This window comes from Chlorocebus sabaeus, chromosome 23 (assembly GCF_047675955.1).
Source record: "Chlorocebus sabaeus isolate Y175 chromosome 23, mChlSab1.0.hap1, whole genome shotgun sequence".
In the NCBI taxonomy this organism is placed as follows: Eukaryota; Metazoa; Chordata; class Mammalia; order Primates; family Cercopithecidae; genus Chlorocebus; species Chlorocebus sabaeus.
The window spans coordinates 77,200,815-77,344,993 of record NC_132926.1 but is presented as its reverse complement, the minus strand read 5'-3'; the positions used below and the strand labels follow the sequence as shown (position 1 = coordinate 77,344,993).

The 144,179-nt window shown below is 35.2% G+C and overlaps 1 long non-coding RNA gene and 1 other non-coding gene across 2 annotated transcripts; both read right to left on the bottom strand.

The window, feature by feature from the left end:
* Positions 1-33,151: 33,151 nt before the first annotated feature.
* Positions 33,152-90,747, bottom strand: LOC140709925 (uncharacterized). Its single transcript, XR_012090709.1, has 5 exons — positions 90,556-90,747; positions 80,268-80,371; positions 51,547-51,686; positions 51,343-51,462; positions 33,152-33,766 (listed from the first exon to the last, which is right to left on the bottom strand). It is a non-coding gene; the product is annotated as an uncharacterized lncRNA (long non-coding RNA).
* A 15,621-nt stretch (positions 90,748-106,368) lies between these two features.
* LOC119619613 (U6 spliceosomal RNA) lies at positions 106,369-106,470 on the bottom strand. The gene has a single exon (XR_005236108.1). It is a non-coding gene; the product is annotated as a U6 spliceosomal RNA (small nuclear RNA).
* Positions 106,471-144,179: the final 37,709 nt, after the last annotated feature.

Here is a 144,179-nt window from a genome sequence, read left to right as displayed (position 1 = left end):
GATCCTCACCTCTCACCTCATACAAAAATCGACTCAAAATGGATCAAAGACTTAAATCTAAGACCTGCAGCATAAAAATTCTAGAAGATAACAGTGGGAAAATGTTTCTAGATATTGGCTTAGGCAAAGACTTCATGACCAAGAGCCCAAAAGCAAATGCAACAAAAACAAAGATAAATAGATGGGACTTAGTTAAACCAAAAAACTTCTGCACAGCAAAAGAAGCAATCAGCATAGTAACACAGACAATCCACAGAGTGGAAGAAAATCTTCACAATTTATACATCTGACAAATGACTAATAACCAGAATCTACATGGAACTCAAACAAATCAGGAAGAAAATAACCAAACAATTCCATCAAAAAGTGGGCTAACAGAATTCTCAAAAGAAGATAGGTAAATGGCCAACAAACAGGAAAAATGCTCAACATCACTAATAATCATGGAAATGCAAATCAAAACCACAATACAATACCGCCTTACTCCTACAAGAATGGCCATAATTAAAAAATAAAAAATAATAGATGTTGGCATGGATGCGGTGAAGAAGGAGCACTTTTAGACTGCCGGTGAGAATGTAAACTAGTACAACCACTATGAAAAACAATGTGGAGATTCCTTAAAAAACTAAAAGTAGATCTGCCATTTGATCCAGCAATCTGACTACTGGGTATCTATCGAGAGGAAAAGAAGTCATCATGAGAAAAAAATACTTACACTCACATGTTTATAGTAGCACAATTTGTAATTACAAAAATGTGGAACTGGCTGAAATGCCCATCAATCAAGGAGTGGATAAAGAAAGTGTGATGTATAAAAGAAAATTTTGTGTGTGTGTGTGTGTATGTGTGATATGCACTTGCAATTTTAGGAAAATTCTACATTTTTAATTCACATATGTCTTTTATATGTGTCTAAGAATCTCACTATAAATGACATATATACATGTACATATATACACACACATGCACACACCCACACACACACCATGGAACACTACTTAGCCCTAAAAAGAAATTAAATAATGGCATTCACAGCAAGCTGGATAGAAATGGAGACCATTATTCTAAGTGAAGTAACTCAGGAATGGAAAACCAAACATCCTATGTTCTTACTCATAAATGGGAGCTAAGCTATCAGGATGCAAAGACATAAGAATGATAAAATTGACTTGGGGGCTTTGGGGAAGGGTGGGAGGGGATGGCGTATAAAAGGGTATATATTGAGTAGAGTGTACACTGCTTGGGTGATGGGAGCACCAAAATCTCAGAAATCACCACTAAATAAATTATTCATGTAACCACACATCGCCTGTTCCCCAAAAACCTATTGAAATAAAAACAGTTTTTTAAATAAAAAAAAGCAGATGCTGTTGTCATTCTATAAGGAATTCACTAATGTGGTTAGCATTCTTGATATGATAAAATCCTATCAACTATGCTTATCTAAAAAAACAAAACTATATACACTTTTTATGATAAATATGATTAACAAATATGTAATATTTTAGTCACATTTCTACATCTAGTTTCCCAAGGTTTATAAGTATAAATAAAATACATTAGGAATAACTAAAGAAGTATATACATATTTATATTAGATTTTAATTTTATATATATTTTATATACATGTAGAGAGCATATATGCATATGTTTGTGTGTGTGATATGCACTTGCAATTTTAGGAAAATTCTTCTACATTTTTCATTCACACATATCTTTTACATGTGTCTAAGAATCTTGTTACAAATGAATTCAAAATAAAAGTAAATTGATTTCTACCTTTGAATAAGGTGGTACTTTTAGTTTCTGACAACTCAGTAAGATCCTGTTTGATATTATTGTTATTTCTTCTGTGAAGTCTAACCATGTGTATGTTAAACACAAAATGAAATAAAATGAATGACTCTCATAGAGTCACAACTAAGAGAATCCTCGAATAAAATTGTGGGCTGTAACTAGACCTTCTTCCTGTCATCTAGAAGGTCGGCTTCTACAGAGTGGCATTAGGAATCAGATGTCTATCTCACTGTTCAGCATGAATACTTTTGTTTCAGGAATATTTCAAAGTAAAGCTAACTGAAAGAAGTTTTTGAATCTGAGAAGAGTGCTCCTTGGGACCTTACCTTATAAATTAAGAGAGTTTTTTCTTATTCTTATTGTAGTAACTGGGAGGAAGGAAACATGATAACTATGACAGATTAATGCTATCCATCAAAATTTTATTTTCTCCCTCTTTTTAGGTGAATAGCAGGATTGCGTTTTCCTGCAACCTTTAAATGTGATTATGTGACTGGCTCCAGCCAGTGAAATGTGAGAAGTGAAGCATGCCAGTTTGGAGCAAGAAGTTTAAAGTGCCAGCACACTAGCAATGTGCACTGTTCTTTACTTTTGCAATGGTGATTTCTGTGTTCTAGATAGTGGCTGTTATGTCATCATCAGTTCCAGAGAGAGAACATGATGACACAGAGCAGAGTTCTGCAGCTTACCCGAAATGGACACGTACAATATCTGAAAAATAAATCATTTTTAACCCTTTGAGCTTTTTGCATGTATTTATTATGGTAACATAACTTAGCATGTCCTGACTGAAGCAATAAAGTATTCAACTAGTGGTTTTAGAAGTATACCATATTATACCATAATCATGACAAGAATGTTAACATTGTGTATGGTAGTTCTTTTCATTTTGAAATTCTTATATTTTCCCAGTTATATATTAAATTATTAAATCTATCATCTTACTGAATCCTTACAATGACTTTAAGAAATAAATTAATACTTCTCTCCTACTCTTACATTAGAGAAAACAGGGATTTATAGAAATTAAGTAAATTCCTTAATGTCATACAGCAAGTAAGTAGAGGCAGATCTCAAACAGATTTATTTTAAATGGAAAATCTCATACCCTTAAACATTATGTTACATTATCGCTCTTATACAAGGCCAAAAATCAACAAATAAAATGCACTAACCAAACACCAAATAGTCAGCAACTAAGTTACTGTTTTATCCATGTGTATCTAGGAACTATGTAAGTGGGAGGTGAGGAAGCGGTAGCTGAAGGATCATACCAAAATGAATACGATAATAAGTCTCATAATGAGCAAGCTGGAGACCGGGACAATGTGGAGAGGAAATTGAATTGAGAGTCAGGGGTATGCACCAGCAGGAAACAGGAAGGAACAAAGCACTGGAGCATGACGTGGTGAACCTGAAGTGGCCCATCTCAGAGAAGACTGGTCACGCTGAAGTGATGAAAACCGTAGTTACATAGTGGGAGAACTTAGGGACATCAAGGGTTCCAGACTAAAAACGGGCAACAAATGAAAGTATGAGTGCACAAATAGGATAAACTTTATAATCATTGCTGTCAAGAATCCAATATTAGGACAGTGTGCATACCTAATGATCTCTGGAATGGATTTGCACTATGGAAACTGTGATAAACTGGTGAAGGTAATTTGTATTTCTTTTGCACATCTAAACTTCTGCAATGAAATTTAAGACTTCATTTTAGTTATTTACTATCTGTTTTATTTTCTCTTTATTTATTTTTTTGAGATGGACTCTTGCTCCATCACCCAGGCTGGAGTGCAGTGGTGTGACCTCGGCTCACTACAACCTCCACCTCCCGGGTTCAAGGAATTCTCCTACCTCAGCCTCCCAAGTAACTCGGATTACAGACGTCTGCCAGCATGCCCAGCTGATTTTTTTAAAAATTATTTTTAGTAGAGATGGCGTTTCACCATGTTGGTCAGGCTGGTTTCGAACTCCTGACTTCAGGTGATCCACCTGTCTCAGCTTCCCAAAGTGCTAGCGCCCGGCTGTTATCTGTTTTATGTATATTATTTACATAGATTATGAAGAAATTTTGTGGTTATTTTTAGTATAATAAGATGAGTAAATATCTTACATTTAAACTTAGTAGAAAATTTCTAAAAATAAATGGGAAATTTTAGATAAATGACACTGAACATGTAGCTATTTTAGATAATGATTTGGAAGCAAAGTATATTTCTTAAGACATACTTCCAAACATCAAAATCTTAAAAACTGAGAGAATCAAAACCCTATATACGTTTGGGTTCTCTGAGACCCACAAATAAAGATATAATTGGATGTGCAATTTTGTCCATAATATTTCAGGATTGCATATTAACCAGTTCTAAGGTGCAGTGAAGTTTTCTTTTTTAATACATTGAATTTTAAGAAGTGTCGCTTTGAAATGATCTATAGGCCACCTGGTATACTTAGAGAGCAAATAGATGATTTTAGAATTCTTTTTCAAAGCACAGAATTGTAATAAACAATGAATCAAATTATCAAATATTTCCCCAAACATTTTTGCTCAATATATTTAGCAATTAGAGATTTATCATGTGTAAGCTTTATTCCAAATAAAACAAGGATTAGGGAAATGCACAATTAAATAGTCAAATGTTTATTTAAAGATGATTTTCTCAAATCTCCTTTAAATAGGGAACAATTATACTTAAATAGTTATTCTTCTTTTCTTTTCATAAACCTTCTCATTTTCTGTTTGAATTCATAATGATGTGGGGTATTATCATATTAAGGGAAACTGTGGAACGTTACACAAAGCTTTAGAGTTAAAAAATAAAGCTGAACAACTTTTACTTTTTTGGCTAAAGATTTTGTTGTCATGGTTTATAGTAACATTCATACAGTCTCATCAGTCTTAGGTGATTGAAGATTTATTACTTGGTAGTTTTAATTTTTGTTATTTTTCTTTCATATTATAGGTGGATGTGAAGACCATGACATCATCGAGAAAGACCACCAGCTACCCAAGCGAAACTTCTGAACAGTCTACATTTAAGCTTATGTTGCTTTTTCCATGAACCCCGAAGTGCATCTTCAAACTCATCATAGGTGGCTGAATTCTAGCATCTATTACAAGGATCTAATACAAGGATCACTAGTCCAGTCCATAGTGACTGGGGAGGTTAGGGTGAAGACACAAAGCATGAAGGTACAGGTGCAAGTTTATGCTCATGACTACTCTGGCAAACTGACTCTTGGAACAATATCATTTAGACATTCATGAACTAGGTACACAAAAGCAATACAAAGCAACAATTGTTATCTCATGGTATTTAAAAAAGTTGTTTTTTCTATTGAACTTCTCATGAATTTTTATCTGAAATAAAAAGCTGTCATGGATTCCTTGCTTACTTTATCCTTATTATTATTTCTGGCTCATTTGGAATTTCCCAAATCTGCCCTTAAATCACAATTTATATTCCACAGCTCAACTCCTTGAGCTATCTGGATCTACCCATATAAACTACAAACTTAATTCTAAGTTTTTTGAAGATGACACAATTCTAACATATGATATCATCTCACAAGTCCTACTAAGACACCCTAAATTATTTTATAGTTGCTGAGAAATGAAGGTACTAAGTTTAAATTCTGTAAGTCTATGAACAGCTAATTTTCTGGACCAGCACCTAATTTTGTCAAACATAAAAAAGTTGCCTGGTTTCTTTCAAGACGATTTAGATTTTCTAATTTCTGTAAGATCTACATCCAAAACTTCCAAAAGGATTCTTTGAATTTGGCTGTCCATTAAAGTGTTGTCCAATGCCTGCTTTTGCTCTTAATTTGTTATACTTAAACACTGTGTGAAGAATTAAATCAGAATAAGTATAACTCACTTTGATCTCAGTTATGACATTCCTTCCTTTCTGTGTAATACAAAACCTGTCTTATGAGTTGCAAACTATATTAACCTTGAATATATCAACATTTTAGCCTAATGTGCCCTTCCAATATTTTCTGATCTGATATGTGCCACCAATCAATACATTTCAGACACTTGTTCATACTTCACAAAGCTGTTAACATGCTAATCTATTCAGTCTATTCTTGTCCTTCACATCTCCTGACATTTTTAACTACTTAAAATAGAGGCATTTTCATCTTAAAGTCTTTATACAGAATTTTATTTCCAATACATCTCTTATACCTTGCCAACATTCTTAAGTATTCAAAAATGAGTTTTTTCTTTCTCTTTTAGGAACATGCCAGAGCATACCCACTGATGGGGCGGGTGGGGCGGGGATATACTCTAAAAGTACGTAGGTCTTCACGTTCTGTAATATTTATTCCTTCTTTAAAAATTTTCTCTACAGGCTTCTCCATGAAATTTCACAGAGTATGAAAACGTTTATTTTTACATTCAGTTGGGAAGGGGTCCCCAAGTCATATTCATTATATGAATTTGTCAATATTGTAATCAAAATCTATTCATTACTTTAGACTCTATACAGTGATTTCAAATAAATCATTCATTTAACTTGGCATCTGTACCATTCCTCATTTTAAGGGGTGGTGACAAGGAGTGTAATGACTTGCCTCAAATTATGTAGCTAGAAAGTGTGAAAAGATTCCAACTCAGGAACTCTACTTTCAAATAGTCTGAACTTCCTTTCAGACTATTTGATCCTAACTTCTCACTTCTGGCCTTAACAATATGTCCTAATTTAAAAGATAATAAGAATTATACCATGATGTAGTGATGCTCTAAATTACTTAAAGATTTTGCATTGATACATGAAAAGGGACAGAGGGAGAATGAAAGCCGTGACCTCACTTTCAGGAATTATATATGAAAATTATATTTATATTATCTGTTTAATTATGCAGTAGTTGATGAGAGCCAAGTTACCTAAATACTGAAGCTGGAACAAGTTATATTCATTCTAATTATTTCTTGTTTATCCCATCCTGAACAGGAAAAAACAAATACAACCATTTAACCCTTCCCATGCCTCCAGCTTTCACCTGATTATTTTGATCTCACATACATGCCTGTTAACTCATTTTTTTTTTCTTTTGACTGTGTCTTCTATTACAATATGAACTCAGCTGTGATATAATATAGGGCAGACAGAAGTAGCTCAATAGACTGGGCGCCATGGCTCACGCCTGTAATCCCAGCACTGTGGGAGGCCCAGGCGGGCAGATCACCTGAGGTCAGGAGTTTGGGACCAAACTGGCCAACATGGTGAAACCCCATCTCTACTAAAAATACAAAAATTAGCTGGGCATGGTGGTGGGCACCTGTGATCCCAGCTGCTCAGGAGGCTGAGGCAGGCGAATTGCTTGAACTCTGGAGGCGGAGATTGCAGTGAGCTGAAATCGTGCCACTGAACTCCAGCCTGGGAGACAGAGTGAGACTCCATCTCAAAAATAAAAGAAGTAGCTCAATAAACATTATCAAATGAGTTAATAAGATGTTTCATACATCAAAAAATCAATCATTTTGTAGTAATTCCACTTCTGGTGTAGACAGCAAATTGTAAATATTTTTTATGTTAGAATGGATTAAACTTTCAAGTTATGTATTCTCTTCCGATAACCTTTTTAAAGTAGGCCAGAGTACTGTAGAAGACCTTGGATTACTCTAGGTCCAAATAGATAATTTAAGTATGTCTTATTCCTCTAGCAATGTTTGTGCTTGACAGCTATAGTTAAAACTTGAGATTCAGATAAACAAACTGGAAAAAATAAAAGGGAACATATTTAGACAAATTTAAAAACAAAGATTTTAAATAACTTCATAGGCTTCCATTGATATGCAGGAAACTACTGATGCTAATTACAAATATTTATATAATAATTAATACTTAATGATCTATAGCTATTTACAGGGTAAGTAAAAGCGAACAATTATAATTTACATGAAAGCAATAGTATGACTCTATTTTCTATTTTTATGGAATCAGGTTTCAGAAAGTTAAATAAAATGTGTATGTATTTTTCTGATGTTGAAACTATTAATGGTAAAAAGCAATTCTAAATTTGAAATATTAAAATATGTGGATAACACATAATATCACATCAAGTAAAATTTAACATCTTAACAGAGCTAATTAGGATGTAAATATGCTGGACTTAAATATAGGCTCTTTATTCTTCTACCTTTAGTATATTCTAATTAGAAAAGAAATAGTCTAAGACTTACCTTGGAATCCCAGCTCATTTTGAAGGACCTTCGTTATTTGCACTGACAGAATATTTATAACATCAGTGAATATTTACCTCTTTTTACCTAAAGCCCTAACTGCAAGGCAACTTTGAATGACTCCTAAGTGAGTACTCTGTCATTGCGATCAACTGTCAAGGAGCTTCCACTACTCTAGTTGGCTTTTACAAGATCCTCAACAAACAGAATCCAAACAGGAATTAGTCAAATCTTCTGGTTGAAAATTAACATACCAGGCTTATCTGCAAAGCCGCCTAAATTTATATGAGAAAAAGTAGTTGAGGCCAGTTGTAATGAACAGTTTTGGGGTTAGGATGGGTGAATATTATTATCTAGATTTGAAGAATTTTTCTTACATTCATGGATGGAATTTTCAGCCCTTAATTTTTATGACTCCTAGAGGCATTGGCCTTCGTGCAGATTCTACTCTATCACCATTCTTTGCGATTTTCTCTCTCTTATGTATCTTCCCTCTTCATGCTTCAATTTGTAAAAATCTTGATAGATAAAAAGATGATTGTGATGCCACATGCCTTACAGAAGTTGAGGACAAAATGAAGGTACTTTCAATTAATATTTTTGTCCACAGTACAATGTCATCTTTTATTCTGTGATCCCTTGTGTTCTCATTTTTTCTTTCTGTAGTTCAGCCAGGGGTACCACTCCATTAGATAGCCAGTTACTGCAGTCCAAGAGCTCTGTCTGCATGAAGACTGAAAGTTCAGTCGTCTTCCATGTGTTTCACACATCTCCAGGGAGTATTTTCCTTTTTTTATTCTATCCTCGTCTGACTTTGCACCTTTACTCTGAGCTACACTAACTTCAAATAACATACTATCCCTGTCGCTAAACTACTCATCCCCATTGTAAACAGAGCTCCTTGTTTGTTTTTCTAAATACCAAAGTATGGTATTAAATAAAACTTTACCTAAAGAGATGGGAAGAAAAGAAAAGGTAAAATGATAGTCTATCATTGCTTTATAGTGAGGAACCCTGGCTTTCCACAAAGGTGTCCTTATTAGTTACTTTTCTCCTTACGTGATTTCTTACACAGAAGTTGTCCCCACATGTGGAAACATCATCAGAGAAGAATTTATTTAGCATTATCATTTTTGCCTAGGAAGTTGAAAAACTTTTACGTATTATGTAGACTCATTTCTCTAATTTGGCCCAAACTCTCCTTTTCAGAAAGGAAAGTAAGATTGTACCTTTGTATAACCACAGTGTCTAATAAAGTATGTTCCCTAAACAAGAGAATTCTCAAGAGAATACTGCTTTTGTTGAAACACGGTTTTGCTCCTTTACACTAGAATCTGTTAGTAAAGATTCATTCAAATTTTTAAAAGATTAAATCACAATATTACCAGAAACCAAACGTTAAAAGGCCTGTGTAATTAAAACAAATAAAAATATTATCATAAATTCTCACCAGAATATCTACCTTAAATAAAGGTAATTAGAAGTATATAGTTGACTTCTCATTTTCCTTCAGAAAAATGTTTACCAAATGGACGTATTGACCTAAAATGCTTTTTCTGTGTCTGCTTCAAGTTCGTTTCTGCAGCCAGTTCTTTCTCAACATGAAGTAAAACTATGTTCAAGCCCAATCAAAACAAACAAAAAAAAAGACTTCAGAGCCAAAAATAGTTGTGGACTTTTTCATTAGTGAAATTAAAATCAAATAAATATATAAATAGAGCAGTGTTACTATGAGGAAATAGGCCTATTTTCCAAAATTGTTTTCAAGAGAAATGTGATGGATAGGAAGAAAAGTAATTCTGTGTCTTGCTTTGGTCTTTCTAAGGTAAACCCTTCTCCTGACTCTATTTTTTGTCAACTATGCTAAGTGGATTCATTCTATGGAGTTGAACACAGAGAGACTACTGAAATAAAAGGTTTTACAAAACAGCTACTGCTATCTACCTTCTGGTTCTGAGCAGAAAGACTATTGAATACATATACAGAAGTATTAGTTTTCAGTCTACTTCAGGTAGAGTAATCTGATGATTCATTTTCAAATTTTGTGGTTATTAAAGAGAAATGGACAGGGTTCTTAACTGTTCACAGATGAAAGCAATTACCACACCAGTGAAAGCGCAAGAATTTTAGTGCATGGAAATTGTAAGAAAGAACGGCAAGGACTGAAGATACTTTTTACTTTTAATTCAATGTATAAAATATTTAGAGTAATGGAATCAGATTCATTAAACACCTTTCAATTTGTATTAAATTGTAAAAAAATTATTGCAAAATCAGTCTTCTATCTAATTAAAAAATCTTAATTCTGGTCTCTATACAGTGCTACTAATTGAACACACCTGAATAATTCATTTACCATAATTCACCTTGGTCATCATATAACAAAACTGGCCCTGACTAGAAACACCTAATTGTCCTCTCAGCAAATAATTTCTGGAAATCTGCTTTTGGCTATGCACAATGCTAGGTACAGGCACCTCAACTTAATAAAACCTTAATATATAAATAAGAATAACGTGTACTTTAAGTTACTTATATACTATTGTATTAGTCCATTCTCACGTTGCTATAAATAAGTACCTGAGACTGGGTAATTTATAAATAAAAGAGGTTTAATTGACTCGCTGTTTCCCAGACTGTACAGGTAACATGGCTGTGGAGGCTTCAGGAAACTTACAATCATGGCAGAAGGCAAAAAAGAGGCTGACACTTCTTACATGGCTGGAGTATGAGGAAGAAAGTGAAAACAGAGGTACTACACAGTTTTCAACAACCAGATATCATGAAAACTCATTCACTATCACAAGAACAACAATGGGGAGATCCACCCCCATGATCTTATCACCCCCCGACAACCCTCTCCTCCAATGCTGGGGATTACAATTCAACAAAAGATTTGGACGGGGAAACAAATCCAAACCATATCAACTGTATACCTTGTGAAGTACATAGGGCAGGGTGGTAAAGCTGAATGCACAAAAATGGCTTAATTCAAGAATACTGCAACATGGGAGAGAGTCTAGAAGTCCATTGTAGCTCAACCACTCAGAAAACAAGAGCTGGAGAGTTATGAGCTGGGGTGTCATGAGTTACATAAGCCACCTGTGTTTGTCACTTGGCATTACCCAAATAAAACTGGCAAGAAAGCTTTAAAATGATTTACATTTCAAAGGGGAAAAAAATACAAGTTTTCTAAAGTAAAATCTCTAAGAAAAGGAAAGTTAGGCCAGGCTTGGTGGCTCATGCCTGTAATCCCAGTACTTTGGGAGGCCAAGGCAGGTGGATCTCCTGAGGTCAGGAGTTCGAGATCAGACTGATCAACATGGTGAAACCCCATCTCTACTAAAAATATAAAATGTTAGCTGGGCATGGTGGCAGGTGCCTGAAGTCCCAGCTACCAGGGAGGCTGAGACATAAGAATCGCTTGAACCTGAGAGGTGGAGGTTGCAGTGAGCTGAGATTGTGTCACTGAACTCCAGTCTGGGTAACAGAGTGAGACTCTATCTCAAAAAAAAAAAAGAAAAGAAAAGAAAAGAAAAAAAAGAAAAGAAAAGAGAAAAAAGAAAAGAAAAGAGAAAAAAGAAAAGAAAAGAGAAAAGGGAAGGCAGGAATAGAGTAAGAAAGAAAACGATCTAAAATGTAATCAAACTGAGGGGAACATTAAGGCCATCTTGGTCAGTGAAGAGAAAATAAAAATTGACTCTAAGCAATTTAAATGAGTGATGCAAATTACATGGATAAACTTAACTGAAGCATATGTGGTAAAATCATGTTTTTATTCATTTTTATTTCCTTTTGAGTATCTATTCATGTCTGCAAGCAGTGGAAATCAAAAAATGGCAGTTTCACTTGTCACAAGAGTGGATATCAAAATGAACAATATTTACATTGCATGGATTACAGTAAAAATTTAAAGGTGCTATGAAATTTATTTGGGCATATTACAGTGCTTCAGTTTACTATAGCTTTCTAGACTGGGACTACAGAAGCCATTGAAAACTCTTTCTCATTATCTTCTACTTTTTAAAATCTACCCTTGAGATATTTGATGAAAGAAAGGTAGAAATGCATTTATTGTGGCCCTATTGATGTTTAGTGTCACTGTAGACAACATTCTATATAAGAATCTTCTCTATATTTTGTAGGTATGGAAAACCTTAGAGAACACTAACACAGATTTTTTCTATACACATGCAGTCTTTTGGAGGAAGAAAAGGTATCTCACATTATAAGACATATTGCAAAAATAAAGTACAAAAATGGCCAGATATTGTAGGAAAAAAAATAAGTATTTAAGACGATCTTAGTAAAAGTGCATTGTGAGAAGGCTCTATGATCAGTGAAATAGTCTGAAGAATGAAAATGATGTTGTTTTTCATAACTGTCCTAATATCAGACTGATTCTCATTATTTCTCAGAATAAAATAATTGAAGCAATTTGTCCTCAAGACAAGTAGTATATAACTCTATCTATTATTGCTGTTGTGAGTGTAGTCAAAAGTGTTTGAATGAAATTTTCCAGATGTATAAAAATTGTTGCTTCTTTTAGTAGTTGTGGAAACCTTGCTTGCCAAATTACAGTGACAAATGGCCAACTACGTACTAGTCTGAGAGCTTCTTGTGAATTGTTGATGTCGTATTTCACGTTGTACACATATTAGGTCCCATTAAACATTTAAACACTTCTTAAACACATAAATAAGGGAATGTTCTTTGTATTTGGATCTTGGCAGAGTTTCAGTTCAGAAAAGGGAAATTAATCAATAGAGATTTAATTCCCAGGAAAAGAGGAAATTTGGAAACTAAAGCTATTTGAAAGTGTTTTGTTTTTCTCATAATTGTAGAGTTACCATGTAATTTATTGTTCATATTAGAAAACGTTTGTCCAGGACAAATATTAAACTGGACAGGACTCCCAATCATATGTTGAAGTTTCTATTACTCTACCCATTCTACAGATGATGAAACTGAAATTTATTTAGGGATCAGACTTGACTCTATATAAAGTATCTGATTGTGAGATAATAAATAGGCAAAAATCATTAGAGAAAATGTGCTTCCTGTTTCCATTTTGAAAAGCTTTGTGGGATGCAAATTTTTCAATCTCTCTTGCTCCCACCAGCAAGTCCATTTGGGGACCACACAGGATATTGCAGTCCTGATGGGAACTTCATTTGTCATCACTGGAAGTTTCTTTCGCTTAGGGCTTTGTAAAGTTACAAGTGAATTAATTGAAAATAACCTGGTATATTTAAAATAGTTATAATTATGTGAAATTTATAAGCCAGTACGTTTAAACAAAAATACGTATTTTAGGGACTATAAATATGGTGTTATAGGGTCCAACTGTTAAACTTTCATTGTTCCCCTAGTAACCTTTCTATTCCCCAGGAATAGGGAAAACTGTAGTTAGTCGATTATTGTTAAGAAAATTGTTTCTTTTCTTGTTCCGTCAAAATTTCTCTTCTGGTCTAGGTTTAGCCTACCATTTTCTGTGTAGCATGATGTTTGAGTTTTGCTGTTGTTTATCAGGAGTAGACATTTTGTTTTGAAGAAAATAGTTTCACATGGGAAAATGTTCATGCTCCAAGTAAGAAAATACTATTTATATTATCTAGTTCTATTTTTAATTTCTCAGAAGTTATACAGATCCTCTCTCTCAAATATAGTTAACAATATCTGCTACAGAATTGTGCTGTGTTTTATAGCACCAGGAAGGTATTATTGTGTCCCCCTGTTCACCTTCCTTTCCTTGTAATGATGATGAAAATCATGGGGAAAGTACATTTTAAAAGAAGTCTGAGCCAAAAATGAATCATCCATTGGACAAAAACTATAGCTGTCTTCTTACTTAGTGTGTTGTACCGGTAAACACACTTCTTGGCTACAGAACACCAGAGTTTTAATATTGAAACACTTTATGTCATAAATTATACAGTTACACATTCAAAATTCCCTAGTTTGAAAATATTTGTGTTTTTTTCCCCAAAGATGACAGATTAGAAGCTTTTAGGATGCCTAAGACATTTGGAAATAGCAAGATAGTGCATAAAGATCAACTCTGTGAGCTTTAATTCAAGAAGGGAAATGGGACTCCACCAGATTCATGAAGGACATCCCAAATCCTGAGGAGGAGAATGTGGGCAAACAGCCCCTGTGAAGGCATCTGGCTGATAAAAGTGAGTGAAGTCTTATTATGTGAGAGAGTCAGAGAGCCTTCCTCATGATTCACCTTTCCACTGGGGATCTGAGCAACCCAGGACAAAGGAGAACACTGCGTTCCTCCTAAGCCATGGAGCTAACTTGGGAGGAGGCTTGGAGACGCTGAGATGGAAAGACACCAGGAAGAGCTGCAGGCATTTTCCCTAACACAGGACCAAGAGCAGGATGGCATTTTTAATCCAGGCACATATGTAGCCAGGCACAAATCCAGGCACAAAGCCATTCTTTGGTGAGCCAGCAATGTGCCCAAACCAGCATTGTAATCTCAGGCCACAGGTGGAGCACTTGCTCTGGAGTCGGGTAGGAGCCTCTACAACCTGAATTGTGGAAAGTGCCTGAGCACTAGGAACTAGAACTGTGCTGTCCCCGATCACAGGCCTGGGGTGGAAGGAGAGCTTCCTAGAAACTCTCCTAGATTATAAGACATGCAGCCAGGGCCAGCTTGATAACCAGTAACCAGTCTGGGTGTGCCCTTGCTGGGTGCCCCATTTGCTCCCCAGATATCCTTGTGAAGCAGAGCCCTCTCCACTCATCTCCCAAGCAGAATTTCAGGCATTTGGAGTGCTACCTTGCCTAGATCAGCAGCCTGAGACACCCACTATTTCTGTACATAGATTATGGTGCATTGCCACCCTCTCTGCTCCACACCTAGGCAGATTTCTAGGCCTTCAGAGCACCTGCTTGCCTGGACCTGCAGCCTGAGCTCCTATCCTTCCTGGGCATAGGCCATGCTGAAGCAGGGCCCTCCCTCTTCCACATCCACACAGAACTGCAGACATTCAGAGTGCTCCCTTACCTCAATCAGCAGCCTGAGACGTCCACCATTTCTGTGCACAGATCATGGTGCAGAGGGGCCCTCTCTGTTCCACATCCAGGCACATCTCCAGGCATTTGGAGTATTTACTCACATGAACTAGCAGCCTGAGTCACCCTACCCTTCCTGTGCAGAGATACTGGTACAGAGGGTCCCTCTCAACTTTAAAGCCAGGCAAATCTCCAGGCACCTGGAGCACCTGCTCAACTGGCTCTGCAGCCTGAACTACCTCACCCTCCCCATGTGGAGACTGTGGTGCACTGAAGCTTTATCCACTTCACACTTAGGCAGATCTCCAGCCAGGCAGAGTACCCACTCACTCAGATCAGCAGCCTGAATCACCCAAATTTTCCTATACAAAGACCGCGGTGAAGTGGGGCCCTTTCTACTCCATGCCCAAGCAGACCTCCAGACATTAGAAGTTTAGGCTGCACACACTCCCCCTCACTGCCCCCGTGCAGAGAACTTGAGGTAGGGTTGGGGGAGACAGAGAAGAAAAGAGAGAGAGAGAAAAACAGAGAGGGGAGAGAGAGAGAGAGAGAAAGAGAGAGAGAGAGAGACTATACTACAGAACCTTGAGCATAAACAGCGTTTATATGAATGTGGTTACCTTCTCCTTCCTTCCCGCTTATTGAAGAATGTGGCTTTAGCCTTAACTTGTGTTTCTGAGTATAGACCAATGTATGCTTTAAACCTGAGGTATCTGAAACTAATTACACCGTCCAGGATCTTCAATGTGCTGCTTGAGTTGAAATACAGCTGCTAGGAAAAAGAAAAACTCGGGTATTATCTTTTCTGGGCAAGTTATAGAGCAGTACGTTGCTAAGTGCCACCTGAGTAAAAGGATTTATTGACATGGAAACTACAATGATTCACTCACATTTTATTATAAGTTCAGCATGTTTTTATAGTTTCCTTATACTTTCAGATAAAAAAAATCTCTTTTTGAAGTTACTGTAAAACACATGGAAGAACATTGAGTTTGCAGGTGATTTGTAATAACAACAAAAAAATGCAAAGAAAAAAAAACAAACAGTAACACCACTTTTAGCATATATAAAAGATAAAATGCAAAAGTGTTTCATAAAATTTTGTGGAGAAGGACATTAACTAGAAGACACATGCATTTGGCTCTAAAAATTCACAACATGAGACAAAGGACAAAGCCAGGGAGTCTATTTAATGCTTCCTGTCTCTATAGAAACTGCTTGATTGATACCCACCCCTTTTCTATTTCTGTGGTTACAGAACACAGAAGACCCTTAGAAAGCAAAAGGATAAAGAGATACACCTCTTAAGTGTCCATGGTGGTGAGTGGAGTCTGATGATGATAAGAAAAATGGATGCTCACTACTTCTTGACAATTTCTTAGAGTTATGGAAAAAATGTTTAAGCCAGGGCTTGAGCTCAGAAGACAAAGATGATTTGTTCACAGGTGAGGACACCATTAAGCCAAACCATATTCATAAAATCAATTTACTCAGACTCCACATGAGTCATTTTACATGCATACCTTATTAGGTTTTGACAGTTGAAGCAGAATAAAAAGTTTTAAAAGTTTAATAAAAGATAACTAATATGTTCTTTTTTATATTTATACACTGGTGTCTCATTTTTTTCATTACATTGGTACATAGAATAAAATAACATAATGTTTGGTACTTGGAGGAAATAAGATGGAATCAAATACATACATAGAGACTACTTTAGATGTTCAATTGTTCTTTGTTTGTAGCTTCTCCAGGTAAATTTGTTCTTGATTTTTTTTTCTCCAAAACACCAAAAGTTTAGATGGTAAAAAGAGAAGAGAAGAAAAGGAGTCAGACAATTTCAATACTTTAGTAGTGAAAGAACGAAATTTTTCACAGTCGTATAGGTTCTTAGCTTTTCTTCCCCATTGACATACGCCAAACATAATACTGACAAAGAAATGAAGGACAAAGACATTTTGTGCCATCTCCTGAATTATTTCCTACAATTTCTTTAAAGTTAAAAATTACTTAACATTGCAGGGGAAAATGAATCAGGAAGTCACATGATGAATTAAATAGAGTACACTTACTGATGTACTCTGCTACTGAAAGTACCAGCTCAATTGGAAGTGAGCAGTCACCTATGGTCTATGTGCTCTATCCTGTGTAGTTGATAGAAATCTCATGAAAATAATACGATTGGATTATTCTCCTTTAAACAGAAGTGCTTTATTCTGTATGCATGTATGTTTGTGTGTGTGTGTGTGTGTGTGATTTTTTCATGTGAACCTTCTTTGTGAAGGATTATTGATTTATGACTATTTATAATATCTTTGCCTTAACATTTCCTCCATGAATTAACTCTTAGCTTTGAAGGAATAAAAACAACTCTTGTGGAAGATTTGTCATCTTGCCTTTTTTCCACTTATGCATATTTCAGTGGAACAGTTTTCCTGGGAGGAGATAATGAGATTTCACACTCTCAGATCTGAGGAAATGAGGTAGCTGTGGCAATGATAATAGGACCAGGTGTAGAAGGTAAATAAAGTGCTTTTTTAAGTTGGTGTTATGGGGAATGACAAAGCCCTCTTGAAACGCGAAAATGTCTAATCGGTGTCTGCAGAAAGTTTAAACTCAATAAAACATTTTTAGAGTCAGGGTATGATCATTTTTATCAGTCATTGATGAAAAACATAATATCGAAAATAAGTCCAGTTAAGAAAGGAAGAACAAATACACCAGCCTTTTTCTTCCTTATATGAGACACTAATACAAGAAAATTAATCAAGTCATACTAATATCTCCTTGCTCAATGCAAATTCTTTCTTATTCTTATTTTTTTGCAGTTTTAGAGTTGAGTGAGATAAGATTGTACCTGTGCAATAATATTTGCTTCATTATTTGAGGACAAAGCCAGTCAATTTTTACAGAAAAAAATTATCGGTAAAACTAACCATTAGATATAAGTCTTCAATTCAGACAAAAAGTATGTTAGTAGTTTCTCCAGAAATAGTTTCATATATGTCTATGCCTGCATTTAAATTTTTGTGATAGTTTTAAAGCCCTTTAGATATTTTAAAGAATAATTAAAAGTGTGCATTCATAGTATGTATATCATTAATGAGGAAATTTTAAATTGGTTAATTTATACAATCAATGTTGCTAACATAATCATCCACATGTTTTGTATTACACCAAAATTACAAATTTATTTATAATCTTAAAATCTGAAAAATGAGCAAGAAGAATGATACCTGAATTTTTACATGTGAATTCCAGGACTTCTTCAAAAAGGTATTCCAATAAAAACATTTGGTTTTGCCTTCCTATTCTAATATTTTTATCTAGATTTTATTTAGAAATTAATCATGAGTCAATATGACTGTTGATATGATATTTGTGGTGTGCATGTCATTGCTTATTCAACAAATAACTTATCATTATGGCCGTTTAGCCCATTATTTGTCTTTATGGTTGGCTTTCTGAAAGGCATAAAAAAAATTCATATGTTGTGAAATAAAAAATTCAGTGTTCAAGTAATGGTTTTACTCTTCCTTAGATTATAAAAATATTTGTTTCCTCTAAGCCACTTATCAATTTATTAATTTTCAAAATTGTTACACACATTGCCAAACTAAGGATAGTATCAGATGATGAAATGGAAAAGAGTGGACTTGAGTGGGGCAGTCCTGCTGTTTGAATCTGGCTTTTCCGACTCCTTACTGAGAGATTTTGGACTCATTAGTTATGTTACCAATTCTTGATTTGCTCATCAAACTAGAAGAAACAACATCTACTTAGAAAGATTTTGTGGTAATGAGAAACAACATCTATAAAAACATAACCAATAATCCAGAGTATGATACATGTTCAATAACTGTTAGTCCACATATCATATACTTTTAATTTAATTAGATAAAGTTTTCCATGAATTTCCTTTCCATATTGTAAAGGAGAGGAAAGGAAAGAAACCTAATATATATTGACCATTTACTGCACTCCAACTACTGTGCTAAAGTTAGAACTTTGATTTCTAATTCAGGGGCACTTGGGATAATTTGGACACTCAGGTTAAATAAAACACTACAGTGTTTCTGCTGAACCTCCTCCCCAGTATAACTAATTTCATGGTGTTAACAAATAGGCCATATATCCCATGTCTTTCTCTAGACATAAAATTTCCAGAACTTCAGTTGCTACCACAACAAAAATGAATACAATTGTATTTTTCTGGATGTGTCAGTCCCTTCCTGTTAACTGGACCAAGGCTATCATTCCATGGCCATTCGAAGATTGGGGAGAGTGGAGGGTAGGACACAACTGTCTTTATCTCCCCAGCCTCCACAAAACTTATTCTCTAAGATTCTCTGTGTTCAAATATTTCTCTTTTTAATAATAATCTCTCTATATATACTATAATACAGATTATTTCATAATCAATATATAACAATTAGATATGTATATGTGTATCTCCAATATATAGAATTATAAAGTATCTATTACACATATTATATATTATTATGTAATTATATGTCAAATAACATATAATTAATATGTTATATAATTATGTTATATATTATATATTTTATATATAACACATATCAAGTTTATACTATATATTATTATATAATATATAACATTAATATATTATTGTATATAAATTACATGTTATATTACATATATAATATATAGTTTATTATAATAATTATAAATTAATACATATATTTTATATAATTACATAATTACGATTATAAATTATGTATTACAATTTATAATATATTATATGTACTATATATAATTACATATATGTATACATATATCATATATATATCTCTCTCCCCCCAACCCTAGGTATTTTTATGTGTGTTATCACCTTTAATAATTTTTAATACCTCAGACTGCCTCCTAAATTGCCCTTTTAAGAAAGAAAAGAAAATATTATTATTAACCACAAGGCCAGTTCTGTACAATTAATCTACCAGATCTTACAAGGCTGGAAGAACTGAAGCGTTTGAATTGAGGATAATCTTCTAAAATGAGAAAATAGGATGTAACTGTTTCTGGTGGCTATTACATGTAATTGAGATCGAGTTTTGTTTACCAGTGCTAATAAATAGGAAGTAATAAGTATGGAATGAATAATCTTAGGCTATAACCCACCACAAAAAGCTAATAACTAAGAGTCATTCTTTGGATTTCAAACACTCAATTTTTGTGGGTATGTTAATGTACCTCACTTTCATCCAATATTCTGTAAGGCCACATTGCTATTTTATTACTTCTTTGATAAATTATCTTCTACTTGACATTAAAACCTGTTCTTTTCTGGGTTCATACAGATTACTAATTAAGAAAAGGTACTGACTGAATGTATAGAAATTTCCTCTCTATTTTAATCAATGTTGAAGATAATTTATCAGAGAAGTAATAAAATAGCAATGTGGCCTTATGAAAGTCATGAATTCCGATTATTAACACTTTTTGATCTTAGTAGATAAATATTTTTGTTGTATTATTTAAAAATATATAGTTTTTCCTGAACTCACCATTGCTGCATCTCTCGGAATTTTCCTTAAGCACTTTGTATACCTTGCGTCACTTAATCCTTACACATTGCCAGATTTAGCAAATAAAAGTAGTGGATGCCTAGTAACATTTGATTTTCAGATGAACAGCTTTTAAATTAATTTACTTATTTATTTTTGACACTGGGTCCCACTCTCTCATCTAAGCTGGAATACAGTGGCACAATCATGGCTCACTGCAGCCTCGACCTCCTAAGCTCAAGTGATTCCTCAGCCTCAGCCTCATGCATAGCTGGGATTACAGGGGTGGCTCATTTTTGTATTTTTCATAGAGACAGGATTTCCCCATGTTGCCCCAGGTTCGTCTTGGACTTCTGGGTTCAAGCGATCCACCTACCTTGGCCTCCCAAAGTTCTGAGATTACTGGAGTGAGCCACCATGGGCAGCAACATTTTTTTTTTTTTTTTTTTTTTTTTAAATTATAGGTATGTCCCATGCCATTTTGGGCATGTATACATCAAAAAATACTACTTGTTTTTCTGAAATTCAAATGTAACTTGGTATCCTATATTTTATTTTGCAACCCTAAAACTACTTCAATGGTCAGCTACTGTTACTGATGAGCCCCATTTTAAATAAAAGAAATTGAGGTACACAGAGATCGTCACTTGCTCAATGTTACATGGGTATTTAGTATGTATTAAAATACAACTAGTTTTATAGTCTGGTTTTCTGGTTCATACTCCCAACCATTTCACCACTTTCTCTCTCAATATCTACTCCTATGAGTTCAAAGACTGCCTGATATTATCACTGTGGTTCCTCTCAAATCCAACCCTCCATGACCTAATTCTATTTATTAAGTCAAAAAGGGACTTATCCTTTAAAAGCTTATTCTACCTCATTGCTCCAAAATGAATGCCATTATTTTGGCAGCATCAGTAAAATATCACTAATATAAATAAGATCTACATTTCTCTTGAGAAACTTTCCAGAGGTCAATGTGCCATAACTAGACAATCACTGTACCCGAAGAATTGATTTCTGTAATGTATTCAGTGAACCTTGTAGCATCTCTCCAAAGTTTACCTGCTAATTACTACCTATTTACTTATAAAAATGCTAATCGAATATATGTGGATTTAAAAACACAGGGAAATTCCTCTTCAATTACCACAATGGTTCATTCTCTTCACTGTAGAAAGGATGCAGTCCATGACAGGCAGAGTAGTCTGTGGAATTGAAAATTAAAAGGAAAGAGGAACTCCCTGCTATGTAAAAAGTAGTTTTATTCAGTAGAGTGCTGGGTAAGGGTGATAAAATGTGTTCCACATTGTCAGGGTACAGTAAAAGTTTTTTGTTTATCTTGTCTAGGATCACTTTAGACAGCTCCAAGTGACATCTTTCACATCATTAATTCATTGATATGGGTCCAAGATCCACTTTTTATCCGTAATGGAGGCAGGATAGAGGGTGATGCAGACTCTTCACCTGGAGTGGTCAATTGGGGAACTGACCAAGGTCTGAGGTCCAGAAATGTTAGCTGCTGATAGTGGAGACAATTGTCCCATGCTAAAGACAAAACAAGAAAAAATTATAAATATTCTGGTCACAGGCTATATAAGATGTTTAAGAGAAATCCGCAGATGCAGACTGGACAGTCTGTGGGTCTAACTGACTGCCAATTATCTCTGAGATACTAGTGTTAGATGGTACTTTCTATGCCAGTGGCAAGATCCAAGGACTTGACAGTTCTGTTCACTGCCCTAGAAAACTGTCTACTCTTGCTGCCTTGCATGAGAAAGAAGACCTCACAATAGGGTACAATGAAGCTTCGAGGACAAGAAATCACATTTAGTAATGAAATCATTGTTCTCATCTGATTTGCTATTTTACACCTTCACTATTCTACTGGTGTGGTTTTTATATTTTTCTCTTTCCTACAGTAATATTTCAATCATATACATATGAGACACATTGTCTAGGATCCCAAATAATAAATGTTGTTTTGATAAAATACACTGCTGGTCATGCACAACACCTAGATAACTATAATCTCTTTTTCTCCTACATTGGAAAGCATGTCTGAGTGCCTGAGTGAGAAACACTTAAAGTAATAGTCTTATACAATTACTAATTTATTTTTTAAAGGAAAATATTTGCTAACTCATTGTTAGCATAAAAACATTGCAATGTGATGACACAAACATCATAATACCTAGAATAAGAGCCACTGTGTATAGAAGTAGGGAGCTACCCATAATATTATGATACCTTTCTGCTTAAAATCCTTCAGAGACTCCCTGTAAAGTCATCGCAGTTCAATAGACATGCAATGCCCTTTATAATGTGGCCACAACTTCTCTCTCCAGTCCTTCTTCTTTCACTGTCTCCTATGCTTCCCTGGAAGAAGAAGAGAAGAAGAAGAAGAAGAAGAAGAAGAAGAAGAAGAAGAAGAAGAAGAAGAAGAAGAAGAAGAAGAAGAAGAAGAAGAAGAAGAAGAAGAAGAAGAAGAAGAAGAAGAAGGAGGAGGAGGAGGAGGAGGAGGAGGAGGAGGAGGAGGAGGAGGAGGAGGAGGAGGAGGAGGAGGAGGAGGAGGAGGAGGAGGAGGGGGAGGGGGAGGGGGAGGGGGAGGGGGAGGGGGAGGGGGAGGGGGGAAAAGGAGAAGGAGGAGAAGAAGAAGAAGAAGAAGAAGAAGAAGAAGAAGAAGAGGAAGAAGGAGAAGAAGAAAGAAGAAGAAGAAGAAGACACAACTGGCTATGTCTGAATTACATCACGTAATTTAATTTTTAGGGCCTTTGCTTGTATTTTCCTATCTGCTTGAATTACCCTTTCACTATATTCTATGCATACTCATCTTTCAAAACTTAACCCGAATGTTACTTTCTTCATGATATTTGCATGCCTCAAAATAATTTTTTTCAGTGCTCAAATTAAAGTTCTTAGAGTTATGCTTGAATAATAGCATTGTTTGTTGATAAATCTTTGATATTACATAATGAAATATGTTGTGATTAAAATGTAGTTCTCATTATATCTCCAACATGATGTATGTGATATAGAAGTTGTTTAATGAATGTTTGTTAAAATAGTAACTAAATGGCAAACAATTATATACTAATCTCAGACTATCACCAATAAATACCACTTATAAGCAAGGAAATTCTACAATACTTATTATTTCACCGTTAATAGGGACTAAAAATTATTTTGAGGATCAACAAATTAGTTAACTATGTGATTGGGGTGAAATATGGAAATAGTATAGTTTAAAGAAAAAAGCATGGTCTCTGAACTAGACAATTAGATTTTCATATGAATTTCTCCACTTTTGTTTGTGAAGTCAATGAGTAATTATTTAACATCTTTGAGGTTCATTTTTGTTGTCTTAAGGAGGAGGAGGAGAAATAGTGGTGAACTCAGTTGCTGGTACATAGTAGGTGATCATTAAATATGAATTCACCTTCCCTTTCCTGAGTTCTTGTGAGCTAAATGCATAAACAGAATGACCCACGATGATGGAACATACCAGGTTAAAGTTGTCTAGAAATAGGGAAGTAAAAGGAAAATACAGAATATGTAGAAATTAAGTTATTTGATTATGAGGATAATAAGATAAAATATGCCAAAATATATTTAAACCATTTTAAATGCTTACTTTTTTATTCTAATGTTACCTTTTCCTAAATCCAATTTTATAATATTCTAGTTTCAGGTGCAAAAGAGAATATTAAAATTCTCTTGGCATGTTTGCAATGTTTCTTTTATTATCACACCCAGTATAATTCTCTATTTCAGTGATTCCACGTAGAAGCCAGCCTCTTTATAGTTTCTTCTTTTGGAAACTATGTCAGCCTCTCTGAATCTCTCTGACTATCACATTCATCTTGAGCTTTCTGGTATGTTATGTAAAACAATACTAGCACCTTCTGTTTGATGTAGATAAAAATGACAGGATGAAAAGCTGACTATGAGACAAACTCCTGGCTCATTTGCAAAATAATAAAACACTTTCAGCTGCCTCATAGATAAACATTTTGAAACAAAGCATAGCTTGGGTCCATTATATATATATTTTTTTTCTTTAGTATTTAGAGGTCTGAACAGAACTCATGATAAAAGTGACATTTTTGGTAGTTAATCCACTATGTACTTCATTGACTTCTACTTGATTGGAAAAGAATATCTAGACAGGAAAACTTTCTTTTCATTAAGAGACTAGGAACTTGGGTTAAATATTAAGAAATAATTTATGATTCTGGCTGGTCATGGTGGCTTACACCTGTAATCCCAGCAGTTTTGGAGGCTGAGGTGGACAGATCACTTGAGGTCAGGAGTTCAAGACCAGACTGGCCAACCCAATCTCTCCTAAAAATACAAAAATTAGCCAGGTATGGTGGAGGGTGCCTGTAATACCAGCTACTCGGGAGGCTGAGGCAGGAGAATAGCTTAAACCTGGGAGGCAGTGAGCCTCCCACTTTGCAGTGAGCCGAGATTGCACCATTGCACTCCAGCCTGGGCGACAGAGCAAGACTGTCTAAAAAAGTAGAAAAAAATAATTTATGATTCTGAAGGATTAAAAGATAAAATGATCACAGGTTTAGGAAAATAGGTATATCTTAACTTAAGGGAATTAGGAAACCCAGTAGCTGTTCTCTTGAGGATAACCAGAAAGGCTGCTCCACATTTACCTGTACTTACCTTACATGGCTAAAACCTTGAATTTTCTAGAAGTTCCTAGAATATGGTTCTCTATAAACAAAGAATGTCAATAACATTATAATATCAAATATCTTTGGAAGTTTATTTTTAGCATGCTGTGCATTTATATTACAGGAGAGGACTCTAAGGAGCATTTGTAGAGGGATATCATAAAACTTACTGTGCTGCCTAACATTTATTGAAACTTCAGTTACAGAACGAGAAGGCATACACATATTTTCCCCTAATTGTAACTGCTATGTACAACCAAAAACGCTGGAAATAGGAGAGAGGGAAACAAAGGAACTCCAAAGGGTGATAGGCAGAATGCAAACTGATTTGGAATCCAAGCATTGCAGAAAATGATCACCTGGGTGTGAGGTTTTCCAACACTCAAACTAGGAGCAGAAGGCACTCCAGTTAGGCCCATTTCTCTCTCTCAGACAAAATGGGAACTGTACATAAAACACCATGTTAGCCCTGGCAGATTTAGCAACGGAAATTGATTGGGAGCTCCACTAACAATAAGTAGTCAGAGTGAATACTCTCTTTCCTTGCTAGTCTTGTGAATTTACTACTGGGAATAGAGATGCTAGAGAAGCTGATGAGATCACAGGGGAGGAGAGAGAAACCTGCAGGAAGATGTAATTAATTATTATACTTTTATGTTGCCTCAGGATCCATTTTGTGTATAGGTTTAGTTTTCTTATACCAAAAGCAGGGTTTAGTCGCCCTTGACGGTTTCCAGGTCTCTGCTTTCTTCCAGTTCCTCAATATTGACAATCCAGATATCTACCTTATACAACCACATCCTGGTGATCAGTTTCCAATGAGACAGCTAGATCAAACCACTTGTCTCACTCACCTCCATATCATGTGTGGAATGTGCAGATGTGCCTCAGGGATCACTTCTCAGTCACAGGGTGTCTCCAAGGATCTCATACCTACTTGCCCAAAACCCAATTAAAATTCCCTGAGGAAAGCGTGCTTGGGTAACACTTGGAACCCCGATAAAGGCCTCATCCCACAGACCCCTCCCTCTTTAACTTGCTCCCCACCTGCTTGTTGAGAGTGCATATCCCAGAAATCAGCCCCCCTTCTTGTTGGACCTGCAAGGTATGCCACCCAACTTCTCTCTGGGATCTGTCAGTAATAAACCTGCTTCTGTTATTTAACATGTGTTGTGTTGTTTCCTTTGTGTTTTATCTGACCAACACACCTGAACCTAAATTCTTTCCAAGTTAGGGCTCTGTAAGAGAGTGATTATATGGGAAGATATAAACTGGACACAAGTCAGGCAAAAGCCATGAAAGGGTCTTCCAGAATAAACAAGTTTTATTTGAGAGGGACACCTAGTCACAGGTTGACACTTACGTATTAAACTGTTCTCCAGGATAAAGAGACTGTTCTCCAGGATAAAGAGGTATCCCTTGAAGGGCACACTGTAAACATACACAACAGCCTCCCCTGAAGCCCTGTCAGGGTTATACTTTACACCCACTCTCAGGAGAGAAACCTCAAAATCAAATTAGAAATAAAAAGAACAGCAGAGGCCGGTTGCAGTTGCTCACGCCTGTAATCCCGGCACTTTAGAAGGCTGAGGCAGGTGGATCATAAGGTCAAGAGATCGAGACTATCCTGGCTAACATGGTGAAAAACCATCTCTACTAAAAATACAACAAATTAGCCAGGCATGATGGCACGCGCCTGTAGTCCCAGCTACTCGGGAGGCTGAGGCAGAAGAATCGCTTGAACCTGGGAAGTGGAGGTTGCAGGGAGCCGAAATTGCACCATTGCATTCCAGCTTGGGTGACAGAGTGAGATTTTGCCTCAAAAAAAGAAAAAGAAAATACAGCAGAAGATCACATCACAACAAGCAATTGGGGAGCCACTATCCATCGCCAACAGACAGACATTGAATTGTCACAACAAGCATCTAACAGGGAAGACTTTTTATACCACAGTCCAGGGACTCGACACCTCTCCTTCAGAATACACCAGGTGGCCACACTGGGGTCACCTATCTGCCTCTCTAGACAGCATCAGCAAAGACCAGTGGGAGCACCAGTGGTACCACAAGTACCAGGCAAATCGAAACAGTATAGTGAAGTCTTTGAAAATTAAACTGTTATTGGAATCATAGCCCACATAAGTAGGCCATAACTTGTTTAGTAAATCTGAGCATCTTATCCTTAATTCTGGTGTTCAACTCAGTCCATCATGCATTATATTTAGCCAATTCCTAGATTTAGAAAAGCTTACAGATATTATACATCAAAGAAATGGGTTAGAAATCAACAGAAAGCAGGTCAATGAAGAGGCTCATTTTGAATCTATGGAGAAAATGAAGAGAATGCCAAATGGGTAAGGTACTGAGTGTACAGAGAGTCTCTTTGCCTGGAAATTGAAGCAAATAGCACTTCAAAGTTTGGGTCAGTGATATAGGCAGTTGTGTGTGGCAAAGAAACAGATTTTTAGTCTCAATTGTGTAACTGCTTTATAGGATCGAAAGTTTTATACTTTTATGTGCTTTTAAGGACAGGAAATATCATCCTTTTATTTCCATGTTTAGAACTCCTTCAAGCATTTCTTGTAGAACCAGGCCAGTGGAGATGAATTCCCTCAGCGTGTGCCTGTCTGAGAAATACTTTATTTTTACATTTGTAAAGCTTGGTTTGGCAAGCTACAAAATTATTGACGGGCAGATTTTTTCTCTCTTTTTTTTTTTCTTCTTAGAGGACAAAATAGGATCCTGGCTTGTAAGGTTTCTGCTATGAAGTGCACTGTTAATTTGATAAGATTTCATTTATAAGTTATTAGATGCTTCTCTTTCACTGCTTTTAGAGCTTTTTCCTTCATATTGACTTTAGATAGTCTGATGACTATATTCCTTGATGAGGTTCATCTTGCAAAGTATCTCCCAGGTGTTCCTTGAGCTTCTTGTATCTGAATATGTAACTCTGTAGCAAGACCAGGGAAGTACTTCAGAATCAGTCCCTCAAATAGGTTTTCTAAGCTTGTTACTTTTTATTTTTCCTTTGCCCTCAGGAATACCTATAACCAGTAGGTTTGGTTGCTTTATATAATTCCATATTTTTTAGAAGCTTTGTTCATTTCTTAGAATTCTTTTTTAGTTATTTCCGACTGGATTAGTTTAAAAGGCTGTCTAAGATCTGACACTCTTCTGTTTAGTCTGGTCTGCCTATTGTTAAAACTTTTGACTGTATTTTGTAATTCCTTCAATAAATTTTTCATTTCTAGTTCTGTTTTTTTTTTTTTTTTAAATTCTATCTCTTTAGTAAATTTTTCGTTCATATCCTGAATTTTTTTTGTGTTGGTTTTCAACTTTCTCTTGGATCTCATTGAGCTTCCTTACAATTCATATTTTACATTCTTTATCTGTCATTTCACAATTTCCATTTTGCTTAGAATCTATTGCTAGAGAGCTAGTGTGACCTCTTTGGTGTGTCTGCCACTGTGTGTCTGCCACCCACTTCCTGCCTCACCCTTCATGCAAGTCCTGGCTGGTGGGCATACTGCCAGTGAGGGTGCAGCCACCCCCCCGCATAACCTTGGACATGTTTTCCTAGGTGCATCCATCCCAACCCCCAGCTGGAACAACTGTGGCCATATTTGCAGCAGTGGGTGGGGGTAGGTAGAAGTTCCTCTATCCACATCTACTCCTGGGCACTGGTGCCACCTTTCTGTTGGTGTAGAATCATACTCTTTTCCTGTAGAGCCCAGAACTGTACCCTTGTCTCTGCTGGGAGGGATGCATTTACCTTCTTCTCACAAGTGGGGAGATCTCTGGCAGAAGAGATGCACAATCTGGTTTCCTTTGTCCCAGAGGGTGCTTTGGTTTGCTGTATCCTTCCCCTAGAGGCAACCTACCATGAGGGTTGAACTCTAGGAACCTGCAGCACCCCAGGGTCCCACCAGACCTTTGCAGTTGTCACAGTCTGAAGTAATTCTGGGAAATATTTGTGGATGATATAGGGATGTAGAGACATAAGGGCTGAGAATTCCTGGGCAGGATAGAGGCACACAACGGATGCACAACCAGTATGGTGCCCTCTACCTCAGCTCAGGTGTTGGGGACAGCTCAGTGGGTGAACTCATGCCACCTGGCCACCCAGCATTCTGCCCTCAAGAAGTTCCCAAATTGCCACCCACAACAATACTTGGGCTAGAAAAAAAAGAGGTGCTCTCAGATAGTTTGGCAGTCAGCAGCCGACTGCAGGAGTTAGGAGAGCAAAATATACCCCCATCTGCCCTTTCTAAGGGCTCTGAGTTCACAGGGGTCATTCTCTGCTAAACTCTTGCTTCCTTCTTTTTCTGCATCCCAGATTCTTCCCATGTATTCTTGGATAGGTTCTGGCACTGTTCCTTCAGTATTTCACTCAGACCATGATTATTCACCTGTAACTTTGGTTCTTCTTTCTGTAGACAATTGGCATCCAATGTATCTAGTTAGATATCTTGGATTAAAACAACAATGACAACAACAAAAATAACAGAAACAGCTTTTGATAAAAGATGGGCTTTCCCACATCAGGTCATATCAAAGCATCCAATAGTGGTTCTAGTGGTAAATTCAATAAAGTTGGAATAATTGCCTTATAGTAATTGTAATGTTTGTTTACATCACCCTTGAGAAGCTGATTGTCTTTGAATATCCCTATGGGCTCCATATAAACCTGAGAAGACAAAAGAATAATCAGAGAGCATCAACCTCAATTGTCACATTGAATCCTCAGAATGTGTTCAGCATCAGAGGTGACAGTGAAGTAGTTCTCCCCTTCTCAAATTCTGTCAGCCTGTAAGCACCACATCATATACCAAAGTGTTTTCTGTCAAATTGAGGTTATCGTCCGGGAAGATTTCAGTGAACATAATTAAAGAACACTGTTGGAGAACAACAGTTTTTTGACTGATTTTCCTTGTCCTCCTTAATAAGAAAGGTAGCTGAAATCATCTGTTCTTCAAGGAGATTTTTATAATTCTGCTGAAAAGACAAGGGAATCAGATTAAATATATGTCTATATAAGACAGATGTTCAACAAAAATTAGGTGAGTGACTAAAGTCTCTTTTCTCTGAGTATTTATTCAGAGAACTGATGTGTCAGTTCTCACCAATTGAACAGGGTTTAAAGCATAGAAGTCCCTTTCAGCTGTGTTTCTTCCTTCTAGTCCCTCCCTTTCTTCCCAGTTTTCCAGTCTCTGAATTGCTCTGATCAGAGGCCTACTAGCAGCTTTTAGGGATTCCTTCTAGAGATAGACTGTACTGTTCTATTATGCTATATAAGCATATGTTCATTTTTATCACATTTTGTTATTTTCATACAAATGGTCTTATAACAAATTTTATGTTCTTCTCTTATTTTCACTTAACAAAATACCTTAAAGTTTGTCTAATATCAGTTTGTAGTGAGTGGTGCCTTTTTTCCCCAGTGGGAAGAAGATAGTATTCTCTTTTATGAATTACTACAATTTATTCAACCTACATTCTCCTAATGACATTTGGGATTTTCTCAAATTGTGCTCTAATGAAAATCCTGCGATGAATGTTTTTTGTTTGTTTGTTTGTTTGTTTGCTTGTTTGTTTGTTTTGTGACAGAGTTTCGCTCTGTTGCCAGACTGACTGGAGTGCAGTGGTGTGATCGTGTTTCACTGTAACCTCCACCTCCTGGGTTCAAGTGATTCTCCTGCTTCAGCCTCCTGAGTAACTGGTACTATGGCATGTGCTACCATGCCCAACTAATTTTTGTATTTTTAGTAGAGATGGGTTTTCACCATGTTGGCCAGGATGATCTTGATCTCTCATGATCCGCCTGCCTCAGCCTCCCAAAGTGCCAGGATTACAGTTGTGAGCCACCACGTCCAGCCGCAATGCATGTTTTTAAGCTTATTTCTTCATGAATTTGTGTGATTGCACCTACAGTGTATGTTCTAAGAAGTGCATTTTCTGAGTCAAGGAATCTGTCCATTGAAATGATGATAGGTTATTGAGGGAAGTCAGGGACCCTGAATGGAGGAACCAGCTAAAGCTATGGCAGAATAGCATAAATTGTGAAGATTTCATGGACATTTATTAGTTCCCCAAATTAATACTTTTATAATTTCTTGTGCCTGTCTTTACTGCAATCTCTGATCATAAATTGTGAAGATTTCATGGACACTTATCACTTCCCCAGTCAATACCCTTGTGATTTCCTATGCCTGTCTTTACTTTAATCTCTTAATCTCATCATCTTCATAAACTGAGGAGGATATATGTCACCTCAGGACCCTGTGATGATTGCATTAACTGCACAAATTGTTTGTAGAGCACGTGTGTTTGAACAATATGAAATCTGGGCACCTTGAAAAAAGAACAAGATAACGGCAACGTTCAGGGAACAAGAGAGATTACCTTAAACTCTGACTGCCAGTGAGCCAGGTAGAACAGAGCCATATTTCTCTTCTTTCAAAAGCAAATGGGAGAAATATTGCTGAATTCTTTTTCTCAGCAAGAAACATCCCTAAGAAAGAGAATGCGACCCTGAGGGTAGGCCTCTAAATGGCCCTCTTCTGGGAGGCTGTCTTCTATGACCCAAGGGATGAAATAAGCCCTGGTCTCCTGTAGCATTCCTAGGCTTATTAGGATGAAGAAATTGCCGCCTGATAAATTTTGGTCAGACAAGTTACTCTCAAACCCTGTCTCCTGATAAGATGTTATCAATGACAATGCGTGCCTGAAACTTCATTAGCAATTTTAATTTCACCCCGTCCTGTGGTCCTGTGATCTTGCCCTGCCTCCATTTGCTTTGTGATATGCTATTATCTTGTGAAGCATGTGATCTCTGTGACCCACACCTTATTTATGCACTCTCCTCTTTTGAAAATTGCTAATAAAAACTTGCTGGTTTTATGGCTCAGGGAGCATCACAGAACCTGCTGACATGTGATGTCTCTCCTGGACACCCAGCTTTAAAATTTCTCTCTTTTGTACTCTTTCCCTTTATTTCTCAGATCAGCCGACGCTTAGGGAAATAGAAAAGAACCCACGTTAACTATCGCGGGTGGGTTCCCCCAATAATAGGTGAATGTGAGAGTGCTTTACAAGGAAGTAGAGCTAGTTACACCCCTGCTAACATGTATGAGAGTTTCACTTGTCTCATTGTTTTGAAGTATTCAAAACTCTCATCTATAATTTTATCTTTCCTGCTAAATCCTCTGTTGGATACAACAAAGCTATTGATTTTAAAAAATGGAATGAGTCAGGAAACAGCTTCATATAAATCTCCATTAACAATATTTTCAATATGTGTTTTTGATATGCATTGTAACAGTAGCATTTTCATTGGTGTCAGTTTCCTGCTTAAATATAAGTGCTTGGACATTATGGCCATACCAGCTGAGTTATACTATCCAAAAAATAAATGGATTGATTTTTTTCTCAGTGGCCTGCTCCTGACTCCAATGGTCAATATTTTTCTTGCCAAAATACATGAGAAGTTTGATGTGTTTTCTCATTCGTGGCCAGACATGGCCCCACAAAATAACAGAAAAGAGAAAATGTTATTCATCATTACCAAAGTATGCTTTTATAGAGAAATAACTAAAAATGTGTACTGATTTATGAGCATCCTATAAAGTTTACAGTTATTGCTGTATCCTTCTTGATAAAGATTTGTGTCTGAGGAAGTTAAAAGTATATACAGTACACTTTTAAAATAACCTCTTATAGCACCCAAATCAGTATTTGCCACACCACACCCAAGAAATCAAGCTAGTATCAGCGCCAAAACACATTGTTAAGAAGCATTGTCCACTCCTTGAATAACTTGAAAATTGATGTCTGGAGAAACATTGAAAATAAATTGCTTTAAAGGACTATCTGGAAAACCCAAAAGGCAAACTTAGAAGTTGGTTTTGTATCTTTGTATATTGAACAATGTGTTTTTTAGTTTTATTTGTAAATGTCCAGATCCTATCTAATGAACAAACTCATGCAAAATATCAGATCTAGTAATTTAAAAATTGAACAGACAGAATCTATGAAGAGTAATCATAAAACCCACTATCCTTTTAAATATCATGAAGCTCAACTTCTGGTTAAATTTACTAATTAAAATTGTTTTTTCCCTTTTTGTGAATTGTAATTGTGCAGTTTCAAACTTTTCTGATCATTCCAGAGTAAAACAAAGTGTCATCCAAAAATTAAAATTTCTAAACATGAGTGACAGTTAAATCTTCAAATATATTTGAAATTGAGGACATACCTTTTTCCCATACACAAGAAGACTGAAGGTTGAGAAATGGAGTATAATTGGCTTCTTCTCTCATCTTGGTCTGTTGTTAGAAAGATTCTATACCAGCTTTCTTTCTCAGTATGTTGCCAGGAAACATATTAATTATTTGGCCAAACTGTGGGGAAAGGCTGATTGAAATGCTCTGTTAAAGTAGCTAGGCTGCCTATGACATGCCTGTTAGAATTTCCAAGAAGTTTGGTTCTCATATGCAGTTGCATTCTCAAATTGCAGGGGCCATAAAACTTGAAGAAAAAAAAAACAACAAACTGATTGTTTGAATGAAGAATTAACTTTAGAGCTCACTGTTTAATTAAACAACTTAACAGAAATATGTACTCCATTTTCAGTTACAGAGTTTAGAGCCATTTTCTTTTAGGTCATCATTGAATTATTAAACACCCTCTTCCTTTCTCATCTACCATGGTAAATATTAAGTGGATGCATGTATTTCTCCCATTCTCATCTTTAGGAATTAACTTAAAATGTGTGTTAAAAGGGGATAAGTTCTTTTAATACTCTCATAATGCTACTTCGAAAGATAATTTCCTGGTGTCCAAAACTGTCTCAGATGTTAATAAAAAAGAGGAACTATTTTGATTGCCAATTAAATTATAGTTTATCTTTATTAAGTAGAAAACAAAATAGATGTGCTATAATAGTAAATTGAGGTTTTTGTGTCAACTGAAGGCTTAAAATTATCCTAAAGAAGAAATTTTCCCAAATCCTATACAAATGAGTATAATCTTGATAAAAAACCTGACTATAACTTTACCAAAAACATCATAGGGCACTTTTATCTTTGGTATAGGAAAATTCATAATGTAAAATTAATACATAGCTTATTAAAATGATAGTCCTCATAATTAGATAAGTTTTTTAGGAACTTAAAAATGTTTTAATATCAGTATCAGTATTAATATAATCTAAAATATTAGTATTTATAAAAATACATGATTGCTATAGAAACTAAAAATTCAGCAAAATTTTGGATAAAAAATAAAAAATGAGTATATATATAATCTTTTACTTTATAAAATAGATTATTCTCCGGCCCAAACCCATCATCATGTTTTATGGGAAAATATTAAAAACATTTCTATTAATGTAAATAATGAATGACAAATGCCTACTCTCATCATTGTTATTAAATATTGTATTTAATACTAGTCAACTCAATTAAAAGAAAAAACACTGTAAAAAAAAAGGAAGTTGATATACATGTGAATATGACACAACTGTATGCCTGGAAGTCCCAAGAGAATCAATTAAAACACTAATCCAAAAATAAAATGATGTTATAAGTCTTTTTTATGTAAAATTACTGTATGTAAATTAATAATTTTCACACACAATATGCTGCAAGGAATTTCCAACTTTTATTAAAATATTAATAACATATTTAGGAGTGTGTACAACATGAAGAATTCTCACTAAAACAAAAGAAGTCTTGAAAAAAAGCAAGACATAACATATTCTTGAATAGAAAGACATATTAAAATAGATTTTTTTTTGGGTAATTCATAAATTTAATATGATACTTATGAAAATACCAAACACTAGCTGGCAGTTTATTTATTTTACTAAACAAACTAATTCTAAATTTTTTGTGAAAAAACAACTAAGAAAACTAGAGACATTTTTGAAAAATAATGTATACATCCTAATCGATTCATTCAATAAAATATTATAAATTTCTAATAATTAGATAAGTGTAGTGTTGAGACATAAACTTTCAAGGAGGACAATAGAAGAAAATAAAAATCACAAATAGACCCAATTGCATATGAGAATGTAATAAGTTATTAACATAGCATCTCAGCTCAGTAGGAAAATATAAGTTATTTATCATATCATACTCTGATGAATGAACAGACAACGGAGCAAAAAAAATAGGATTAATATAAATCTGACACTGTACAATGAGGTAAATTAAAAATGAGTCAAAGATTTAATCTAAGCAGGTAATCTTTTCTAATGAATTTTGTAAGTCCAACAGCATATATATATTTGTGCTTGTGTGTGTACATATATATATACACAGAGAGAGAAACAGCACATTGTTTAAAAGTTTGCATTAAGAAAAATTTATAGACAGATTCAAAGCATAATGATAAACTGAGGACAAGACAATACTCCCAATTTCTGTCAAATACAAAGTGCTATTCTCTCTAATATATAAGAACTGCAAACGTATAACAAGATGGTTAGTAACAATGAAAAATAAGTTTTAATTTTGACTAGGAAGTTCATAGTAAAAGAGAAAAAAAATGGCTCTTAAACATATGACAAGCTAGTTAACCTCAATTCTAATAGAAATACGCCTATTAAAACAGTGCCTAAATATCCTTTTTTTAGAAACAATATGATTTGAAAATCCTAATATGTGTCAATTATGTACCTGTGGAGAAACAAGATACTCTCATACATTATCACTACAACCTTTATATATTATGTTTAACCCAGATATCCTACTTCTAGAACTTTTTCTAGATATAGCCATGCAAGTACCTAATGATGAACTGTACAATGGTTTTTATGGTCAATCATATGCATTAGCAAAAAATTGGAGGTAATGTAAATGCTCAGTACATGCATGCTAGCAAAAGTTACATACATATCTCTATAAACAAAAAGGAAACTCTCTATGTATTAGTAGGGAACAATCTATCAGACATTGCACAAAAAAGCAAAAGTTACAGTTACTATGTAATTCAAAAGTTATAGTTTAATGAAAAAAGTAAGAGTGCAGAACATTTTAGTCACTAGCCACTATTCGTGTATAAGTGGTAAAACAAAACATATATTTACATTTGCTTTTATATAAAGGCAATCTAGGAAAATACCTAAGACATTAGCAACAATAGTAACTGTGGTTGAGCATGGAAGGGAATCTAGGTAACTAAGCAAATTAAGTTTAGGGTAGAAGAGAGATTTTTATTGTTTTTTTTTGTTTTGTTTTGTTTTTTGTTTTTTTGAGATGGAGTCTCACTCTATTGCCCAGGCTGGAGTCCAGTGGCACCATCTCAGCTCACCACAACCTCCGCCTCCCAGGTTCAAACAATTCTCCTGCCTTAGCCTCCCAAATAGCTGCGATAACAGGTGCCCACCACCACACCCAGCTAATTTTTATATTTTTAGTAGAGACAGGGTTTCACCACGTTTACCAGGCTGATCTCAAACTCCTGACCTTGTGATCCGCCTGCTTTGGCCTCCCAAAGTGCTGGGATTACAGGCATGAACCACCATACGAGGCCTATTATTAAGTGTTTTTGTATTTACTCCATGGGAACATCTTACCTATTAAAACAATCTATATCGTTTATATATATAGTGAATGGTTACTTCAAATGAGAGTCATGAATTGGCATATCTTTATATTTCCTTAAAGAATCTGGTATAACAAAAATTCGATGGGTCACTCTTTGGAAAATGCTAGCACAGGAACAAGAAAGCTCTAGTTTTAGAAGTATTGTGCCAATTAATTCAAAAAAGTCATTTTACCTTCAGGACATCAGTTTTCTTCTCTATACCTAAAAGGGTAATAGAAGAGGAACTTCCAAGAATTTATCCAGGTTTTAAATCCTATAAGTACAGCAGAGTATGAATAATTGAATCTTTACTCTTTCTAAGCATCAGCTTTCACAACATGGAATCTCCTTAGTAACAAAAATGCAAGAGATAGAGAGTGACCTCTAATTCTAGGACATCCCACCAAATTTCTTGTATAAAATTCCATGATACCAATCGATATTGATGTAATTTTTCCACTTAAAAGCTATCAAAAATATTTAATATTAAAATCTTTTTATTTTTACTCTTTTAATCAAAGTGTATCACTCTGTTGAGAATATGTAGTGATAAGAGAAAAATGAATTTACCTGTCAGGACCCTGTGTATGGATAAAATTCAGTATTTTTTTTTATGTGTAATTTTTAATAATTTATGTTGGCCTCTTTATTCTATCAGCTACTTTTGTTTTTTTCTCTATTTTGTTTCTTTGGCCTAATGAAATAGGTAATATTGTGGGCTGATGATAACTCATTGATTGCTCATCTACCCTCGGGTGTGTTCAACATGCAGTAACATTCATTCTACCCTATAATGAGTTTTAAAAAGGAGTGATTCTGGAATAATTTCATTTACATCCTGTAAATGCAACCAAGAGTATGCAATGATAAGAGTTCTAATAAGATGAGAAGTTTAGTGTGCTGTTCACATTTGCCCCCCTTTGCTACTTAAATCCAGAATTCTTCAGACCAGTGAATCAGAACAAGGAAACAAACTGAGAAGTAAACATGCCTGTCAGAACTGTCATGTTGTTTTCATGAGTTTGCTCTTGTTAGAAAGTTTGAATGAAATACACGGAAAAAAAATGATAAATCTGACAAATCAGTCAATTCACAAATTCAAGAACGTACATGTTGATTTTATAGCCACTTTTGCAGTTTTAATATATCTCAAGATTTTAGAAATCATGTTTTTTAAACAGAAAAAAAATCCCCAATGGTTACTTATAAACAGGCTTTGAGTAACATATATTTAAGCACTGCTATTCCTTTGGGCCAATGCAGGGCTATAGTAAAAATCTGAGATTTCAATGTTGCTGATACTTGTTTTTATTTTTTATATCAATCTACCATTTAGTAACCAAATATTTGATATTGGGGATTTTAAAATTTTTTTCTGGTTCTTAATTTTAATTTTTGATACAAAATAGATAATAGTACTATATACTAAATAATATTATACAAATTATTACATAACATAATACAATTTAAATAATATATAGTGTTCTTGGCACATTATATACTGCATAAAAGGTAGTTATTACTATTTTTTATATTTTATTAAGTTGTAACTGAATCAACCTCCATCCTGAAAAAATTATACATAAAGGGTCTAAAGTACTTATACATAATATGTAGCCAATGTTATTTCTTCTCTGTTTAAGAATGACAAAAGGTACCAACTGCTATTTCTGGCCCACCTATATTTTTTTCTTTGCATTATAAAAATGTATTGATAAACTGTGAGATTAATTTTTTTATTCTACAAAAGTTGAAATAAGACAGTCTACTGTAGCTGGAAAACTACTGCAGGGCCGTCGTTGTGGTGGATTGTATTTGCTGCTGTGTCAATCATAGGTGGCAAGCACCACATGATTCCCTAGTCATCTGACAGAATTAATGAATCCATTCAATTGCTTCACTTACTACCCAGTGGTGTTTTAAACTCCATGGAAAGAATTCAATTGAGTGGTACCCCTCAGAGTTTTGATAACATGTCTTAAAGTCAGGGTTTTCAAAGTGTGATTCATGAGTCACCTGCGTCGGAATAATCAATTGCTTTTTAGAATTTGTTTTAGAAATCACATTCACAATTTAATTTTATCTTTCAAATAAATCTTTGATATGGAAACTTAGTAATCATGAAAGTGTTAATATTATTTCTAATAAAATATTAGTGGATAGCTTCTGTATAATTACTATGCTCCAGGAATTGTACCAAACCATTTCCACAATTATTTATTCCTCAGAAAGAGAAAAAAACTATAAAGTAGACATCTATTCTATCTATTGGATAAAGAAACTTAGACCCGAGAGAAACATGATTTCCTCTAGGTTACACAGATAATTGATCAACTGAGCAAGACTAGAAAAATTCATTGCTTATAAAGTCACATTTACTGAACTGCTTTTGTGTGCCAAGGCTTATATTTGGCTCCGGGAAAAGGAAACAAAATAAGATAAAGCCTTCAATCTACAAGGTATTGTTCTCCTATCTTCTTTGACAGAACAGGGCAGGGTCAGGCCAAAGGAGCAATGAAATCCACAACCACATGGATACAGTACAATTTTTGGAAGGTATGTGGGTTGCTCTGACTATACTATGTCAGAGTATACAAATACTACATTTGTAGTATTGAGTAATTTGTGCATTAAACATATAATCAATTTATATTTGTAACAGCAATAATAATCAGTTGTAACCCCACAACTAGAACTGCATCTGACTAATGATAGATGGTTGATAAAGAGTTGCTGAATGATAGAATGAATGAGTAGTCTGCTCTACATTGAGACCATACTAAGATTTCTGAAACCTTATGAGCCAAACTCTTTTAAGTTTTGCCTTAGGTTGCAGAGTAACCTAATGCCATTTCTTCAATGATACAATCACTTTACTAGATCCTTGGCCTTGCCTCTTGCAAGTGTGTCTTCCTGATGACTGTTCTAAATGGTTTCCCCTGCAAAGTTGAAGAGTTTTCCCAGAAAGTTTTTTTTTTTTAAGTCTATTTCCTCTGCTTTGCATGAAATGTATACTATTATTTCTATAATGATTGAACCTCTACTTTGTTTAAGGCTCATGGTGGGTTCTGGTAAGCAAAATAGTCATGGATCCAAAACTTGACTGGTCTCATATTCTAATGAGAAAATTAGGCATTTGTTGGGAAAGGAAATATGCAGGCTTGTCATATGGTAAACTATAATAAACCAAATGACAATGATCAGAAAATCTAGAAAGTGTCCTTTAAGTGATAATAAAACAAATTAGTCCACAAACATTGATCCAATTATATTATTATTCATTATTCTATATTTGAGTTGTTTTTCAAAATACAACAGATTTTACTGTGCTGATAAAAGTTATGTATAGTAAGTTAATCAGGGGAAAGGTACACCTACTTCTGACTACTTCTGCTGCCAAATGCTAAAAGATCCCTATTCTTAAAGAAAGTTGAAAAACTCTGGCATTTATATCTATAAACTTCCATTCATAAATAATTCTAAGGACAAAATGAAGCTGAAAAATGATGATAATAACAATATGTTGGTTATTTGTTAAATATTCACTCAGGATGTACCTATGGAAAATGTACTGTGTGCCAGCTGTGGAACTCTAAAGCTGACTTCCTTTTGGTCCTCATAGATTTAACAGTCTACAGAGCATGGAGCTATTGACAAATAATAATTAATCTGGAGATTGAGCGAGGGCATCTCTGAGGAAGAAGTAGCACTAAACAGAATGCAAGATGAGGAGTCCAGCTAAAAAGTATGTCCTGCAGAGAAAAGAATGTGTGTGAATTGTCTAGCTGGAAGAAAATAGGTGAGGCTGTACAATAGGAAAAGGGGCTAAGGATATCCCTAAGTCCTAATAGCAGTAATATTGCCACAAATCATTTAGATTAAGCCTTTATTCATTTCTGTTTCACATGGTAGTATTGATACCCAATTCTCTGAAGACTTTGAAGGCTTATTTACTTGTTCTGCAAATTTTTCTTAAAGTAATGAAGATTCTCATGTAGTGTTACTCTGACTATTGATGCCTCACAAGATTACACTAAAATTCATTTGTGAAAAGTTTTTTTTAATATCTCAATTTAATGAGTCTGAAAGCTGAGATTCTGCAACTTATTTCAGTGTCATTACAACTTGAAGAAAATACTGATACTCTTAGAGATATGAACTTTGAACTTCAAAATATATATTATTTAAATGTCTAATAAAAAGATATAATTTCTTACAGTACTCTATATTAATTTAAGTAATGTCTATGTTCTCAGAATGCTTTTCTACAAAATCAGTGTTTCTGTAGTTCTACACTCAGATTGTATATGACAACTTTATTAGACTATCAAGCTTTCAACCAGAACAGCATTGAAAAAAATCTACAGAACACAAAATGGAGAAAAAACAGTTTTTTGTGACAGCTAAATCATAGAGTTTTCACAAGAACATTTTAAGTATTGATTCTTGAAAGCAAAAATTATTTCCAAAATGAGGAGCTCCTATTGGCTGTAGCTTTTAACATCTTCCTTTTCTTCTCATTGCCACAGTTTATCAGAATAGTTTAATATGAGGAGAAAAGCTCTCAAAAAAAAAAAAAAAAAAAAAAAAGAAAGAAAGCTGAAATTGTTTGATCTAGTTAAACATGATTTTTTTCTAAATGATGTTCAATATTGCTAGAGGTTTTTTTTCTTCTCATTTAATCTCAAATTACTACATAAGAAAGCACCTGACATTTGCACACCAGCCTTCCCTCAAAGAGATATTTTAAGTTCTTAAAGAAAAAGGCAAGTGTATATAAGTATGCTAAGAACAGAGGCCTTTAAAAAATCACCGACACTGTTATAAAACTATTGTATAGAAACATGCAGAGGTAGTTAGGAGTGGAGCTGACTTCAGGGAAAGATCTTTGGCAGATTGAGTGAGACAATTTTAAGGAGATACTGAACTGGAGGAGTGATGATTCTGGGTCGAAAAAAAACGACATGATTAAGGAAGAAAGAAGATGATGATACCAAATAACTCAAGACTTCTTTCTACATCAAAACTTGAGAAAAAGTTTGCATATTACTATTGGATTTTGAAAAGTAACTAAAAGCATTTAAAAGTTGGCAGCAATGTAGGCCTGTAGAACTCTGTGGGACCAAGAGAGAAACTGAGGGCAGCATAAGCATTAATAAGCAGTCTACCTGGTGAAAAGTGGGCTCCCTATCTCCAGATAACAAAAGCAAAATGGCGACAGTAAGGAGTTGGGGACATGATAACATGGTATGAGGGAAAACAGAATTACCTACAATACTTTCCAATTTCAAAGGTGATTATAAAACCTCTCAATTTACTCATATCCAATACCAACCAGTTGATGGAGTGAAAAATATGGAAAAGCTACCATGAATATCACTCATATTAAGTATAAACTATATATTTCCTTTCTTTTATATTCCACTTCATTACCACTGCCTCATTTAGAATCTCATCTCTTTATCCTTAGACTACAGCAAGTTGTAATCTCCAGGCTTCCCAGTTATCTCTGGAAACAATTTTGTAATTATATCCATCAGGAGTATATGCAAAATCAATCTCATTTCATTCTCAGTTCATTAAGCTACAATGACTTCCTCAATGAGTTAAGCCATTCTGTTCAGCTTGCAAGGCCTTAAGTGTGTTTTGTACATTTTCATCCATTGTTACTTCTAATTGTTACTTCGTATGAACCTCATTCAACTCTTTCTCTGTTATCCATATAGTCTTTATCATTTTCTTTTTTATCTCTCCTATAATTTCACATTTTCAAAATTCTTTGTGGCCCAATTCAAGTTCTAGTTCTTTCATGACACCAAATTAAAGTACATTAGGTCCAGCTTTTCTCCAACTTTGATCTCATGATACATTTATATCCAGAAACATACATATTAATTCCCCATTTGAAAAAGATTGGCTTAATTTGTCCTCACGAATAGATATTAAGTTCCCACAGGCAGGGACTTTTTATACTACTTTTGTATCCACTGGGGGGCCCAACAGTGTTCTGGGTGTTTGATCATTAATTCAATAAAAACTTAGAGACTGGTTTCAGATAGCTTTCTCAATATCAAAACTGGACTGCCCTTGAAAGATTATTCAGCAGAAGATACTGATTAGAACAGTCATTTACAACGAGAGGTTTCCAGTTGATAGATTTTACTGCCTGTTTTTTTAGATAATGCAAACACTGTAACAGGACGCATCTTGTAAACAAAATTTGCCTTGACTGTTGGGCATAGCCAGCTTTAACTGCTACTTTAATCTCCACTAAAGGCTCAGAGAAGAACTGAAATGTGAAGTGTTTAGCAGGGAGTCTGTCCAAAAATCAAGTTAGTGCAGAAAATAATCTGAGTGAAAAAATAGAAAAACACAGAAACTATGCCAGCTATAGGAGTTCAGCCTGCACTGTGTCCCTTCACAATTTCCACTCATTCATAATTCTGGGTCACACATGTTATATCCTCACTCTTTTCAATACTCACAACTTTAATTGTAGTTTATCACAATTCCTGTCTTGAAAGAGGTGCTTCCATTGAATTCTCTATTCTTAGCTCTTATCGTCTGAATAGTCTGAGCCTGTTCAACTTTTTCCTTTGTCCCATCAACAAATTTAATCACAAGTTTTGGGGTTGAGATTAAGAAAAAAAAATAGGCATAGTTTTATATTAAGTTACTCCACGTTATAAGAAAAAAACAATGAGAAATGGGCAGGTGTAGCATAGCTAGATGACTTGGAGATGTTGTTTTCTTTAACGCCTGTGAAAATAAAGGTATATGAGGAATCTACCTTGTGGAACATCTTGAATTTTAGAATAACCGAATTTCAGATTTAGAGTGGACTGTAGATATAATCTTGCTGAAATTTTTGAACAACATTGTGTGTATTACCAAAATTAAGACTTAGTTTCTACATCTATAAAACAAGGGTAACAAAATAAAGTTAAACATAGAATTTCAATATGACTTACCAATTTCAATTCTAGGTATGTAGGACTCAAAATAATTGAAAATAGGTATTCAAGTAATTATTTGCCCACAAATGTTCATGTCAGCACTAGGCACAATAGCCAACAGCTAGAAGTAATCCAAATGCCCACTGATAGATGAATGGATAAACAAAATGTGGTATATCCACAAAATAGAATATAATTCAGCTATAAAAAAGAATGAGTTACTAATACATATATTACATTGTGGATGTGAATGAACCGTCAAAGCATTGTGCTAAGTGAAAGAACACAGATACAAAACATTAAATACATCATAATATTATTTTTATGATATATCCCAAATAGGTAAATCTACAGAGACAGAAAGTAGATTAGTAGTTGCAAGGCACTGATGACAGGGAAGTAGGATATTGTGCTTTAAAGTATATGGAGTCTCCTTTGTAGGTGATAAAATTGTTTGGAAGCTAGAAAGAAGCGATGGGTGCACAACATTTTATATGAATTAAATGTCATTGAATGTATACTTTAAAGGGGTCAGCTTTACATTACGTGAATTTCATCTCAATTAAAAAAATGAAAGAAATACCAGAGGTTGAAATATTTCTGTCTGTTACACGTCATGTTGCAACTGATAGCATTACCTAATTTAAATGCTCTAACGTCATTTACTCTTTATGGTCCATATAAATTTGACTAACATAATTGTTAATTCATAGATATCTATCTAACCTGAATATCTACTTTTACTTTAAAGTATTGCCATGTTAATTAGTTTAAATAAGAAGTAATATACATACATTTAGAACAGATTATAACTCTCCTGTGGTTTTCATTTGGATGCAGTTCATGGTGAATTTGCACATCCTTTGAGGAAAAACCTTCATGCTTTAGTTTGTGTTCAGCTATACAATATCCACTATTTTAAATTGTTGGCAGGAAATAGCTATTTAGCATTAGTCATCTTGTAGAATTTATAACATAATGATTATAATCCAACCCCAACAACAGAATAGTATATTGCCAAGAATGGAATCGGGCTCACATTTATCTTTAATGGAGAAATATGTTCTATTTTAAAGAGCCAAGAAAAAAATAAACAGTCATGGAGGGTTAAAGTTGGCAGAATCTAGCCTAGGTATTACTTTTCAACTTTTCAAGCAGCTAGTGAATCACCTATGACAAGTCTAATTAAAATAATTTCAACTCTGTAACTGGGATACTAAGCAGATGGTAGAAATAAAGATGTGCTGAACAGGCCATAAATAATTGAGGCATGAAAAAATACAAAGAGAAGTGCAAGCTAGTCCTTGCAGTTTATGTGAGTATGCATAGTTTTCTCTGATATGTTAGCATATGCTTTTAGCATTGTACCTTTACAAATATACATTGTAAGATATATGACATTATTCTTGGAAGCTGGGCCTTGTAGATGTTATAAATATAATCCACAAAATGTAGCTAAGGATTATGACATAATAATCTGTTGGGGAATGATATAAAAGGAAAGGCATATAAACCAAATAGACAATTGGAAGGAGACGTAAGAGTCTGTAGTCCCCATGAGCTGTGAACTGATTGTAGTAATTGGATTATATCATTTCTCATCACAAAGTCAATACTCATTGTCATGGTGAAATCTGTTGTTTTTCTTCCTGGGCTGAGCCTTCCAATTCAATGGAATTTCACTGTAAAGGGGATTTAAAATATTAAAGAAACAAACGAGCCTTTACAATTTTTCTGTCTAAACTGTACAATAGTCAGGAACTCTGCACAACACAAGTACATGATACTGTGTTCACAGAACACATATTCCCAGAGCAAGTTCCTTGGCTTACACTATTAGCAATGACAATCAAGTATAGCCCTTCAAGGATTCCATGGGGAGAAATGTGTGAAATAGATTTTTGGATCTCCTGTAGGGGGCAGTGGGCAAGTTATCAGGCGGCTAGGAAATCAATAAACAATGCAGACAACCTAATTATCAGCGAAGCAGGCATGACATGGAGGTATTATACATAACTTGGAGATATTTATTCCAGTGGTTTGGTTAATATTATAGTAAATTGAGTCATACAAAATTATTCATTTCTCAGTGCATACAAAAGTTATGATTATACTATATTATAGACTATTAAACATGCAGTAGCATTATGTCTAAAAAACCAATGTATATACCTTAAGTTAAAGTATTTTACTGCTAAAAAGCGCTAACAATCATCAGAACCTTCAATGAGTTGTGATCTTTCTGCTATTTGAAGGTCTTGCCTTGATGTTGATGACTGCTGAATGAGTAGGGTGGCTGTTGTTGAAGGCTGGGGTGACTGTGGAATTTTTTTTTTTTTTTTTTTTTTTTGAAACGGAGTCTCGCTCTGTCGCCCAGGCTGGAGTGCAGTGGCCCGATCTCAGCTCACTGCAAGCTCCACCTCCCGGGTTCACGCCATTCTCCTGGAGGGTGGCATTTTTTTTAAATGAAACAACAATGAAGTTTGCTGCATGGATTGGCTCTTCTTTCACATGAGATTTCTCTGAAGCATGCAATACAATTTCATAGTTTTTGTTTGTTTGTTTTTTGTTTTTGTTTTTGTTTCTGAGAAAGAGTTTCACTCTGTCTCCCAGGCTGGAGTGCAGGGGCGCAATCTCGTCTCACTGCAAGCTCTGCCTCCCGGGTTGACACTTTTCTCCTGCCTCAGCCTCCCAAGTAGTTGGGACTACAGGCGCCCACCACTGTGCCCGGCTAATTTTTCGCATTTTTAGTAGAGACGGAGTTTCACCGTGTTAGCCAGGATGGTCTCGATCTCCTGACCTCGTGATCCGCCCGCCTTGGCCTCCCAAAGTGCTGTATTTGGTACTATTTTACCCACCGTAGAACTTCTTTTAAAATTGCAGTCTATCATCTCAAACATTGGCACTTCCTTCTCCACTAAGTGTATATAGCGTTCTAAATCCTATGTGGTTGTTTCAACATTGTTCATAATGTCTTCACCAAGAGTAGATTTCTTCTTAAGAAACCACCCTCTTTGCTCATCCATAAGATGCAACTCCTCATTTGTTCAAGTTTGGTCCCAAGATTGTAGCAACAGAGTCACATCTTCAGGCTCCACTTCTAGTGTTTGTACTCTTTCTTTTTTTTTTCTTCTTTCTTTCTTTCTTTCTTTCTTTCTTTCTTTCTTTCTTTCTTTCTTTCTTTCTTTCTTTCTTTCTTTCTTTCTTTCTTTTTTTTTTTTTTTTTGAGAAAGAGTTTCACTCTGTCTCCCAGGCTGGAGTGCAGGGGCGCGATCTCGGCTTACTGCAACCGCCTTCTGGGTTCAAGAGATTGTCCTGCCTCAGCCTCCAGAATAGTTGGGACTGCAGGCAAGCGCCACCATGTCCAGCTGATTTTTGTATTTTTAGTAGAGACGGGGTTTCACCATGTTGGCCAGGATGGTCTCCATTTCTTGACCTCATGATCCGCCCTGCTCAGCCTCTGAAAGTTCTGGGTTTACAGGTGTGAGCTACCGCACCCGACTGTACTCTTAATATTTCTATCACATCACACTTACTTCCTCCACTATAGTCTTAGAGCCTTCAAAGTCATCCCTGAAGGTTAGACTCAACATCTTTCAAACTCCTGTTATTGTTGGTATTTTGACCTCCTTTCATGAATCATGAATATTCTTAATGGCATTTAGAATGGTGAATCTTTTCCATAGGGTTTCAATGTATTTTGCCCAGATTCACCAGGGTAATCCCTATTCATGGTGGCCATAGCCTTACAAAACATATTTCTTCAATACTACTAGAAAGGCAAAATTGCTCCTCTAACTGTGGGCCACAGAATGGATGTTAACAGGCATGAAAACAAGATTAATCTCCTTGTACATCCCCATCGGAGAAATTGGATGACCAGGTGCATTGTCAGTGAGCAGTAATATTTTGAAAAAGGAACTTGTTTTTGTTTTGTTTTGGTTTGGTTTGGTTTGGTTTTTTCTGAGCAGTAGATGTCAACAGTGGGCTTACAATATTCAGGAAATCATGCTGTAAATGAATGTGCTGTCATCCAGGCTTTCTTATTCTATTTATGGAGCACAAACAGAATTGATTTAGCATAATTCTTAAGGGCCCCAAGATATGTGGAATAGTCAATGAGCTTTGGTTTGAACTTGAAGGCACCAACTGCGTTAGCCCCAACAAGTTCGATATGTCCTTTGAAGCTTTGAAGCAAGCCATTGACTTCTCTATAGATATGACAGTCTGAGATGGCATCTTTTTCCAATACTTCAAATATAAGGCTGTTTCATCTTCATTGAAAACCTGTTTAGTGTGACCACTTTCATCAGTTGTCTCAGATTTTCTGGATAACTTGCTGAGCTTCTACATCAGCACTTGCTACTTCACCTTGCAGTTATAAGCTCTGGAGATGGCTTTATTCCTTAAACCTCATGAACCAATCTCTGTTAGCTTCAAACTTTTCTTCTGTAGCTTTCTCACCAGGATTTGCTTTGGATTAGGCTATAGTTTAAGGGAATTTTGTGGCTGATTTGATCTTCTATCCAGACCACTCAACCTTTCTCCCTATCAGCAATAAGGCTGTTTATTTTTCTTATCACTTATGTGTTCACTGGAGTAGCATTTTAAATTTTCTTTAAGAACTTTCCCTTTGCATTCACAACTAGGCTAAATGGTGCAAGAGGCCGTGCTTTCGAACTATCTCGGCTTTCAACACGTCCTTCTCAATAAGCTTAATCATTACTGGAAATTTATTTAAGATGAGAGACAAGTGACTCTTTCACTTGAAAACTTAAAGGACATTATAGATTATTAATTGGGCTAATTTCAATATTGTTCTCTCAGGAAATAGGGAGGCCTAAGAAGAGAAAGAGAGATCAGTGAACATCCTGTAGCTGGAGTAGTCAGAATGTAAATAATTATTGACTAAATTTGCTGTCTTGTATGGATGTAGTTTGTGGTGCCTCAAAACAAATACTGTAATAATATCAAAAACCACTGATCACAAATCATAACAAATATAATAATAATACAAAAATTTGAAATGTTGCAGAAATTAACAAAATGACATACACAGACACATAGTAAGCACATGCTATTGGAAAAATGGCAATGATAGACTTGCTGTTCACAGGGTTACCACAAAGCTTCCATTTGTTAAAAAACAAAACAAAACAAAACACCGTTATCTGTAAGGTGAACTAAAGCAAAGCACAGTAAAGCAAAATATGACTGTTTTTTTCTATTTTTTCAACATACATCAGAAATAGCAGTGAAGTTTGAATATCTAGCTGAACAAGATATTTAATCTGTGCATGGACCTCTCCGCAATGGCTGATCTGAAGCAAGTGCTGGCTTGGGTGATACGCTGTGAAAACAACAATGAGAAGTCACGGAATTACAGAGGAATATTATTCAACGATTTCTTTTTCTCTCTCAGAGTGCTTCTGGGATGAAAAGACACACTAGAAAAGGCAGATGTAATTAAAGGTAATGAGAGATCAAACTTTAATTGAACTATAAAAAAGTACCACCTCTGCTACTTGATAATTGCACTATCACCACCAGGATCAGCTCCACCACGTTTATTTCCCTTGAACCTTTATTATCACATTATTGGCATATATATCTTACAATTAAAACATCCTGAATTTTAAAACTTTAGTTATCAAAGAAATGAAGAAGAAATAACACGCCGTGCTGTGCCATGGCATAACATCAGCCCATGAACTCGTTGCCCCAAATGGTAATGCTCTAAAATAACGTGAGGTTCTTTAATATATGCTAATTTATGAAGGGAATTCAGTTTAAAAAATTATATACATACGCTCTCCACTCTTCTCTACTGTGAAATATTTTTCTGCTCTCATTAGTGCATTTAAATTGCACTAGTTTCTACTTAAAGAATATTTGATAGTTTGTATACATATTAATTTGATTGCTTGCAGGTTCATTAGTGAGCACTTTTGGGGAAGGTATGTTGATTCCAATTTTGATTAAAAATAAGCAGATAACATCTGAAGATTGGGGCAAATGAACCAATGTCTGGTATAGTAAGTGGAAGAATGGTTCTTAGCTAAAGACACTTAAGAGTTATCACAGAAGACTGGGAATAAAAGGTACTTAAAAGTTTGAAGTACCATATAATACCTCATGAAATCATCACTCTTTAGGAAATAAACAACGATGACAAAATAAAACAGTGATTTTAGAATAATTAAAGAAAAATTTCAATTCATTTTAAAATTCTTACTGCTGAATAACTCTTATTCCCTACTAAGAACTTTCTAGAAACTGATTTCTGGCTTTTTTTCTCAATTTTTCAAGTCCTCTTGGGATTTTGATGCTATTTTTGAGGGAAAATGGTCTCAATTTTACTCAGCTGGGTGTGCTTCTAACATGTGTTTCACTGATTGCAGAATTATTTATTAGCCTTCTTAAGATAATATAAGTCAAAAAATGCTGTAATTCTCCATTTTTTTCCTCTAATGAACTCGGGTCTATGAAAACTGTCTGGTTAGTTTAAGAGAACCTTAAATTTGGTGGAGGGATGAACAGTGGAATGATTGGAAGTAATAAAGAGTTTCTAAAAGTGGAAACAGGAAACAAATCAATGATGAAATATAATTTTGCTTTCATGAAGGCCTAAAGAATAATGGGCTTTAAAAGGAATGATAAAATAGATCCCACCACTGCACTCCAGCCTGGGCGACAGAGCGAGACTCCATCTCAAAAAAAAAAAAAAAAATTTAGAAGCCAGGAATGCAGAGGTCTATAGAGGAAGACTTATTCTTTCTGTTAAGACTAAAAATGATAGCTCTACTTAAATCTCTTTTGGCACTAGAAAAATCTTGTGAAATTGAGTTTCATATTCCATTGACATGTCAAGATATCTTATTCACCCGAGAAACAGTTTCACTTAAATATATGACTTGTTCTGCACCATCACAGGACTTAATTTAAGCATAGCACTCCTACTATCAAGGAGCATCATGCTTGTATCAGCTCCATCAGGGTTACAAGGCAAGTGGAGAATTGAGGCCATCAATTTTAAGGCCATAGAGTTGAAAAGTCTAGTCTTTAGTAAGTGACTTAAAACGACTTGTATGGGCTGTATTTATTGATTTGGTGCCACAGCATAATGAAATTTATGAAACAATTATTTGAAGTCTGAATTCATGACTAAATTGCTAAACTTGTCATCCATTTGCAGAAAGAACTCATATGAGAGTTCAGTTTTAGAAAAGACATAGGTCATGTAAAAATGCAACTAAAGGTCACTGTTTCTAAGATCTCTTCTATAATAGGGGTGAGGACAGTCCATGTTTAAAGTAGTAACAGTGGTAAACTGAATATATAGATGAATTTTTAAAATACAGAGAAGGAAAAAGGAAGTCTCATGGACAATAATGTTTTACTTTCAAAACTAAGCTGGCTTCTTTTTATTAAAATATCATATGAAATTAAACAAAATTAAAAAAACCCAAATCACCAATATTGAACCACAGTTATCCTCAGAAAAGGTAGCACAAATATACTCTCAGAAGACATTTTTATTATAAGTGGATTAACTTAGGTGGCTTCGTCTCTATCTCAAATACATAGGTGAGAAAACACACGTAATTATTCTTTGACAATTACAGTAGCTACAAAATGTTAGTGCTTTCCTCAATTTATGGTACTGAAGAGTATCTAGAAGATAATATGGCTAATCAGTAAGATGGAAAAACCGCTAATAGATCTTCTGTTGTAAGAAAAATTATATGGGGCTAATACCTTTGTAATTAAAATGTGAAGCAATCAATTTTCCTGTCAGTCAACCTTGATTGCCAGGTTGGCCTATAAATCTATACTGCTTGGAGTACTGTCCTTTTCATTACTTAATAGTTTGCATTCAGTGGAGGAGGATATCCACCCTGAAAAAGAACTAATATTCTTTCTTCAAGGACATTAATTTTCTGTATTCAAAAGTTATTTGTCAGCTATTTATTTTGTCAACAAATACACTAGGCTCTTGCAGTAAGCACGGTTTTACAAATGCCTTTCCCTATGGTAAAATGTTATTTATACAGCTTACCTTCTATTAGATATATGGGTATTTTTATTTTTCTTCTAGAACTTTTCTAGTGAGCAACACTGGAACTTTACCCTAGCTAATTTGCACTCTGGATCATGACTATTAAGTTAGTGGTTGTGAACTTACTTGTTTTCATTCTAGGATATCTTATAACGACCAACTAACAATGCTGAAACAGAAAATGCAATAAACAAATAGGCACTATTTTTTTCCCTTAAATCTGGTTAAAGTTTAAATCAGCATTTTTTGAGACATTGAGCTATGTATTACTCAGCATATTCCACTCATGCTTTTCAACATAGGATAACATGTTCAACAAAAAGAAATCTGAAAATCCTGTCAGTAGTCTTCTGTAACTATCACGCTAGGGTAACTTTCATAGTCAATACCATTGCCTCAGACTAGCCATCTGCTTGAGAGTGATAAGATGTAACTGTGATAGTTCTGATAAGGTTTGGGCACTCAAATACTTTAAACACTACTACAGTAAATGTAGATTCTTTGTGCAAACCATTAATTGCTAGCTAGCCGTGTTTTGCACATAACTGCAACAGAACTGTTAAGCGTTGTAGTGTGAGCTAGAGTTAGATACATTTTTCCATTATTTTGAGGCAAAATCTATTATAATCAATATATACTTTCTCTGAATTGGTGCAACTCTATCAAGATGGAATCTTGACCAATAGTTTTTGGTCAATTTTCATGACAAATCAGGATATTTGGTTTGCCTGTGTTGAAAATAGATATTTTTTAAGTATTTAAATTTGAGTATAAGCTAAATTCTTTTTATTTTTTTCATCACATTATATACCAACTGAGACCTTATTTCACAGCCTATTTACTCTGGGATCCATTTTAATAAAGTAGTTTCCATTTGGAGTATTGTCAATCACTATATCACAGGATGGGGATATTTTAAACCAAGATTTGGCATTTAAAAATAATATTCTACTTGGCACTGACACACACCAAACCAAGTCTCATGGCCATGATAGATTACAGCAGAGTGGGAACATGTGAGCTTTTCACAGACAGGTCTACCACAAAAAAGACACCAAAATAATATGATGTGTAATATTTGTATCCACTTTGGTGGAACATTTCAGGAAATAATATTATGATGTCATGTAGTACATTATAGCCAATCTTTTATCTGCTAGGCTTGATACAACATCAGTGGTGATAAAGAGTTACTTATATTTATTTTAAAATGGTAATACAGGTATAGAATTTTTAAAAAGCTTGATTATCCATCGTCTTGGAAAACACATTAAATACAGTTAACAACTATGTCATAGAATATTATAGTAATGATTATCTTTATAAAGGTGGGAAACATAGTCTGTATAAATGTAATAGCAACAGAAAGGTCTGAAAATCTCATGTTGTCATTGAAATGACTAAATTATAGACCAGGTACCTTATCTTCAGTGAATTAAATTCCAGAAACATTGACGTGATGGCTAAACTTGTGACACAAGATAATACATTTTCACATTTTTAAACTCAGAAACTCACATATCCTATGTAGATCTGTCTGAAGTCATTCTGATGGTCACTCATCTGTATATTACATGATCATGACTCTCTGGAATTTGTGCTACACTTTAAAGCCCTAGTGTTGAGGAGCAGGAGGAGGAGGAGGAGAAGGAGAAGGAAGAATACATATCAAAGAATTCCAAACTGAAGTATATTCTATGGAAATAACTTTAATAAGTGATGGTAGTAATTCATTACTAGCCTAATGCTGTGCTTCCAGTGACAAAAAAATAAAAATGACACTCTCTGAGCAAGCATAGGGCTTTGTTAAGTGGATGGCATCTTTGTGCATCCTTCCTTCCAGGTAGGTGTAACCTTGTACCATGTCATACAGCTTGAACCGATCTCAGTTTCCTTCACCTCCTCAGCTAGACAACCTCAAACAATGCAAAAACTATTCAAGCAAATGTGAGAGCCCTGGTTATTGAGTATTTAGCAAAACCAAGTTTCACAAAGATTTTGCTCCAGTAGTAAGTGTTGGGTATGAGTATTGCTCAAGTGTTCATTTCACATTGTATTTCCACTCTCCATGATTATCTTGCCTCTAGCTGAGCCTCTGACTGAATCTCCTTCACTTCTAATCCCACTCAAAAGTTACACATCAGTAATACTTGTTCTACTTATCCTTCCTAATCATAATTCTGCTTCACATGTCCATGCATTTGCACTTTGACAGCTTCCTATTTCACATTCCACCTGCTATAGCTTCTGAAAACCCAGCACAAATGTTTATTTTTCTATGGAAGTCATGAAAATACAATACAGAGACTTTCTGTTGTGGAAAAAATAGTTGATTCGTAGCCCTGTTTCTGTTCTCTGAATCTACCAGTGTTTATGCCAAAGTCATGCTTCTCTTGAGATGACCCAAGCATTGATACAATGGCAGATCTATTCCTGCAAAATATGTCTTCTCTGACTGCTGACTTTGGTTCAAGGACATTCTATTGATGTGAGCTAGTCTTTCTTAGAGATGTGCTACAGTCTAATACTATTCCTAACCTGACCTCTTTGCTGCTGTTTTTCCAGAAGTCAGACCTGTCTTATTCCTTCTCTGGCTCTGCACTTTGCATTTTCTTTTACATATGTTTCCTCGATAAATCTCTTGCATAAACTCTTCGGAGCATCTTTTTAGTGGATCTGAACTAACACGACTGATACTGAAACAGGTCCAAAAATAGGTAGCAAGATGGGAATTGGAGACAGGTTCAATCACCAGCCCACAGGTAAAACAAATGCCATCCTAAATGGTAAGTGAGGCATAGAGAATCTCTGGCACAAGATGGTAGCCTAATTGCTATTGATTTCACCACTTGAGACATGAAAATACGTTCCAATGGAATAAAATACTCTTTCAAATGCAATAATTCAGGCATTTGAATGATAAGAGTTTAGGAGGCAGCATCAAAAAGTGAAGGACTTCTATACTATGTTGGTGCCTTGCAGAGAAATAATGACAAACTGATGGGTGTAAACAAGCATTTAACAGCCAAATGTGAGCACCAGAGGGTCCTTTTGGTAGTTTAAATAGATATCCAGATCTCCTGGAGAAGAGCAGACACAGCAGCAAGTTGAAAATTTGATAATTATATTTGCATAGCTTCAGAGATATCTGAAAGTCCTTCAAGACAGATTTTTTGTGTGCTAAAGTCAAGGCCCTGGTTAAAAAAATTCTAGGACTCTGAAGCTTGGGGTGGGAATATCTAGACAAGTGTTCATGTAGATGATGACTCACAGACACCTTTGAACTGGCAGAGCTTGGAGAAATGGTGCACCTTTGTGCAGCCAACTTTAGTTCTTTCACTCTTCTATTATACTATAAGACTCAGCCTGGGTAGAGTGACTTGCACCTGTAATCCCAGCATTTGGGGAGGTTTATGTGGGTGAATCACTTAAGCCCAGGAGTTGGAGACTAACCTGGGCAACATGATGAAACCCCGTCACTACTAAAAACTATAAAACTTTGCTGGGCGTGGTGATGTACGCTGTAGTACTAGCTACTCAGGAGACTGAGGTGGAAGGATCACTTGAACCTGGGAGGCAGAGGTTGCAGTAATCTGTGATGATTGCATCATTGACCACTGCACTCCATCCTGGGTTACATAGCAAAACTCTGTCTAAAAAAAAAAAAAAAAAAAGAGAGAAAGAAAGAAAAAGACTATAAAACCTTAAAATACTAAACAGTCCCATTTCTCCTTGCTGCTACGTTGAAAACTGGAGTTAAATCTTACCATGATCTACGTTAAGTGTGTTCTGGGCCTGATAAGAAAAGAAAGAAACAACACACCTAAGGAACTGCAGTAATAAGGTAGCGTTTATTGACAGGACAAGGCATATAGAACTGTGATTGCATTTTGAGAGTACTGGATCAAAGTAATGGAATGTAAGATCAGAAAAGCAAGAATTCATTGACATGGGGTTCACTCACCGACTTTGGTCTTCACATCTTGGCAAAGAACCTAGGAAATGAGGAAAACTCTCTGTAAGTGTTATTCTTAGAAACCTGGAGAAAGTGATGCCTAATACTAAGCAAAATGGAAATTTCTGAATTGCTCTGGAAGAAAATAGTGAAAGGAATGAAGAGGCTGAAGCACATGGGAATGTGGAATGAATTTATTATGTGAGGCCAGAAGACTTACCATATGGTTATGTTCCACAAGAAGAACTAGAGATCAAGGTCATCAGGATGTGCCAATAAGATAAGGACAAGATCACTAAAAAGTTTGGGGATGGCTCTCTTCTGTAGGTCAGGGTTGATGGTAGACCAGGTTTTTTCAGATTGGAGCTTTATAATGCCCATGAGATGATGACACCCCAAAATTGTAAGTTGTAAGATTTGAACACCAGAAAGAAGGGAGAGAAATTACTCTAATGTCCAGCAAGGACACATAGGCAGCCAAGGGAGCTTGACTTACAGGGAGCTGGGATGATTTAAAGAGCGGGAAGCCCCTAAAGGCAAAATAGATGGGCAGACAACAAGGAGGCTGCTTGATATCTACAACTCCCCTTCCAAAAACAAAAACAAAAACAAAACAGAAGAAAACAAGAATCAAGACACAGAGGTTTGGTACAGTCACCCTCAATAAAAAGCCATTACTCAACTTAAGCATTCAGTGATTGATGACTGGAAAAACAATGTGGTATACATACACCACAGAATATTATGCAACTATAAAAAACAATGAAATCATGTCTTTTGAGCAATATGCAGTAGAACTGGATGCCATTATCCTAAGTGAAATAACTTAAAACCAGAAAATCAAAAATCACATGTTCTCACTTATAAGTGAGAGCTAAACAATGGGTACACATGGACATAAATACGGAAATGATAGACTTTGGGGACTCCAAAACTGGGTAGGGTAGGAGGGACATGAGAGCTGAAAAATTAGTTATTTGGTACAATGGTCACTATTTGGGTGACACGAGAAGCCGAAACCATTATGCAATATATCCAGGTAACAGATATGAATATATACATTCTGAATGTATAATTTTTCAAAAGAAGTCATGATTACTTGCTGAGTTCTCAGACCTGTGCCAAGTTTTAGATTTGGAAGCCACTGACTGAAGAGGTGGTCAGGTTCGTAGGAAGAAGCACCATGCAACACTACAGAACATTAGAAGTTGTGATTATTTCCCTAGTCATAACGCTGTACACTAAAGAATGGGAAATACTCATATATTTGAAGACAGTTGGACAGAGCCTGAGTGTAACTTGACATTGACAACTGAAGTCCTAATGTGTCATCATTGACCCTATGTAAGATTGGAGGCTTAAGTATAATAGGAAATAAATGGAGCACTGACTAAAATCTAACCCACAATGGCCCACTCTGTCCATAGATCCACCCAGTAGTTGTTTTCCAGGTAGCAAAATACAAATTGGAATTTACTATGCAGTTCAAGTAATACTCACATTGAGTCTTTGGCTTGCAGAATGAGAGATATGACTATGAAGAAGGACAACTTGCTACCTCTTGAAATGCCATCCTCCCTCCAGCTAAGATTGAGTCAAAACCAATATCACATCCCCAAAAGGATGCTGCAGATTATTACTACCACTAAAGATCTAAAGGTTACAGGGGAGGTCATCTTTATTATATCTCCATTAATTTACTAGTCTTCCCCTACAAACAACTGCATAGATCTAGAGAATGATTATAGACTACTTCAGACTTAACCATGTGGCTGCTATAGTTATGAATGTTTTGCTGACAGAGGCACAATTACTACAATAATTTAATTAGGTTTCAGGTACATGGCATATGCAATGGTATATAGTTATTGACATGGAGATTGGATTCTTTTACCTTCTGATAATAAGACAGGATTTTTAAAAGCTTATGTTCATATGAGAAGGTAAAAAATGTTTATCTGAAGTTTTGTTTCAGAGGTACATTAATTCTTTTTACCCTCTTTTATAACTTCTGTTATAGTCTGAACAGAACAGCCTGGGGATTCCATCAAATATTCAATGAATTCCTCATATTGGATATTTAGTTAGTTCACTGGCAGCCTTAGTAAGTTATAAGTGTTACATAATATAGGAAATAAACCATCAAAGATTCAGGAACATTCTACTTTAGTGATGTTTTCAGAGTCCAGTGTTCAGGATGTGTTCAGGATGTGTCAAAAATCCCACAAGAGAAAAGGAAAATTGACTCATCTTTCATCCTTTATTACAAAGAAGGAAGCACCTTATATGGTAACGTTCTTAGGGGTTTGAAGGCAACATATTCTGTACTTCCGAATGCTGTCTCACCCATATAACAGATGGCATTGATTGTGCCCAGCTTTGGGTGAGGCCCAGAAGAGGAAATTGGTCCTGTTACTGAAGTTGATCTCAGGTTATGATGCTTGTCATTAGCTATCACATAGCAGAGAGCTGTAGCTTACTCCACTTACCATCTGTATTTTCCCCTCAGCAGGTGAGGCCTGGAAGAACCAAGGAGGATGTGCTACCCAAAGCTGAATTTGGAAGTGATTTTATGGTACATATTAGTACATTTTCATACCGCTATGAAGAAATACACAAGACTGGGTAATTTATAAAGAAAAAGAGGTTTAATGGACTCACAGTTCCACATGGCTGGGGAGGCCTCACAGTCATGGCAGAAGGCAAAAGAGGAGCAAAGGCACATCTCACGTGGTGGCAGGCAAGCAAACATTTGTAGGGGATCTGTCCTTTATAAAACCATCAGATCTCATGAGACTTATTCATTGTCATGAGAACAGCATGGGAAAACCTGCCCCCTTGATTCAATTACCTCCCACCCGGTTCCTCCCACAAAACAAGGGATTTATGGGAATTACAATTCAAGATGAAATTTGGGTGGGGACACAACCAAACCATATGATGGCACAAGGGGTGGACTGTGGCAGACACTTAAGATTCTACTCAGCTCTCCTGCTGTGGGAAATACAAGTGAAGGACTTCTATACTCTTCATTTTTCACCACATTCATGCTGAGACTATGGCTTTCACTGGCTGCTCCCAGCCAATGGCTGAGCATAGGGTGGTAGCAAGGAAGGCCAAGTTCTGCAGAACTCCTCTAACAGGAGTATCTGCTCAAAGACTCCTTGAACAGCAATTTTGGCTCAAGGACTCCCATCAACTTTATCAAAACTCTCTTAAAGCTATGCTACAAACTGAGACTCTTCCTATTTTTTCTTTCTCTTTCACAGGTGTCAGGATTTCATCATGCTCTGACAGATCTCCCTTCCACTCTAGTTTCTTTCCCTTTTCTTTCACTGGCATTTCCTCTTAAATTGCAACTAAGTCTCTTGCACTTCTAAACCTGTTTTGGCATCTGCTTCTTCGAGGAGCTGAACAAAGTTCTTACCACAAGTATGACATTTTGATACTCTCAAAACCCGCTCTTTAGCTAGTTATTGTCTTCCTGGACTAGCGTTTTAATAACTACATCCAAAAATTCTATAAAGTAATTTTATTCATTAGGTATTCACATGGTAAAAGTAGATGGACACAATTGTCCATTTCCCAAGAAGCCAGTTTCAGAGTTCCTCTCAGATGGGAAATAAGTCTTTTCCCATACCCATACCTATAACCATGACTGTGATTGTCCATCTGTCCTTCTCAATATACACACACACATACACAATCTACACCTTTTATATGACTTAAATATCGGTTAGTATCATCAGTTGGAGAGAAGAAAATTTGTTGAGAATGAAAATCTGAGCATGCAGAGATAATTCAAAGGACCCTACCGACCACTAACTTGTGTGAATAAAGCCACTTTAACAGTATAATATCTTAAACATCTATGAGTTATTGACTTCAGAGTCTGTCCTCTCAAGAGTTGCTGCTCTTCCAGTATTGCAAATGTGACACTATATTCTGCGTGGTGCAAACACTGGGCAATAATTGGAGAAGTGGGGAAAATATTCTTGTTAAAGTTGTTTTCTCTTTGTTATCATTTGTTTATCTTTATTAGTAGGCTACAAAAAGAACCTGTGTATGAAGCTATTCCATTGGGTAAAGTTGGGTTAGGATCAAGCTAACATCATCTGTGTATATTAATGTTACTGTCATATTTTTTCACACAAGAAAGTGTATGACATTTCTTCATCAGCCTGAAAATTATTTTCTCAGAAGATTTGTTTCCAATATTGTAAATTATTTTTAGATTATATATTAGTTTAGATAATTTACTCTCAAACTAGATATCTACATTTTCTGATTCTAAATCTACACTGATCTTTCATTCTAAAATGCATTTATTAGGTTCATGAACTGTGCAGGTTGGAATGTCTTCCCAAACATGTCTATACATTAATCTTGCACATATATATGTATGTGTGTGTGTGTGTGTAGTCTTATAAATATGTTACCTTACCTGGCAAAATGTGATTATGATTATGAACTTTGAAGTAGAGATATTATTCTTGGTTATCTGCGTGGGCCCAAACTAATCACATGAACCTGATAAAGCAGACGGTTCAGTGTAAGGACCAGAACGATACCTCCAGGAGAAATGGGGACCTCAGTCCTGTAACCTTAAAGAACTGAATTCTGCCAACAATCTGAATGAATGTGGAGGCAAATTCTTCCAAGAGGCTCCTAATAAAAGCCCCATCTGCCACTATCTTAATTTCCTCGTTAAATCAGGAGCGGAGAAATCTACCAGGCTAACCTAAATTCTCACCTATATAAATCTGTATTGTTTTAAAACACTACATTTGTGATCATTTGTCATGGTAGCAATAGAAATTTAATATAAACTGTCCATAATCACCTTTTTTGCCAACCTGAGTCCAATTTAATCATCTGTTACTTTGCAACCTGTGTATTATCTTCATGCACTTATTATTTTACTAGGTTTTGTAACTTTTTAAAATCCCTGTCTTTCTTCCTAACTAGTCTGCGAGATCCTCAAGGGTCTCATTTATCTTTGAATAGTATAGTAGTTGATCTTTCGAAATGAAGAGCAGAGTATTTAGTACTGCCCGAGTGGATTAATAATTCACCCATATATAAGAGGTTTTAAACACACTGAAAGTAATCAAAGCTTAAGTAACTTTCTTTACTTACTTATTGCAAAATATTCTGTCTCAACTAAGTGAGTTAGTAAAATATTTTTAATCTAAATGATATTGGTTTTCCCATATAAACTCAAAAACACACAGAAAGCCTTTTGTAAAAATCTTTTTCATATTTCTTAGAAAAAAATGCCTTGGACATTGATTCTTAAAAGGTTTTTATGTTTGTTTCTCTGTGTAATGGTGGAAATATGTTTGTCTATAGAATAATTACATTTTGTATTCAAACACAACTTTCAGAAATATCAGTTGTGTGGCTATTTAATCAGAAAAGAATATTTCACAATGGTTTTCATAGCTAATAACATGATGATGTCATATAGAGTGCATGTCATCATTAATCATTGCTAAAATCCCCAAACAAACGGAACTTCTATTACACTCCCACACCATATCTTCCATAAGCTCCTTGATCTAGATTTCTTGTATTTGATATTATGCTTTGAGCTTGCTGTCACATGCAATACGCATAGACTAGGTGATGTAAACCTTATGTCAGTTTTTCATAAATATAGCACATGCTTGGTGAAATTAAACATTCAATAAATACTAGTAAATATTGTGGTTTCTATAATTTATCATTAATAATTAATTAATGCTGCTTTTGGATTTGCTCATAACCATTTTACGGATACTAGGTACTCTGGATATTTGACTCTGAAAAGCAGGACTTCTACTACTATGTTTGAAATGTGTTCTATCAGTTTATAGCTATATAACAAATTGCTTCAAAATATAATGACTTAAAATACAACCTACTTCATAGAGTCCCCTTATTTCTGGGATAGGAATTCTGGCGGGGCTTGGGTGGGTAATTCTTCTGCTCCACGTGGTGTACACAGAAGTTATGCAGTGGTATTCAGTCGGTAGGTAGGTTAGTCTGGAAAGTTCAAGATGGCTTCACTCACATGTTCAGTGCTTTGGCAGGGATGGCTGGCAGACTGGTCTGAGCTGATGTTATTAACTTCAGTGCCCATAGTAGCCTTCTTCAGCATGGCTGTCAGAAGAAATTAGCCTTCTTAGATGGTGGCTCAGAAAGGTAAGAGCAAGTATTCAAGGAAACAAAGCAGAGATTGCATGGCCTTTTGAAAGGAAACTTGAAAATGTACATGACATGCTTCCATTGTAATCTATTGATTGACACGGCCACAAGCTCACTCAGATTAAAGGTGTGGGGATATTCCATGGGAAAAGCATCAAAAAATTTGCAACTGTTGTTTAAAGCTCATGTGATTGCATTCTGGGCAACACTCCTGTATCTGGTAAATTATCTACTGATAGTAAAAACAACACTTCAATTAAAACAGACACTACGTAATATCTATGATATATAGTGAAAAAAAGTGAAATTTTCTTCAACCACTTCAAATATTTAATTTGTATTTGTCTAAAAACACAATTGCAAGACAACATCAGGTATTCACATGTCATCCTATAACATTTTATATTGATTTTTTAATATGCTATTTTAATATGCATGGGTCTTCAAAAAGCTCATGAAAAATGCATATTATGAAAAAAAACTATGCATGGATTTCAAAATTTTCTTGCACCAGATTAAGTTCACACTAAATTGTTATAACAAGTCTGAACAAGATCTAGTCGAGGCACTAAGATGATGCTTAGTCATCAATTTAAAAAGTATTCCTATCAAAGCAACATTAATTCTGCTGGAATTGAAGCAAGGATAACATAAAAATTTATGGTGAAGTTGGGATGAAAGAATGGTAAAATCATTGATGCATTGCGAAAAGTGTATAGGGATATTGTCCTAAATATACTGGTAATTTATATATGGAAAACTTGTTTTAAGAAAAGGTGTTGTTGAAGATGAAGCCCGATATGGTTTGTCTGTATCTCCACCCAAATCTCAACTTCAATTGTATCTCCCAGAATTCCCACATATTGTGGGAGGGACCTAAGGGGGGGTTCATCATGGAGGCCAGTCTTTCCTGTATTATTCTCACGATAATGAATAAGTCTTACAAGATGTGATGGATATAACAGGGGTTTCTGCTTTTGCTTCTTCCTCATTTTCTCTTGCTGCCATGTAAGAAGTGACTTTCACCTCCCACCATGATTCTGAGGCCCCCCAAGCCATGTGGAACTATAAGTACAATTAAATATCTTTTTCTTCCCAGTCTCAGGTATGTCTCTATCAGCAGCATGAAAACGGACTAATACAATAAATTGGTACCAGTAGAGTGGGATGTTGCTAAAAAGACACCCGAAAATGTGGAAGCAGTTTTGGAACTGGGTAACAGGCAGAGATTGGAACAGTTTGAAGAGCTCAGAAGAAGACAGGAAAATGTGGGAAAGTTTAGAAATTCCTGGAGACTTGCTGAATGCCTTTTCCCAAAATGCTACTAGTGATATGGACAACAAAATCCAGGCTGAGGTAGTCTCAGATGGAGATGAGGAATTTGTTGGGAACTGGAGTAAAGGTGGCTCTTATTATGCTTTAGCAAAGAGACTGGTGGCATTTTGCCCCTGCCATAGAGATTTGTGGAACTTCGAATTTGAGAAAGATGATTTAGGGTGTCTGTCAGGAGAAATTTCTAAGCAGCAAAGTATTCAAGAGGTGACTTGGGTACTGTTGAGAGCATTCGGTTTTATAGGCGAAGCAGAGTATAAAAGTTTGGAAAATTTGCAACCTATGAGATAGAAAAGAAAATCCCATTTTATTCTGGAGAGAAATTCAAGCCAGCTGCAGAAATTTGCATAAGTAGCTAAGAGCCCAATGTTAATTCCCAAGACCATGGGCAAAATGTTTCCAGGCCATGTCAGAGACCCTCACAGCAGTCCTTCCCATCACAGGCCCAGATGTCCAGGAGGAAAAAGTGGTTTCATGGGCCAGGCCCAGGGTCCCTGTGCTGTGTGCAGCCTAGAAACTTGTTGCCCTGTGTCCCGGCCCTCCAGTCATGGTTGAAAGGAGCCAACGTGCAGTTTGGGCTGTGGCTTCAGAGGGTGGAAGCCCCAAACCTTGGCAGCTTCCACGTGGTGTTGAGCCTACAGGTACACAGAAATCAAGAATTGAGGTTTGGGAACCTCCACTTGTTTTTCAAAAAATGTAAGGAAATGACTGGATGCTCAGGAAAAAGTTTGCGCAGGGGCAGAGCCCTCATGGAGAACTTCTGCTGGGGCAATGCGGAAAGGAAATGTAGGGTTGGAGCCCCCATACAGAGTCCCTACTGGGGTACTGCCTAGGGGAGCTGTGAGAAGAGGGTCACCACTATCCTCCAGCCCCCAGAATGGCAGATCTACCGGCAGCTTGCACAGTGCACCTGGAAAAGCCACAGACACTCAAGGGCCAGACTGTGAAAACAGCTGGGAGGAAGGCTGCACCTTGCAAAGCCACAGGGGTGGAGCTGCCCAAGACCATGGGAACTCACTTTTTGCATCAGTGTGACTTGGATGTGAGACCTGGAGTCAAAGGAGATCGTTTTGGAGCTTTAAAATTTGCCTGCCCAGCTAGATTGTGGATTTGCATGGGCCCTGTAACCCCTTTGTTTTGGCCAATTTCTCCCATTTAAAATTGCTGTATTTACCCAATACCTGCACCCCCATTGTATCTAGGAAGTAACTAGCTTGCTTTTGATTTTACAGACTCATAGGTGGAATGGACTTGCCTTTTTTAGTTTGAGACTTTGGACTGTGGACTTTTGGGTTAATGCTGAAATGAGTTAAGACTTTGGGGACTGTTGGAAAGGCATGATTGGTTTTGAAATGTGAGGAAATGATATTTGGAGGGACCAGGGGCAGAATGATATGGTTTGGCTCTATATCCGCACCCAAATCTCATCCTGAATTGTAATTCCCACAATTCCCACATGTTGTGGGAGGGACCAGGTGGGAAGTAATTGATTCATGGGGGCAGGTCTTGCCTACACTGTTCTCATGACAGTGAATAAGTCTTATGAGAACTGATGGTTTTATAAAGAGGAGTTCCCCTGCACAAGTTCTCTCTCTGCCTCCCACTATCCATGTAAGACATGACTTGCTCCTCCTTGCCTTCTGCCATGATTATGAGACTTCCCCAGCCATGTGGAAATATAAGTCCATTAAACCGCTTTTTCTTCCCAGTCTCAGGTATGTCTTTATCAGCAGTGTGAAAACAGACTATTACAACAGGCCTCCGATAGTACAGATATAGTCCATTATTCCTGTAAAATCATTTCTGGTTAACTCCATACTGACACACAGCAGAAAACAACTGAAAAACTTACATGCACATACACACATATGTATATGTACACATATATGTATATGTAGGTAGTCACTAAAGCTATAAACTAACATTGAATAATTTTGAGTTCAAAGTTTTAAGCACTGTCATGAAAAATTCAGGTGGACACCCAAACTGTCTTAAATGCTTATTCCCTAAATTTTTTTCTAAAATAGCAATTTTTTCTTGTTTAACATTATACAAACTAAGTACAATATTAGAGACATATACCAGAAATAAATGTACATGGATATACGTGTGGACATATCTATTTGCACAAAAACAACTTTCTGTATATATGGACATATGGACATATATATAGAAACATACATATATATACACACATACGTATGTATACACACATACATATATACACACATATACATATATACAAACTAAGTACAACATTAGAGGCAGATACAAGAAAGAAATATACATGAGTATACATGTGGATATGCCATCTGCACAAAAACCAATTTCTGTAAGTATGGACATATGGACATATGTATGTATGTATGTTTCCACATATATATGTGTGTGTGTATATATATGTATGTTTCTATGTATCTGTCCATATGTCCATCAACAGTTTATGTTACTGTCACCAAAGAAATAGAGAGAGTAAGTGTACCAGAATATACTAACTCTGGACAATGGACATATATATAGAAATATATATATATATATATAGACATATGGACAGATACATAGAAACATATATATAGGACATATGGACATAGCTTTAGAAACATACATATATGTCTATATATGTCTATATATGTATATTTCTATAGGTATGTCCGTTGTCCAGAGTTAGTATATTCTGGTACACTTAATCTATTTCTTTGGAATAATGGACTATATCTGTACTATCGGAGGCCTGTTGTAGTAGTCTAAAATATACACATATATGCATGTTTCTATATGTATGTCCATATGTCCTACATATATATGTTTCTATATATATGTCCATTGTCCAGAGTGAATATATTCTGGTACACCTTCTTTTAATCTCTCTATTTCTTCCGTGACAGTAACATAAATTGTTGATAGCCAACAGTATAATATATATTTAATTTAATATTTTGTTTATATAAACAGCAATATAAGTTTTTTTGTGATGTTATAAAATAATACAATGCCTCTGGAGCGGGGAATATAACAGGAAAAGTATTAATAATACTGTTGAATAATCTATATTATTATATTTTAAATATAATGCATTTATATTTTATTATTTTAAATATATTTTACTGGTTTTCTTTTTGTTTAATAAGTTAAATAAAATCTATATTATTATAGGTTATTCAACATATATTTAATATATATAATTAATTATATAATAGGTATTAATCATTATCAATATTATTATTAATTATTAATAGTATTATATAATATAGCTATTAATTTTACATTAATTTGCTGTTATTAATTATATAATAACACTATTGAATATAGAGTTGAATTACCTATATTATTATAGATAATTCAACTGTATATTCAATATATTATTAATAATATAATAACCTGTAATATATAATTATAGGTTATTCAACTACAGGCAACTGTATGCTATATGTTAAAAATGTTAAGGGTCACTTCCTATAAATCATACCTAATATATAATGGTCAATTGGTTAGCACTGTATCTCAGAACTAGAAGAAACTTTCAAGATCATTTGATTCAGTCCCTCATTTTCTTCAAAGCAGAGGTGATCTTTTAAAGTATTTCACAAATATGAAGTGCTATTGACTCCACAAGCCTGTACTATCATGAGCTGTAATGATATTTATATAAGATCACATAATTATTTTTTCATAAATTTGAAAGCAGACCCAAAGTTGGAAATGCTAAATCAAAACCAAATCAATCAAAACAAGAACAAAGCAACATTTCTGATCTGGAACAATAGTTAACAAACTACCAAATAAATATTGAAACTTATTTTCCTAGAAAAAAAGATAAGACATTTAAATTTATTTAACTGACATTTTTTGTGTGCATAATTTAGTAGTTTTTTACCATAAACATGCAGCATGTTGCAAAATGTTAGCAAAATACTGAAACATATAAATTAAAACAAAGTTACCTTTTAAATATAAAGATAAAATCAGTATCTTCAGTACTTGTGTATTTATAATATACATTTTGTTTTTCCTTAGTTTTAAAAATTGGCAGATATAGTATCATATTTAGTAGCTTAGGAAATAAAGTTTGTAGTTGTGATTTGTTCATATTATATATCTCACCTATATTAACCAATTAACCAATAATTTTACCTTCCTTTAAAATCAAGTTTATGAAACATTTTGAAATATTTAAAATCCTTTATGATATAAGACAGTGGGACACTAAAGTAACTCAAATTTTTTTCTATTCACCCGTGACAAGAAAATCCAAATTTTAATCTTAGTTCTCTCATAGTGATGTAGGGTCAATCTATTTAGCTTCTTTGCCCCTCAGGTTCTGTATCTTTAGAAAATTGATAATATTAGGAAAGACATTAAACTGTTGTTATAAAGATTCAGTAAGTGCATACAATTGCTAATGGATAATACACATAAATTATCTAATATGAAGCAAAATAACTCGGCTCAGGGAATAAGAAATGCCTGGACATGTATCTGGAGGAATCTTTTGCAACAACCTATCCAACATTATTATAATTCATCAGGAACCACGAGTGCCCTTGAATTTTAATTCTTTTCTGTAGCTAATCAGAACTGGGAAGAAAAAAATGAAGCCTCGTGACTCTACTCAGGAAGTAACAATAAATAATTCAGCTCAGACAGAGATGCTAGGGTATATTTGTGGTATAAAAATCCAACATGTAAGAGCTCAATGAGCAAGATTCTAGTGAGAGAGGATTAACAGGTTTTCCACCCACAGTCATAGATTTGTTCACCTCCATTACCTCCCCCCACTTTACCATCAAAATACAATAAATTAAATATAACTGTTTTCTCAGGCTGGAGTTTGTCCCGTAATTTGCTTTTAGTATGATATATATATATTTTACAAATATAATTATGGTGAACAGATATACAGTACTTGTGTTTCTCAGAATCACAGGGGGTAAAATGTGACCCTATAATAATTTCAGTATATATAAACCAGAATGTTAAGTATTGGTCCAAAATGTGGGAAAAAAATTTAAAAAAGCTGAGGAATGTATTATTTTTCTCATATTTCAATGGGCAGAAACTAGAATGGAAAGCAACTGAGACAATGCTGGCACAGTCATCTCAAGACACAGAGTCAATTCTTAGCTATCACAACTCTGGTGTCCTAGGAAATATTTTGATAGACATACCTAAACTTGCCATGACAGCAACTTCATAGTGCCAGAGAGGAAACCCTGTACTCAAGAGAAGGGTGAGAAAAAGTAGGAAATGTCTGTAAATGGGAAGAACTTAAGTTTAAAAAAAAAAAAAAAAAAAAAAATTATCTGAATGTTGGAAATGAGCAGAAGAAATTCCTGGGTGTTCTTTTATTGTGATTCTGAGTTTGAAACTTTGATTTATTTTATATTGACTGGACTATTCCACAACTCTGTAGGAGTAGAGTTTAACTTGCAGATTTTTGTCTGGAAAAGATGCAAGTAATTAATTTTGATGGGAGCGATAACCCCAAGGGTAGGACATTAAACAGGTTTGTATCTAACCCAACAATTTTATGCCTGATTGCTCATAGATGCCCAGTTCCTTAAATATTCTTTGAACTTATGTGTGTGTGTTTTAAATATATTTTACTAGTTTTCTTTTTGTTTAATTACTTGAATAAAACCTTAGACACACATTCATTTTATATTTGCATGAGAGTAACAATGTTACTATTTTGAAAATTATACTTTATGTCTCTCTTGGCAGAGGATGAAAAATATCTAGCCAGACATATGCAGAAAGCTAAAACTATTTATTATGTGAGTATTCAAGGAGAACGAGGAAAAAGAGTTCTAATTTGTTAATCAACTCTTGTGCTCTTCATTATTGTGAGGAGTCCGGGACATTGTCAAGTAGGAGGATTGGAAGAAGCAAGAAGAACTAAATTGATGCACATTAAAAAGAGCTGAGCCAGAGAACTGACAGGTGAAATAATGGAGAGCCTTTTAAGCTGTAGTCCAGTGGGAGGGTCATTATTTCTTTATTTAAATTGTTGAGAAGATTTTGGAGTACTTGTGATAAAAGAGAAATATAAAGATTGACAGTAATGGCCACAAGAGACTATTAAAGGACTGTGTTGTACTTAATGAGAATATATTTTTGTGTATTTTTATGAAGAAACTAACCACATAAAGACATATGCGATTTTTCTTTAAATATGATAAAGCAACTTTCCAAGACAGAATGTTTGTGAGCATGTTGTCCAAAGTTTCATTTAAATTTGCCACTAGGGAAATATACTTCTAAAAAAGACATTTCAAATTTTTATATTTGACAGAGAATTTTGTGGGAGGGGGAAAGGTACTAGATTAAATTAATATAGCTACAAGAAGGGAAGAATTTGCTAATACTGTTAGCATAGTAATTAGACTGGTTAAAGGATCTTGTGACTTTAAATATCTGATTTGAGGATTTGGGGCTGAGAACAAGCCCAGTAGCTGTCCCGGTTGTAATCTAACCTCCTAGAACTTTCGGTTCATCACTTCTAACAATCAAGTTGGCTCCAGATTATCTTCCAGAAAATCGTTCAAATTATTTTATTAAAAATGATCGGTAAGATAACACTGGCTTTTTCTCAGGGTTAGCAAAATCTATGTTTTATTGTGACAGCTTACTGGACTGTGTATGTGTTAAATGTAGGTTAAGTGCTTAATACATTGCCCGACAGTAAACATTTAAAAAATAACAAAAAACTTAGTTATTTCCTATGAATGAAACAAACATTAGTACTAAGTATGAATTGGATAATAATTATAAAATTATAAACAAATGAGAAAAAATTGAGGCGCACACACACTCATTTTACAATTTACCTATTCATCATTAACTCTAAAATCAAACAGTTATTTGATAAAAATTATTTTAATTACTCCCCCAAATATTTCAAGGTCACCCTGGGCAACAGGCCATATTTATTTCTTGGCACCATAGCTTCCAAGAGGCTTTCATAAGTTGATTCCTACTCTGTTAGATACCAAATGTCTTCCACTCCTTCTCCAGCTCACTATTTCTCAATTATCACATTCTGTACAGTTTTCAACACCTATGTCACATACCAGCATTTCATATAAGTGCTCCCTATCATCCAGCCTCGAGCAATTTCTTGCTTCTGTGATGTTCCCTGGCACCCTTTCCTACATCGTTGTTGAAAGGCATTGCTTGCTACCATGTATTAAACATATTTACATCCTTCCTTCCCTATTGGGCCATAACCTCCTTTTATACAACATTTCATTATCTAAATGATTGCATCTTAATTTTGTTTTGTTTCCTGAATCAATACTTTGCATCCATATTGTGTAGTTAAGATTTTGCTGAACAGGAAAAGCAATCAGACTTCCTCTGTTCTCTGCTAAAAATGATATGTGATGTGGTCATCTATCTCCACCACAAAAGTGGCAGTTAAAACTGTATCTGTTCTTCTTTCTGGTTTACAGAAGAATACAGCCCTGGTCAGCTAACGGTGACAATTTGGAAGGATGGTAGAAGTTGGATGGACCTGTAGTCTTAAAAATTCTCTATAGGATCTCCTTCTCCACAGATCAGAGGGCTGGAAGTTAAATATCTTTTACAATCACATGCCCCTAAAGCAACCACAACTTTTCAAGCAAGGAGCGGTATTTTTCCTTGCTTACAGACACGCTCTACACAGAGTTTCAAACACAGGGACCAGAAGCACTATCTATGCCTCATTACCATTTAAATAGGCTGATCAATGAGAATTAGCATATAATTTGAATTACAACACCCACCTCCTGCTTCTTAGAAGTGTGGGTCCTCCAACCTTTTGTAAGTAGTTTCTACATTTTCCAGAGAGGATTCCCTCTTCAAATCTAAAAGCAGGCGTATGCCTGTGTTTTGGTGTAACAATTTAAATGGAGTCATTGATCCCTGATTCTGCCCAAACTTCATCTACATCCAACATAATCTATTGTCCTGTTAAAACACAAAATGTGTAATAGCCCCCTCAACCAACTCATTATAGTGAATATTTTGATTCAATGTCACCCTTAGTTTTAAGTATATATTTTCACTGCATCAGTTTAACCAGTAGACCTACAGCTATGTTGTCATGTCTCCACATATGCGAATATACTGACCTAATTAACACTTACGGTAGAGCTGTTTTATAATTTCACACACTTTGTCAGATTTATTTATATAGACGACCACCTCAAATATTTTTGAACTCCGAATTTTCCTGTGTATATAGTGAAGATAGCAAAGAAGTACTTTCTAGGATGCAGTTGTGATTGTCAGTCAGCAGTATGTACTCTGGAACTGTAAGGAATTTCCAGCTGAGAGCCTGGAGATTATTATTTAATGTTCAGATGATATAAAATTCTCTCCTTTCAACTAGTAATTCTTTTGATCCTCAAGTAACTTTCCAACCCTAGGAATACATAATTTTGATGTAGTTGAAAAGGGAATGATAGTGTTAGGCAGGCATATCCATAAAATATTCTGGGGTTCATAAAATATTTTTATATTTGTGTTCCAATATTGTATTTTTTGTTCCATCATATTATCTTCATTTAAAAGTGCTATTTATTCTTATTGAATGTTCTCTCTTCCTCAAATATCCAATGTCTCCTGGGGACATAGTAGGCTTTATCTTTTTTATGTTACTATATCTTCATATGATAGTGTACTATCATAGTTCTTGGATCACAGTTAGCATTCAGTATATATGAGTTGAATGAGTGGACAATGGTATTTCCAAGTGCTAACCTGAATAGGTTTTTGTTCCCTATTAAACTCCATCAATTCCTTAGGCTACTCCAAATAAACATATTTTACATAAAAAATTCAAGATTGGTTTGGATATACAACCTCAGGAAAATTTCCATAGCCTATTTTTCCTTCCAGCTTGCTACTCGTAGACTTCTGCTGTGTAGCAACAAATAAATAAATAAATAAATAAATAAATACATAAAAACTGTACAGCCAGCAGACAAATTAAAGTGGATTCCAATGATGCCATAAAATGGTATTGTCAGGCCTCTGAGCCCAAGCCCAGCCATCGCATCCCCTGTGACTTGCACATATACGCCCAGATGGCCTGTAATAACTGAAGAATCACAAAAGAAGTGCAAATGCCCTGCCTCTCCTTAACCGATAACATTCCACCACAAAAGAATTGAAAATGACTGGTCCTTGCCTTAAGCGATGATATGATGATATTAACTTGTGAAATTCCTTTTCCTGGCTCATCCTGGCTCAAAAAGCTCCCCCACTGAGCACCTTGTGATCCCCACTCCTGCCAGTCAGAGTATAACCCCCCTTTGCCTGTAATTTTCCTTTACCTACCCAAATCCTATAAAACGGCCCCACCCTTATCTCCCTTGGCTGACTCTCTTTTCGGACTCAGGACTCAGCCCGCCTACACCCAGGTGATTAAAAAGCTTTATTGCTCACACAAAGCCTGTTTGGTGGTCTCTTCACACGGAAGCGCATGACAGGCATAGTGCTCTCTAGAGCCACTTTTAAGGTGATGAGGATTTGGCATTCATAGATCTCTTAGGTAGAAATGTGTAGGTTGAGGACCCAGTTCTCAAATAGATATTTATTGGGAATTTTTGTAACTTTAAATTTTAAATAATTATAGGCTATATTTCCTATGCATCTATAGTTATTTAAACATTTAATTAATTAGATAGATAGAAATGATAAAAATCCATTTTGGTTATCAAAATTTTTTCATGTTTTTCTTTTCATACAGAAATGGTACACAATTTGGTTTCTGTAATCATCTTGTGTTTACAAGGATTTGGGATGAGAGTATGTATAGAATTACTCAAGGTGGCAAGAAAGCAGTTAACATCAAAATCAACAAGAAAGGAGAAAGATTTATTTGGATTTTTTTGCTGAAACATACTTTGTAATGGTTATATAGTTGATGTACTTAATTAGAGTATGAGCTATTTTCTAATTTTATTGACCCATTATTTTGTGTAAACATACACACACAAATCGAATTATATTTCCTATATGTGCATTAAAGTCCCAGTCATGTTTCCATGCTCAGACTACAATCACTCTCAAGAAATTCTTTCTTCAATAACCTTAGAAAACTAATTTAACCATCATATGCTCAATGTATGTTTCTCTAATCTCATCAACTAAACAAATTTTCTTACTCCTCTGAATCCCCCCTTTTAAAAAATATATACCCTCCTTGGAGCTGAAATAATTGTCTATCTCATGTAAAACTTTATTATAGACACCATTATGTTCCCCTTTGAACCATTTTCTCCCAGAGGGCAGGATGCATCAGTTAATTCCCTTTATATTTTGGAGCCTCTAGTTGACAAGTATTTTTGAAAGAGTTAGTGAGAATTTACACTTACATCCCAAAATATCTATCTTGGTTTCCCAATATTCACCCTAATCATTCAAAATTTGTGAAATGGAGAGACAGAAGAAAAAAGAGAAAGGAGGAGAATGGAGGGGAGGGAGGGAGTGTATGTGTGGGGCGGGGGAGAGACAGAGAAAGAGAGAGACAGAGAGAGAGAATCTTATAATATACCTCTGACTTTGCCCAATTTAAATGTTTCATATTGTACTGTGCTGGAAATAAAGTTCATGCCAGCAGGTTCAAAGTTTTAAATTATTAGAAATAATTGTTATCCTAAGGAACTACTATATATACGGTCAGAATGGTAAAATGATTTTTGTTAGAAATCACATTTAAATTAAAGTCATTTATTATGGATGTAGTCTGTACTCTGGAAGTGCTGAATATAGTACTTAGTCAGCTGGAGTTCTAACCCAATTTATTTCTTTACTAGCAATCAGTCTGGAAGTAGCAGAATATCTGGGGACTCATTGTCTGAACCAAAAATAAAATTTGTTGTTTTTTTTTTAAACCCAATGCTAAAACACAGTCACTATTTTGTATAGTTCTTATTATTCCTATATATTTCTATGGCTCATACAAAATTATACAGTAAATTATTAACTAATAATATGAAATAAATTATTAATTTTAAAGATTGTGAAAAATTACCACTAATAGTGAACAGAGGAAAATCCATGGAGGACAAATTGATATAGCCAGAGTTATTTTTTCCTCTTCTAAAATGAATACCATTTTTATACATCTGTAGCTAAATATTAAAAAAAAATTCAACTTAATTGTGTTAAAAGTATGATAATCCTTTCTGTACATCGGGAAAATTTAATCTAAATAAAGGTCAGCTGTTCTACTGCTGGGGTATGATATTTGCTATTCTAGAGCTATTTCCTCAATTTATCAGTGAGAATTTATGTAAATGTATGTAAACTGCAGTGGAGTTTAGAGATAGGTTGTGATTTATTTATTTAGGGCTTTTATAAAGTTTAAAATTGTTAGAGAAGGCAGAAGAATATGAAGAAAATGAGTTAAAAACAAACCAAAACAAATAAACTAATAGAAATAATTATATTATTTATAAATTTTACTGTATCAAAATGAAAATATGCCTCCATTAACCTATGGATTATTTTTTGCCATAAGTATGTTAAAGTCTTTAAGTATTACCGAATCAGCAATTTAACAGATTTAATCACACAATAGGATGTAGTCAGCCTTCTATGATTGATAATACAATTACTTACCTGAATTTCTTCATCAATGTCTTAGGAAAATGACAGCAAACAAATAACAGCATAATAACAAACAAGACAATCATACACATATACTCACACACATTTTTTTTTCTCTCTACACAGAAAAATCTAACAAAAATCTGCTCAAAACCCATAGACTACATTGCTTCTGTGAGTTAACTTTCTGAAGCAGATAAAAAATGCCTTAGTATGATAGATGCCTATGAAATATGCATAAAAGAGACAGAATTTTTCTCTCTTGCTCATTATTTCATTAAAATTCAGTGTATCTCCATTTTTCAGAAGATGGGGGATCCATGAGGATATGTACACTCTTATTTGTTTCCTTTCACTATTGCCTAGCTCAAATTGTCATATATGCAAAGCACCCTGTAATTAAGTTTAAATATATAGCTTTCTTTGTAAACAAATCTGTTATTAAAATAAATTTAGCTATTTTATTTTTTCTCAAATAATCATATTTGCTACAGATGTAAGGAAATTAAGATAAAAATGTAACTTATTATTGTCCTAACAAGTGATGACTTCTGTTAAAGTTTTGATATTAATATGTGCACATTTTTCCATAATATTTAGAAAAATGGGACTGTACACTTTTGTAATTTCCATTTCTCACTTGTTTATATCTGCAGTTTCTCACTTCTCAGTTCAAAACATAAATATGCATTATCACTTTAAATTCTACAGTGTGTTTAATCTACATTTTATAATTTTTAATACTGTGATTAACAATATTTTGCTTATATAGGACTATACTTAATTATTTCCTCATGATGAATTCACTAAAGTGAACTTAGGATCCTACATGTAAGAAACTTGGAAGTCATCAAACATGTCCTAGATGCAAAAAAAAAAAAAAAGGAGAAAAAACTGGAAATAAGCAACTCTGCTTAGATTCATCAGAGAATCGAGGTCACAGAGCAAACTGTTGTCCATCTCCACCAAAAGTGGGGGGACAGATAGGTAGATATAGAGAATCACATTTCATTAGAGCAAATGTCCAGAAAGAGAAACCACAGTCAGAGCCAGACCAGGGTAGGATAAAAGAAAGAAAAAAGAAACAGAAAAGAATGTAATTAATGAATTGCTGGAGGTTCCATATATGCTGTAAACCAAAAATAAATTTTCAAATGCTCCTCTCAGCCAAGGGTATTCCAAAGTTAACCTGAAAAACGAGTTCAGGCCATGATGGCAAGCGGTAGCTGGACATGCCTCATTATAACCTCCTCCCATTTGGAATTGCTGATAGAACAGGCTCTTTAAGTCTGATAAGAAACATTTACTGTCTGTTCTCTGTGAAGCCTGCTAACTGGAGGCTTTATCTGCATGATAAAACCTTGCTTGATCTCTACAATCCCTTATTGTAATCCAGACATTTCTTTCTATTGATAATAATGCTTTCAAGCAATTGCTAATCATAAAATATTTAAATCTACCTGTGACATGAAAGCCCCTGCTTCCAGTTGGCCTACCTTTCTGGACCAAACCAGAAATATGTACCATACATGCAAGGTACATCTTACATGTTTTGACTGATGTCGCATATCTCCCTAAAATATGTAAAACCAAGCTGCACCCCAACCACCTTGGGCACATGTTGTTAGGACCTACTGAGGCTGTGTCACTTGACAAAAATAAACTTTCTAAATTGATTGAGACCTGTCTCAGATGCTTTTGTGTTTACAACACAAAATGAGTCTTAAAATTTTGGTGGGGCCTCATTTTAAGAAGGTCACCACATTTGTGTCTGTTTTGCCTCCAAGAACTCTACTAGGTTGACTCAGTGAAGAGCAGATAAAAAGCCTCAATATCAGCCGGGCTTGTTGGCTCACGCCTGTAATGCCAGCACGTTGGGAGGCCAAGGCAGGCGGATCACGAGGTCAGGAGATGGAGACTATCCTGGCTAACATGGTGAAACCCCATCTACTAAAAATACAAAAAAAAAAAAAAAAAATAGCTGGACGTGGTGGTGGGTGCCTGTAGTCCCAGCTACTCGGGAGGCTGAGGCAGGAGAATGGTGTGAATCCAGGAGGAGGAGCTTGCAGTGAGCCGAGATCACACCACTGCACTCCAGTCTGGAGGACAGAGCCAAACTCTGCCTCAAAACAAACAAAACAAAAAAAGCCCCAATACCATCTCTCTGGCACTAGGAGGGAAAAAGCAGCCATTTTGAAATAAACTCAGAGCTTCTCTTTTCCTTAACAAAGTCTGCACTCAAGGGAAAGGATTTTACTAAACACAAATTGAGTGGGGTTTTCCCAAGCCTAAGCAACTTGGGGAAAGGAAAATACTCAACCTCAGTCCATCCTAGGCATCCATGTGAAGGAAGATACCCATCTCCATCATCTCTAGTCTTCCTATCCCACAAAACAAAATACAACCAAATAGCTGGGAACTCATGAATACACAGTCTTACTGAAAGACTGAGATCTCATCACAGAACTGTAGTATACTTCCCCTCACCCCACACCTTACAACCATATCAATAGGCTTCTATATAATAATAGAAGATTACAAATAAAAAAACTGGAAGTCTCAAGTTACTTAAGAAATTTCTTTGGAAACTCAAAGAAAAAAAGGGAAACAAAAACAAGGATATCAGAGGAAATTTTAGCCTCTGATACCTGTAGCTATGGCAAATGGCAAACAGACTAACTCCTAGCCAGCAAAACACAAAACCTCACACTAAAGGCCTTTATACTTCGGTTCCTTTTACCTGGTACATCATATCCTACTTTCAATAAAAACAACAACAACAAAAATCAAAAAGCATACTAAAATGCAAAAACCACAGTTTTAAGAGAAAGGACAAATGTCAGAGCCAGATTCAAAAATGGCAGAGATTTTAGAGGAGTCAGCCTAACTATTTAAAACAATTATGATTAATATCCTAAGGGCTCTAATGAAAAAAAAAAAAATGAACCACATGCCAGAACAGATGGGTAATGTAAGCAAAGGATGGAAACCCTAAGAGACAAAAGGAAATGCTCAAAATAAAGAATAATGTAGGAGAAATTAACAATGCATTTAATGAGCTCATCTGTAAATTGGACATGGCCAAGGAAACATCAGTTAGCTTGAAGATATGTCAACAGATACTTTCAAAACTGAAATTCAAATAGAAAACATTTAGAAAGATGAAACAAAATATTCAAGGACTGTGGGAACAATTACAAAAAGTGTAACATATACATGTAGGAATATTAGGAAAAGAGGGACAAAATAAATATTTGAAGTAATAATGGCCTAGAATTTTTATTAAAATTAATGACATCAAAGCAGAGATCCGGGGGGTCCAGAGAACATGAAACAGGACAAATATCAAAATATCCATAATGTAGAAAATGAAAGACAAAGAGAAAGTCTTGAAGGAAATCAGAGATAAAAACAGCTTATCTATACAAGATGAAAAAAATACCTTATCTACATAGGATGAAGTGTAAGAACTACAGTGAATTCCTCATTAGAATCCAAAACAAAAAGAGAGTGTACCCTATCGATGTCTCAATTTTCACTTCGTGTATCCCTTTTTTTTTTTTTTTTTTTTTTTTTCCTGAGACAAAGTCTCATTCTATCACTCAGGCTGGAGTGCTGTGGTGCAATCTTGGCTCAATGCAACCTCTGCCTCCCGGAGTAGTAGGTATTACAAGCATGTGCCACCACGCCTGGCTAATTTTTGTATTTTTAGTAGAGATGTGATTTCATCATTTTGGCCAGGCTGGTCTCAAACTCCTGGCCTGAAGTGATCCACACACCTAGGCTTCTCAAAGTGCTGGGATTACAGGTGTCACCCACCGCGCCTAGCCAATTTATCTCATTTTTAAATCACTGTTTAAAGATTTCTATTTAGGATGAGTTACTCGACTCTTCCTTAAGTTTTTGCTTTGTGTCATTCTCTTGTGAATCATCTTAATTTTCTTAGCTATTATTGTTTTAAGGCCCTTTCAGCTGACAGAGTAAGAAAAAAAAAAGCATATATATAAATATACACACACACACACACATGCACACTCGCACACAGAACTACATATACACATATATATGTGAAACTTGGTCCTACTATCCACCATTTACTTAATTGTTCTCATCTAGTACACCCATATAGAAGTATGAGAATTATTATCATGGTCCCCTAAGGGTAACAGTTTTATCAACTGAAGTATAGTTCTTAAGTACAATTTCTTTTATCTTTATTTTTATAGAGTCTATTTATTTCCAAAGTTATATAGGTAAGCACCATTTTCCCAACCCTCTTTAGTAAGGTAATTTTATGCATTTATTGTATATTTATATTTTATCAAATTTTCCATTCCAATCTGGGATTCTCCAACTTACTAAGTGATTAAATTTTCCTGATTTGGGTACATTAAGATTAACTCTATATGCTATATAGTTCTGTGGGTTTTGGCGATAGGAATAGTGTCATTTACTCCCTAATACAGTGTCACACAGGATAATTTTAACACCTTGAACAACCCCTGCTTCACCTACTTAATAATCTTTCCCTCCCTCGATTCCTTGGCAACTAGTGTCTCCTTAGTTTTCATTTTTCAGAATATCATGTAATTGGTATGATACAGAATGTAGCCTTTTAAATGACTCGTTCACTATGTAATATGTCTTTAAGATTCTTTCATGTCTTTTTATGGCTTGCTAGCTCATTTTCTTCAAAATTGTTGAATAATATTCTGCTATATGAATATATCACAGTTTGTTCATTCATTTACCCATTGAAAGGCATCTTGGTTGTTTCTAGTTTTGAGTGACTATATGTAAAACAGCTACAAACATCTGTTTGCTGGTTTTGTATTAGTCATATAAATCCTTTTGCCACCAAACAGAATATTGACAATTGATTTGTATTCCTAATTATTAAAAGTATTTCAGTTAGGGTATGTAAAATTAGTATCTGAATATTGTATAATTATACTAAATTCTTCAAGATGATTATTTTATAGAAAGCAACATAAAGTTAATTGATGAAAAACAATTACTACTTTGGAAACCTTTGAATATAAATTTTACAAACTGTGTTTGCTTCTAATTTTTTACATGCCACCTTAACAATACTTGTTCTTCAAAACATCCTTCCTGAAAGCCAGACTTATATATGATTGAACTTATCATGGTGGATGCAAGGAAAATGATTGGGTCAGGCTTGTCTTAGGGCTGCCAGCATCAAACATCAAACATATGAAGTTATTATAACGAAGGTCTACAAAAAGTCATAAAGAAGCAGACTTGAGAAAAATGAAGGGAGCCTGTGAAAGTTACTGTACTATTTGTTCACTACGAAGAGGTTGGGGAATGATCACTGACCTCTAAGTAACAGAGAATGGAACTCATCTTTCACTTCTGAATGAGCTCCTGGCTATAATTGATGGCATCTCCTGAAATGGCTGCGATCATTAGGGCTCCAGTGACTGAATTAAAAGAAAATGAAGGATGCAGATGGCTGTAATAAAGCAGGAAAATGCATTTCTTCCTGGTGACAGATACAACTGATCATTTTACAAGGAAGTGCTTTACTAAAAGTGTTTCCACTATGTAGTTCTCAGGGAAAATGAAGAGTAATGTAAAAATTGGACAAGATGAAACTGGCTGTTTCATTCCAGATATTGACTGCACAAGTCACTTTCAATAAATCAGCTGCTTATTGTACCTAAGACAGCAGTTTGTTAATATTATGAGGCACTACAAAATGTTCTCTTTGGTTAGGCAATCTTTGAGCATCACATGATAAACTTAAAAGTGTTATTTAATTTTTTATTTACTGTATGTTTTTCAAATTATCAACACTTGAACTACTAGACATATTTATTTGGAAACAGCTTTGATTATCTAAAAGATTCAAGGGTCAGTAATCTTCTTGTAAATGTCCAGATAATACATATTTTAGACCTTTGTGGGCAATGTGGCCTCTGAAACAACTGCTCAACTCTGTAGTTGTAGGGGGAAAGCATATGCAGGCAATGATAAAAGAATGGGCATGACTGTGTTTCAATAAAACTTTACAAAAATAATGTACAACTGGATTTGGCCTTCATACTGTAATTTGTGAATCTGTAATCTAAAAAATCTATTCAGCATACCAAATGATGTTGTGAATAACAACAATTACAAATCTTAAAAGCTTTCTACAATGAAATAAATAAAATGCTAAAGCTAAATATTTTAGTCTTCTACTAGAAATGGGGACATGAGCCTTTATATCATTTAAATAAGTATGGAACACTGTTTTAAAAGAACCACAGGTTAATGACAACCTGTATTTTTCAACCATGAAAAAAAAAAACACAGGACTTTTATAATAAATGGAGTTTAAATAAATATAGTTTTCTTGGTTTGTTTGTTTTTTAGCTTGAAGAGATTCTGTGTGTCATACTCTGAAACGATTACTCTGAGAGTCAGAATTGTTCATTCTATTATTTCCTAGACATTGACTTACCACCTTCACATTTCCCCTTTCAATACCTAAATTAAGAGAAACGCTCCTCTCTGTTGTCAAGTTCAAAGACGTTTGTGAACTGTCTCATTTTTTGGGATTCAGTTTCTTAGAAGTCCTTTAGTTCTTCCCCAAGGCTGAGGAGATAACAGCTGTCTTTTGCTTTGATTATGTAGTTCCTTATCTGTCAGGAATCTCTTTAGTTTAATTTAAAAAAAAAACTGAGTCCTCCCCTGATAGCCACCTTGCCTATCACTACACCTCAATGGTAAGTGAGAAAAGATGGTGAGGTGTTTTCAGTCCAGAAACTTTGTTGGGTCAAAAGTTTAAAACATTTTCTCAAGAAGCTTCCTGGTTTCCTATAAAATGCCATTTTGAAGTATTTATGAAATACTAGTTTGTCAAAAAAGTAATCATAAATACTGCTTTGGAAAAAGTATAGAATAAAAGCCTGTTTTTCATCTGGTTTTAACGTTAGAAGGTTCCATCAAACATTGATGTTTACTTTCCAAGAAAGGTATTTAACAACCCACATGGGTTCCAGGTATACAGACCATAATTTAATCTTTTAAAACATTATTGAATATGAACTTAAAAATACCCTTTCAGTACAATAGCCATCAATTTTTGAATAAATAATTTTGTAAAAAAATTTTAGAGCAAAAAAATGTTTTTAGATTATGGGCTACCTAGACTATCAAGGACTTTTAGCACATATTCTCTCTAACAGTCCAAAATGCACAATGTGTAAATTCCAGTCACCTAACTTCTGGCTTTGCAGAACACAGAATACTACTGTTAAAATTCCAAGAACTGGATTTCAAACATTACATCAACAAAATACAATTTTTCTCTTTACAAATCTTTATGTGTTAGTTACAGAAAGCATACAAATTAAGAACATCACAAATTTTAGAGACTATTATTACTGATACATAGTATAATACATTTAATTGTAAGAGATAATAGAACCAAGTCCCTTTGGAACAAAAAAAAATCATTGGGGATGTATTCTATCTACATTATAATGATTTCTTTTGTCTAAATCTAGTTACATGAAATTAAATGAGGTAATGACTGTGGAAATAAGTGGGAGAATTTATAAGTTCAAATGGTAGTTAATAGAAACAAGAAAAATCTGACTATAATTGTGTATATATATGTATGTATGTATATTTGTATGTACACATACATATATATGTATATAGAGAGAAAGAGAGAGGCCTTAAAAGAGTAAGAAAAAAAATAAGGATTTAGCTATTAATGGGGCCAAAAGTGACTTCTGTAAAAGAACTCTAGAGCAGCATTCAGTAAAACTACAGAAATAAGGAATATATATATATATATAGGCCCACAAACAAAGTTTGGGCTACTGTCTGTTTTTATATAACTAACGTACTATAATTTTTTTTACCTCTTTGAATTGTTTTAAAAGAGGCAAAAAAATATTTTGTGGCACATGATGACTTATGTAAAATTTAAATTTTAGTGTTCAGAAATGAAATTTGAATTTCATCAATTAAAAATTGTGTGGAAACTTTTTTGTCATTTAAGCATCTACTTATACCCTTGATTTTACCTCTTGGCTTTCCAAGCCTGAAATATTTACTACCTGTCCTTTTTGGAAAAAAAAAAAAAAAAAAAAGTTTTCTGATTCCTACTAAAGCATATCTTTAAGATCAAGGTGTTTTCACAACTTCAATTCTTTACCGTAAGTTTGTGTCACTCTCTTGCTTCTTACAAAATTGAGGGTATTTATTCTTTCATATCTATCTTTTCTAGGGAAACTTAAAATTATGTGAAAAGTCACAGACAAACTTGTTTTTCAAAATTCTGCTCTTGGAAAACCATAATACGTATTGAATATTTTTCTTTAAAATACATTTCAAGTTTGAGTTATATATTAATATAATAAGAAACAGAAGCCAGAATATTTGAACCATTATGGAAAGATTGTATTAGAAAAATTGAATAAATTACTTATACATAATAGAAGTCTCAATCCTTGGGTAGTCCTAAGTGTTGCAGTTTCCAGGAAGTCATCCAGACATGTAAAACTAAAGTAAAAAATGGATTGAACACCTGTGGTAAGAAAATTTGAAGATGTACTAAAAATTTCCCACCCTGGTGTTCATGCCCTGTATAATTCCTTTTCTTTTAAACTGGGCAAGATCAGTGAATATAATGAGATTTCACTCTGATGATTAGATTATTTTATATGGCACAGTCGGTTTTAAGAAAAGAAGATTATCTGGGTGAGCTGACTTAATCACATGAGCCTTTTAAATCTGGGTCTAGAAGTCAGACAGAGAGAAAATCAGTGATTCAGAGCAACAAGAGGCAGGCTTTAGGAGTTGAGAATGGCCTAGAATCAATAGCCATACAAGAAAATAGTGACATTAGTCCTATAACCTCAAGGAACTGAATTCTGCCATGACTTGAATGAGCTTTGAAGACAATGAAGTCTCAGATGAGATAGCAGCCTGGCTGACACTTTGATTTCAAACTTTTGAAACCATAGTCAGAGCAACCATGCTATGCCAGATTACTGACACAGAAATCATGAAATATTAATACATGTGTGTTGTTTTAAGCTTCTAAATTTGTAGTGAGTTGCAACACAGCAATGGACAAGTGACACACACCCAATTTGTCTTCAAAGATAAACAGAAACCTTCCTCCTCTTTCTAGAGAAGCTTGGGGGAACTTCTGCTTAATCATCGCTGGTTCAGTTGTCACTTTTGAACCGAATGTCAATTTCCCTGTATGTTTATTGTCTCCTACCTTTGGACTGCCTTTCTTACTCTTAGATACTACATTTATGACACTGTTGGTTTTTGGAATTATTTGAATTAATTGGGGTAGTGCAAAAAAGCAGGCAACATGAAAAGAAGAGTAGATATATCTCTAAAAAGTATCCTTTGACCTTGTGATCCTGAGGGAATTTGGTCTGTTTTTTACTTGAATTCCTGTTCTCCCATGTTTCTAGACTCCCTCTGTTTCAGTTTACCCCTTATTTTCAAATTCCTGATGAAGAACAGTTCATCCAGTCTCAGTTCTTTCAAGTTTTCTCCCAGAGGCCTCCTTTTCATAATCAAATATGCATATATCTCTTAATCTCCAAAGAAGGATGTTCTTCCTTGAAAGAAACCATTTTATTGACTCAGATTTACCATTTTGGGGGATGAAGGTAGAGGCAATATATTGTAAGATTGCAATGTGTAAATGTCATCTTTAATATAAGGTAGTTAAATGCATAACACATTTGTGATGACAATAGAATAAATTAAAAATGGCATGACCTTTGCTGAGAAGCTTTAAAATTGCTACACTCTCTCTAGTGATTGTTTTATTGCTTGGAAGAGAAAAATATTCAAAACCTAAACATATTAAAACTTAAAGTTGGCTTGCTTTTCTACTAATTTGGTGTAAATATCAAGTGGCTAGATATATTTTCTGAGATGTTAGTTGTAGTGAATAATGTTCCAAATGTTAGGCTACAACATTTTGGGAGATAACTTCACAGAAGCTTGTGATGTTTTAAATTCATCTCAATTAGAGCTTTTATTTCTATGTTTTTTCCCCTCTAATTACTCTCATTTTCATCTTTTTATACTTTATATTCTATAATTCAGTAACAATAATCACATTTCCTTCATCCACTTTCTGGGTGTTCCATCCCAATCAACCAATTTAGAATTTTTTTCTGTAATAAGTATGGCTCTCCATTGCTCTTTTCAAGGCTAAACAATGTGCTCCTTTTTCTAATTTTCTTCAAAATTTCTCACAAAATTACACCAAAAGGTGATTTTCTTAACCAAACATCTCTAGTATGGGCCATTCTGTCTTTATCTAAATATGTTGATTGTAGATCAAGTTTTTTTAGAGAAAAAGAAGATCCAGGGATGATACGACTCAATGTATTTATTTGATAGGTATAGATACAGCAGGTCTTCGAATAACTTTGTTTCATTGTCTTTTGGTTATACATTGATGAGAAAAGTCAACTACTGGCTGAGGCTACTGTCTGTATGGAGTTTGCATGTTTTCCTCATGTCTGCATGAGTTTACTCTTGGTACCCTGGTTTCCTCAAACATCCCAAGACCGTGTCCATTAGATTGTGTATAAGCTGTGCACATGTCTAACAGGTCCCGGTTAAAACAAGTGTGAAGTTTCTCATTGATATCCAAAATATTGGGTAAATAATTATCTTACTTTTTTAATTAATCTTTCTTAAACATATATATAGTTCACATTTACTTCAGTGTTTTACATTAAAGTGTTTTGAGTCTTTATGTAGAATATTGGTGATGTTTCTGTGACCAGAATTGTGCTGTAGGAACTTAACTCTTGTTTATATCACTTAGACTATGGTGAAACTGGTTTCCCGGTACTTTATTTTGCTTGAAGTTGCTGTTTCTAAGAACCATCGATGATTTTTAGTGAGGACTTACAACAGTTTTAGCTAAGGTTTTAGCTAAGTTTAACTCACTTGCCGTATAATAATGTATTCTACATTGTTATTCCGCTATACGATTAGTAGCAGAAGCAGTATGAGGCTTCAGTTTTAGTTATTTTTTATATACTACTATTAATACATTTTTAAAACTTTTTCTGGTTCTGTCTTCCTATGCTTGTTGATCACTACTAGATTGCTTTATAATGTTATTGTGCGTACCTTTCTGACTGACAAGTAAGTATTAGCATAATAACTACTAAGTTTAGTGTTTGACCAGTTGATGGACTTAATGATAGTCTATGTATACTCTCTTAGAAATAATGTAGTGTGGTAGATATCACTAATATACGAAGCTTTATTTTTTCTCATTCCTCTCAGACTCATTTAATTACTCTCCCTTTTATACTACTGAAGTATCTTACCTAATTTATATTTATCTTGAATTTAAAATTTTTACTTACTAAAATAAATTAAAATATAATGTTTAATCAACTCCATTGCCTAATACTGTCACAATGTAAGTGCTTAATTCCAGATAAGCTTTTCTTGTGAGTGGACAAATGAGGCATCTTCCTGAAAGACTGTGTACGTTTGATTGAGCTCCTGTATTCTAGTTATGTATGCGCTTAGGGTTCATACCCTCACTTTCACATCACATGGAAAACATGTCCATAAATTCCACAGGATTGGAAACCAGTCATTTTTATGGCTACCATTAGTGCTATATTTTTTCTCTTAGTTCTCTATTATAGTCATTTGATCAAATTAATGTTGAGTAGATGATGTGCAACTTATGAGTTTATATACTTTCCTACATGAAGGTTTCACTAGAGTGGGCAAGCTGACATTCATGAAATCATGATGCACATAGAATATAATCTTTCTAAAATTTGTCTATGGTTTTTACACAATGATTTATTTGCATAGCAAATTATATTCATATAACTTTTCTATGTATTTACTAAAACACATTTTTAGGAGCATTTTTATTTGCTGAATATATTCTCATAATAGTTTCAAATAACCTTTTTAAAATGCAGTATAACACGAAGGACTGAATTAGTAGACCGTCTTGTTTTAATTACACAGACATGAAGGTTTGACTCTTTACAAAATTGTAGTGTAAACTTTTAGAGGCTACTTCATGCTGTAGTTGAGCTTGTATCTTGTCTGGCTATTAAATTCTACATTTTGCTTTCTGTTGCTGTGTTGATTTATCATCTGCATTTAAAAAGCAAAGTAACTGAGCACAGAATAATGGAATTGTGTCCTCTGTGCTATTTTTAAAAGAAATCATCCAGATTTTTAACTTGTATCTTTTGGTACACACAGTGCTATTTTTTCATTACTTCAGCATGAGGTTTTTTTAAAGTCCATTAAACTTTCATATGGACAATGCCATGCCTACTTTTCTAAGAATAATGGCTTAGTCAAATATTCTTGTTAAATGTTTTGTCAGTCCCTCAATATATCTAATGTGTCTATCATATGCCATTTAGAAAGATGCACTATTAGTAGTCAGCACTGACAGATAGGATAAATGGTAGGAATAAGAGTGATGGAGATATTATTTTGAAATTTTCTATTCTTTATTTTTCGTGTTTTAACATATACTAGATGTATTAGTATCTTAACAGTTTCCACTCCAGTGAAATATTTCAAGACAGTATTTCTTTTGCAATACAAAAATTTCCTCATTTTCTTAAGCACCATAAATAAACAGAAGAGTGTGAACAGATCTCTGAAGATAGGAGAAAATGAAAAATCATTTGTCAAAAATAGCAACTTAAAGGATGTAGGAGAAACAGATTTTCAGAGAATTAATAAATATAAAAGGAATAAAAATCATCTTTGGAGTTCCTCAATGTTTTGTTAAAAATAGAGAGATGAATAAAATCATACTGACTGTTTTCTCATACTAGCAGTTGTCAGCCTAAATGTATTTTAAATGGTGGTGGAGGCAGCATTGTTGGTACATAAGCTATTGATGAGAAATCAGGAATTTTAGCCTTTAAATTTACTGATGTTGAGAGAGCTTGTGTTTTTTATTGGAACGCCTCTGCAAATTACATTGAAAGATGTTATTTTCCTTATGACCTCAATTAAACAATTAAAATGAGGAGCGCCTCCCGGGACATTGAAAAAGAAATATGAAACTTTGCATTTTGGCAAGATGATTACTTAACTGTACTCAAATAAAAACATTTCAATCTTGTTAAAGTGAATTGTTGCTTCCACATTTATTTTTGAAATAATTATTATTCTTTTAAGAATTTACTTTTAAAAAGTCAATATTCTAATATGCTTTGTGGAGGAGGATGAATCTGCTAAACAATTTCTATCCTTCTTTTCAGAAATGTATACTTTTACTGTACTTAACATAGTCTAGCAAATAATACTCAGTGACAACATTTTTTAATAAAATATGTGTAATTTACCTAAAGTGAAAGGTACATATGTTAAGAGTAAAGTTCCATGAGTATTCACAATTGCATACACTAATATAATCCAAACATCTGTCTAAGTATAGAACATTTTCATCAGCAAGATCCCTTAGGTCACTTCCCAGTCAATTCATGCTCATCTCCAGGTAGCCACAGTTCTGGTTTCATTTACCATCCATAGTCTTGCTTGTTTTAGAACATCATCCTAACTGAAAAATATAACACATCCTCTTTTCTGTCTGGTTTCTTCCAATTAGCATTATGTTTTTGAGATTCATTCATTTTGCATGTATTGGTAGTTTATTCCTTTATATTGCTGAGAATTATTTCATTGAATTTTTTGGCCATTTGGTGTAGATGAACATTTTGGTTGTTCTTAGTTTCTAACTATTATGAGTAAAACTGTTACAAATATTATTGTTTGAGTTTTATATATGTACATTTTTTTTCCTCTTGGATTAATTCCTAGAATTGGAGTTGTGGATTCTAGGTTAGGTATATGTTTAACTTGTCAGAAAAATTAAAACTTATTTCCAAAGTAATTGTACCTTTTTACAACCACACCAGCAACGTATGAAAGTTCAAGATTTTTCTTATTCAATCCAGCAGTTTATATCCTCAGTTTTTAAAATTTTATCTATTTTAGTAAGAATGCAGTTTTACTTAATCTACATTAGTTTGTGCTTGAATAATACTGACTAGTTTTTTGGGTTTGTTCGCCATTCCCAAATCTTCATTCGTAAAGTACCTATTCAAGTTTGTTTTTTAATTAGCTTGTTCAGGTTGTTTGCTTGTATTTTTGAATTGGATTGTTTGCAATTTTATTATTGACACATAAGGAAGCACACACACACACACACACAAACTTTTGTTCATCTAAAGACACAATGAAAATAGATGCTATATGTGCTATATAGATCAAAGGATATAACTCTGCCATGATGTTGACTGTGGTTCTGGCCTATTGGTTTGTGGACATAGAAGTACCAAATGTCTAGGTGTTAATTGCCCCATAGGATTCAATATGACCCTTCCTGTATTACCAAGAGGCAGTATGCCCCCTTTAAAAAACAGAACTTTTATCCCTGCTGATTCCAGAATTGTGGAAAGAGGATGTACAAATTCTCAAAAAGGACCACTGGAAGTGATGGTAAGCAGCAATGTTCATATTTCCACTCTTTGGTTCTTGAACCTATGTAATCTTCTCATAGAGGGCACCATTTTGTATAAAAAATGCTCATTCAATGTGTACACTATGTCTTGATGATGCCCAGTCCTGGCAAGGTAATGCCACTGAGCTGGTGTTTCAGTTCTGCATGTAACTGGCCATTCCAATGCTCTAATAGAGCCCTATTTACCCAACAAATGGACTCTTTTGTTTTTTGTTGAATGAATAAGGACTTAAACATTGGTTTTTCCCAACACCCACTCTCAAACATCCTTTAGTGTAAAATGTGTCCTCTGGTCTGTTATAAGGTCATAAAGTATCCCTTTTAGCAGATGTAATACTTTGTGAGCCCTCAGACACTACTGCTGATTGAGATCTTACAGGTATAAAATACAAACATACCCCTTAACTATATATCTATTCCTGTGGAAACAAACCATTAGACCTTCCCAGCTGAAAGGAATCCAATGTAGTCAACTTGAGAAGTATTCAGCTGGTCTCCTTGAGGAGCAGAACAAATTAATGTCATTTGTTTTTTGTTGCTGCTAAGTTTGTTACTCAGAGGTGGAATCAACTGGGACAGGATTGCTCAAAGGGAGTCCTTGCTATAGTGCCCATGCATAGCCTTCATCTCTGCTACTGTAGCCTCTTCATTTATGTGACTATCGTTCCACACTGGGGTTGCCAATGACAAAGTCTGGCTAACATCAACTAAGTACACTTATTTTTGTGTGTGTGTGTGTGTGTGTGTGTGTGATGTGTGGGACTCTACCATAGTGGACATGTTTTGGTAGAAATTTACCTGTAATACAAAAATCTTCACGCTTTCTACCAACTTAAGTATGACCATGCACATCCTCCTACTGTAACCCTCCTTGTCCAAGATTTTCCGAATGCTTCTTTTCCGGTCCTCTCAACAACTGGCCAGGCCATTTACTTCTGTCAATTGGTCCGTATATATTCTAATTTGGGTTTATATTTCTTTTCACACAAAGTGAACAACCAAATACTCTGCCAGAAGCTCTGCCCTCTGGGACAATGTTCTCTCTCTACTGTTTTTCTAAGTTGCTTCTGCTCTACAACCACATACCATAAAATAGGATGTTTCTCTTCCTTCAGCTAGTTGTACAAAGTTTCCAATGGATGGATGTGTCACAGAAAAAGGGCCACTGGTACAACCTTGGTGGATGACATGAATATCTGGAATACTTTCTCAGCTAACTTCCTTTGGTCTTCTTGTTTTGTTGTACTCAGTCCCAGATTTATCCCTTCCAGCATACAATGCATTATTTTTTCATCCCCTGAGCACTAAGTCTTTGAGGTTCTGAAAGTGCTGAGGTCATAATGAGCAGTTCTGGATACATGGGCAACTAGTGTCTAATGCTTAGGAATTCCATTTTTATCAGAGCCTAATAGAAATTCAGGAATTGGTTTTCAAATGGCATATAATTCTTCCCTGTAGATGTCATGGACTTTCTTTATAAACTTAAAGAAGTGTGTTGAGATTTTTCCAGTGGAGCTTTCCCCAAACACTACACAAGATTATTGTTCACAACTGATGGTTCACTACTGATGTTACAACACCAACTACATGAGTATCAGCTCATGTAGTCCAATTTCTTTTCTTTTTAATTTTTTTATTTCACATGTTTTAAGAATAAAGTCTTCATAATCTTTGCATTTTCAGCTGTTTTCTCATAGTTTATGTTACCACACATAGGTGAATTGTGTCACGTGTTTTAAAAAAATTGCCTATAGATATCAAATCAGTGGGAGTTTTCATCTATGAAAATCTCAGATATACCTTTGATCTAGATTAAGCAATTATCTTTAAATAATGGTTTTTTGTTTTTGTTTTTGTTTTTTTAGCCAGTCAAATCGAGTTCTCTCAGCCTGGGTTTAATATCTGTATGTTTAGTTTTGAAACAGGACAATTTTCCTGACCACTTTGCAGGCAGAAACTGAAATGCAGCAACTGGAGCTAGCCGGTTGCTTCAGCTGGCTTCACTAGCTCAGACCCACTGCACTCCACTCCTCTCAGGAGGGCAAACGCATCTGAGTGGGTGCAGGAGCCAGGATGAGTGATTCTGGGTGACAGCAGGAGCAAAACTTCACGCAGGCCCTGTGGCAGCATCTATGGGAGTACATATGATTCCCCAAAACACCAAAAGGAGTATTACAGGCAGTGTTTTTCTAGTTTTGCCGTCCGCAGACAGCTTAAGTGTTTAACAGTTCAGTGGACCCCTGCCTTTTAGTGAGGGCAGAGGGTCAGTGTGACAGCCTTCTGTATCTCGAGCTCTTGTCCAGCGTACAGGAAAAATCAAGTTGCACAAATGAAATGACGGATAGTAAATGCAGGGGACTTTTTTTGCAGATAGAAGTGGCTCTTGGTGGGAAGAGGAGCTGGAAAGAGGATGGAGCAGGAAGGTGTTCTTCCCCTGAAGTCCAGCCATCTCTGGCCAGGCTCTTTCTTCTCCAAAATCTCGCCATCAAGCTATCTCTCCGAAGTCAAGGTGCTTCTCTCCACTGTCCAGCTGCTGCTTCTCTTCTCTTCTTCTCTGCTGTCTGCCAGTGGAGCCTGGGGTTTCTATAGGTACAGGATAGGGGATGGAGTGGGTCAGGGTGATTTTGGAAAAGGCAACATTCAAGTGGGAAAACAGGGATGTAAAGTTTTCACTTTGGGCTACAGTTCCAGGCTTGAGGGTGGGGGCCCTCACCATGGACCCTGCCCTTTTCTGCCTAGAACTTCTCTGTCTACTGCCCCTATCAGTTCATGTGGGTCCCAGTACATCTTCATGTATAATACTTGTTTTTCTCATTTTTGTTAAGTAACATTTTTTTGCCAGTAGGACTTGGGATTGTTAACTCACTTTTGTTTGTCTTCTTTTTCTAGATTATTTTTGTCCATACTTTCTGATTTATGAAAGAAAAAAAAAAAGAAAATTAGAGTATTTCACTAAGGATAGCACTGACTACATCCAATTACTCCCAACATAGGTGCTTAAATCCTAAAATATCAATGTTCAATATATTGAATACAGCACTTCTGTGTGTGAGAATCAAGAATGATGTCTTATATGGGTTTTGTCTGACATCTTGAGCAGAAGTTGTAATATAAATGTAATATATCTCTTCTTTGTCAAAGCAACTTTTATTTGTGAATCAGCCAACTATAATGTTTTGATTATGTACATAACATAATTCTGTATTATTAACATATTAAAGATACTCATTGATAACATTGATCAATTTAAAAATATTTTAATCTTTTACTATATACCAGAAATTATCCCAGATATTTATATTCATTAAATAGTTTGCCTGGAAAATTCTATGAATTCTGTTGGGATTCTCAAAGTCTATGAAAGAGATGACATTTAAAATTATATTATGGACTATAATAATTATGAGTGATATAATATGTATCAATTTTATTTCAAAATAATACAGAAGTCGAAGTTGGTGGAGTATAGATTTTAAATGATTCACCACAAGTTGGTTAATTTTGAGCTTGGGTGATGGCTTTATAAGGGTTAATTATACTACTCTCCACTTTTTAAAGGGTTAAATATTTTCACTACAAAATGTTTGGAAAATAAATATTAGCTCTTCAGATGTCCTTAAAAGTGTTATAAGCAATCATGTAATTATGATATTCCCATAATTCCTTCATGACAGTTAAAGATACACATTGTTTCCAACATTTAAACTCACCATTTATTGCTAAAGTCTTATAGCACATTTGTACTATTTGAAGCACGATATTTAAAGATTGTTTCTAAATACAAATGTATTGAAAAGCTAACAACCCTAAGCAGAAGGCTCATGACAGAACAGGGCATTTCTATCAATTTCATTTATTGTTAATAACATCCTCACAAATGGAGCGATGGTTTTAACTGAAGCTTAATTTGAGGAAAACACAGCGAATTTCAAAATCTTTTTTTCTTTTTTAGTGAGTTTCTTTACATTAAATTTGAAAATAAAAATGCACACATGAAATTTTATTGTTGAAAATTAATTTTTATCAGAAATATATTCCCCTCTAACCAAAAACCTGAAAAGATAATTAGAGAGAAAGAAAAAAGTATGTAAGGATACATGGGAACACTATTTCAAATGAATGTAGCTAGGACTAAATTCAGCTTACACTAATACTGAAAACATAATGTCATTTGATGCTTTTGAATGCCTTTTGGCATGCAGTGCAAGGACCACAGCTGGGCTTTTAGCTTGTTGATTGATAAATTTAATGAAGCCATTCTCTTATATTATTTGTCCTTTTTAAAAACAAAAGGAGTTTTCATGAATAGTTTGATTATCTTTTAAATGTTTTTCCTCTTCTTCAAGCAATTATTTTCCAGGTGGTATCAATCAAGCAGAAAAAGAACATTTTTAAAGCATAGCTACTATTTTACTAATAGCTTCACTTTGACCTAGAAAGAAAGCCTGGTATTTTATTCTCGTTCTTCTAAGATTCACTAACTTAATTTGAGGGAAAGCCAAACCACAATTAAAAAATTCCTGCCTTCTTTAAAACAGGCTGTTGCATCCAGGCATGTTTAATGTGCCTGAAGTTGAAGGCACTTCGAATCCATTGTGGAAGCAGCTTGAGTTATTGAAGAAGGTTGTCTATCTTAGCTATTGTTCAGGTCTGTTCAGATCTGTTCCTCCAAACACTTAGTACATTCTGAAGGACAGAAAACCTGGCCTCTTTCCTTTGATAGAATATATTTCTATTATATAATGTATGTCTGTATGCTGGAAGAGAGAGTAACCCTTTATATGTGTAATTAATCTCTACACCTTCTCCACAAAATGTCCTCCTTCTATGTAGAAGAGGAGGATGCAGTCAATTTTATTTTATTTAATAATAACCTTTATCTATTTGCATTTTAGAAAGTAATAAACAACAATAAGGCTTTGGATATTAAAATATCTCTTATCTCTAACTAGAGATAACGTATGGCGTAGTACATTTCTGGAGTCTGAACCACTTAGCCTAAAGGCAGTATATCATTCCTCCATGCACCTTTTTTTTTTGATAAGGAGCAGTCTGCCCTCTTTGATTTATAGTTCTCATAAGGAAAGTAATATATTTCATGATTAGTTTTAGTCCCCAGTCATTTGCATATTGAATAAGAGATTCAGAAAAGACTAGGAGAAAATAACTACGTACCTTTATTTACATTCAATAATCAATATGATTTATGCATTCAACACATCTCGTAGCTCTTATTTTAAATGAATCTCATGAAAATATATTGACAAGATAGCCATTATTTTAGATCACTTTTTTTATGTTCTAAATTTAAAGGCAATTTAGAACCTTATTTCAGTCTATGCCTCATTTCAAGGCCCTACTGTCTAGAAAAGTTAAGTAGATGAACATAGGTTTTAGTCTGACTTAAATGCAACCTCATCTTGTCTTGTTAGGGACCATTTCATGTACCTCTAATATTTGTGATGCCTAAATAAAACGACCGAGATATATTCCTGAGCCATCCAGAAGTGTAAGGGCTTTAACATCCTTCAGGCTACCCTTGACTGATGATGGGAGAGAGGACAATGAATAAAATGCCTTTTCCTAAAGGAAGGAATACCTGATTTTTTAATCCTATCAAAGCCAGTGATCTACCAAAATACTGGTAGAATTCTAGCCTCAGTACCCTAGCACAATTTTGTTCCCTGGACAATATTCCCAAGTAAAGCTTCATCTCAGTCTCTGCCAAAACAGGCTTTTACTCTGGAGCTAGATTGCCTGAGTTCAAATCCTGGCTCTATCTCATAATAGAAGTTACCTTGAAGAGATATTAACATCTCTGTGCCACTATTTTCTTATATGTAAAATAGAGGTTATTAGACCTATCAACAACAGTGTTATAAGGATTAAAATATATGACATATGTAAATTACTTAGGGTATTTTTTAGCCTACAGTGAGCACCATATAAGCATGTGATTTTATTTTACCTGTTACATGTTATCTAATCAAAATTTAACTTTATATTTTAGAAATATCCATGGTCACACAAATTGCTTATGGCAAAGGTGCTTTTTATTATTTTTTTTCACTTAGTATAAATGCTACTCCATATATTTTTCAGGCTAACTTTCATAAAACAACTTTTTCTTAAAATTTATTTTGATGCTAAAACAATTTATTCACAATCTAAAGCATTTTGTACAAAACACCTTTTTCTTTTTGCATTACCTCAGAAAATGTAAGTAAAAGCTCTTAATTTGGACTAATTACACAAGTTAGTTGTCAACACTAAGTTTACTACATAACCCAAGTTTTAGAGTTTATTCTATAGCCTTTGAATTATAACTTGTCAAGATTGTGTGTATATATGTATGTGTATGTGTGTGTAAATATATATTATATATATGAAGAATATATACATATTATTATAGTGTATGAAGAAAATGGCAGGAAACATTAGAAGTTTAGGTGATAGGATACAGGCTGATGACATATTTACTCACTCACTATGTAGACTTCAAAATAATTACACTTCCTATAACAAGACAGTATATCTCTTCCTGTTGAATTGGTGTTCATCCTTATAATTTACTATGTCCTATAAAATCAAGCAGGATTGATGCTGTGTAAGATCAAAAGCTAGACCCAAGACTTTTCTACTCTCTCTGGAAACCCTGAGATTATCAAGTGAAACATATTGGTATGAATGAGAAAACACATGTAAAAGAGCCATCTCAGGCAAGGTCACATAGACCAGTTAGCTCTGCCTGCCCCCATATATATACACATGCTGACCTTGGACACATAAGGCTACCCAAGATTAACCTAGTTCAGGCAATCCCTACAGAAAGTTCTAGATAATGATACAGACAGGGGGCTGGGAAATACTAGGCAGAAAAGGGTAGGATTCCCTGGTGCAGCCCCACTCTTAAGCCTGGACCCGTGGCCCAAAGTGAGGACATGCGTTCCCGTTTTCCCACTCCAATGTTGCTTTTTGTCTGCCCCACCTGTCTTCTGTTCGCATAAAAACCCCAGGCTCCATGGGCAGAGTGGCAGAGAAGGAGAGAAGAGAAGCAGCTGAATGTCGGAGAGAAGCAGCTTGACTTCAGAGGGACAGCTTGACGGTGGGACTTCAGAGAAGAGGTCAGCTTGGGACAGCTGAACTCCAGGTGGAAGACCACCTTCCCACTCCACCCCTTTCCAGCTCCCCTTCCCACTAGGAGTCACTTCCACCACTGAATAAAATCCTCCAGATTCACCACCCTTCAATTTGTTCATGCAACCTGGTTCTCCCTGGATGCCAGACAAGAACTCAGATATCAAGAGGGCAGGCGCAAAACGCTGTCACCCTCACCCTCCAGTGAGCTGTGAAACACTTAAGCCGTCTGTGGACAGCAAAGCTAAAAGAACACACTGTAACACACACCTTCTGGGGCTCTGGGGGTCATGGGTACTCCCTAGACACTGCCACAGGGCTGCGTAAAATGCTACTTCTGCCAGTGCCTAGAAGTACTCGACCCAGACCCTGCACCCACACTCATCTGCGTGCCACCCCTCCCATGAGAGTTTGACAGCTGTGGGCTGAGTAAACGAGCCAACCCCTTCTCCAGTCCCACAAAGGGGTCAACGGAACTCCCATTTCAATAACATGTAGGAATATGACTAATAATTAATGACTATTTTCTTCAAGCAATTTGCTAAATTTTGTAATATTTCAGATTTATTGAAGTAGCATGTATGAAGAATAAAACCCACCCATTTTGGGTGTGGAGGACCATGCACTTGACAAGCCCATATAATAACCTAACCACCATCACGATTGTATAGACTATTTCCATCATGCTGAAAGATTTCCTTGTGTTCATTTGTAATCAAATCCCCAAACATCATCACTGCTTTAGATTCTGGCAGCTATTGATTTGACTTATGTCTCTATAGTTTAGCCTTTCCTGAAATGTTTCATACATGGAATCATATAGAATGTAGTCTTTTGAGTCTAAGTTCTCTTAGTATATTGCTTTTGCATTTTATCCATGTCATAGTGTAAATAATAGCTCATTCTTTTTTATTCTGAGTAGTATTCTATTATATGGATATACAATGATTTCTTTGTTCATTAAGTAGTTAGTGGACATTTAGAATGTCCCCCAGTTTTGGTGGTTATGACTAAAACTGCTGTAAACATTAGTATACAGGCTCTTGTGTGAACATAATTTAATTTACTTTCCATGTTATATATTAATATACACATAGCTTTATAAAAAATTACCAAACAGTTTTCCAGATTGGCTATACCACGTCACATTCCCAACAGCTATCTATTCAAGTTCCAGTTGCTTTGCCTGCTTATAAGCATTTACTATTGTCATGTTTTTGTTTGTTTGTTGGACATTTGATGAGGTATGTTGTGATGTCTCTCTGTGGTTTTAATTTGCATTTTCCTGGTGACTAACGATAGTTGAGCATTGTTACTTGGGCTTGTTTTAAATCCATATCTCTTAGGTAGTAAATTTTTTAAAATATATTTTACCCATTTTTAATTTTTCTTATTAGTATTTTTTGTATTTCATTATTATTTTGATTACCATTATTTTATTAAGTGTGTTTTGCAAATATTTGCCCTGAAGCTATGGTTTGCCTTCTATTTTTAAACACTATTCTTTAAAAAGCAAAGACCTTTTGAGTCCTATCTAAAAAGTGACTGCTTTGTCTTAGATCACAGAGATTTTTCTGTTATGTTTTCTTCTAGACAGAAGTTTTCAATTTCAGGTTTTACTTTAAGACTAGTGTTTTCCATGCACATGGGATATGTGTTTCAGAACTATTTGTTGGGTAATTATACTTTCTCTGTTGAATCACGTTGCCAACTTCATCAGAAGTGATTTGCTCATATACAGGTTGGCTTATTTCTGTGTGTTTTATTCTGTTCAACTTACATGTGACACTGGTATTACCAGTGCCATACTATCTTGATGACTGTGGCTTCATAGAATATCTTAAAATCGGGTACTGAGTCTCCTAACTTTGTTTTTCATTTAAAAAATGATTTTGGAGATATTAGGCCTTTTGCTTTTTCATATAGAGTTAAAATCAGCTTGTAGGCTTCTTCAAAGGCCATACAGGATTCTTTTTAAATTGTGCACAATCTATAGATCAATTTTAGAAGAATGTATGTCTTGACAATTTTGAGTCTTCTACTCAACGAATATGATATAATTCTCCATTTACTTATATCTTCTTTAATAGTTCTCAAAATGTATATTTTTATTAAACAAACCATGTCCATGTCATTTAGATTTACTCCTAATTAATTAATGTTTTAGTGCAATTGCAAATAATATTTTTAACATTTCAATATCCAACTGTTTATTGCTAGTATATTTAAAGATAACAGTTTTTATAGCATAACCTTGTTTTCTGTAACCTGTAAAACTCATTAATTTTGGTAAATTATTTGGAACTTTCATGTGTAAACATTCATTGCCTCTGAGTAAAGACAGTTTTATTTCTTACTTTCCAATCTTTATCACTTATGTTTTCTTCCTTGTCTTACAGCACTGGCATGTATGCTGTAGGATGAGTTGTGCAAGTGGACATTTTTCTTTTGACTCTACTCATAAGAAAAAAAAAATTAATGTTTAACAATAGAATATGATGTTACCTGTAGTTCTTAATCAATATCCTTTTTAAGATTGAAAATTTTAACTTTCGTTCATAGCTTGAGGAGAGATTTTATAAATGTATATTGAAGTTTGTCAAATGTTTTTCAGGCGTGTATTAGATGAAAAGACAAAGTTCTTTTCTTTTCTTTTTTAAAACATTGGTGTAGCTAGGCATAGTGGCTCACACATGTGATCCTAGCCACTGGGAAGGCTGAGAGAGGAGAATCGCTTGAGGCCGGGAGATTGATACCAGCCTGGGCAATACAGAAAGAACTTGTCTATAAAAAAGTATTTAAAAATTAGCCTAGTGTGATAATGTATGCTTGCAGTCACAGGTGTTCAGGAGGCTGAGGGGAGAGGATTTCTTGAGCCCAGGAATTTGAGGCTGAGGTAAGAGGATTGCCTGAGCCCAGGAATCTTTTTTTTCTTCTTTTTTTTTCTTTTTTTTTGAGACGGAGTCTCGCTCTGTCGCCCAGGCTGGAGTGCAGTGGCCGGATCTCAGCTCACTGCAAGCTCCGCCTCCCGGGTTCACGCCATTCTCCTGCCTCAGCCTCCCGAGTAGCTGGGACTATAGGCGCCCGCCACCTCGCCCGGCTAGTTTTTTGTATTTTTTAGTAGAGACGGGGTTTCACCGTGTTAGCCAGGATGGTCTCGATCTCCTGACCTTGTGATCTGCCCTCCTCGGCCTCCCAAAGCGCTGGGATTACAGGCTTGAGCCACCGCGCCCCGCCGAGCCCAGGAATTTGAGGCTGAATTGTACTATGCTTGCACCACTGCAATCTCACCTGAGTGACTGAGACCCTTCCTCTTAAAATACTTAATAAATGAACTAAAACTTTTTGCATAAGTGAATTACATTGATTGATATTTGATATTTGAAGGTTATATTAATCTTGCATTTCCAAAATAAACCTCACTTATATTACCAATTTAAATATGCTGGATTAATTTGCCAGTCATTTTAAATGATTTTTATTTCTATATTTATGAGTGAAATTGGTCTGTAATTTCCTTTTCTTATAATATCGCTGTCTAGTTTTGGTATCACTGTAATGCCGGCCAAATAAAAAGAGTTAGGAGGTACTCCGTCTTCTATTTTTTATAAGTATTTTTTGTAGGATTGGTATTTTTCCCTTTAATATTGTGTAGAATTAATTGGTAAAGCCATTTGAATCAGTTTTTCTAGTTGAAAGTTTTAACTATTAATGCAATGTCTTCATAGAGGTAGGAGTATTTGGACTATTCCTTCCTGAGTAAGCATTGGTTATTTGTGTCTTTCAATATTTAGAAAAAATTTCTGTCATTAAGCTTATTGGCATAAACCACTAAGTTACAGAATACCCTTTTCTATGAGAACTGCTAACGGATACAGCCATTTGTTTATCCATCAATTTATCCATATATCTTTCAGTAGAAAGAAAAAATAGAGGGGCATGCTTGCTATTTAGCAAGGTTAGGAAGGTATCACAGAAATGTGACCAGGGTCAAAAAACATAAATTGAAATTGTGCAGATGTGGAATAAGCATTGAGAGGCTCTCTAAACAAGAATGGCACATGTTATATATTTATATGCTTATATATATAAATCATTAGGTTTATTGAAGTCTAGACATAATATAATAAATATATTATATATATTTACCTAAAATGTCTAGACTTCTTGAACAAATCTAATGATTTTCCCTGGCTTTTCCTTCTCTACCTACACTGACCTCTTGGCCATTAATATCTCATGCTTCACATATTTCCACTTTGGAGTTTCCATACCCACTTATCCCTGTCTAAAATCTCATTTAAAATAAACCTTAAACGTTAACTCTCCAGTGACATCTTCCCTAGACACGCTGTCTCAAAGTATGTTTCACTATTTTTTCCTGTCTTCTAACCCTTTCTAATTCTCTTATAGCATTATATGAGATTGTACTATACCTATTTATTTTATGTTTATAATAAAATATGTATGTAACATATTGAAGAGTAGTTGTAGTGGTAATTAAAGTGAATCATTAATAGTTGGAACATTTGAACATTATCAGGCAGAAGTTAATTTATATAACAATGCATGTTTTAAATACATGCTTCTGACACAGGATTCCTTTCCGTGCTGTTTCAACAGCTGGAAGTCTCCACAGCTGGTGGAACCACTGCCTGGGCTTTCCTGGAGCCCCCTGGTCTCGCTCGGTCCACTCAGTCCAGCAGGCTGTGCGCAACTCTTGCCATCAGCCTGGATCCGGCACCCACCGCAGATCTGCGTTCAGCCCGCGGCTGATCTGGCTGTGCTGCGACCACCTTCCGCCTTGGGCACCAGTGTCAGGATGAGGAGGACATGGTGGCACCTGTAAACCTAGAGAAACCAGCAACCACGGAGCCCCCAAGAGGGTGTCACAGCTTCTGCTTGGGGAGTCTCAAGGTCTGAATGCCACAGTTTTCTCTCTCATTCCTGTCACTTGCAGCTTTGCCAATGGGGAGGATGTGTTACATAACTCGTTTGTTCCTGCAGCCCACGACTTGGTGAACAGGGGCATATTAAAGCTCTGGCTCAGGGAGTCCCAAGGTCTGGGCCCCCAAAATGGTCACAGCTCTTCACTCCCTAGTCCGGCGAACAGGAGCGTGTCACAGCTCTTTTCATTCATGCTGCCCACCACTCGGCAAGCTGGCCTGGAGAGCGTTACGGCCCTCCAAGAAGAATGAAGTATGCAGACACCGAAGAGTGAGCAAGGTAGAGAAGAATATTGAGTTACAGAAAAGCTCTTGACAACAAGAAGGGACCCAAAGTGGGTAGTCCTCTGTGTGACAGGGAACTGAAAGCGGGTAGCCGTCTGTGTGGCTGAGTCCAGAGGTTTGTATAGGTTTGGAATGAAGAGGCATGGACTGTGGATAGCCTTGGAAAACGCAACGTTCAATTTGTTAAAAAGCATCATTCAGAAAGAACCAATTGGGAAAGAGTAGGCAAACAGGAATAAAAGTTCTCATTCTGATCATGGACTCTATCCAGAACTGGCAGCTCCGGTTTCAGGTAATTGTCTTTGGTTTGAAGGTCGGGTTTCACTGGGGACCTGCCCCTGTCAGCCTAGGAATTTGTCTGTCTCCTGCCACTATCACTTATATACTATCTTGCAACCTTCCTTTAGTGTATATACTCCACAAAGGGAGGAACTTTATTTTTGTTCACTGCTTTGTTTTGCTTTCTGCTTTATCTCTAGCAGCTAGAACAGAACTTGATACATTATAGGCACTCAATACATTTTACTGAACAAATACGTAAAGGTATGGCAACCATCTTAGGAGCTGTAAATTGTTTTCTTAGAATTATAAAATCTGGCTTTGATCTTCTTATTACTAATATTGAGCACATTACATAATCTTTTCTGATATTTTATTTTCTAATTCTAAAATTTAAATTTTTAATTTTTTAATGTAAATTAACTTCTGCCTGGTATGTTCAAATGTTCTAACTATCAATGATTCACTTTTATTACTAATAAAACTATTGTTCAATATGTTACATACTTCGACATTTTTTACACTAATTTAAATTTTACTTTTTGTATATTTTGTACATTTTCTTGGACACAGTGACTGAATTGAGGGGAATTAGTTATATTTTTAATTAGCTACATCAGTTCAGTAGGTCAAATTCTTTCTCCTCACATCATCATTAAAGAAGAGATCTCAGATATTTTACTGGGCTCTGATACTTTTTCTGATCCTCTCCCTCTTCCCACCCTTTACCCTCAAGTAGGCCTCAGTGTCTGTTGTTCTCCTCTTTGTGTCCATGTGTTCTCCTCATTTAGCTCCTGCTTATCAGTGAGAACATGCAATATTTGGATTTCTGTTTCTGCATTAGTTTGCTAAGGATAATGGCCTCCAGCTCCATCTACGTGAAAACTGGTGAGATTGTCCAGGCATTTAACTTGGTGTGTGTGTGTGTATTTTTTTCCAACTGTCAAAACTTGACTGCCCATATAACATTTCTTCTCGTATAGTCCATATTTCCCATTTCCACATGTCATCATCCTTTATGCCTGCTCAAGAATCATAAGCTTTCTTTTATCCCAAACTGGAGCCCTTCCCTCTAAGCTTCCTCTTTGGTCTCAGAAATCTTTAAGCCCCTGACTCTACAATTGCTTCCTTTTCTTTAGGTTATAGAAAGGGATAGGAGAACTTTATGCTGAAAAAACTGGACCAGGAATGGGCATCCATCATGGTTGTAAGGAGGGAGACACAGAGAGGTAACTTATATTGTCTCCTGCCTTGACATCAGGTAAAACTAATAGCAAAAATATATATATGTGTGTGTGTATGTGTGTGTGTGTGTATATATATATGTTTTACTTTGATATTAGAAATGTCAATATTCACATACTCTGTTGTTTTTTTTTAAATCTTTTATATTAGGTTCAGGGATAAGTGTGCTGGTTTGTTCTATAGGCATACTCAAGTCACGAGTGTTTGCTATACAGATTATTTTGTCACCCAGGTACTAAACCTAGTACTCAATAGTTACTTTTTTCTGATCCTCTCCCTCTTCCCACCCTTTACCCTCAGGTAGGCCTCAGTGTCTGTTGTTCTCTTCTTTGTGTCCATGTGTTCTCCTCATTTAGCTCCTACTTATCAGTGAGAACATGCAATATTTGGATTTCTGTTTCTGCATTAGTTGGCTAAGGATAATGGCCTCCAGCTCCATCCATGTACCTGCAAAGGACATCATCTCATTCTTTTTTATGGCTGCATAGATAATATGCTTTATGTATTTTATATTTGTAACTTTGTCAAGTAATATATTCTATGTAGAATAAATTCTTGATAAGTTTTGATGATAATGATAAAAATGAAAATAATATAGTTTATTTTTTAAGCTGATTGCTTGCTTTTTTATTTAGATAGGCTTAATGTTGTTCTTTCTTCTTATAATTCTAATTCCATGTTTTTTCTATTACATTTAACCTTTTACCATCCATTCATAACCTCCCTTCTTCTTATTCTCATCTCCACAGTTAAAGAAGTAGAATTTTAAAATTATATGTTTATGTGCATTTATTTAGATTAATAGCATCTTTAAAAATGCCTATTTCTCTTATCTCTGATTGTCTTTCCAGAATTCATCCATGTAATGTCTTCACCATAGAAAGCACTTTGTGCACCCTCTCTAGTTAGACCCACCCAGCCCCCTTGAGGAGAGCAGAATCGTACTATTCTCATCTGACTGTTGACAAAGCAGGAAACTTAAGAAATACACGTTCGTACAGACTGGGGTTGCAGAGATAGAATTCAGGCCTTCCACCCTACTTTTCAATGGTATCCCTATTACATCAAGGAGTTCCTCTTGAATTATACGGCAAAGTTTCCCAGTATTACATTGTCAGGAGCTGTATAAAAGAAGTTAGTCACTAAAGAGCACATACATTAGGGTTTTGTATGAAACCTATATAAAATTCTACAAAAAGGCAGAACTATAGTTTGCATCCTGGTAGATCACTGGGTGTGCCTAGCTGCAGAAGTTGGATCAGGGATTGGCTGGAAGAGGCATAGGGGACTTTTTGAAGTGATGGCTGTGTTCTAAACTTTGACTGTGGTAATAGGTCGACTTTCCTCAAAAACACTGGGCCACACACTTAAAATGAATAAAAACATTTGTATGTTTACTATAGCTCAATAGAGCTTAAAAGATAAATATTTTCAGGAGGCTGTTACCTCTGTATCAAGAATATAAATATAGGATATTGTTTAATATTTTCAATTTATTGTCCACTGTGGTTAATCAATTAACATTTTCTTTTATTCCCCTTTAGATTCCCTGGTAACTGGGTTACGGCTGAGCAGGTGGTTATAAGTGCAGAGCCATGTGCTTTTCTTCCATCTGACCTGATGCACTAATCACTAGGGTACTGTTGTGTTATATGGAACATGCAATGAGGTCACATTTTCCCCTGGTAGAGAGTAAATAGCAAATAGACTTAGAAAAAACAGCTGGCATTTGATGTCTAATCCTTAAGATTAGTTTGTTACATAAGGAAAAAAAAAAAAAAAGGCCAAATATATCTATTTCATCACAAAAGAATTTGACAAAAATTTTTGGTTGACAAATTTCTGTATGTCTAATTATATTCATTTGAAAATAGGAAAGCCAGGGTACATGTGACAGTGGGTTGAAACAATGTGAAACAAAAAGGTTGTAAAAGAAAATAAATGAAGCTTGCATAAGCTTAAGTTCTTTTTCATTGTTCCTCCTCAATCAAAGCCTTGTAAATAACTTGTAACAAATATTTTCTCTCATTGAATACTATTTGGTCTTTGAAATTATTGTTGGTACTACTTAAAAAATTCTTATGAAAATGTATTAGTATATAACAGAGAGAAAAATAACACAATGAATCTTCATGAATCCAATATTCAGTTTCAACACAGTGAATATATTTTGCTCTAAGTCTATATCTACTCTTCATCCCATACCCAACCCTAGGTATTTCTTTAGTCCAATGTAGATAACCTATTATTGCATTTATAGATCCTTCAGTATGTATCTATAAGAAACTTTAAAAATAGTCACTTCAATATTTTTGTTATTCCTAAAGTAGATGGCTATGATTCTTTAGTGTTATGAGAAACACAGTATTCACAATTCCTCCAGTATCTCATAGTGTTTTTAAATTAGAGTCAGTTTGTTTGAATCAGGAGAGTATACACATTGCAGTAAATTGGTATAGTTTTATTTTATTTTTTTATTATTATTATTATTATTTTACAATTTATTCAATAAAGAAACCCATGGCCTTGACTCTGTATAATTTGGCATGTTTAAGATTTTGCTTATTGATTTTGCTTATTGTGAATTGTAACCTTTCGTGACACTTAAGATGGTCTACAGACCTCTTTATTTCCTGTGAAAAACTAGAGTGTTGATCTAATAATTTATGTCCTACTTTTTAGTAAGAACACTCCATAGGAGGGGTTGTAAGCTTTCAGCTGTGTCACATCGATGGAAGATCATGTCTGGTTTTTATTCTCATTGTTATTACTGTGACTGATATAATAAGTTAGTCATTTTATTTTTTTAGTATCAATATAAACATAATGAAACCAATACCATTATTGTTCCTGAAATTATGATTACTGAAAACATTTGAAGATGTCCTTGTCTAACACTTTTTTGCTTTCCACATTTTTAAAAAAATTTTTCATATTTATATATATTTAATTATGGCAAAATATATACTACATAAAATTTACCATTTTAACCATTTTAAGTGTACAGAAAAATATAAAACATTTCATAATTTGCATGTCCTCCTTGGTCAGGTATCATGCTAATCTCTGTATCATTCCAATTTTTGTATATGTGCTGCTAAAGCAACACCTTGCATTTCTTTTTGTCCTTAGGATGTATCTAAATTGTCTGTATTACAAAATTCCTGCATCGTAAAGTCCTATTTAATGATTCTTGATGGACTTTAAACATTTTTGTTGCAAATATGTTTCACTATTTTGTCATTTGTCATTGTTGATCATAATATTTATTTGTCATAGATATTTTTGACAAGTTACCTAACTAAAATTAACTTTTATTGCTTCTATATGGTGAGTCACAGGTAAGACTATTTTACCTACTTTTAGATTTATAGATGAATCCATACATGTTTTCTTCTAATATTTGTACATACAGTAAGAAGATAATTTTGTTTTCTTCATATAACTATGCCATTATCCCAATACCACTTAGTATAAAGTACATTTTAATTCACCGATTTCTGATGCAACCTTTATGATGTACTAAATTTATATTTGCAAATGTGTCCATTTCCAGATGTGCTATTCTGGTCCATTCATAGTGTAATATCTTACTGTCTTAATTATAGAGATACCTAATACATTTCATATAGGACATGGCCAACATATCCTTTTCACAATTTTTACAATCATCCTATTTTTTGCTTGTTTGTCCATTCACATGAACTTTATAATAAACTCTTCTAGCTCAGAAATGGTGTTTGTATTACAATTATGTTACATTTACAAATTGAAATTTTTTTATTAATATTCACATGAAAAATTGTTTTATAGGTTCCTCTTTTGTGCGATTTTTATCAGGTTTTATAATCAATGTTATATTCACCTCATTACAAGAATTTTTGAAGTTTTGCTCCCTTTATGCTTTAAAATTGTTGAAGTTGTACTAGGATTATCTTTAAAGTTCTTTAAAGTAATTCACTTGTGAAATCATTTGACGCTTAAGTCAAATCATTTTACCGCAATATGTGTTGGTTTTGGATGCTTGGGAAAAGCTTTTCAGAGGCATGGTATTCCTTTTCAATAGGAAGAGATAATTCTTATTTTATTTCAGAAAAGTTTTATTAAATTGCAGCTTTTCATATGTATGCTTTGCTCTCGCTTTTGTTTTATTTTGTCTTTTAATCCATACATTAGAACTATTTTCCCTATCTTTTTTTATCTTTCAGTTCCTCCCTTATTTGTTTCTTTATTTTTGCTTGATTTTAATTTCAATTTTTCTATTTTCTACTATTTCTTTTACCATATTATTTAGAATATGCATTAACTTTCATTATCTATTTAGTTTTGTCTTAACTTTTGAAATGTATTTCTAAGTCATTTCTGAACTCTCTCAGAGTTCAGAAGTTCCTTATTGACATAATTTAAAATTTTTTTCTAGTTCTTATTTATTCTTTTTTTCATAAATGAATGTCATTGCTTATTTTGAAATATTAAGCTAGTTTTCCTGCCAAAAAATGTTACGTGGGAAGGTCATGTTATTTTGGTATGTCTTTGCTGTTTGAAAATAGTTTATTTTGCTCATAATTTCCTTTTTACCTGGATTGAGTTTGTATGGAATTCATCCACATCCTATTGTATTCTAAATATTTACACAAGATGGGTTTTTTAAAGTATTTTTCAAATTAAATTACCCAGCATGGGAATGTGCCAGAATAACTATCATAGCTTTATGACTCCAGAGCTTTCTATAGGGAAGTATCAACAAGTTAGTTCATGTGCTGAGAACCTTCTTGATTTCCCTCTTCGTCATTGAAATCAATATTTTCTGTCTCTCTTTCTATGTTTCTCTCCTGTTAGAATTTTTTTCTTGCTGAATTTGTGTTCTATTCCTAACAGTTTCTCTTTAGCATGGGCTTTGCCCTGGAAGAAAACTTCTTTGGCTGGTTGATTTTAAACTTCCATGACACCCAGACAATCTCAGCACTAACACTCTCGAGTCCCCTCAAACTCGCCTTGAAATGTAGAGAGCGAAGGCTCCTCTGCTGTTGTTTAGTTATTTTCCTCAGATTGTTAAATCTGACTTATACTCCATAGTGTCTTCTCTTGCTTTCTGAATGAATCATTTTTAGCAGTTTCTGGGTATACCAACATCAGAGCTGCCAGAAATTATTTTATCTTCTTTCTAGTTTCTTGCACACTGTTAATTATATACAAAGGTGTTGTTTATGTTGGTAGTTTGGCACAGATCAATGGCATTCTGAAATTTTTATTGCTACCTCTTTACCTACTTTTGTTTAAAATAATTTTGATGTTTTACTTATTAACTTATTTCTTTCTTAACATATTATTCACAGTGTCTGTTTTCTTGGGAAACTCAGGAAGACTTAAATGCACTGCTACTCCACAAAGCAGTAGTTTTTTGGTTACTATTTCTTTTATTAAAAAAGAAAACAAACAACTATTACTCTTTTCTCTTTTAGTCAGGGCTTTCTGAATCTAGTGGTAAAATATGCTTAATAATTGAAATAACTATATCTAGAATTTATCCAGAGTTTCTGCACTAATTATGGTACTTTTGTGAATGTGCTGTGTTTCTAAAATAAATCCTGAAATCTCAGTGATAAAACACAATAAAAGAATGGTTTTTCAAACAACCCCATCAAAAAGTGGGTGAAGGATACGAACAGACACTTCTCATAAGAAGACATTTATGCGACCAACACACATATGAAAAAAAGCTCATCATCACTGGTCATTAGAAAAATGTAAATAGAAATCACAATGAGACACCATCTCACATCAGTTAGAATGCCGATAATTAAAAGTTCAGGAAACAACAAATGCTAGACAGAATGTGGAGAAATGATGCTTTTACACTGTCGGTGGAGTGTAAATTAGTTCAACCATTGTGGAAGACAGTGTGGAAATTCCTCGAGGACCTAGAACCAGTAATATCATTTGACCCAGCAATTCCATTACTGGGTATATAACCAAAGGATTATAAATCATTCTATTATAATGACACATACACACGTATGTTTATTGCAGCGCTATTCACAATAGCAAAGACTTGGAACCAACCCAAATGCCCATCAATGGTAGACTGGGTAAAGAAGATGTGGCACATATATACCATGGATCACTAGGCAGTCATAAAAAAGGGATGAGTTCATGTCCTTTGCAGGGACAAGAATGAAGCTGGAAACCATTGTTCTTAGCAAACTAACACAGGATCAGAAAACCAAACAGCACGTGTTTTCACTCATAAGTGAGAGTTGAATAATTAGAACACACGGACACAGGGAAGGGAACATCACACACTGGGGCTTGTTGGGGGGTGGGGACTTGGGGGAGGCATAGCATTAGGAGAAATACCTAATGTAGTTGACAGGTTGATGAGTGCAGCAAACCACCATGGAATGTGTATACCTATATAACAAACCTGCATATTCTGCACATGTATCCCAGAACTTACAGTATAATAAAAAAAATTACAAACCCACAGAAAAGTAAAAATATATGACAAACCACTGTTTTGTACACCATCCATCTAGATATACAAGTTGTTAACGTGTTTCTAAAAAAAACAATCACTGAGTTGTATACTTTTAAATGGTGAATTATATCTCAATTAAAAAAAAAGAATGGTTTTTATTCAGATGTAGTCCAATGCTGCTTGGTTGATTACTTCTAACTAGTGACTCAAGAATTTTCTTATCATATCAAGAGCTTCAAAGAGAAGAGTTCTTATGAGAATTTTACAGAGACTTTTATTATATTATTTCTGCTCATATCTTTTATTATATTATTTCTGCTCATATCTCTTTGCCAGATTGGCACAAATCCTAAAGCAAGCATATTAGTCTGTTCTCACACTGCTATTAAAAACATACCCAAGATTGGGTAACTTATAAAGGAAAGAGGTTTAATTGACTCTCAGTTCCACGTGGCTGGGGAGGCCTCAAAATCATGGCAGAAGGTGAATGAGGAGCAAATTCACATCTTACCTGGTAACAGGCAAGAGAGCTTGTGCAGAGGCACTCCCATTCATAAAACCAGCAGATCTCGTGAGGCTTAGTCACTACCACAAGAACAGTATGGGGAAAACTGCCCCCATGATTTAATTATCTCCACATGGTCCAGCCTTTGACATGTGAGGATTATTACAATTCAAGGTGAGATTTGAGTGGGGACACAACCAAACTATATCAACAAGAAATTAGAAAATATGGGTGATGTTTCATAAGCAATAAATACCTATCCTATATTCTTTCCTCCTAGTTAACAAATTTCACTTTTATTCCATGCACAGATTTCACTGCATTACATTTACACAGTATTCAACTTCTCTTCAAGGAAGCATCTGTGCCATGAAATTTTGGAATTACAAGAAAAGCAGGCCCCAGCACTGTCCATGCAGATGCTGTTTTGCTTATTCCATCCACTTAGTAACTAACTAACTAACTAATAATAATAATAACAACAACAATAGAAAGTTTATATAAACACTTCTAACAGACATTGGGAAATTAACAATGCAGTTGAGAGTCCTTGAGAGAAGAGAAGCACATAAAAAGAACCATCAGGCTTGCACTCTGGCTTTCTCTCTAGGAGCACCTCCAAAATCTCAGTGCAGGTAAATAGAATTTAAACAGAAAGTGGCAATATCACTGATATGGTTTGACTGTGTTCCCACCCAAATTTCAACTTGAATTGTATCTCCCAGAATTGCCACATGTGGGAGGGACCCAGGGGGAGGTAATTGAATCATGGAGGTCTTTCCCATCCTATTCTCATGATAGTAAGTCTCATGAAATCTGATGCATTTATCAGGGGTTTCTGCTTATGCTTCTTCCTGATTTTTTCTTGTCACCACCATGTAAGAAGTGCCTGTTGCCTCCTTCCTTGATTCTGAGGCCTACCCAGTTATGTGGAACCATATGTCCAATTAAGCCTTTTTTCCTTCCCAGTCTCAGGTATATCTTTATCAGCAGTGTGAAAATGGACTAACACAGTGAATGGGTACCAGGAGTGGGGGATTGCTGAAAAGACACCTGAAAATGTGGAAGCTATTTAGGACCTGGGTAACAGGGAAAGGTTGGAATAGTTTCAAAGGCTCAGAAGAAGACCAGAAAATGTGGGAAAATTTAGAACTTTGTTGGGACTTTTGGAATAGTTTTGCCTAAACCATTGATACTGATATGGACAATAAGGTCCAGGCTGAGGTGGTCTCAGATGGAGATGAGGAACTTCTTGAGAACTGGAGTGAAGGTGGCTCGTGTTATGTTTTAGCACAGAGACAGACAGCATTTTGCCCCTGTCATAGAGATTTGTGGAACTTTGAACTTGAGAGAGGTGATTTAGGGTATCTGTCAGGAGAAATTTCTAAGCAGCAAAACAATCAAAAGGTGGCTTGGCTTCTGTTAAAGGCATTCATAAAAGTTTGGAAAATTTGCAGCCTGGCTCTGTGATCCAAAAGAAAAATCCATTTTCTGGGGATAAATTAAAGCTGGATGCAGAAATTTATATAAGCATTAAGGAACCTAATGTTAATCCCCAAGACCATGGGGAAAATGTCTCCAGGCCCTGTCAGAGACCTTCATGGCAGCCCCTACCATCACAAGCCCAGAGACCCAGAAGGACAAGGGGTTTCATGGGCCAGTCCCAGGGTCCCCATGCTGTGTGCAGCCTAGGGACTTTATGTTCTTTGTCCCAGCTGCTCCAGCCATGGCTGAAAGGGGCCAACAGACAGCTTGGGCTGCAGCTTCAGAGGGTGGAAGCCCTAAACCCAGGCACCTTCCATGTGGTGGTGAACCTGCAGGTGCACAGAAGTCAAGAATTGAGGTTTGAGAACCTCCACCTAGATTTCTGAAGATTTATGTAAATGCCTGGATGCCAGACAAAAGTTTGCTACAGGGATAGTGCTAGGGCAATGCAGAAGGGAAATGTGGGGTCAGAGCCCCCATACAGAGTCCCTACTGGGGCACTATCTAGTGGAGCTGTGAGAAGAAGGCCTACCCCAGAATGGTAGATCCACTGACAGCTTACACTGTGCACCTGGAAAAGCTGCAGATATTCAATACCAGCCTATAAAAGCAGCTTGGAGGTAGGCTATACCCTCCAAATCACAGAGGTGGAGTTGCCCAAAACCATGGGAACCCACCTCTTGTATCAACGTGACCCAGATGTGAGACAGGAAGTCAAAGGAGATCTTTTTGGAGCTTTAAAATTTGACTACCCTGCTGAATTTTGGACTTGCATTGACCCTGTAACCCCTTTGTTTTGACCAATTTCTCCCATTTGAAATCACTGTATTTACCCAATACCTGTACCCTCATTTTATCTAAGATGTAACTAGTTTGCTTTTGAATTTAGAGGCTCATAGGCAGAAGAGATTTGCCTTGTGTCAGATGAGATTTTGGACTGTGGACTTTTGGGTTAATGCTGAAATGAGTTAAGACTTTGGTGAACTGTTGGAAAGGCATGATTGGTTTTGAAATGTAAGGTCATGAGATTGAGAGAGGCCAGGGGCAGAATGTTATGGTTTGGCTGTCCCCCCACCCAAATCTCAACTTGAATTGTATCTCCCAGAATTCCCACATGTTGTTAGAGGGACGCAGGAGGTGGTAACTGAATCATGGAGGCTGTTATTTCCCGTGCTATTTTCATGATAGTTAATAAATGTCATGAGATCTGATGGGTTTATCAAGCATTTCCGCTTTTGCTTCTTCCTCATTTTTCTCTTGCCACTGCCGTGTAAGAAGTGACTTTTACCTCATACCATACTGCCCCAGCCATGTGGAACTGTAAGTCCAATTAAACCTCTTTTTCTTCCCCATCTCAGGTATGTCTTTATCAGTAGTGTGAAAACGAATGAATACAATCACTGCCTAGAAAAAAGTGAAATTGTATTCATTGCTGCCTTTCTGACTTGAGTTTCAGGAGTCAAAGAGAAAATCATTATGAAGAAGGAGTCACAAAACTCTATAAAATACTGTATATTTGGCTCACTAGTTTGGATGATGTTTGATAAGCAATAAATATGTCATATTCCTCTTTTCTAGTTACTTTCCTCCCAGTGGATGCAAAACTCTACAAAGATACTGGAATTCAAGCTCAGCAAAAAAATAAGCTATTTTAGTGAAACCCAGGGCTTCTGGTTAAAGGAAAACCACGCTGTAAAATGAAGAAAAAGATCCTAGGGTTAAGATCCATGCCCTACAAATATACATAGGAGATGGAGAAGACAATGTAATCCAGTGTCTCTATAATGTCTCATAACCAATAGGTTAGATAAGATATAAAATCACCAGTCATATGACTAAACAGGAATGAATTATATGTAACAAAGAGATACAGTAGTCTATAAACAGAGCAGGCCCAGAGATGATATAATTATTATAGCTGTTCTATAAGGACTTCAAACCATGGATATTTATAAATGGTAGAAAAAGAGAAAAGGGAAAACAATGGGGATTAAATAGATAGAGAAAATTAATAGAATGTGTATATATTTTATATAAAGAAGAGTTAAGTGGGTCTCATGAATGTGATAAATAGTAGACCATACATTGCCTAGAACATGTATTGAACTCAGAAATACAGTTTTAGAAAAATACACAAACTAAAACAGAGAGAGAAAAAAAGAGTAGACACATAAAACACACAAAGCATAAGAGATATGCAGAACATGGTAAAAAAAAAAAAAAAAAGTGGCAGGGAGGGTGGTTGTCAGAGGAGAATGCAGAGTTAGAAAAAAAAAAAAAACTGGAAAAAATGATGGTGAATGACTTCCCATGTCAGTTGAAAGATATTGCCAGTGAATTCAAGTAGGAAAAATACAAAGAAAAAAATACCTAGGTGTATTATAATCAAATAGCTGAAAATCAAAGACCAAGTGATGATATTAAAAGAAGCTGGAGGGGAAAAGTGATGCATAGCATTTAATGAAAAAGATGTATAACTGACAACTGAGATCTTAACAGAAAATGGAAGTCAGGAAATAATAAAAGGATATCTAAACTAAATTCAATTAGCCCAGAAGCCTAGAAAAAACAATTTGTTGGATATATTCCCTCTTACCCCCAATCAGCCACCCCCATGTGCCTGATATCCGTATGGAGTAGGGCAAGGAAGGTTCAGAAAATATATGGGAAAACAAAAACATGAATTATCTGTATTGTAGGAAATAATAATGTTGGCAGGTGAAATAGTTACCTCGTGTTTTATTTAGTCAAACAGATCATGGGTCAATAAATTTCTGTTTTTTGTTTTTGAGATGAAGTCTCTCTCTGTTGCCTAGGCTGGAGTGCAGTAGCATGATCTCCACTCACCTCAACCTCTGCCTCCTGGATTCAAGTGATTCTCTTGCCTCAGCCTCCCCAGTAGCTGTGATTACAGGCACGCACCACTGCACCCAGCTAATTTTTTGTATTTTTAGTAGAGACGGGGTTTCACCATGTTGGCCAGGCTGGTCTTAAACTCGTGACTTCAGGTAATCCACCTACCTCAGCCTCCCAAAGTGCTAGGATTACAGGCATGAACCACTATGCCCGGCCGGTTTCTATTGTTTTTAAGTCACATAGAAAACTACCACATTACCTTTATTCTCAATTCCTTCACTAATTTTTAATTAGTTATCCTTCATTGTACAACATGTATTTTAATAATACTCCTTGAATTCCACTTTTATTAAATGAAACAAAATACCTTCATCTATGTACTCGCTGTCTATGCTATAGTATAACAACATAAGAAGTAGTTCATGTCATTCAGTAGCTTACTGTCTTATGTATGTTTTAAGATTCAATGTATATAAAAGTGAAAAACAAGATGATAAACACCCACATTATAAATTATTCAGAGCAAATAGTGTATCTGCAAAACACTATAAAAAAAAACAAGAAAAATGTCAATAAGTAGAATTTAGGATGAAGCTTAAAGAATGGATAGGAAGAATTTTCAGCTTATGAAGGAGAGAAGATGGGTTTCAGCAAGGAAGCAAGTTGAGAAATGTTATACTAGGCAAGTACACTGTACACAGAATGACGATATCAACTCTAGAGAAAAGTCCATACTTGGGAGTAGTGTCTAAGTGGGAGATAAAAATAATGCAGGGAAATGAAGAAAAAGAAAAGAGAGAATAAAATTTAAATCTGCTTAGGAAGACAACTAGGAGCTGTTGTAGATTTTTTGAACACTAACAGAATGAAAGGACATTAATTCAGAGATCATGTTCAAGATAAATTAGAGTACAAGAAAGAAAGAAAATAGTCACAGAAAAGATTCATGAGGAGAGTCTGATAGTTATTTTAGAAAACTAGTTAGAGAAGCCAGACGTACTATGTTAAGGGCCTAAATAAATGCCACTGACCTAGGAGGATCAGCTAAATTTTCTGTGTTTCCCTTAAAGTCGTGATTTCTCTATTGCAGTTTAATTTCTCTCTTTCATCTCAGTTAGATTTCAAACACTGGCATCTATTTCAGGAAACTTTTCACTGATAATAAAAAAATTCTGCCTAACCTTGGAAGACTTTGCATAAACTTTGATTCCTAAAAGCACTTAACATCCATGGCATATATTTATAATTCTCACTACTAAGATTCAGTATTGAGAAAATGCCAAATTTGAAATTTTCAGCTATATTATCTTTAATTTCCAAGCTGTATTAATTTTGCTGACTGAAGTAGCTTTCTTTTCACCTCATGATTGTGTCTTTTCTTGAGACTACTCTGGCTAGCATGTATTTCTGAGATAGGTGAAATCTATGTTCTTATACTTTTCCTTTCAATTTTGCCTTTCTCTAGCAATAGTTCTCTTTTAGAAAATGCACCCTCTTTATATACGGATTTCAAGGGTACCTCTTATGGCATAATTGATTTTGAGGACTCCTCGGCCTGATGCTTCTATTTAGATTTATGGAAGTAATTTGAGATGTCACTCAAATTACAGTATCAGTATTATATGGCAATTCTTTTCTTTGAGCAACAACACTGAAAATCTACTATCTTTAATAAAGGAAATGATGGTTTTTTGAAGATATTTTTTAAATAAAATATTATAGAATATGTGCTTTTTTCCATAAAATATAAGTTTCTAATGCACAATCCTTTGAGCTGTTTATGCAGATTCAGCCCAGAAAAACAAAACAGGGAACAGGCAAGGTTGAACTGAAAGACACTGAATATTCTGAGTGTATTCATTGAGAGTCACTCGAATTTGCAGAATCATGATAATTGATCAGTATTGAGAAAAATGAGATGATTGAAGATTGTTTAGAACATTTTTTACAAATAAAACATTTTGGAGGTGGTTTGTTTTAAGATGTAAAGTTCTGATAATTCCTTGAATCAGTGCTAACTGGGGATTCATTCTTTTTAAAATCCCTATCTGCTGCTGCAAACCCAGTCTATGTAAATAGTTACATACAAATAGTTACATGGCAACCTGTATTGCATTTTCATAGTAAATTCCTAGGTTAGTTGTTTTCCACTAGTATGTACTATCCTTGCTAAAAATATTATAAATGCTTCTAATACCATTTTTTTCAAAGAAAACTTGGAACTAATTTTCAGCTGTATCAGTTTCATAAATATAAATTGTAATTAAAATAACTTAATGTAAATTAACATAAATTGCATATTTAATTTTTAACTTTCTACCTCTATAATAAAATACAAAATTTATTTTAATTTTGTCAAGTTTCTCATGATTGCTTTTTCACCAAAAGTGTATATAAAAACACCCTTCTGTGTTAAATGTGCATTTTCTTTGCTATCAGGGGAACTCACCCCCAATGGTTAATGTGGGTTCTTTTCTATTTCCCTAAGCATCTTGGCTGGTTTGAGAAATAAAGGGAAAAAGTACAAAAGAGAGAAATTTTAAAGCTGGGTGTCCAGGGGAGACATCACATGTTGGCAGGTTCTGTGCTGCTCCTCAAGCCATAAAACCAGCAAGTTTTTATTAGCAGTTTTCAAAAGGGGAGGGAGTGTACAAATAGGGTGTGGGTCACAGATATCACATGCTTCAGAAGGTAATAGAATATCACAAAGCAAATGGAGGCAGGGCGAGATCACAGGAACACAGGACAGGGCGAAATTAAAATTGCTAATGAAGTTTTGGGCATGCATTGTCATTGATAACATCTTATCAGGGTTTGAGAGCAGACAACCTGTCTGACCAAAATTTATTAGGCGGGAATTTCCTCATCCTAATAAGCCTGGGAGCGCTACAGGAGACCAGGGCTTATTTCATCCCTTTGGCCATAGAAGACAGCCTCCCAGAAGGGGGCCATTTAGAGGCCTACCCTCAGGGTTGCATTCTCTTTCTCAGGGATGTTCCTTGCTGAGAAAAAGAATTCAGCAATAGTTCTCCTATTTGTTTTTGAAAGAAGAGAAATATGGCTCTGGTCCACCTGGCTCACTGGCAGTCAGAGTTTAAGGTTATCTCTCTTGTTCCTTGAACATTGCTGTTATCCTGTTCTGTTTTCAAGGTGCCCAGATTTCATATTGTTCAAACACACATGCTCTACAAACAATTTGTGCAGTTAATGCAATCATCACAGGGTCCTGAAGCAACATTCATCCTCCTCAGCTTACGAAGATGATGGGATTAAGAGATTAAAGTAAAGATAGGCATAGGAAATCACAAGGGTATTGATTGGAGAAGTGATAAGTGTCCATGAAATCTTTACAATTTACGTTCAGAGACTGCAGTAAAGACAGGCATAAGAAATAATAAAAGTATTAATTTGGGGAACTAATAAATGTTCATGAAATCTTCACAATGTATGTTCTTCGGCTGCAGCTTCAGCAGTCCCTCCGTTCAGGGTCCCATACTCCCCACAACACTTTGCACTTGATAGTATTATCTATATCGTAAACTATAGTGATGTTAAAATTTGAAAATATGTTTATTTACTAGAATATAACTAGTAAATTGGCCTAGGCAATTAATTGGCCTCTAGGCAATTAATTTCACTTTAAATGAGTACATAGTTATTTCTGGACTTTACAAAATTAAATCAATTAAAAATTATCCAATGTTAAAATGCATTTGTTTTATAGGTTTTTATAAGAATATGTTTTCCTAGATAATCCATTGCAGTGTACATTTTAAAATTCTTGTTAAGAGCTATGATTTATAATCACCTAATTTAGATTTTGATTATAAATTCTGGATTTTTTTCTGTAAAAAATATGACAGTAGTATTTTTCTATAAAAAATATTACAAGGGGATTATGATTCCAAATTACTGTGAAGACATTTTTTAAACTTGGTTAATGTGGTTTATGATAACTTATGGTATTTTGGATGAGTATATCTTGTTTTGATTCACAATGTATGAATATTAAGGAAATACATCAAGAGAAAAAAGCCTTCATATAGTTTCTTGTAAAAATGAATACTGAATAGTATCCATTTGACAAATTTTTACTTCAGTATTTATAGAAATAACTAACTTAAACCAGTAATTCTTAATCAATGAAAGCATCATAATAGTGGGAGGAACTTTTTGAAAATACACTGAACTGCATTATATAAGAAACTCTTATATAGAGTAGGAATGGCATTCTGCTGTGTGTCATTCAAAATTTGCCCAGGTGATTACTATATACAACCCCATTTTCTTAGTTCATTTTGTGCTACTGTAACAGAATACCAGAGACTGAGTAATTTGTAAAGAACAGAAATTCATTTGTACAGTTCTGGAGGCTTGGCAGTGTAAAGTGGAGTAGCACACATCTGGTGAGGGCCTTCTTACTGTGTTATCCTTTTGTAAAAGGCAGAAAGGCAAGAAAGCACACAGGAGAAAGAAGGAAGGGGACTGAGCTTATCCTTTTATCAAGAGCCATCTCTCTGGATAAGTAACCCACTCCTGAGATAAGACCATTATTCCATTCATGAAGACAGAATCCTCATGACCAAATTACCTCTGAAAGGTATCACTTCTCAACAATGCTGCACGGGGGATTAATTTTACAGCACGTGAACTCATAGGACACATCCAAACATTAGCACCCATTATAGCTACTGGAATATAGGCACACGTGTTCACACTACAGACACACATTTAATTTTCTGGTCAAACTCCATATTCATACTAGTTTCCAGGTTTATGTTTTGATATGCTGGAAATCGGGTCAATAAGCCTAATGATCTATATAAGTCAGTGATGGTGATGGTGAGTACTATTTTCTCAGTCTAAGAATGGCTTTATTTATGACAAGTAAGGAAGAGCCAATTATTAATATTAAGAATATTAGTTAATATTAGAAAGTTAGGAATTTAAATATATTTATGTGTGTGTGCATATTATATATATGTGCATGTACACACGTGTATGTATAAATGTTTATAATCCCTTTGTATCCCAATGTCTCATTCTCCACTCCTTCTAAGAAATTTCACAATTGCCTTTCCTTCTGTACTCCTCTATTTCTAACCTCCTGAATTGATTCTTCATTTCAAGGAAGTCAATTCTTCCCAACGGATGTTGAACATCTTTCTCTTTAGAACTGCAATTGAGAAAATTAACCAATACTTACCAAGGGTGCCAAACCTAAAACCCCTTCCAAGTAGGTACTTAAATTAATAATAATTATGCTTAGTGTAGATACAGCAAAGCTTTGCACAAAATAACTCACTAGGCTTTGTTACTTGGATCCAAGTCTGCCATCCTAGACACAGAAAAGTTCAGGATCCATTTGGGAATTTAATGCGAAATTTCTACTCCAACAGTAGCACATGTTACTAGCTAGTGACTTACCAATTCAACCATAACTTGCCTAATATAGCTAAAATCTAAGACAGGAACCTGGGAAAAAGGCAGGAGAGTGGTGCAATTGCCAAGAGATATGAGCAGGCAGGAACCAGAAATAATGTAGGGATAGATTCCAGTATTTGCATTTCCAGTGTACAAAATGCGTGAGCCTCCCCTATAACACTCTATACTAGCTCCTAATTTAGAACATTTTTACCATTTTCACCCTGAGATTCCATGTGTGTACTCTGATATCCCATAGGAAAATAAAAATGATTCTTGGAAATGTGCTATAATATGAAACATAATAGTACCTAAAATAAGTTATATGGGTCTACATAGGAAAATAATTCTTTTCACCCTGAAGCAATGTTAAAAAACTGCATTAAAAATCATCAAAAACCTAACACATGTACATAGGTTAACACCCATGAGAGATTATGCCTCCTGACCTAGATGGCCTTAATATTCACCTCAGCTTGACTAAACTTTAACCAGGCTTCTTTTTGACTTTAGGCTCTTGACCTCTCCTTTTTTAGAACATTTACTTTAGAAAACTTGTAATTGTGAATTCTTTCTCTGCTTCTTTGAGATGTAAATCTTTTTAAAAGCTCTTGCCAGGTTTACAACCCAGGAATGTTTCTCAAGGACCTAGGAGGCACTCCTCTGAAATGCAAGCATCAAGGCAGGTAGTGCCCTGATCTCCCAGTTTCTGTGGGATGGTAGGAGCCTGCATTCTACAGAGCCTTGCTCCAAACTGTAGAACTATCTCCTGTCGTAAAGATAGGAGAAAGTTTATTTTTCTTTAATTTAAGGCCAGTTAACAAACACAGGTGGCCTATAGTCCCTCCCACCTTAGCCCTTAAAATCTTTTTTTTTTTCTTTTTTTTGAGATGGAGTCTCGCTCTGTCTCCCGGGCTGGAGTGCAGTGGCCGGATCTCAGCTCACTGCAAGCTCAGCCTCCCAGGTTTACACCATTCTCCTGCCTCAGCCTCCCGAGTAGCTGGGACTACAGGCGCCCGCCACCTTGCCTGGCTAGTTTTTGTATTTTTTTTAGTAGAGACGGAGTTTCACCGGGTTAGCCAGGATGGTCTCGATCTCCTGACTTCGTGATCGGCCCGTCTCAGCCTCCCAAAGTGCTGGGATTACAGGCTTGAGCCACCATGCCTGGCCAAATCTTTATAGCTCTTTTTTTCAATTCAGCATAACTCAGACTGAGTTCTAGACTCATTCCATTTTTGCAAGGGTCTTGAATAAAGTCTTTGTCACCTTTTAAACTTTATTCTGTATGATTTTGCTTTTGATACTACCATTCTTCCCTCACTTCACCCTTATACACTTAAAAAAATAATATGGTTTATGGTAGAAGCAATAAAGTGAAAGACGCCGAGGCTACAAAGAAGCCATGAGTTATTTTCAGAGAATAGAGAGTGATGGATCGTATGTCTAAGGAAGCTCAAATCAGAAAGAAAGTTGATGAATTAACACAAGAGCAGATTTCCAGGGGAGGGAGAAAGGAGCCCCTGATTCTGAGGTGGCAAGTTTTTTGTTTTGTTTTGTTTTGTTTTGTTTTCCAGAGCTGCTCTAAATAACAGCTTCCATTTCTTCATGAGCTCAGTGAGATAATTTTCTGTAACTTCTTGTAAGGGAGGAGACCACCCATCATATTGTCTTATGCCCAATTTCTGCCTCCAAAGAAAGAAGAAGTAAAAACTAAAAGGCAGAAACGAAATCAACAAGCAGACAGCCCGGCACCACACCCTGGGCCTGGTAGTTATAGATCAACCCCTGACCTAATCGGTTACATTATCTATAGATTACAAACATTGTATAGAAAAGCACTATGAAAATCTCTGTCCTGTTCTGTTACGTTCTAATTACCGGTGCATGCAGCCCCCTGTCATGTATCCCCTGCTTGCTCAATCGATCAGGACCCTCTCACACAGACCCACTTACAGTTGTGAGCCTTTAAAAGGGACAGGAATTGCTCACTCGGGGAGCTCTGTTGTTGGAGATGTGAGTCTTGCTGAAGCTACCAGCCGAATAAAGCCCTTCCTTCTTTAACTCAGTGTCTGAGGGTTTTTGTCTGTGGCTTGTCCTGCTGCACTTGTACTGGATTTCAAAGATCATTGCCTCTACTGCCTTCATTTTTCCTTAAGATTGAATCATCATCAAGTCCTCAGAATTCTCTCTCCCAAAGTTGAAAAAAGTTCTCAAAGTTGTATAAAATGTTCAGTCAATATTTGCTAGAAATGCAGATTTTGAACAAGACAATAATTACAAGACACAAGGATATTGTAGTGAAATTTAGAGGCTACATCCACAGCTGATGTGCTCTATTTCTTTTGCCCCCTCCATTTAAACTCCCATTCCTTATTATTATTGGGCAAACACACTTTCTCAGATTTCCTGCTTATTTATCCTATTCTATTTCCTCTATAATGGGGAGGTCTTTTCATATTAGAGTTCTTTATAATTTTGCATCTTAAGTGGACAAATATCCTTAGACCCCAAGGAAACTCCTTAGAAATTGAAAACAGTTATTCATATTGTTCCAAAGAGGAAACAAAAAGAATAAATGACATTTAAAGTCAAGTCCCTGTAATAATAACAATAAACTTTTCTTTGTTCTTCATGTTCTCAAGCTTATATTTTCTCATCAATACTGATTTTTCTTATTTTCATTTTAACAAATAAATAAGCAAAAAAATCAGGAACAAACAGAAAACCTCTAAAAACAAACAGAAAGACACACACACACACATGCACACACATGCATGGACACACACACACACACACAAATAATGAGCAAAATTGGTGAAATGAAAATTGTTTTGAGGTACAGACTCTGAAATATTCAATAATGAATATGATTACATTGAATCAGAAATCAAAATTACTGAAATTTATAGTCCATGTTAGCTATTTTAATTAACCTTTTTGCCTAAGAAATTTTATTTCTAAAAGCCTCGGTGTTTTGTCTATAAATGAAAATGATGATTCCTGATATACCAATATCAGAATGTTTTAAAAATAAAATGTATTAACAAATATAAAAATATTTCATGAAATAGCTCTATAAAACTGACTGTGGCAATATTAAGGAAAATAGTTCACTAGTATTGGATGTTATAAATCTTAAGTCACGTATTAACTGCAATCTCCCAGATATTTTAAAATCTAGTAGTTTACAGTAATAAATGTAAGAAAACGTATCTTAGAGAATTTCAGAAACTTCTGGGCATCATTCATTGTTTGCATATATAAGGCCAAGTTTGTGTATATTTATTTAATTGAGACTTTTCATTCACAGGGCTAAATGCTTTACTGTTTTACCACATCTCAGGGGCTTCCTGTTGCAACAAATAAACTTATAGCTTGTAGGTGTACGCATAGCAGAGTGTTTAACTTTGTTGATTATAATGAAGTAAAATTTGACAACAGTGATGGTTTTATGAAGACATATTTTCTCCCTAAATTAACTTAGAACTACATTATGACCACAATAAATGTTAACAGGTTTTTTTGTGTGTGAACTAGACAAAAGGTATTTAAAGTATATATGGAAAAAATAGCATATAAAATAAACAAAATTTTATAGAGGAGTATTTACTAGGAATTTACATTTCAACATGTCAGATAGGTATTTAAAACTTAATTAAAGCATTTCCTATCACCTTGTACTTTTAAGCAAATCATGAAATAGAGTAGAGAGACATGAAATAACCCCAAATTCCTATGTGAACTTAGTAGGTTAATATCAAGTTATTTCAAATTGTGAGGGGATTAGAATGTGGTTATTTTAATACATGAGTTTCAGCCTTCTGGTTCATGATAGATGTATGAACAAAACAAACAAAATATAGATAGATGCCTATTTCACTTCTTATACAATATTAAATTCCAGGTCAATAATAATTTAAAGTTAAAAATGAAACTAGAAGGCTATTGGAGGAATATATAGGATAATTACATTTAATGTATATTTAGATTAAGGAGTCACTTTCTAAGCAGGGCCTGTAAATTGAAATCATATTTTTTAAGCAAATAATTTAAGATGTCATAATTATGAATTTTCCAAGTAAAAACAAACTATTATAATGACTCAGAAAAATATCTAAATCATCAATTTTGCAAAGACATATTTTCTTAAAAATAAACAGATAAAATACCTAACATTCAGTGGTGAAATGGACGTGAACATATAGTTAATAGAAAAATAAAAAAAAAAAATTACCGATTAAAAATATAAAACTTTGCCAGTCATGATGGTTCATGACTGTAATCTGAACACTTTCAGAGGCTGAAACAGGAGGATTGGTTGAGTCCAGGACTTTGAGACCAGCCTGGGCAACATGATGAAACCCTGTCACTATAAAAAAACCCACAAAAATTAGCCTGCCGTGGTAGTTGTGTGCCTGTAGTCCTAGCTCCAGAGGAAGCTGAGGTAGGAGGATGACCTGAGCCTGGGAGGCTGAAGCTGCAGTCAGCTGTGATCATGCTACTGCACTCCAGCCTGGGTGTCAGAATGAGACCCTGTCTCAAAAAAAAAAAAAGCCCATAAAAATTCTTCAACTCCACACACATTACACCACAAAACAGTCGTCACCAATCACAGCAATAATCATAAGGTTAGTAATATGCAATATCCTAAGTTTAAGGAGAAATGATTATTCAAAAAGAGTTGATAAAATATGTATCCACATTTAAAATATACCTTAATTTCAATCCCAAAATTCTACTGGTGTTGACTTATTCTACAGACAGGCTGTGTCTGTACAGAAAAAGTAAGATAATTTGGATTGCATGGAAGACAAAAAAAAATAAAGAAAGAAAGAATAGAGATGATGTTAATGAACATTATGTAATAGCAAAAGACAGATATTTTTAAAAATCCATTAATAGGTACCAATTGAATAATCCAAGATAACTTCATAAAATTAGACAAAATAATACATAGTTATTTTGATTCCTTTTGAAGTGTAAGGTGGATCAGTATCAATTATATGAATGATCTGCTAGCTATGTAGATCTAAAAGGAAGAGTGGAAGAGGGTATCTTTTTTATAGTATATGCTCCCTTTCTGTAAAAGTATAAATTTATAAATGAATGCACGTTACTCTTCATATATGAAGTATATTTGTGGAAGAATATTTACAACAAACTGTTAGCAGAGTTATTTTTGGGGAATATGTTACCATAAATCTTAAGTAAGAGAGAAATATTTACTAATTGTCTAATCTTTTGAATTGTCTGATGTATTTCCTTTTTAATAAAAGTAAATTGTCCATGGCTTCTTATGTTTAATTAACAACTAAAAAATAAAAAAGGATATGCAAAAACAAAACACATAATATATTTTAGTGTCTTAAAATAACTTAGTAGACACAGCCCCTTTTTTCCAAAAGACTCTATTTCCCATAGTTTAAAGGAAGAACACACTAATCAAATCAGGAAAGCCCAGGCCTTTCATATTTGACCTTTCATACTATTGGTATTTATAAGCTCAAGCCAAACTTTATGGCAATTTATTTACAGAGAAATATAAGAACTCTGCTAGAATATAAGGATTCTGAACAGCAAATGCTCCTCTCCTAGATCCAGGATTAATTTCTTCTGTGATTTCAACTTTCATCCTTTACATTTTTATTTTAGTAAATTTTATGATATGTTGTCAATAGTGTTAGCGTAACAGTTTAAGGTTTACTCTATTTATTTACATATAAGTGTCTCTCTTTATATATCACATGTAGGAAATGGAAAAGTAATTTTCTCTCTGAATTTTATATACTGCTCTCTGCGAAAATGACTTGCCCTCTTCATAGCACAGAATTTAGACTAGATCTGTTATCATTCACCAGGCATAATGTATTCTTTCCCGTCTCCATGCTATTTCTCCTGACTACAAGTGTTCAGACTTGTAATTAGTCAATCTTCTTTATTCTTCAATGGTATGGAGCCTTTATAAAGTTAATTAAAATATCTTAATAAGAAATCTCCTCGCTTATCTTTTTTGTTTGTGAACTCTGGATAGCTTTATGTCTTTCTTGATATTATTTCCAAAGTCATATTCATCTTTTCAAATATACTGTAATTATCTTGAGAGCAAAAGCAAGTTTCTTCTATGTAATTTACTTCACATGCCATTTAGTAAAATACTTTACCATTACGTTTTTAACAAAATTTTAAACACTTTTATTATATAATAAGGTAAGATTTGTAAGAATGTCATCACTGTCAAATTATTTTTTCATACCACTAAAATTACAAGTGATTATGAGGGAAGAGAGAGACCTCTCATATTGTTTTATATTGTTTTATACTCAGAAAAGGAAAGAGAAGTGAAACTAAAGGCAGGTAGACCGGTGTCTGTGAACCAGATCAGGAACCAGGCTTGGGCCTGCTTGATCTAAGCCTGGTAGTTAAAGATTGACCCCTGACATAACCGGTTATGTTATCTATAGATTCCAGACATTGTATAGAAGGACAGTGTGAAACCTTCCATTCTGTTCTGTTTCATTCTGACCACCAGTGCTCGCAGCCCCAGTCACATACCCCCCAGCTTGCTCAATCGATCATGACCCCTTCACATGCACCCACTTTGAGTTTTGAGCCCTTAAAAGGGACAGAAGTTAAGCATCTGACGAGCTCGGATTTTAAGATGCTAGCCTGTCCATGCTCCCAGCTGATTAAAGCCATTCCCTGCACTATCTTGGTATCTGAGGGGTTTTGTCTGAGGCTCGTTCTGCTACAATAAAACATTCTCACTGGTCAAATATGCATAGTAGAGTGCAGGACAATTCACTAGATAGCCTTGCACCAACTCAGTTCTCCTCTCTTTTCTTGTTTGTAGTTCTCAAGAAATTGTAGAATGTGCCGGAATGCAAAATCCTGAGATGGGCTGTACTGGTGAGAACGACCTGGGATCTATTCTTCTCTCCCTTAGGAGCAGAATGTACCTCCAGGCTTTAACAGCATGTCGTGTTGCCCCTGATATATGTTACCCTTGGGTCTGCCCTTCGTGATCCCTCAGCTGCAGTGCAAGTGGGGCACTCACAGTCAAGACTCCAACCACATTAAGCTGCTTTCCTCAACCTTGGGAGAGCAGCTCACAATAAATCCTAAGCCTCCATTGTCCTTTGCTGTCTATTTATAAGTAATACATCCACTTTGTGTAATTTGTGTGCATTGGTGTTGTGTCTCACCAGACTCACACAAGTTTGTAATCAGTGCATAGTGAATCTACTTCATATATAAATAAACTATTTAAAATAAATTTATAATAACTCTTGCATAATAAAGTATAATTTACTTTTTCATGTATTTTCCTCCATTCTTTTTTCTATAAACATTTTAATGTATTTATAGTCATAATCTATATTTACTTGTATGTTTCTTTTACTTTACTAACAACTTCAACATATGCTTTACTAGATTACTTTAAAAAAGTCATAGAGGAATAATATTTGCATAACATTTTATTACTTACAGTATCTTACATCTATTTTTTTTTTTTTTTTTGAGACGGAGTCTGGCTCTGCCGCCCAGGCTGGAGTGCAGTGGCCAGATCTCAGCTCACTGCAAGCTCCGCCTCCCGGGTTCACGCCATTCTCCTGCCTCAGCCTTCCGAGTAGCTGGGACTACAGGCGCCCGCCACCTCGCCCGGCTAGTTTTTTGTATTTTTTAGTAGAGACGAGGTTTCACCGGGTTAGCCAGGATGGTCTCGATCTCCTGACGTCGTGATCCGCCCGTCTCGGCCTCCCAAAGTGCTGGGATTACAGGCTTGAGCCACCGCGCCCGGCCAGTATCTTACATCTATTAAAGCAAACATGTGTGTGCATGTTGGGCATTTAGGTTGGCCTCATTGTTTCCATGTCAATCTAGATTTTGTATAAACGTACATTCTATGAAGTTTTTTGATACATGGGGGTCTCTATAGACTAGGTTTCAAACAGTGATAACAGTTGATCAAAATCGGTTACTTTCAAGATTATGAAACATTGGAACACACAATTGTTAATATGTGTGTTTCAAAAATCTCTATTGTATCTGTTTTTCTAAGAAATTACTGTTTACTTTCAGCAGTTTTTGACACTAAAACGTATTTTGTGTACTACATGTCTCGAGATGAATTGGTGCCCCTAAAAAAGCAAAAGATGCCAGGGACAAGAGGAAAATTGTGAATATTAATTGTAAATAATGATTTTAAAAAGCATATCTGGCTTAGAAGTAAAGATATTTTAATGAGCAGTTAAGATGCTATGTGAATGATAGTAGGTGAATGATCATAGCCTGAGTGGAATACTGAGAGAAGAGTTCCAAGACCTCAGCACAACCCACCATACTTTCCCTCTGCCACCCAAGTCAGCATATGTGCTCCTGCTGATCATTGGGGAATTTGTGGGCAAGCTGGCTCTTACTCCTCAGTGCCACCTACTGGACAAAAGATTGGTCGGGCAATTGTGTAACTGCTGGGGAATGAGATAAGCTTCCCGAGACCTCCATACTTGAAGCCCCACAGAAGAGAGTGAACCAATTCACATGCTCAGTGCATTGCTACAATAATCCGCATTAGAGAAGGACACTGTCCTAAAGCTACCTATAACCAAGGAACTCATATATTACCTTGGCACTCTAAAGTCACCGAGAATTGAAGCCAAATGATCATACACAATAGATGTTACAGTCACACCCTCAAGGGGGGGGGGGAATTATCTCATCCAAATGAAAATAAATTTAAAAATAACAAATGGCAGGTTTTCTAGATGATTAGGATCAATGCAATAACTCTAACAGTACAAAATCCCAAAATATCTCAACACCCCGAAGATCACAGTAGCTCTCTAGCAATAAATCCTAACCAAAATGAAAATTCTGAAATGACAGACAAATAAGTCAAAATATGGATTGTAAGAAAGCTCAATGAAATCAAAGAGAAAGTTGAAAACCAACAGAAAGAAACCAGGAAAACAATTCAGGATATAAATGAAAAAAATTGCTTAAGAGATGGATATTTAAAAAAATACAGAACTTCTAGGAATAAAAAATTCATTGAAGGAATCACAAAATGTGAAAGCTTTAACAGTAGGCTAAATCAAGCAGAAGAACGAATTTTAGATATTGAAGACCAGTCCTTAAAATTAACCTAGTCAGGCAAAAATAAATAAATAAATAAATAATAAAATAAAAAATAAAGCCCTCAAGAAATATGGGATTATGTAAAGTGGCCAGACATATTAATTACACATTCTTGAGGAAGAAAGAGACATAAAATATTGGAAAATGTATTTTACACAACAATTCAGGAAAAGTTCCCTGGTTAGAGAGAGAATTAGACATTCAGACACTAGAAGCTTCAAAGACCACCTGGCAGATTGTCTGCAAGACTACCCTCATCAAAGCACATAGCCATCAGTTTATCCAACATCAAAGAGAAGGAAAAAATCCTAAAAGTATCTGGAGAAAAGCATCTAATCATTTATAAAGGAAATTCCCTCAGACTTACAGCCTAGACTGTAAGTAGGTATGTTACAAGTCGGAAGAGATTGCCATACTATCTTCAGCCTTCTTAAACAAAAAACATGCCAGCCAATGATTTCATATCTGGGCAAACTAAGCTTTATAGAGGAAGAAGAAACTAAGTCGTTCCCAGAGAAGCAAAAGCTAAAGAAATGTGTCACCACTAGGCTAATCCTACAAGAAACGCACAAAGGAATTTTAAATGTGGAAATGGAAAGGTGATATTTGCCATTATAAAAGTACACGTTAGTTCAAAGCTCACAAATCCTATAAAGCAATTACGTAATTGAGACTACAAAGCAACTAGGTAGCAGCATTATGACAGGAACAAAAGTTCAAATATCAATGTTAACCTTGAACGTTAATGGCCTAAATGCTTCACTTAAAACATACGGACAGGCAAATTGGGTTAAGAAAACAAACAAACAAGCAAAACATGTTCTAAACATTTGTTGGCTATAGGAAACTCACCTAATGGTTAAAGACACCTACAGATTCAAAGTAAAGGGGTGGAAAAAGGTACACTACATGATGGAAAACAAAAATGAGTGGGAGTAGCTATACTTATATCAGATAAAATAGACTTTAAATCAATAATAGTAAAATTTAGACAAAGAAGGTCATTATATAATGATAAAGTGTTCAATTCAATAAGAAAATATAACTGTCCTCAATATATATGCACCCAGACTTATAAAACAAACACTTCTAGACTTAAGAAAAGAGAAACAGTAATAAAATAATAGTGAGGAACTTCAACACCATACCGGTAGCACTAGATATCATTGAAGCAGAAAATCAACAAAGAATCTCTGGATTTAAACTGGAATCTAGACCAAACAGACCTAATAGACATTTACAGATATCTATCAAACACTTGCAGAATATACACTTTTCTCATCTGCACATGGAACATTCTTCGAAATAGACCATATGCTTGGCCATAAATTAAGTCTCAGTGAAGTTAAAAAGAATTAAAATAATATCAAATATCTTTCAGACCAAAGTGGCATAAAATTAGAAATCAATACTAAGAGGAGCTTTCAAAACTTTACTAACACATGGAAACTAAACAACTTGATCCTAGATGATCTTTGGAGAAATAGAAATTGAGGCAGAAACAAAATCGAAACAAGAAAAACGGAGATGAAACATTTCAAAATTGTGGGATACAGCCAAAGAAGTGCTAAGAGAAAAAAGTTTAAAGAATTAAATGTCTAAATTAAACAGATGGAAAGATCTCAAATTAACAACCTAACATTACATCTCAGGAAACTGGAAAAACAAGAACAAACCAAACCCAAAGCTAATAGGATATAAGAAATAACAAATACCTGAGTAGAAGAAGTAAATGAGAATGAAACCACAACAAAAATGATACAAAGGATCAATGAAGCAAAAAGTTGACTATATGGAAACATAAACAAAATTGATAGAGTGATAGCTAGATCAACCAAGAAAAAATAGAGGATATGTAAATAAACAAAATCAGAAAGGATAAAGGTGGTGTTATAACCAATACCACAGAAATACCGAAGATCATCAGAGATTATCATGAGCATCTTTATGTGCAGAAACTAGAAGATCTAGAGAAAATGGAAAATTCCTGGAGACATACACCTTTCCAAGATTGAACCAGGAGGCAACTGAAATCTTGACCAGACCAATAGCAAGGAATGAAATTGAATAAGTTCTTTTATAAAAATCTCCCAAGCACAAAAAGCCCAGGACCTGATGGATTCACAGGCAAATGTCACTATACACACAAAGGACAGCTGGTACAAATCTTTCTGAAATCATTCCAAAAAATTGAGGAGAAGAGATTTCTATACAACTCATTCTACAAAATCAAATCATCATGATGCCAAAATTACTCAAGGACACAACAACAAAATAAAACTATAGAGTTGTATTTCTGATTAACATAGGTACAAATGTCCACAACAAAATACTAGCAAACTAAAATCAATAGCACATCAAAAAGATAATGCATCATGATCAAATGGGGTTTATTCCAGAAATGCAAGGATGAGTTAACATACATGAATCAATAAGTGTGATTCACCACATAAACATAACTTAAAATAAAAACTATATGGTTATCTCAATGCAGAAAAAGCGTTCAATAAAATCCAATATTTCTTCATGAAAAAATGCTCAACAAATTAGATGTTGAGGAACATACCTCAAAATAATAAAAGGTGTATAGAGCACACTCACAGCCAACATCAGATTGGATATAGAAAAGTTGAACGCCTTTTGCCTAAGAACTGGAACAATACAAGAATGCCCAGTCTTATCAGTCTTGTTCAACGTAGTGCTGGAAATCCTAACCGAGTAACCAGGTAGGAAAAACAAATGCAGGGCATCCAAATTAGAAAAGAGGAAGTCAAATTATCTTTATTCCCTGATTACATGATCTTCTAGCTAGAAAATCGTAAGACTTCTCTGAAAAACTACTAGATTTGACAAATGACTTGATTACGGTTTCAGGATGCAAAATCAATGTAAACTATCAGTAGAATTTCTATACACTAATAACACTTAAGCTGAGAATTAACTCAAAAATACAATCACATTGACAATAGCTACAAAAAAATTAAACTACCTAGGAATATATTTAACCAAGGAGGTGAAAACTCTGTACAAGGAGAACTACAAAACACTGATGAAATAAATCAGATATGACACAAACAAATGGAAAAATATTCCATGCTCATCGATTAAAATAATCAATATTGTTAAAATAACCATACTACCCAAAGCAATATATAGGTTCAATGCAATTTCTATAAATTTTCCAATATTATTTTTCACAGATTTAGAAAAAAAAATCCTAAGATTAATAAGGAACCAAAAGAGAGCCATAATAGTCAATGCAATCCTAAGCAAAAATAACAAAGCTGGAGGCATCACATTACTTGACCTCAAATTATGCTACAAGGCAATAATAATCAAAATAGCATGGTGCTTGTACAAAGTAGACACATAGATCAATCAAACAGAATAGAGAACCCAGAAATAATATCACATACCTACAACCAACCAATCTTTGATAAAGTCAGCAAAAATATATAATGAGGAAAGAACACCCTATTTTAAAATGATGCTGGAAAAATTGGTTAGCCCTATACAAAATAATGAATCTAGATCCCTATATTTTACCATATACAAAAATTAACTTAAGATATATTAAATACTGAAATGTAAATACTGAAGCTCTAAAAATTGTAGAATAAAATCTAAGAAAAACTCTTCTGGACATTGGCCTAGACAAAGAATTTATGGCTAATACTGTAAAATCAAGTGCAATAAAACCAAAAATGGACAAATGGAGCTAAATCAAACTATAACAAATCTTCTACATAGCAAACAAAATAATCAACACAATAAACAAACAGCTTACCAAAAAGGAGAAAATATTTGCAAACTATGTATCTGACAAAGAGCCAATACCCAAACTCAACAAGAAATGCAAAAACTCAACAACAAAACAACAAATAACTCCATTAAAAAGTAAGAAAAGGGCATGAACAGATATTTCTCAAAAGAATACATGCAAGTGGCTGACAAACAAATTAAAAAATATTCATTATTACTAAATCATCAGAGAAATGCTAATTAAAACTACAGTGAGATACAATCTCATACCAATCAAAATATCCATTATTAAAAAGTCAAAAAAGCAACAGATGTTGGTGAAGATGCAGAAGAAAAGGGAAAGAATGCTAATGCACTGTTGATGGGAATGCAAATTAGTATAACCTCTATGGAAAGCAGTATGGAGATTTCTCTAATAACTGAAAATATAACTACCATTAGATCCAGCGACTCCACCACTAGATATCTACCCAAAGAAAGATAATCATGCTATGAAAAAGACACCAGCACTACTATGTTTATTGCAGCACTATTCACAATAGCAAAATCATTGAATTACCTAGGTGTCCATCAGTGGATGATTGGATGAGGAAAATGTGCTATATATATACCATGGAATACTACATGGCCAAAAAAAAAAAAGGAATGGCATCATGTCTATTGCAGCTACATGATGGAGCTGGAGGCCATTATCTTAAATGAACTAAATCAGAAAGAGAAAATTAAACACTGCATGTTCTCACTTATAAGTGGGAGCTAAACAATGGTTACACATGGGCATACAGAGGGAAGTAATCGGCACTGGGAATTCTAAAACTGGGAAGAATGAGAGGGAGCTAAGGGTTATAAAATTACTGATTACGTACAATGTTTCCTATTTGGGTGATGGATACACTAGAATCCAAACCTCACTGTTATGCAATATATCCATGTAACAAATCTGTCTTGCTCCCTCCCCTTCATATATGTGTGCTTGCTCTCTCTCTCTCTCTCTATATATATATATATATGCGCACACACACACGTACATATATATGTATATACATACAAAAAAGTTTATATATATATAACACATATACATATATAGATGTGTATATATGAGCTATGTAGATGTATTAATACATTCAAATATATAATGCTATATACAATAAATGCTATGTAGGAATCATTACCGTGGATTTTTGTTTTCTTTTATTTTCTTCATATCTCCCCAGTATTTTTTGTTTTGTTTTGTTTTTACTTTTTTTTTTTTTTTTTTTTTTTTTTTTGAGACAGAGTTTTGCTCTTCTTGCCTAGGCTGGAGTGCAATGGCATAATCTTGGTTCACTGCAACCTCCGCTCCCTAGGTTCAAGCAATTCTCCTGCCTCAGCCTCCTGAGTACCTGAGGTTACAGGTGCTCACCACGATGCCTGGCTAATCTTTTGTATTGTTAGTAGAGATGGGATTTCACTATGTTTGCCAGGCTGGTCTCGAACTCCAGACCTCAGGTGATCCACCTGCCTTGGCCTCCCGAAGTGCTGGGATTACAGGCGTGAGGTACCATGCCCAGCCAGCTCTCCAGTTGATGGATGTCGTGTTCATACTCTCTTAAACTCTGCTCTTTGAATCTTCTTAAAATACCAAAGAAATCTCAACTCAAGGACTGACCTATTTCGTCACAAACCAAAGGTTTCAAGGTGTTAATCTAAAGCTTCCTGGATAGCTATATGGGCTAATAATCTACTTCAAATTGTCTTTACTATTTAAACTCTAACACAAATCCTTGGCTGTTTTGCATAATTATTTATTTTTTCTTTGTGCTACATAATTTATTAAAGAGAAGCCAAAATGATAATTATTTCAGCAAACAGCTGGATATAACTTTGTCGTGCAGATATGCTACATATATCTTCAAAGGCAGTGCCTGGTGACAAAAAAAGTAAATACTTAAACTCAGGCTTCTTCAACTTTTCCAATTGTTTAGGTATCTGACTATGCCTTTTTTGTTGTTGTTTGATAATAGATGTGTTTTATGTTCCAAGGCAGTTGTTTGAAAAGTAATTACTGTATAAAGGTGTTAAGGTAGAAATGCCAAAGTAATATAGAATTTTATAATAGAGTATTAAAATATTTTCAAACAATTCATTTTCATTACAATTATAATCTAATCAAGTCCTACAATTAATGCTATATTTGTGCTTTATAAGTTTTAATCCTTTTGACGTTGGTAATTCTAAGATAGGTATGTCATTTCTTTCATTTTCTTGGCATGAATACTGAGGCTTGAAATGTTAACTGAGAAAGAAAAATGGCTGATAAATGTTGGAACTAGAATTTCCCCAAACTCTTGCTTTTAACATGTATTTAACCTCTCTTCTAGACACAATTTTAGCACTTTTTTTCTAATGAATTTTTATTTTGCTTAATTTGTCTAGGAAATGGTAATGTATTATTTATATTTGGTTAATATGTTATTATAATATTATTTAAAGTTATGTATTGTGGGAGTATATTAAAGTAAGTTTCTTATAAGATTTGTCTTTTAATGATTTTTTCTATTAACTGTTAGCAATAGGTATTATTTATAACAGTGGTTTTCTAGGAGTACTAGAAAAATAATGTAATATACTCAAAAGAGTGTTAAAGAGACTTAAATTACCAGTAGGTAGGATCAGAAGATGAAAAAGTTCACTTATTGAACTTTTCCCATGCCAGGCTCTGCTCTAGCTCCAGGTATATATAATACATACAGTAAAGCACAAGACAGTCAAGGTCTTGGCCTTCAGCCTACAATTGAGATTGAGAGTATGAAGTATACCAGGAAGCAAATAAAGAAGTAATATAATTTAATATTTGATAAGAGTGTTAAGAAAATTAAGTTTGGAAAGGAGCTGTTTCAAATAGGAGACACAGAGAATATTTCTTTGAGGAACTGGTAAAGATAAAGATGGGACAGTAAGAAGAGAGAAGATCAATTTTGTCTTATCAGTCTTCTTAATTTTATCCATTCCTGGAAATATGAAATGGTACTGCATTCTGGCTTTAATTTGCATTTCCTTAGTAACTAAGGATGCAGAGTGCCTGTTTATGTGCTTATGATCATTTCAATATCTAATTGTTTGAGTGGTTGCTTAAGTATTTGAACCACCTTTAAACTCTTGCTTTTGGTGATGGGAGTTTTATTTGTTTTATTTTCTGGTCTTTTAATTATTGGAGATGCAGGAGTTCATTATATGTTGCCATGTACAAATTCCAAATATTTTCTCCTATTTTTTGTATTTTGTGTTCATTTTCTGAATCAATTTTTTAGAAAATAATTTAATTTTGGTTATGCTTAATTTACTTTTATTTTTCCTTTTGGTGATTAATGCATATTGGGTCTTGTCCAGAAAATTATTTGCTTGGCAAAACTATTGAAGATAGTCTACTAAATTGTCGTCAAGAAAATTCACAGTTTCATTTTTTACATTTAGCTTATGCCCCATCTCAGATTGATTTTTGTGTATGATACGAGGTGAGTTTAAAATAAATATATTTTAATGTGAGATATTCAATTTCTCTAGAACTATTTATTGAAAAAAAAAAAAAAAGAAACCCTTTCTCTTTGTAATTGAAAAAGCCTTGGTAAAAAATCAATTGACTATGTGATAGCTAAAAAAACTTGATCTCATAGAGGTAAAAAGTAGAAAAGAGGATACTAGAGTCTGGAAAAGGTAGTGGGAAGGGCAGGATAATGAGAGCTTGTTAAAGGATACAAAATTATAGCTAGATACGTAGAAAAAGTTCTAGTGTTCTATACAACTATGGGATGACTAAAGTTGAAAATATATAGCTTCAAATAGCTAGTAGGAGGATATTGAACATTCCCAACTCAATGATATGGTGTCTGAGATTATGGATATGCTAATTACCCTCATCTGATCACTATACACTATATGTATCAAAACACTATTATGCACTTGTTGTATTAATACATTCTCATGCTGTTATAAAGAACTACCCAAGACTGGGTAATGCATAAAGGAAAGAGGTTTAATTGACTCACAGTTATGCATGGCTGGGAGGCCTCAGGAAGCTTACAATTATGGTGAAAGAGGAAGCAAACACGTCCTTCTTCACATGATGGCAGGAAGGAGAAGTGGTGAGGAAAGAGGGAAAAACCCCTTATAAAACCATCAGATCTTATGAAAACTCACTCACTATCATAAGAATAGCAGCATGGGTTAGCTGTCCCCATGATTCAGTTACCTCCAACTGGGTGCCTCCCACAAAACATGGGGATTATGAAAACTACAACTCAAGATGAGATTTGGGTGGGGACAAAGCCAAACCATATTTCTCCAGCCTGGTCCCTCCCAAATCTCATGTCTTCACATTTCAAAACACAATCATGCCTTCCCAACAACCCCCCGTAATTCTTAACTCATTCCAGCATTAACCTAAACAAGTCCAAAGTCTCATCTAAGACAAGGGAAATCCCTTTCATCTAAGGGTCTTTAAAATCAAAAGCAATTGAGTTACTCCATAGATACAAGGGATCATTCCAAGCATTGGGTAAACACTCATTCCGAATGAGAGGAATTGGCCAAAGGGGCTGCAGGCCCCATGCAAGTCTGAAATCAAATAGGGCAGTCATTAAACCTTACAGTTCCAAAATGATCTTCTTTTACTCCATGCCTCACATTCAGGGCATGCTGATGAAAGAGGTGGGCTCCCACAGCTTTGAGCAGTTCCACCCCTGTGGCTTTGCAGGGCACAGTCTACCTCCTGACTGCTTTCACAGGCTGTCATTGAGTGTCTGCAGCTTTTCCAGGTGCATAGTGCAAGCTGTCTCTGGATCTACCATTCTGGGGTCTGTAGGATGGTGGCCCTCTTCTCACAGCTCCACTAAGCAGTACCCCAGTGGGGATGCTGTGTGTGGGGGTTCCAACCCATCTTTCCCTTCTGCATTGCCCTAGTAGAGGTTCTTCATGAGGGCTGCACCCCATAACAAATTTCTGCTTGGACATTCAGGTGCTTCCATACATCCTATGAAATCTAAGTGGAGGTTCCCAAACCTCAATTCTTGACTTCTGTGCACCTGCAGGCCCAACACCACATGTAAAGTGACAAGGTTTGGGGCTGGCACCATCTGAAGCAACAGTCCAAATGCTACATTTGTCTCTTTTAGCCATGGCTGGAATGCAGGGCACAAAGTCCTGAGACTGAACAAAAATCAAGGTCTTGTCCCACAAAACCATTTTTCCTTCCTAGGTCTCCAGGCCTGTGATGGGGGGCCGGGGGGGGGGGGGGGGGGCTGCTGTGAAGGCCTCTGACATGCCCTGGAGGCATTTTTTACTTTGTTTTGGTGATTAACATTTGGCTCCTTGTTACTTATGCAAATTTCTGTAGCTGGCTTGTCTCCACAGAAAATGGATTTTTCTTTTCTATTGTATCATCCAGCTACAATTTTTTTGAAACTTTTATGCTCTGCTTCGCTTCCAATTCTAAGCCTTATCTTTGTGGATACATAACACAGAATGCTTTTAACAACATCCAAGTCACATCTTGAATACTTTGCCATCTAGAAATTTCTCCCACCAGATAATCTAACACATCACTCTAAAGTTCAAAGTTCCACAGATCTCTGAGACAGTGGCGAAATGCTGTCAGTCTCTGCTGAAACATAGCAATGGTCAACTTTATTCCAGTTACCAAGCCCTTCATCTCCATTCGAGTCCACCTCAGTCTGGACTTCATTGTACATATCACTATCAGCATTTTGGTGAAAACCATTCAAGTCTCTAGGATATTCCAAACTTTCTGATATCTTCCTGTCTTCTTTGGAGCCTTTGAAACTGTTCCAACCTCTGCCTGTTACCCAATTCCAAAGTTGCTTCCACATTTTCAGGTACCTTTACAGCAGTGCCCCACTACCTGGTACCAATTTAGTGTATTACTGCCTTCTCATCCTGCTATAAAGAACTTCCTGAAACTGGGTCATTTATGAAGGAAAGAGGTTTAATTGGCTCATTCTTCTAAAGAGGTTTAATTGACTCACAGCAGAAGAGAAAGAAAACATGTCCATCTTCAAATGATGGCAGGAAGGAGATGTGGTGAGGAAAGAGGGAAAAGCCCCTTATAAAAACATTGGATCTCATGAGAACTCACTCACTATCACAAGAACAGCAGCGTATGGGTAACTGCCCCCATGATTCAATTGCCTCCCACTGGGTCCCTCCTACAAAACATGGGGATTATGAGGACTACAATTCAAGATGAGATTTGGATGGAAAGAAGACAAACCACATGCCCTATGAATATGTACAATTATTTGTCAATTTAAAAATAAAATTAAAATACAAAAAAGTCAATTGTTATATTCTGTTCCATTGATATATAGTTGATTCTCATATTCATAATACATTCTATGAAGTTGCTGTGAACACTGAATTGTTGAACACTGAACTGAACTACTGGTATTAAGGGATATATAGGGTTAAGTTCCTGAGAGCCTCTGGTCACAATGATTTCTCCATGAATTAATACATAACTTTGTTATATGTTTGTTTCTGTTTTAGAAGACATTATTTGATATACATTGTTGATTCATTAACACTGAACTCACAGTCAATAATACTAGACATTATACCCTAATGAACCTTATCTAACACACTCATTTTCTCCATAAAGCCCATGCCACCCTACATGGCTTTAGGAACACTAGACAACACTTCAACACAATGTTTGGGGACCCTTTTAAACTGTAGAATTACCAACAAAAACATAAAAATGTGAAAAACATGGCACTAAGTAGACCCCAAAATGAATACTTGTTTATGGTGTGAGAAGTGAAACAAGAAAGCAGAGCATGACCACACTGGACTGTAACTGAAAAAGTATACATGTGGTGATTGAAATGTTTTACCAATTTGTGCACATCTGTGAATGCACAGTGGGTATTGATTTTAGGGTTACAGAAAAATTTTAGTGGGTAGGTGAGAATTTGAAAATATAAACTACTAAGCCCAGGCTGTTTCCCAAACTCACTTCTAGAGAAATTAGGGGCAACACCCTGTCCTACCTGGCTCTCAGCCTCCCAGGTGGACTAGGGTACTTCACAACCTAAAAGAATGAGCCATCTTAGTCCAGAAAGATAACTTAGTCCAGAAAGATAATTGCAAACGTTTCTAAGAGGCCCAGAGGCCTACTCTGGGAGGCAAGTACTTGCCCCTTGTTTAAAATACAGTGGATTTAATCATGTGTTTATATACTTCAAGTTTGTTTTTTTTAAATTATACTTTAAATTTTAGGGTACATGTGCACAAGGTGCAGATTTGTTACATATGTACACATGTGACATGTTGGTGTGCTGCACCTGTTAACTTGTCATTTACATTAGGTATATCTCCTAATGCTATCCCTCCTCCCTCCCCTCACCCTATGACAGGCCCCAGTGTGTGATATTCCCCACCCTGTGTCCAAGTGTTCTCATTGTTCAGTTCTCACCTATGAGTGAGAACATACGGTGTTTGGTTTTCTGTCTTTGCAATAGTTTGCTCAGAATGATGGTTTCTAACTTCATCCATGTCCCTACAAAGGACATGATCTCATCCCTTTTTTATGGCTTCATAGTATTCCATTGTGTATATGTGTCACATTTTCTTAATTCAGTCTATCATTGATGGACATTTGGGTTGGTTCCAACGATTTGCTATTGTGAATAGTGCCACAATAAACATACATGTGCATAGTCTGTTTAGCAGCATGATTTATAATACTTTGGGGATATGCCCAGTAATGGTATGGCTGGGTCAAATGGTATTTCTAGTTCTAGATCCTTGAGGAATCACCACACTGTTTTTCACAATGGTTTAACTAGTTTACAGTCCCACCAACATTGTAAAGGTGTTCCTAGTTCTCCACATCCTCTCCAGAACCTGTTGTTTCCTGACTTTTTAATGATCACCATTCTAACTGGTGTGAGATGGTATCTCATTATGGTTTTGATTTGCATTTCTCTGATGGTGAGTGATGAGCATTTTATTTTTATTGAGTTGCATATGTTGAACCAGCCTTGCATACCAGGAATGAAGACAACTTGATCGTTGTGGATAAACTTTTTGATGTGCTGCTGGATTCACATCAAAAAAAAAAAAAAAAAAAAAAAAAAAGTTTGCCAGTATGTTATTAAGGATTTTTGCATCGATGTTCATCAGGGATATTGGTCTAAAATTCTCTTTTTTTTGTTGTGTCTCTGCCAGGCTTTGGTATCAGGATGATGTTGGCCTCATAAAATGAATTAGGGAGGATTCCCTCTTTTTCTATTGATTGGAATAGTTTCAGAAGGAACGGTACCAGCTCCTCTTTGTACCTCTGGTAGAATTCGACTGTGAATTCGTCTAGTCCTGGATATTTTTTGTTTGGTAGGCTATTAATTATTGCCTGAATTTCAGAACCTGTTATTGGTCTATTCAGAGATTTAACTTCTTCCTGGTTTAGCCTTGGGAGGGTGTACATGTCCAGGAATTTATCTATTTCTTCTAAATTTTCTAGTTTATTTGCATAGAGGTGTTTATAGTATTATCTTATGGTACTTTGTATCTCTGTGGGATCGGTGGTGATATCCCCTTTATCATTTTTTTTTATTGTGTCTATTTAAGTCTTCTCTCTTTCCTTCTTTATTAGTCTATCAATTTGTTGATCTTTTCAAAAAACCATCTCCTGGATTCATTGATTTTTTTGAATTGTTTTTTGTGTCTCTATCTCCCTCAGTTCTGCTCTGATCTTAGTTATTTCTTGTCTTCTGCTGGCTTTTGAATGTGTTTGCTCTTGCTTCTCTGGTTCTTTTAATTGTACTGTTAGGGTGTCAGTTTTATATCTTTTGTGCTTTCTCTTGTGGGCATTTAGTGCTACAAATTTCCCTTTACACACTGCTTTAAATGTGTCCCAGAGATTCTGGTATGCTGTATCTTTGTTCTTATTGGTTTCAAAGAACATCATTATTTCTGCCTTCATTTCATTATGTACCCAGTAGTTACTCAGGAGCAGTTTGGTCAGTTTCCATGTAGTTGAGCGGTTTTGAGTGAGTTTCCTAATCCTGAGTTCTAGTTTGATTGCACTGTGGTCTGAGAGACAGTTTGTTATAATGTCTGTTCTTTTACATTTGCTGAGGAGTGCTTTACTTCCAACTATGTGGTCAATTTTGGAATAAGTGTGATGTGATGATGAGAAGAATGTATATTCTGTTGATTTGGGGTGGAGAGTTCTGTTGATGTCTATTAGGTCCACTTGGTGCAGAGCTGAGTTCAATTCCTGGATATCCTTGTTAACTTTCTGTCTCAATCTGTCTAATGTTGACAGTGGGATATTAACGTCTCTCATTATAATGTCGGAGTCTAAGTCTCTTTGTAGGTCATTAAGGACTTGCTTTATGAATCTGGGTGCTCCTGTATTGGGTACATATACATTTAGGATAGTTAGCTCTTCTTGTTGAATTGCTCCCTTTACCATTATGTAATGGCCTTCTTTGTCTTTTTTGATCTTTGTTGTTTTAAAGTCTGTTTTATAAGAGACTAGGATTGTAACCCCTGATTTTTTTCTGTTCTCCGTTTGCGTGGTAGCTCTTCCTCCATTCCTTTATTTTGAGTCGATATGTGTCTCTGCATGTAAGATGGATCTCCTGAATATAGTACACTGATGGGTCTTGAATCTTTATCCAATTTGCCAGTCTGTGTCTTTTTATTGTCACGTTTAGCCCATTTACTTTTAAGGTTAATATTGTTATGTGTGAATTTGATCCTGTCATTATGATGTTAGCTGGTTATTTTGCTCGTTAATTGATGCAGTTTCTTCCTAGCATTGATGGTCTTTACAATTTGGCATGTTTTTGCAGTGGTTGGTATCAGCTGTTCCTTTCCATGTTTAGTGCTTTCTTCAGGAGTTCTTGTAAGGCAGGCCTGGTGGTGACAAAATCTCTCAACATTTGTTTGTCTGTAAAGGATTTTATTTCTCCTTCACTTATGAAGCTTAGTTTGGCTGTATATGAAATTCTAGGTTGAAAATTCTTTTCTTTAAGGATGTTGAATATTGGCCTCCACTCTCTTCTGACTTGTAGAGTTTCTGCTGAGAGATCTGCTGTTAGTCTGATTGGCTTCCCTTTGTGGGTAACCCGACCTTTCTCTCTGATTGCCCTTAACATTTTTTCCTTCATTTCAACTTTGGTGAATCTGACAACGATGTGTCTTGGAGTTGCTCTTCTCGAGGAATATCTTTGTGGCATTCTCCATATTTCCTGAATGTGAATGTTGGCCTACCTCACTAGGTTTGGGAAGTTCTCCTGGATTATAACCTGAAGAGTGTTTTCCAACTTGGTTCCATTCTCTCCATCACTTTCAGGCAGATTTGGTCTTGTTACATAGTCCCATATTTCTTGGAGGTTTTGTTCATTTCTTTTTACTCCTTTTCCTCTAAACTTCTCTTCTCACTTCATTTCATTCATTTGATCTTCAATTACTAACACCCTTCCTTCCACTTGATCAAATTGGCAACTGAAGGTTGTGTATGCATCACGCAGTTCTCATGTCATGGTTTTTTGCTCCATCAGGTCATTTAAGGATTTCTTTACACTGTTTATTCCAGTTAGCAATTTGTCTAATATTTTTTCAAGGTTTTTAGCTTCTTCGTAATGGGTTCAAACATCCTCCTTTAGTTTGGAGAAGTTTGTTATTACCGATCATCTGAAGCCTTCTTTTCTCAACTCTTCAAAGTTGTTCTCCATTCAGCTTTGTTCCATTGCTGGTGAGGAGTTGCATTCCTTTGGAGGAGAAGAAGTGCTCTGATTTTTAGAATTTTCAGCTTTTCTGCTCTGGTTTCTCCCCATCTTTGTGGTTTTATCTACCTTTGGTGTTTGATGACGGTGACATACAGATGGGGTTTTGGTGTGGATGTCCTTTCGATTTGTTAGCTTTCCTTCCAACAGTCAGGACCCTCAGCTGCAGGTCTGTTGGAGTTTGCTGGAGGTCCACGCCAGACCCTGCTTGTCTGGGTGTCACCAGTGGAGGCTGCAGAACAGCAAATATTGCAGAATGGCAAATGTTGCTGTCTGATCCTTCTTCTGGAAGATTAGTGTCAGAGGGGCACCCAGCCATCTGAGGTGTCAGTCGGTCCCTACTGGGAGGTGTCTCCCAGTTAGGCTGCTCAAGGGTCAGGGAC